The 121,896-nt window shown below is 39.3% G+C and overlaps 3 protein-coding genes across 4 annotated transcripts; 1 reads left to right on the top strand and 2 right to left on the bottom strand.

The window, feature by feature from the left end:
• Window positions 1-4,273: 4,273 nt before the first annotated feature.
• On the top strand, window positions 4,274-19,724 carry LOC148593165 (uncharacterized). Its single transcript, XM_088531974.1, has 4 exons — window positions 4,274-4,572; window positions 4,789-4,895; window positions 10,580-10,610; window positions 19,559-19,724. The coding sequence occupies exons 1-4, from the start codon at window positions 4,274-4,276 to the stop codon at window positions 19,722-19,724; spliced, it is 603 nt and encodes a 200-aa protein (XP_088388100.1).
• A 12,129-nt stretch (window positions 19,725-31,853) lies between these two features.
• On the bottom strand, window positions 31,854-72,900 carry NDUFS4 (NADH:ubiquinone oxidoreductase subunit S4). Its single transcript, XM_088531989.1, has 5 exons — window positions 72,747-72,900; window positions 55,310-55,388; window positions 38,788-38,960; window positions 34,884-34,957; window positions 31,854-32,066 (listed from the first exon to the last, which is right to left on the bottom strand). Exons 1-5 carry the CDS (start codon window positions 72,830-72,832, stop codon window positions 31,963-31,965), a joined length of 516 nt encoding a protein of 171 aa, XP_088388115.1. The 5' UTR covers window positions 72,833-72,900; the 3' UTR covers window positions 31,854-31,962.
• A 23,331-nt stretch (window positions 72,901-96,231) lies between these two features.
• FST (follistatin) lies at window positions 96,232-102,434 on the bottom strand. Of its 2 annotated transcripts, none has more exons than XM_010217341.2 (6): window positions 102,080-102,240; window positions 100,009-100,200; window positions 99,369-99,587; window positions 98,782-99,006; window positions 97,516-97,746; window positions 96,232-96,775 (listed from the first exon to the last, which is right to left on the bottom strand). In XM_010217341.2, the coding sequence occupies exons 1-6, from the start codon at window positions 102,159-102,161 to the stop codon at window positions 96,693-96,695; spliced, it is 1,032 nt and encodes a 343-aa protein (XP_010215643.1). In that variant the 5' UTR covers window positions 102,162-102,240; the 3' UTR covers window positions 96,232-96,692. The 2 variants fall into 2 exon arrangements, with proteins under 2 accessions (XP_010215643.1, XP_010215644.1); XM_010217342.2 differs by lacking the exon at window positions 96,232-96,775 and adding an exon at window positions 96,951-97,024 and having other exon boundaries at window positions 102,080-102,434.
• Window positions 102,435-121,896: the final 19,462 nt, after the last annotated feature.

Here is a 121,896-nt window from a genome sequence, read left to right as displayed (position 1 = left end):
ATGGGAGCATGGCAAGAAGAAGGGATCAATGGAAAATTCAGTCCTGCCAGATAGTTGCAGCAATGATGCTAGTAAGACGTTGTGTGCTTAGCCTCTGTGTGGACCCGCCAACTCAGAGAGCCGTGGCTTCTGTACAGCAGGTGCTCAGTATTTACCCAGCTAGTCTGTCATGTAGTTAAAGAGTAATTATGAATCCTACTGCGGAAGAGCCATTCTCCCAATGGAAGTCTGCTCCGTCCCTATGGGCTGGCATTAGGAAACATTCCTCAGGAGGGGGAGAGCAGTACAGTCAGAGTGGGTTTTAGCAGAGGCTGGGCCTATAGGGCCACACATGTTCACACGGACTGAAGTTGCTGTGCACTTTACCATCCTCCTCCACCTTTGCACCAGTGCTGCTATTTCCTTTTCCATAGTATTGCTCAGCCAGGTGACATCTCTGACCCGGCTCAGGATGCAGTTGCATGGCTGCTGGCATTGGCATCAGTCAGTTGTCACATTGCCTAACTGGGAGCTGGCAATGCGGACTGAGCCCCTTCCCAGCTGCCGTGAATCTGCACCCTGGGAACGCTCTCAGAGGCGGCCAGTTTGCTGCCAGGTGCTGGGGGAGCGCTCTGATACCAGCGTATCTGCCAGGGACGTCCCGCCGGTGCCAGGGAGCACACGGCGCCCGCCGTTCTCACCACTCCTCCCCGCTGCAGAGATACGGGAGCCGCTCCTGTGGGACGGAGCCTGGAGACGGCCCGGAGGGGCGATAACAGCCAGAAAAACATGAGACCGGCGTAAATAGCGAGGAGGAAGAGAATGGCTCGGGGGTATGGGTAATTAAGAATAATGGGTCGAAGAAAAAGAGTAGCTGTTTTTATACGTGTGACTAATTTTATATGACCTCTGTCTGGAGCTTGGCGAATAGGACCAGGGAGAAATAGAAATGCACAGCCCTCAAAGGATATTGCAAAGTGAGACCTTGCTCCTGGAAATAAATCAGTTTGTCAGAGCTCAGCTCATTGATTTTATTTGTCTGAATCTCTGACTAATTAAGAAAAGAGTGTGAATATCAGGCACTGCTTTCTGATCAGGCTGTGAAACAGTCCTGTAGGGGGAAATTGAGAGGTGTTTTGTACAGTTAAAAATCCTAGAAACTCTGCTGTGATTATCAGACAATTTGTCTATTTTCAGGAATAATCTTGATAATGGAGCTCATCTGGAAGATAGTGTATGTCTGACCAAAGGAGAGAAGAATATATTTAAAATGTTATTTTTCCTTCCTGACTAGTTCTACTAGTCAGAAAAATAAACACACACACACACACACACACACACACACACATGTAGAGGCAATTCTATCTGGGCGAAATAGCCTTTTATCCCAGAGTTTATCAAAGGAGCCCTGTGAGATCCCAAGGCGCAGGAAGCTCCAGCAGTCTCCCATGGCCTCCAGACAAGGTAAGAACTGGCCTTTTCCATGGTCAAGGCAAAGAGAAGAAGGAGAGGTGAGCTGACCTAGGGGGAACGAGGTGTCCCGTTAGTGCCATGTGCTGGCATGCAGAAGCCCGAAGGTTTAAGCAGTTTTCCTTTCACTCAGGTTTCTGAAGGCAGTAGGGCCCAGAGGACATGGTGGCACCAAGCGCTTGGGGTAAGGAATGGCATGTGAAATCCAGGCATCTGCTGTTCCCCTCACCTGAAAACTCTAGGAACGCTTAAAAAAGAGACAGTTTGAGACAATCATCTGAGTCTGAGCATGGCAGATTATGGGATAGAAAGGAAAAGGGAATGGAGAGAGAAAATGGAGAAAGGGCAGACAAAGGGAGAAACGCTTCTTCCAGCAACACATTTCAGGCTTATGATACCTGAGAATGAGATTTTTTTCTATTGTTTTCTTCTGTTTTACCACAGCGTTCATCTGCGCTTTCTGCATCATGCTACTGCTCCTGAGTGTCTTCAATGAGCTCACACCACATCTCCGTAGCAGGGAGCTGCCCTTCTAAACTGGATTGGAAACCTCAGGAAAGCGGGAAAGGAAATAAATTGCATTCTTTGAGTCCTGATATCATTCCAAGAGCTTGAGCCAGAAAATAGGTAAGTGTAATAGGGAGTTAATATCTTGTCAGCACTAATTAAAGTAATGCCTTTGCCAGCAAAGCCATTACAGACCACCTTTCCAGGGACTTAGAATTTGGCTGTAATAACTTGTTCTGGGAGTAAAAAAAAAAAAAAAATTCTCTATTTATAAAAGTCATTGTGGACCTGCTGAAACAAAGGAAAGTGGGAGGGATAAATGTGAGCATCAGTGGTGGAAGAAGGGAAGGTATGAGAGAAGGAACTGAGTCTTCTTGCTACATCTTTAAGATATCGTAATGATTTTAAAACAGATAAAAATATGGGTCAAATTTAGGCAATCACCTTAAATTAATAAACTCTAGGCGTTGCTGTAAGATTTAATTAAAGGCTAGAATATACAGCCATAACTTATACTGTCTTCTAAAAGTTCAGGCTTTGGCAGATTACCAGCAGAATCAGTCCCATCAGTGGGGAGTCCAGAACTGCCTCGCTTATGCTCCTGGAAGGTAAAACACCAGGAAATGTGAAGAAAAATGAATGTAGTCCACTGGGGAAACAATGTTACAAAATATAAGGAAAGAGGTCCTTCAGGTAAGTGACCTGGTGATTATTGAGGGAGTGGGAAAAGTCAGTAGTGTTTGCTTTACCCCCGAAGGAAGAGCTACTGTAACAAAGGGCAGAGCTACAGATGTTCCCTGGACTCAGGTTAAGAGGGAGGTAGTTGAGGTAGGTACCTGCAGGTAACTGAAGTTTGTAGGCGAGAGCAAGGAACGCAGTGATGTGTCAAAAAACAGACAGTGAGCATAAATCCATTGGTCTGTCCTAGCTCCAGATAGCGCTGCAGTGCATGTGCTTCACAGTATGGAGAGGCTCATTAAAAAATGTGCTCCTCACTTGTAGTTTGATGCTGAAGTGCAGCCTTTGACATGATGCTGCTCCCTACTTTGGGAAAGTCATTACTTAGCAGTATGACCTCTTTTTCTATGGGATAAGACAGGCAGGTGAATTCCTCTCATAGAGCATCTGAGATCCAGCTGATATGTAGCAGTAGCTGTGGTTTGTCTCAGGGCTCCTTGGAGTAAGAACAGGGTCATCCCTGGATCGTCCACATAATTTGATGTGGACCGGAGCCTTTTGGTCATATCAGACAGGTCATACATGTGAAATTGAAGCTGGCCTCACTGTGTCTGCAGGAAACATCTGGCACAAAGCCTCTGGTAGCAATGTTAGCAGCAAAGCTCATTAAACAAGCTTGACCTAGCAGGGGGAGGTTTCACTGCATCACATCTTTGCAGTGTGTGGTATTTCTGCTCCAGCGTGAGAAACTCTGTGGCTGGAGTCACTGTATTGCTAGAATATGGCCTGATGCATCATCATATTTTATCTAATGTTATACAAATGCACAGGCATAATTAATGCATACACACACACACACACACACACACACACACACACACGTATATATAAAGAGCGAAACAGGTTAATGAGCTAAGAATTTTAAGATTAGGCAAGATGTGATTCACTGGCAGATGGCCTTAGTGAAATGGCCAGCCTAATTAAGTGTGTTACGCTGTGTCATCAGTTACCCATTAGGAGTGGCATTAGTCTATATGCAGCAACAGTTACTAAAAAACCTCCACGTATCCTATAGCATTGGAATTCACAATTTCATTCAGAGGGGAAAACAAACAAACAACCCTCTTAGCCTTGAAGAAAACTTGCAAAATGGATAGTTTAAGACAGTGCATTGTCGTGTCTTTGATTCCAGTGGGAACCTGAAACAATGTCTCTAATTTGGGTGAAGCGGCCCAATTAATCTTAATCACAGTCCCCCAGACATGGAGCCCATGCACTCAGCAAGGCCGTGGCTGCGTGAGTTTTTTTGTTTGTTTGTTTTTTCATCAGGATGCCACCAAATTCAGCACTCCCTCCTGGAATTCCCTGTTCCATTGCGGGTGGTTGCTCAACCTTTTGTTTTCTGTCTCCTGACCTGCCTCTTGCCTCTTCTCCTTTCCCCACTGGGAGGAGGTAATTGGATTACACACAGCCTGCTCCGCGTGCCATGGGGAACCGTGTGCCATGGGGAACTGTGTGCCATGCGGAGCCGCGTGCCATGGGGAACCGTGTGCCATGGGGAGCCGCGTGCCATGGGGAGCCGTGTGCCATGGGGAGCTGTGTGCCATGGGGAACCGTGTGCCATGGGGAACCGTGTGCCATGGGGAGCCGCGTGCCATGGGGAACCGTGTGCCATGGGGAGCTGTGTGCCATGGGGAGCTGTGTGCCATGGGGAGCCGTGTGCCATGGGGAACCGTGTGCCATGGGGAGCCGCGTGCCATGGGGAACCGTGTGCCATGGGGAGCTGTGTGCCATGGGGAACCATGTGCCATGGGGAGCCGTGTGCCATGGGGAGCCGTGTGCCATGGGGAGCTGTGTGCCATGGGGAGCTGTGTGCCATGGGGAACTGCGTGCCATGGGGAGCCGCGTGCCATGGGGAGCCGCGTGCCATGGGGAACCGTGTGCCATGGGGAGCTGTGTGCCATGGGGAGCTGTGTGCCATGGGGAACCGTGTGCCATGGGGAACCGTGTGCCATGGGGAACCGTGTGCCATGGGGAGCCGTGTGCCATGGGGAACCGTGTGCCATGGGGAGCCGCGTGCCATGGGGAACCGTGTGCCATGGGGAGCTGTGTGCCATGGGGAGCTGTGTGCCATGGGGAGCCGTGTGCCATGGGGAACCGTGTGCCATGGGGAGCCGCGTGCCATGGGGAACCGTGTGCCATGGGGAGCTGTGTGCCATGGGGAACCATGTGCCATGGGGAGCCGTGTGCCATGGGGAGCTGTGTGCCATGGGGAGCCGCGTGCCATGGGGAGCTGTGTGCCATGGGGAGCCGTGTGCCATGGGGAGCCGTGTGCCATGGGGAGCTGTGTGCCATGGGGAACTGTGTGCCATGGGGAACCGTGTGCCATGGGGAGCTGTGTGCCATGGGGAACCGTGTGCCATGGGGAGCTGTGTGCCATGGGGAGCCGCGTGCCATGGGGAACTGCGTGCCATGGGGAGCCGTGTGCCATGGGGAGCCGTGTGCCATGGGGAGCTGTGTGCCATGGGGAGCCGTGTGCCATGGGGAGCCGTGTGCCATGGGGAGCTGTGTGCCATGGGGAACCGTGTGCCATGGGGAACCGTGTGCCATGGGGAGCCGCGTGCCATGGGGAGCCGCGTGCCATGGGGAACCATGTGCCATGGGGAGCTGTGTGCCATGGGGAGCCGCGTGCCATGGGGAGCTGTGTGCCATGGGGAGCCGTGTGCCATGGGGAGCCGCGTGCCATGGGGAGCCGCGTGCCATGGGGAGCTGTGTGCCATGGGGAGCCGTGTGCCATGGGGAGCTGCGTGCCATGGGGAACCGTGTGCCATGGGGAGCCGTGTGCCATGGGGAGCCGCGTGCCATGGGGAACCGTGTGCCATGGGGAGCTGTGTGCCATGGGGAGCCGCGTGCCATGGGGAACCGTGTGCCATGGGGAACCGTGTGCCATGGGGAGCCGCGTGCCATGGGGAACCATGTGCCATGGGGAGCTGTGTGCCATGGGGAGCCGCGTGCCATGGGGAGCTGTGTGCCATGGGGAGCCGTGTGCCATGGGGAACCGTGTGCCATGGGGAGCCGTGTGCCATGGGGAACCGTGTGCCATGGGGAGCTGTGTGCCATGGGGAGCCGTGTGCCATGGGGAGCCGTGTGCCATGGGGAACCGTGTGCCATGGGGAGCTGTGTGCCATGGGGAACCGTGTGCCATGGGGAGCCGTGTGCCATGGGGAGCCGTGTGCCATGGGGAACCGTGTGCCATGGGGAGCCGTGTGCCATGGGGAGCCGTGTGCCATGGGGAGCTGTGTGCCATGGGGAGCTGTGTGCCATGGGGAACTGCGTGCCATGGGGAACCGTGTGCCATGGGGAGCCGTGTGCCATGGGGAGCCGCGTGCCATGGGGAACCGTGTGCCATGGGGAACCGTGTGCCATGGGGAGCCGCGTGCCATGGGGAACCGTGTGCCATGGGGAACCGTGTGCCATGGGGAGCCGTGTGCCATGGGGAACCGTGTGCCATGGGGAGCCGTGTGCCATGGGGAGCTGTGTGCCATGGGGAGCCGTGTGCCATGGGGAACCGTGTGCCATGGGGAACCGTGTGCCATGGGGAGCCGTGTGCCATGGGGAGCTGTGTGCCATGGGGAGCCGTGTGCCATGGGGAGCTGTGTGCCATGGGGAGCCGTGTGCCATGGGGAACCGTGTGCCATGGGGAGCTGTGTGCCATGGGGAGCCGCGTGCCATGGGGAACCGTGTGCCATGGGGAGCCGTGTGCCATGGGGAACCGCGTGCCATGGGGAACCGTGTGCCATGGGGAGCTGTGTGCCATGGGGAGCCGTGTGCCATGGGGAGCTGTGTGCCATGGGGAGCCGTGTGCCATGGGGAACCGTGTGCCATGGGGAGCTGTGTGCCATGGGGAACCGTGTGCCATGGGGAGCTGTGTGCCATGGGGAGCCGTGTGCCATGGGGAGCCGTGTGCCATGGGGAGCCGTGTGCCATGGGGAGCCGTGCCTGGCTCCCTGGAGAAGGGAGGTCTGGGCTAGGCTTCCAGAACGACCCATGGGAGTGGAGACCCAGGGTTTAAGCTGGGTCTACTGAATGCACTGTGGAAAAAAAATCCCACCCTTGAGGCTAACTTGAGTGGGGTGGTGATAAATTGTGCAAAAAGACGAGTGTTGTCTAGACTAATCACTGGTCATCCTCTCCGTCAGCCCAAGTCTTTACACAAAAGATGAGATCTAACACAGTCGCTTCATGTTTTTTCTTAACACCCATGCACGTGTGTACGTGGCAATGTGCTTTGTGCCACAGAGCGCTTGTGAAGGTCTGGAACTGAGCTGCATTTCAGTTGGTGCTTCAAGGACCGTAAGGATTGCCTGGTAGCACAGAGCCTCCAGACCTGCCAAGTGCTACCCCTGCCCTCAGGGTTTCGCTCTCTCCTCCAAAATGCTCACACTTGTCCGTCCTCCATCTTAATAGCTCTGCAGTAACTACTGGCCGTAGCAGTTACCCTTCCTGCAGCCACGGCACCTCCAGGATGTCCACTCTGTTCCTGGAAGCCAGGTCTCCAGGGAGACTAGCAGGCCTCTGCCTGCAAGACGTGAGATGTTGCATTAGTGCCGCTTTCTCCCCCATCCAGCTGGGTCAGCCAAGCCAACAGCTTGGGAGGTGCATGTCCTGCCTGGGACCTGGGTGCCTTGGAGGCACATGGTGCTTCCTCAGCCTCAGCTCCTGTCCAACATCTCTGTTGTTGGCATGGGTCCATGTGATGCCACGTTGCCCCCAAAACACATCCACAGCCTTGGCAGCTTGCCAGGGGGCTCTGTCTTTCCTTCCAATCTTGTGAGTTTTTGCTTTTTTGGTTGAGGAATGTTAAGCACTCTGCTTTGGAAATTCTGAAAGCAATTAACACATTATAATAGTTTAGTTGATACAAGTAGGAGTGAGTCTGTGTGAAGATGCAGCACAAGTAACAAGGATACATCATGGTCGCAGGGTCAGTGTGTCTAGAGGTTGGTAACATGAAATTTGGACCCATTTTGCCAAAGGAAGGCATTTTTTCTTCTCTTGTGGAATTCTTGCAATGAAGCAATTCTGAGAAAGAAATTATTATTAACTATTACATTATCCTAGCTTTCCAGAGCACCATGCCATGAATAGGCTCTTTATGCCCAGGACTGTACATCATTCGTATTCCAAAAAAAAAAAAAAAAAAGGAGTTCTTGCTCTACAGTTACTTTCTCTCCTTCTCATTTCCTTATGACATAATGAGATAGGAATTGAAGCCTCAGGAAGGGATCCCGAGGGGTCAGCTCTATTCTGCTGCTTCAAGCTCAGAATAATAGCAGAAGGTAGAAGTTCTACCTGTAGATTTATCAACCTGTGAGCTTAGAATCACCTTTACCGGTGGCTTTCAAATAACATTTCTTAATAGAAGCATGGGAATGAAAAAAAAAAAAAAGTCATTTTTTTTCCGGGCAGTAACTAAGCCCCTAGTGTCGGGATGTTGTGTTTGCCCAGGACACTGAGCTGTGGAGAAGCTGTAAGGTGCATGTGAGGGTTTCCTCCCCTTTGACAGTGCAAGTTCCAGCTGCTTGCCTTTTGTCTTTGAGCCATTTTGAAGCCCACCTCAGTCTCAAACGTCTCTGTTTTCCTACAGCAATATAGAAGTCTAAACATCTTGGATTTAGTTTTGTCTGAGCTTATAACTTGCCACAAGTGTTGTTCCTCCAACCCATCTTGGTTTGTGATTATGTCGTCATTCAGCAGAGCAGCGTTTCCTGCTTGTGGAAGGAGAAGGTCACTCTCTGTTTTTTGTTTTGGGGCATGTGGTTGTATGTGTCTGCACAGGGGAACAGCTGCTAGTTGCGAACTGACTCTAGTCCATAGAGAACCCTGTGCATGGATCATGAGGACCTGAAGAAAACACTGCAGCATGTTGCATCAGTGAACCACGACCTCAAGTGCTTTGAACTATGCTGCAAATCAAAGAATTGTTGCATCGACAGCCACCAAATAAGAAGTTCTCTTTTGTGGCCTAATATGAGAGCCTATAGACCTATTTTATAAAAGATGTCTAAGATTTATCTGCATCTCCTACTTTTATTCTGATAAAAGATTGATATGATACCAGCATTTCTTCTTCCCTCCAGGGCAAAAAGTATAATTTTAATTAATCGAGATTGCCTATTCCAAATCCTTAAAGAGAGTGGAAACTCCAGCAATACTTCAAGTTTGCCTGCTTCTTTAAGAACATTTTCCATGTAAGATCTGGTCCCTGTAAGCACTTGTGCACATTCTCACTTTTATTTTTGCCAAGAGCCGCAGTGATTTCAGAGATGAAGTTAAATACACATGTGTAGAATCTGACCACTGCTCTTAAAAACCTCAAGCAAGTTTAGCAAACAAAGCAAAATCAAGAAAGATTAAGATTTATTCTGACAAGTCTGATATAAATTCAGCTGGACTGCATCAACAGAAAGAATTTTCAACAAAATTTAGCACAGGTCTTTAAAACCCTGTATAGTTTTAACAACATAAACATCCTTCCAGGGACAAAGGGGGGAAAAAAATACGTGAGGACCCACCCTTTAATTTCTAGGATGTCATGTTGCTTCTTCATACTTCATATTGTAAAAATGTTCTAGTAGTTTACTTTTCATTAGTGTCCCCTGTTTCGTTCCTGAATCCATATAAACTGAGCATATGCTTGATAAAGGAATACATTTACTATAAACTGTCTTACCCAGACTTGTTTTTTTCCTTTCTCTGTATTTTGTCAAAAGATTAATGCTGAGAAATACATAAAAGGATCTTAAAGATCACAATCTTAAAGATTAAGTGTGGAATTAATTATGTGAACTATGAGAAAGCTGTTACTAGTACCTATTGATGTCTATAATTGTAATTACGCTATTCATTTATTAAAGCATAGTCATAGGCACAACAGAAAAACCCAAGAAAAAGTTGGAGTTTAGGAAATTTTCCTGATTTATTAGTAAAGCAACTATTACAAATATGCAGATTTTTTAAACCCTGGCACAACTTGTGCACTGTGCATTTCCCCCCAGTTTTACTGAAACAGAAACAATCAGAAAATAACAGCTGCTCATTAAAAAAAAAAAAAGTGACTGAGAATTTCCTTGTTAAAAAAATTCAAAATGAGTAAAATAACATAGCTCTGTGACACTTTCACTCAAGTGATTCATCATTCAGTTTATATCTTCTGTCTTCCTCAGAAGGGCATAGAAATTAGTCGTTCAAAATAAAACCAGTGAAGTGGCTACTATTCCCCTAACTTGTTACAAGTCTTTGTGTAAAATGACACTTTCTCCCTGTAAAGTGCCACTTAGATCTAAGGAAAGCTGCTGTAAGAGACCTGCACAGAACAGAGCAAATTTTTCTCCCTCTCAGTTGAATAGGTCTACAGAATTGGTGAAGGAGCAGTCACCTTAAACAATCTGTTTTTTAGGTGGCTTTGAAACACAGTGGTGGTTTTGGTGTTTGATCTGGGATGCTTTTCCTCACTAGGAGCTGGTGCTACACAGATTAAACCTTTGAAGCTTGGTCGTGAATATATACTTTTTTAAAAAAGAAAAGATTTTAAGACTTCCTGATGCAACATGTCTTGTGTCAAATTGGCTCAGTGTTAAAACATTTGAGGCAATTTTCTAGCAGAAGGCAAAAGTTAATTTGAGTGGAAGCAAAGCATGCCTGTTTCTAATGCTTCAAAAGTTCAGCTGTTAACTTTGAGCTCCAACACTACGGGGCCTTTGCTTGTGTTATTGATTGTATACTGAGAAGTCATGTCAGCTTTCCGTTATTCCACTTGCATAACTCTGGACCAATCTTTATTCACAGAATGGGAGAAAGCCCTAGAATCCTTCTGGGATATTAAGCAAATATCATGTGCTATGGGGGAGTTTTTGTTTTGTTTTGTTTTTGATGCTCTTTCCAGGTGGCTGTAAACAGTACTACACAGGTGAAAGGTAAGTAATTATTGGACTTGAAATTCTGGAATTAAAAAAAATAATAAAATGTCATCTTCTTTCACTGCAGATGGAGAAAAACTTAAGTTTTAATGTCCTGTGTACCTCTTTATTTACTACATGAGAGAATGCAGTATGTTCACTGACTGTGAGATGTATTGCCTTTTTAAAGAGTACATAAATGTTTTTCTGCTCAGCAGAGAAAGTATATAAAATATAACTCTGCAGCAAATCTTAGTCTTGCAAGCAGACAGAAATCAATAGAGTCAGAAAAAAATTCAATGCAAGCATCTCAGAGAGCAAGGTGATACTGAATGACATTATCTAGGGATGTTTCCATTTGAGTAAAAACACGTCTCAGTTTCATGGTAGTTCTGGGAAGCAGCTGGAAGATGGTAAGGGATACTTACCTCACTTTTGGTGCTTAAAGAGTACCCCAGCCACGATCGGTTTCGTTGGATGGGGCTACTAATTATTTTGTAGTCAGAAAGTGCTCTATAAAAGGCATAAGAGAGTAATTCAATGCAGTTTCCTTTTATCTGCCTTCCCAATTGATGTCTATACAGAGCAAGCGGGGCTCCCCAAACACGTCAGTCTGTTTCAGATACACAAGATTAAGTAGCAAGTGACATTCAAGAGCAATCGGCCCACCCAGGAGGAGTGAAACCAGCGGAAAAGCTGTCAGATTCCGCCTTTTCTCCATTAATCTTGAAGCTTTTCAATGCTGCCAGGTCGCATCTCCATCAAACAAGCTGGGAAGAGTGTCGGGCTATTTTCTTTCTGCTAACCCTCTCCTCCTCAGCACACCCCCTCTCCATTAACCCCTGTGGCGCTGGATTCTGACTTGGAGCAACCCTTGTGTTATCCCCAGCGGGTGCAGGGGCAAGTAGGGCTGGATCTGCCCCAGGGCGGACGTTGCTCCTGGCAGGATGCTGATGTCGAGGCAGCTGGGGAAGAAGGGCAGAGATTCCTTCCTAGTGTTTTGAGCATTTGTACAAGGAAGAGGGAATTAGTCGTAGGTTTGCTTTCTATGAAGAAACCACAAAATGAGATAATTTCTCCTAGGCTGGCTTGGTTTGGGGGTGAGGTGTACTTCCCATAATCTTAGACCGGAAGAGGAAGATAGTTATTTTGTCCTTCATTTTAGGAATTATTTTTTGTTGGTTAAAGTTGAGGTGGTTGCATCAGACAAGATTCAGGATTTGACCATGACACAGATGAGTAATTGATTCTTCCATGGAGTATTTCCAATTACTTGTAGGACGTGTCATGTAGCTGTCACGGAGGAGGTGTTCAGGCTGAGAGCAATCTTCAGGGGTTGAATCACAGAAGCAGAGGGTGGCTGAGTGGCCAGAAAGTGGCACAGATTGCAACGTGCACATGGCTGGGCTAAGTGCTAATATATGTTGGAAGTGGAGCCAAGTGACTGTGCTCCTCTGACATGAGGGGACGGTCTGGCTGAAAGGAAAAGGCCTCTTTCCTGCAGTTCCAAGGGATTGCAGCCTGAGGATGATATTGAGAAAGGTGTGTCTGAGCAGGAGGGAATTACAGTGGGGACAAAATTCAGCTCTGAGAAACTAAACCGAAGAGCATAAGGATGGCTGCAGCAGGACAGCAAGCATCTCAGGAAAGTCATACAAGTAAGAATCACATATTGATAGTCCCTTGGATAGTCTTGTAGCTTTCAATAGCTGAACCTAAGGAATTTCCCTAGCCAGATGTGACAGCTTTCTCTCTCCTTACCACTTTTCCCCACAGTAATATGAATGGGGTGTTTAGTTTTCTCTGTTCTTTTCACTCAGAAGTCTAATATTTTGCTCTCTCTACAAACAACACTTGCTTTTCTGACAATAGCAGGCATATGGACAGTGGATTCATTTCTACCATAAACCAGAGAGAGAATCAAAGCAAAGAAAGTAAGTCTGATTTCTATGCGGGTACTCCCTTCCCCATTTTCAAGCCTAGTAGAAATGGTCAGAAGGTCCAAAGTAGAAGGATTTCAAGTGTCCCAAGACTTCACGTGCTCTCAGGTCACACTAAGGTGACTATCTAGCCCCAGAATGACTGAGTACCAGGAAAAGGTGGCAATGATCGATCTCCAGCAAGGTTTTCTGGCAGTCTAACCTAGTAGGTGTGTTGGGAGAGCGTCCATCACATCTAGCCTTGTGGTTTAGGGAGGGCAAACTAATAGTGAACTGAAATCACTATTAGTGATTAGGGATTCACTATTAGTGATTAGGGAATAGACATGTGATTATTCAGCATCACTATAATTTGCCCTTGGTTGGGCATATCCATAAACAGATGGAGACCTGCTCTTTTAAAAATTTATGCATCCATAGACTTCAGTGTCCTTCAATGTTAGCTCACCTAAGTCTGGAAAAACTACAGACTGGACGTAAAATAGCACCACAGTGCCCTGATCCTTTGATAGCTCTCTTCTCAGTGACTCACATGTAAGGTGTCCACCCCCCAAATCTTCTGTTATTCTCTCTCTGTGATGCTCCTGGACCAGTGTAAAGAAAGGTATATGCTTGATATGTTTATTGTTTGTTGGGTTTTATTATTTTAATGGGAATTTGTTTATTGATAGGATTTCAATCGCTTAGTTAGGTGAGGATGCCGCTAGTTAAATTGTGCCACCACACATATAGTTTCTTGGGCTATAAGAATAGGCAGGAGGCTGCCTTTGGTGGCTACCTCTGTGTAGCTAATCCTACTCCTGCCCTTCACCAGTCCGTGGCTGAGTAGGTTCAGTGAATTTACAGCTGCCCTTGTACTTGGTCACTCTCCTAATACCGCTTGAGCGGCAGTCTGTGCAAACCTGGTTCATTTTGTATGCAGACAGCACAATCTACAGCAAATTGGCTATTAACATGTTTAATGACTGTGACAGCTGGAGCAACTTGGTTGGAAAGCAGGTGTGTCCTATCAAACCTGTATGCAGGATAAATCCTCTGTGGGGTAGAGAATAGTGGAAGAAAAATAGCCAAAGCTGAGAAGAGAGGGAGAGGAAAAGGAAAATGGATACTTGGAAAGCAAGCTGTACAGCATGCGAGCAGTTGCAGCAACATCATCTCTGTGACTTTGCTCAGAACTGCACTGGGTGAAAGGAGAAGACCATGAAGTGCCCCTTAGCTGCTGTGCCAGCGGCGGGAGCCAGACGCACCGCTCCGTGCGGCAGCCACTTGAAAAGTGCACTATATGCATTAAAATAACGAATGTCAGGTAATGAAAGTCGTGTCTGCCAGAAGAGCTGAAGGCTTTAAGGTCTAGCTAACTTGGATCTCTTGACTAACCGGTTGGAATTCTGCTACCTGCTGTGCATGGTGAATTGGCATGGTCCAGGCTCATTAGCAGGTGTGATCTTGGGGGCCTCTATGAGCCATTACCATAATAAAGGTCATAGCAGCAAGCCTTTCCCCTTTACAGTTCCTTCCATAAAAACGGACATGCCAAGTCATCAACGCGCTTAGTGTTTGCTATTCTTTGGTTCGTACTCAGAGGTTGGAACAGGAAAAAATAATGACATTACAGTACTGGTGTGAGAGCTGAATAGACCGTTTGAACAGGACACCCTTTTCCAACGCTCCCTGCGCACCCACGTACCTGGCATTCAGCAGGCCCACACAACCAGTATGTCCCACTCCTGACTTTACACAACAGCTAGATATGAATTTTTTCCATTATGTTCATCTATAATTCAGCGACATTTATCTTTACTAACTACAGTAGCTGTCTGTTCTCCACAATGGATTACTGCCAATGCACAAAAATGAATGACCTTAAAATGTCTCCCTAAATATCTTTCTTTCTGTAGTTCCATTTCCCATGCACGCTCTACACTATACTCACCCCTTTCAGTATTTACCCTCCCCGTGTCATAATGAAAAATAAACTGTTAATAATTACCTCCTTCTAAATCAAAACTTGTTTTCCCACCTCCTCCTCCTCCATTTTCTGATTCCCTGTCCTAGGTACCTTTCTGATTCTCTTTTTTTCATCTGCTTCTGTATCTGTTGGCCCTTGATCTGCACGACTGCTCCCACGAGCCTGGCCAGGGCAGTCGTTAAGTTCCCAGCCTTTGTGGCATCAGTGCTCTCCTTTTGCCATGCACTTTTCTATAGTTACACCTATGCCCATGCACCTTTCTATAGTGATAACTACTTTTGTGTTGCTAAGTAAGTGCTCTATCCTGCTCTCGTTTACATTTCCATTTAGATCTTTCACCATAATCAAAGCACTCGAAGCACTAGTGCTTTTTCTTTCATTATTTTTCTTTGTTATTTTTAGTTATATTTCTCTATCAACATCTTTTTTATAGATAGAAGATAACACAGGATTTTGCACATTTTATTTGCTAGGCCACGCTAATTTAAGCTGTAAAACCTTTCTGACTTAAGAAGTCAATGGTTCTTCCAAGTAATCCTATACACATAACCATATATATAATTAATTTTGGAACCAAGTTTTTCTCCAACTTATTATTCAACCACTTAATAAAAAAAAAATAAAGAGGCAGTTTGAGGCTTTGACATCATCTTCCACAAGTGCTAGTGCTCAGAAGTGGCTGCTGTCTTTGAAAAAGCTCATTTTCCTCAAGTGTAATATGTTCCATTTCCATCAGTTTATCTTCTTGGATAGGGTTCAGTCTTGTATAATGACAAACAACTAGAAATTCCAAGGGTCATGAAAAAACTCATAACACTCCCCCTTCTGTTTTACTTTCCTTCTCTTTCACTTCTTTATTCTTTAATCTTTCTATTTACAGCACAGTTCAGAGAAGCAGAAGTAAGAAACCCTGTCTATTTATTCAGAAGTTACTATCTATGAAAAAGTTGTTGCTTTTACCCAAATGGTCTTTTGAAGCTTGCATTATTTTTTTTCTAGAGGCACAAACATAACATCATCTGGAAAGAGCTTTATTGCTCTACTCTCTATTATCGTGTAGTGTTTACTCCTAACTTCTGCTCATCACCCTTCACAAGATTAGCAGTTCTATAAGCAGTATTTTTCTGATAGCGTGAATTTAAAATGTTAAAATGAAGTAAAAATGACTGATGTACTCGATGATTATCAGCAATCATTCCCTAGGCCAGATTGGCTTGCATTTAAACGTAAGTAGTGAAAATGATGCTATGTTTAACATCTAATCCATCTATTTAATAAACTCAACAATGTTTCTGTTACCATTATCAAGAAAACATAAGTAAATTTTTGCAGGCAACTGTGACACTGTTAGTGTTTATTTACATGGAGGATTGTCTTGTTTGTGCAGTGATTCTTAGATCACTGTGTTCCAAGAACATTTCTTTTTGTGTGGAAAAGCTCAAAGGAAGTCTGCCTCCTGATGTTCATATACACATAATGTCATGTAAGCAAAACTGAAGACACTTGACAAAGCATGTTCAACCCCAATAGCAAATAGAAAAAGTAAAAATCACGAGTCTGCCCTAGCAAGAAACAAAATTATTCAGATTATTCCTCTGAAAGACTCCCCTATAACTCTGAAATACTGATGAAAGTTAGAATACATTTGTCTGGGTGGTATAAAGCATCATTATAAATAACTAGAGCAGAGCTCTTATCTCTGCTTGCGTAGTAGCCTTGACTGAATTCTGGGTAAAGGGGCAACGGAGTATAATTTGACTGGAAAAAATCTAAATTGACTTGCAAACAGATTTGGCATTCCTAAGTACTTCACATGAGACAGCTTTGATTCCCAGTGAGGCTTCAATTGGAGATGGGGGGTGTGTTTGTTTTATCTTCACAAACCTCATGGCCTATTCAAATAGTCTTAATTTTCTTTACAATCATGGATTGTTTCAAGCTACAGAAGACAAGCAGACAAAAGAAGCATCAAAGTGAGGTAGAGCTTCTTATGGACTTCTAATTCTGTCCAACCTTACACTCAGCTTAACATCCTTTTAATTCTTATGTTTTGAAAACACATGCGATTTTACATATATTGTTCTTTTTCTTGGGGCTGTTTAGAATTCTTAGCTCCAGTCCACTTATCTCTGGTAATTCCTTTAAAAAAAATGATATTTTGCAGGCTTTATATGAATCTTTTTTTCCCTGTCTTTCTTAGAAAGAAGGTTACATTTTCTATTATTCCACAGTAACAGTCATCTAAACAAGACCTGTGAATGATGAAGATATATGAAAACCAGCACAGTCTGGCAGCTGTCTGAAGTTGGGAGATGAAACTGAAGACTAGTTTTGAAAATTGATGTTCCTATGTAGGTATCATTGACCTCTCTGTTTTATGTTTACATTTTTAACCCCTCCTTCCCCCGCTTTTAAAAGAGAGCTCTTGCAAAGTAATAAAAGAAAGACAACTCAAAGCTAAAGCCTCTGGGGTTTCAGTGCAACTGCTATATATTGCATTATAAAGGCCAGGAGCTATGACAAAAGCTCAATTTTCACGTTAGACATTTTCCAACAGAAGAGGATATTGACACTACCCTCTCAGTAAAAATGGAATTATCCATGCCCACATCTCTAGAGTGGGGAGACGTCATGTATTCAAGAAACTCACACAGGATTCATATCATACACACATAGCAAAAGTTTCAGTGATTGATGCAGATTTTTTTTTTAAATCACAATGTACAATAGTAATGTAATAGTATATTATTAGCTCAAATGGTAGACCTGAGTCATATCTATAGAAGCCTTTATTTATTTATTTATTTATTTCTGGAGCATGACATACAACTCCCCCAACAAAGCTACAACAAAAAGATTTAAATATTTTGTCTCCTGAATATTGGCCACCTTCCTCACTGTGGATATACCGGCTTTAATTGTGACTCACAGAAAGTTAGCCCCAAAAATACAAGCAGTTGTGAAGTTTTTTATTAGTAAGTTGATTAATTTTTGAGATTTTTTTTCACCAGGAACCGTGACAAGATTTTCATTGCAACGATGCTGTGCTGTGGCAGGGGATTCAATAGAAAAGTTATCGTAGACTTGTGAATGTCGGGGTATGGAGATCTACACTGGCTTTCCCAAGTGGGCTGAAAGGACAGGCCCTTCCTCTCCTTGCTTCCTGCAGTGGAGAAGGCATTCCCAGAATGTGCTCATTTTACAGTATTAAACCGTTGCTTCTGACGTGTTTATCATGGACTCACGGAGCCAACAGTGCTATCTTTTTAACCTTTTATGAAATGCATAAAGGCATGAAATGTATTTAACTGCCTAGGACCCAAAAAGGAGAGGAAGAGTTTCCTCTTCCTTTGTTGCAACAAAAAAAACTCTGCATTTCAGACAGAAAAGGTAAGTTGAGTTTGCATATATATATGTTTCATTGTGCATTTATTTTTCATTGTTTTTTCAGTGTCCAGTGTCAACATAACAAAACAAAGTTTACTATCTTACAACTCAGTTAAACAAACACTTCATTTTGTGACATAATTTTTGACTAAGCATCCAAAAAAAAAAAAAAAAGTAGTGTTGGTAATATGCTCTGATTTATCTGTACTTTTTATGTCGAAACAGAATGGAACTTCTCGAGTCCGCCTGAGTAATCTGCACAGTTGCCTCTGCCCTTCCCAACTGCAAACTAGAATATGTGTTAATCATCTGGCATCTCCCATTGTACAAGTTACCTCGTCATTGCATTGCAATGAGAAGGACTTGACCCTGAAATATGTAAGGCAATTTTTCTAAATAAAATGGCTCCATGCTACACACCAACCTGTTCACCCATTTTCTCAGTTTTTAAGAACTAGCAAATTCACAGTTTTTTTTTTTTTTTTACAAAGCTTTGGAATTTCAACTTAAAACTAATACTAAGTGTGGCACCTGGACAAAAATGAGCTTTGCTTAAAATCTGATGAAAATTGATGAAATCAACTTTGCTTACATTTTTTGTTTCTTTTAGAAGAAATTACTGTTGTTGAGAAAGCTAGAATCTTGATGCATTACAAAAACGATTTTATGATTTGAGTTGTTAATACAAATTTCATCCAATTCTACAGACTTAGTTTTGGTATTCCTTTTAGTTCTAAGAATAGTAAATCTATCAAAAGAATATTCTAACACATTGCCTTCCCTCAGCAATTTGGGCTTAGCAAATCAGCATTTGTTTCAACAGTTGTGATCCTGATAGACACTAGCCAGTGCCACATTGCAGTCTGCAGTCTTGATGAATAACTTCCCTTTCTCCTTCATCTATCATCTTGTTTGTCACTATAACCAAATAATCATCAAATTAGCAAGCTGTGTTGCAAATGGAAGGTAAATACTAGTAGTACAATCACCATCATGGGCACTGTCATTCTGATAAGAAAACAGCTCCCATTTGTTATTTGTTGACTGTATTCAGCTGACTCTTTTCCTCATTACTTCAATGTTTATAAATAAGACAAAGTTTGCAGAGGTGATAACATTTTCAGACCAACTGATGACAGACTTCTTTTTTTTTTTTTAAGTACCAAAACAAGAGAAGCTTTCTGGGAACAGTAATCCTTCCTCAGGACTTCAAAGTTCAACCAAATTTTTCTCTGTTGAAAAGTTAGCTTCCTATCTTAGTGCTTAGTACAATCTAGGTCCAAAGAAAACTCTCATGTTTCAAAACAGATGTGCTAAAACCTGAAGAATTTTTGCATCATAAAGCAGTTAAAAACTAGTGTCCTAATCAATTTTATGACTGATTACAATTTGTTTGTTGATGATTTCGAATTTGCTTCTGTGAAAACAAATAAAACACAACAGAAAATATTATTTTTCCGATGCTTACCTGAAAATCATCAGTTCATCCATTCAATATCCCAGGCTCTTTTCCACCCCAAATGAGATTTGTAAGTCAGTGCTAACTTTTAAAAATTTCTGCTTCTGAGAAAATTATTTGGCTGTGATGCTTCATGCTTGCACTCTAAAATACAGGGGTTTTTTTCACACTTGCACTCTACAATACCGGTTTGTGTTAACTTCCCTTCCAGGCAGAAGCACAGTTCCTCCTTCTACAAAGCACCATCAGCTCTCATGACAAGAAACCCATGTTCTTGGATGTTGATTCCTATCCCTGTCCCGAGTAAATTTCTTGGCTTTGCATTGGACCAGATTTATGAATCAAAGGAAGCTGGCGGAATAGATACCTTCCAGTAAGCCTTCCGTTTTTGTCTTCATGCTGAAATCATAGGAAGTGGCTCATCCTTTATGTACAGCCCACAAACAAAATATGTTTTACAGATGCAATCGTCTACCATTGCCTGAAGACAAAGCCATAGGGAAGACTCTTGCCATAAGAAAGAAAATGCCAAGAGGCTAAAACCGGGTCTGCACAAGTTGGCAGTGCTAGTCCTGTGGCTGTCTAATAGACCAGCCAGTCTCAGTAATATTGAAGACAACCATAGTCTGCAGTGAGATTTTTACTGCGCTGAAGGTGTACAGTATGCAAAGCGTTGATTGGAATATATGCATTTCTTACTATGTTACCAAAACAACAATTTAACATTCACAGCAATGGCTACTAGAATGATGTGGGAAGTGACAAACCTGTTGTATGAGAGAAGAATTAAGAGTTTGGTTTAGTACTTAAAGGTTGAAAAGGAATCTGATTAGGCTTTTTATTTGGAATGCAGCTACCAGAAAGGGAGAGCTGGTTGAAAAAGTGTAAAGTGTAAGTGTAGAGCCTATCCAATCAGTCTGAAAACTGGATAGAAAAATAACCTGTATTTCAGGAATGAGCCATTCTGGAGTTGCTTTCAAAACACAAAGGCTGCAAGGAATTGAATTTTTCCTGCTGGCAACTCTCAAGTTTGTAAGTGGGATTTAATGGCAGGATGGAAGGGATCCTGTTGTTGAAAATTAAAACTTGGGGTTTGTATCTTTGTCTGTTAAATTCTTGTGTCTGTAGCAAAGGCTTGAGAGACTATTGGATTTCCATATGTGCTTTTTGCACTGTATTTTAAATACTTTAATCCTGCCAGCTGTTTACCTGCAGGAGACAGGGACATTTACATTTTCCCTCAGTGCATAATTTGGCTTTGGGGGAATTGGAGAAGGCTGGATTGCTTTCTTTTGAAGCATCAGACAATTGTCACAGAAAGTAGCAAGATACTGGGAAGAATCCACTGTTATTTTTTGATATTGAAAAACCTCTTCTGGCTCTGCTCATTTGTTTATGAAGAAACTCACTGAATATCAGGTTTGCATTCAGATAGATTCCTCTCCCCAGAGTCAGTGGTGTCAGGGTCCTTTTTTTTTTCTGCCTTTCTGTGTGACATCAGGCAATGACTATTTCCTAGGATCCTCTCGGCATTATCTCTTAATAAAGGCCCAACTATTGCTAAGGCCATGGCTAGGACATCGGTGACATCTTCAATTATATTTCCCAATTACTGTAGGATATTAGCTTTTGCTTCACTACTGAATGTCTGGGGTTAGTTATAGAGTGACAGGCACTTTTATACAGGATTTTTGAGGTTTGATGAGTAAGTGAGTGCTTGGCTTCATACTCAGGACTATCACAACAGATATTTTTGTAGCCAGTTTTGGAACACCTACTCGTGGTTACTTGATTGATTCCAGATCCATGCAAAGATCTACGTTCCTTAGTCTTTTAAGATACCAAATAATTGTTGAATCTAATATTTTTAATTGACTTTGGGAAAGTATGCAATGACTAACGTGTCTGAATTCCAAAGACATCACTGAATCTCAGAGCAAGCACTCAAGTCCAAGTAAGAAGTCATTTGACTGGAAGTATTAGTCATGAAGAGGTCTACTCTAATAGAGTGGAAACGCAACAAAATTTCCTGTGGGAAGCAGACTGAAGTCCCATGGGCTCTTAGAATATATCTGATGCCCAAAGGAACATTAAATAAAATGGATTATTTCATATTTCCACCACCTGAACATACCGAGAATAAGCAGTTTACAGAAGAGACTCAAGGAGTGCGTGTTTTTAAAGAAGGTGGCATTCCTGAATTTACATGAAACCTCCAGCTCTGTTTAGCTGTTTCATCAGCTAGAAGACTAAGTTTTATCTTCTGAAGATGCAGGAATATAGTAATCACTTCAGCTAGGTATCCATTTCAACTCTATCACATAGGCGGGTTTGCAGTGACAGAACTTTATCTTTGAGCAGTGACTGCTGAAGATGTGATGTTACAGTCAGAGCTTTCTAGACAGATGGTACAAAGGGCATTACATCACTACAGCTCACCCATTACTATTTTTGGTGTGGTTCAGGAAGCAGGTTCAGTAAAAAATTGGGACAGACTACAGTAGGGTCTTGGCTCAGCTTTGTAAGATGCCACTCGCCACCTCACATCTTCAGTCTTGATACTTGGACAGTAGAGGCCACTTATTTATTGCTTCCAGATGTAAGAAGTCAACTACCAGGTCTACAAGTATATTTATGATGAGGGAGCTGTATTTGGAGGAAGAGCCATAACTCCTACTAAGCAAGTTTGGTCTATGCGTTCATTTGCACCTTGATGGAGCTGCAGTATACACAGTAATAGGCACTTTCGCTCTTCCTAGAACAGAAGAATTTATGGAAAGGGATAAAAGTACTTTTCTCATTTATTATGAGCTCCCTGTCAACCATACTGACTGCCAGGCCAAAAAGAGATTTCTTATTCAACAAAGGATCAAGTCTTCCAAAACCATCACCAATCAACCTGGTGGAGGTAACATGCTAACCACTCCCTAAACAGAATTGTGGAGATGCCTTAAAATAAACAAACAAATGAAACAACCCACTTCCCCCCAAGCATATATATATATATATAATATTTATATATAAATATATATATATATTTATTATATATATTATATATAAAATATATATTTATTTATTATGAAGTAATGCCAAATAATGTTACTTACAAGTCAGCTGTGGATACAATAGGATGGGCTGTAGACAGAGCACCTAGCACTAGTTACTAGTATGCAGACATCAAACCAGTTGGGTACCCCCAGGCAAACATTTGAACATAAGCTTATTTGATTAAAAAGCATTTCAACCTTTATTTAGCTAGATGGTAAGCATCTCTTCCTATCCCTGGATTAACATTTGCAGGGCACCAACAGCGAATACATAAACACCCACTCAAAGGAGACAAGACTGTTGCTTCCTCTACAGTAGCTGTTTTATAAAATATATTTTGCAACAAATCTTTATCTGTTATGCATATGCACAGTCAGAATACTTAATTCAGAGCTGTTGGATGGTCTTCATTTGAGCACCAGGTACTCCCACCACTTTTCTTTACACATGTGCAAAAGGATAGATCAAAAACAAAGAGCTTTGATTTTCTTCATTTATTAATCTGTTAAAAGCTCTGTAATAGCAGGGCACACACATATATTTAAAAACAGTTAGTTTGTGGACATAAGTCAAAGGAGAGAGAAAACGTATCATGGGTTATTCTACTCTTGGATGTGACTTCAGTGGCAGGAGGTAATTGCTTAGTGTCTGCCTGAAGATTAAAGTAGCACTTTATCAAAATAAGCATACATCCTAGACTTGTCCCGCAGGGAGCAGTGTTTCATAAATGCATAAGCAGGTGGCATAATGCATACTCCAAAGATGGGAGTATTTCCAAAAAAAGCTGCAGAACCGTTTATGGAGTGTTTCTTTTATCTGATTGGCGAGAAGAATCTCATTTAGCTATCTGTTAATGTGGAGTATCTGCTAATGTGGAGTATTTGAGTTAGTGATCCATATGGATAAGTTTTGGGAGAAAACGTGCAGCACTGCTTGCAGAATGCCTCTTTTCTGAACAGAGCCAGTAAGCTCAATCAGGTAGAGAATGCTTTGACAAGATGAAGGTCAACAAAAAGTTTTTTAGTATCTATCACGTATGAAGCCTTTAAAAGAAGCATAAAGTTTTTTAGTATCTATCACGTATGAAGCCTTTAAAAGAAGCATTTAGGTACGCGATTGACATGGAAGGCTGTAGCTATTTTAAGGAGAAATTCTACATGTCGTTTAAGGTAAACTGAATTTCTATTGTTTCTCAAGAAGCAGAAATAGAATACTCATAAAAGATTCTCTTTCACACAAAGATAATCTAAGAAACAAAATTTATGAATGAAAGATCCCATTCACCTTCCTTATGATGTTAGAAAGGACGGGCTCAACAGTGCAGCAGATGCACAGCAATTTTTGAGACTCTAACACAGGCTTTGTGATAAAGTGCTCAAGGAAATGCTGATATTTGGTTAGACTCCCCAGGTCTCAGGGAAACAGGAGGAGAACTGATTTGGATGAACATAAAACTGCAAATCTTATCAGCATCACTGCAGGTGAATTTTGGCGAGAACAGCTTTACATCCTGCATCAGGATCCTTCCCTAGACATGACAGAATGCTTCCATCTCTGAACCAGGATGCCAGGCTGATTTTTTTTTGCATATAGCAAAGGTAAAATCTGGCTTTGAGAGAAATAGACATGCCTGATGGCACATGACAAGTGTTCCTAGATTCAGGCTTGTAACTGCCCCAGAATTTCTTCAAAATTGATCTAAATTTTACTGATCCCTGTTGCTGCTCTGAAATCCAGAGTTTGTAAATTCTGTCTTGCAGGATGGCATTAGAAAATACATTTCTTTTTCATTCTGAGCCAATATGTGGCAGAGATTTAAGAGGCAGCATATCCTGCCTGTGATCTGGCAAAAAAAGATTCTCTAAATTAACTAGAAGTGGGTGGGGAAATATTATCCCTGAAGATCTTGCCTAGAAATAAAACCTACAGCTTTTGAAGTTCCTTGCAAATAAAAATAAAGAGCAACAGAAAAATAAACTAAAGCAAATAACAGTCACACCAGTTACCTATGAGATATAAGATCCAGACCAAAGTTCTGACTCCAAATCAGACATTAGGGCCTGGGTACTCTCCATACTAGGAGAGTACCACGATCTGGTCTAGAGTTATTGCCACTTCCAGTGCTGTCTTTGAAGTAGCCCTATTCTTTGCACTATCTGGCAAGCAAAATGGTGAGAAATCCCATAGTCTAATGTGAGGGAATTCACCTGGGATGTAGGAGAAGCAGGTGCAAATCCTGAATTCCCAGAAATGTTTCTCTATTATGCCCTTTATCAATGTACTGTAATTTCCAGCTGTTGTCTAGTTTCATGCAATCTAAGTGGTTTTGATCTGAAGCTATGTCTGGCTGTATGACTGACATTTTCAAAACTAGTACTTGCTTAAGCACACAAAAAAAAAAAAATCCCACAAATCACAATGATTTCAACAAATCAACATTTCTCAATATTATTTAATTCATTATAGAATGTTTTCTAAGCTGCCAAGACCACAGAAAACTCTGTGCTGCTGACAACTCAAAAAATAGGACTCCATGGGGTTAAAAAACGATTTACAATAAGGTCTAAAAATAAAACATCTTTTAAAGTTACCTTAGTACTAGATTAATGACATGCCACAGATTAAAAGGGTTAGTACCTAGACACTACTAGCAATTCTAATCACGGCTGAGGCAGTTGGCTACACGCTGCCATTTTATGCCCTCAGGAGATGGTGAAGGTCATTCAAGTGCACAGATGTAGGATGCTGGGCCTATTGGCCAAAAAAGAAATTCCAAACTCCAGAAAACATAGCACAAAGATGGAATACACGAAACCACATCACTCAGAGAGTGACTCTGAAGCTTTAGGTCAAAGCCTATGGAAAAGAATGAAAGGCCCAACAGGCGCCAGTAAGAACTGATTTTTTGTTTCTATGACACCATTTGTTTTCTATTATGAATGTTTGCGTATTAGGTTAACATTCCTCTGAGATAAGACTACATACCTGATAACATTCATCCCCAGGCCAGGCCATGGATCTACGTCCCTGGCACCATACAATTATTTTTGTCTGGAATCCAAAATACTCCCAAGAACCACATCACTTTGTGTTCCTGTGTGTGCGTGTTTTTGTTTTGTTTTTGTAGAGAGATCTGGTCCGAAAAATAGTCCAGGAGAAAAACTGAATCGCAAGCCTGGAAAGAGACCCTGAACATGTGTGAAAGACCATATGGGAATGATCAAAGTTGAGGAAAAACAAAAAGCTGCCTTCCACCTGCACACCAGAATTGTCTGAAGATAGCGAAGGGGGAATGCTTTGAAGATAAACCACCACGCAGTGTGGGAAAAGGAGGCAAGAAGCGAAACCTGGGCTGAGACAATTTCCTAAGGTGCACTCCGCGATTGGTGAGCACGGAGCCAAGTGCAGTTCTGGGCCCTGTTCTAACATGCAAGAGGCAACAGCAGCAGCGCTACGTGTACTGGCTGCCAGCGCTTCCTCACAACCTGCCTTCCCCTGGCTACAGGCAGCCAGGGCAGGAACTCAGATCTTTCTTTACAAATATTTCAGGTAGTCAGTCATCTCTCTCTGTCCTGCAATGGGACTCCTATGTTGTCCTTCATGGTCTTCTCCTGGATGTCTGCAGGAAGACGAAGGCTTAAGTGCAAACACGGGCTCTGCAATTTCTGTCTCCTGCACTTCCTGATCAGTCTGAATGTTGAAGGTAGGCACTGATGGCAAGTTAGGAAACCATTTTTGAGGTCACATCAAGAGAAGTGAGTATCCCACAAGAAGGACTTGGATACTTATTGAACCATTCCATTGGTCTTAAAGCAAAGGACTAAAATAAAAACAATGAAGAAAAAACAACCACCTCTAAACTACCACTTTTCTCCTCACCCAAAGCAAACAGTGGTAAGAAAAGGTTTCTTAGATAATCCTGGTACTGGAAGGAGTTGCTTCAGCCACCTTTGAGATAATATGACAAAGTAAAAATATATCTGTAATTCAAACTTAAGCTGTGCAAAGCAAGAAGAGTCAGATCTAGAGATAGCAACTCAACAGTTTCAACATCCCTTGGTTAGAAAATATTTCAGTGTTCAGAAGGTAATTATCTCTCAGACAGAAGAGTGGTATTGATGATTAAACTTCACATGTTTACCAGGAAGATGGAAGCAGCTTTGCTAATTAACTCTGTTTACAGCCCTATGTAAAGCGTGTACAAGCGGTTACAGTGGGTCCATGCACGGGGCCCGCTTCTGACAGGCAGCAAGTGTGGGCAGCTGCCTGGCTCTGCGGGGCTGCCGGCTCGGAGGATTCCTGTGCGTTCTCACAGCCTCCAGCCATTAGTGGGTTAGGGACTTCAAGGTGGAGATGGCTTCTATGTATTTAATAACCCTTAATGAATTTTTTCCCAATTATTTGTTTAGTCTCTCTTTTGAGACATATAAATATTTAGCATTCACATCACACCTATGTCAGTAGACAAAAAGGTACTTCTAAAGCGCAGCGCAACTTGTTTCAGATTTCAACACTAGCTAAATTAATCACAGTCCATCAGCTAGGAAAGGAATCCAAGTCTACGTGTGAGATATGCACATGGTAGAAAAGCAGGATTCACATCGCCTCATTTTAAAGCAGATGCTGTAAGATTCAGACATGCGCCAGGACAAAGTTGTTTTTTAAATTTAGATTACACACAGGGAGGCAGGTCTTGCTCCTTCATAGTCCAGCCACTAAAAGTAATTTTGTTTATATCATAGGACTGGCATAGTAGTCTGGTATAAAACCAGTGCAAAATGTGGGACCAAGTTATTGCGCATTTTCGCTAATGTGGTTCCATATCCCCTCTGGGACCAAATGTACCTTTTTTTCCCTCAGTATTCTGTTTAATACAGATCTACTAAAGATCTAAGGAATATGAAAGCTTAAGGTAAAGCAAATGTTTTTATCTATGGTTGCAATGTATTTAGTAGTTCATTTTTCAGTATTTCAGTGAAATTTGATAAACATAAGATTTTATTATCTTCTCTAATTATTAGATGTGTTATATATTTAAAAGCTGTACTTCAGGTTGCTGACTGGTGAAATAACTTCGTATCAGAACACCAATAAAATGGAAATCTGTCACATCAAATAGAGTGATGAAAAAAGCAACATCAAAAGGCTAAGAGTCATACAACATATTAATGAATCAGTCTGCAGTTTAAAAGATACAAAATAAATTACATTTTTGAGCAGTTCCCTACAATTTTGATAAAATGTCTACATGGCAACAATGTATCACATTATCTGTTAACCAAAATGGTGAAACACTCAAGAACTGACTAGAAAAAGTGCTGTAATAAGCAGAGAATTTCCTAAGGACTACTTGTAATGAACATTAAGTTCAGGGTTCAAATTTCCAATATTGCTCAGTTTAAGTTCCCATATTCGATAAAAGCTAAAAGGCAACATTCACCAGCTTGAACTCAGTCATAAAAACTATCTCAACAGAATGAACACAGCTTTGCACGTATATTGCTGTTAGAGAAAATCGAATAGGACTAAAGAACAACTGTTTTTCTTGCTGGACATGCTAAGAGTTTTCTTCTGTTATCTGCATAACACAGAGAAATAGAACCACCTTCTAGTATTTATAGGTTTAATTCCTGAATAAACAATACCTTCGCAAGTTTTCTTCACTTCTCTTGACTTACTGAATACCTTGTTAAGACTAATTGTAGTTACTGTATCGGGTCTTGCAAAGACATTGTTTCACTATGATGTTTTAGGTGGGTAAATTCTGTATTACAGGAAATATCTACTTCATTTAAACATTAATGTAATCTTAGACACTAAGACTTCATATCCCTCCAAAGAAAATATGTAATCATAAAGTGTTGTCAAACAGAATTGCGTGGCCTGTATAACCACAATACAGCAGAACAGTCACCCTGTGCTGGGCACTCCAAGATGAGCACCTGAATCACCTTGCCCCCATATTCACCAATTCTCCGAAGAACATGAACAGGTATTGAAAGCAAAGTCCTTCTAAAAAAAGTCACTATGATTCATTATTTATGTGTTATATACGTTCACAGCAATGTCTATAGGCTTTTTTTTTTTTGAAAGAAAACTGGCATCACATTTGCCACCCTCTATGACCCAGCTACAGAAGCAGTTTCAAGTAAAATATTTGAGCTACAGATTATAAGTTCATATTTAAATTCCTTTAGGACTTTTGCAAGACTACTGTCTTGCTTTTGTATTTATCCTCAGTAATTTGTTCAAAAAGGACTTTGTTAACATGTCTTGTGCAGGACTTATTTTAGGACATGGACCTCTCTAGGATCTTCATGGTGAATGTGAAGAACCCACACTTTAATAAAAATTCAAGTTTTAACACAATACCAAATTAATTAACATCAAATTAATTTACCTGCTGTGCTATGTGGGTTCATTTACTGCAAAAACCCTCTAATGTTGGTGATGTCGTTATACTCCAGCATTAATCGAGCTCTTTAAAAAAAAAAAAAATGGGTAGTGGTGGAAGGACAACTACTCCATAAATCTTTCTTCTCAGACAAGGATTTTTCAAGGAGAACTCTATTACCAGACATACCATAATTTATAGTACAACTGCCTAAATACATTCTTATTATTAGCTTATTTCAGGCTTATTTGCACTACTTTTCTTTCTGGAATAAAAAAATATGCTGGTATGCCCAGTAACCAAACACAATGTCAGGTAACTGTATCTCTGGCAAAACCGAACTACCTAAATTCCTAGCATGAAATTACAAGCAAAAGCTAAAATTAGCCTGCATTCACTTTTCCCCTTCTACCTACCACATGACAAAGCTTCACAGATAAGGGTAATTAAATTTTCCATTTCATAATATCACTTTAACTAGTCTGATTTGTTTTAAATTATCCATCAAACTGTACAGTTAAGGACTACAGTGCTAAAAATCTGAACTGGTACTCTTAGGTTCCTGACAGTCTTTAAGTTCCATTACAACATCATGATTTTAAGAATCTCAGGGCCTCTGTTTTAATACAAAATCGTTCACTGAAATTAGGAATGCTACCCACCTTCAGAATAACTTTTTATCCAGCAAAAAAAATTTAAACTTCATTTTTTCATACTCAAACTATTCAAAATATATTGATGTATATGCAGCTATGCACCTACATTTTGTAGCGAGTCCAATACTGCAAAGGGTTTCTTAGATATTTTTACATGCATTCAACAGTAGGAGAAGAAACACTTACTTCCAGCATCTTAATTTGGCTTCAGTAAGAGAAAGTTAATAAATTGTCCAGATCAAGACAGATCAGAGCAATCAGCTACTTTTTTTTTTCCCTGAGATGGATCATCAGTGAATTGACATAAATGAATGCATATTTAAAACAGAATGCAATCATGCAAGAACATATGCAGGAAACTTGGGGAAAAGATGGAAGAAAGGTAGAAGTATGCAAATAGGTAGGGTAAAAGAAAAGAAATTGAGATTATTAGTGAAGTTAAAATTTAACCAAAGCTTTTTTTTTTTTTTTTTTTTTAGTCAGAATGCACAATACCGCAGTGGCCAACAACCTAAAACGCGTGCACCTGGATTTTCATATGGAGAAAAAATCTGTTAAAAAATTATGTAAGTATCACATACCTTGGAGAGCAGATACAAAAAAAAGTAGTTATATAGACACACGGCCCATGATGTCTCAGTTTCTTCAGAGATCATTGCTGACTTGTATCTATAAAAATTTTGAAGGCTGAAGTATCTCAGACAGCATCAGTAAGACTTCAGTTGCAAACACATGGAAGGCACCAGGAATTATGTGGGAAGCTTTGGGCAGTTTGGAATCCCATGTTTATGTTCATAAAATAAGACACACGGTAATGCTCATAAGGCCACACGTTACTCCAACGAGCTACAGTGGCTCCAAAGCCCATTCTATACCAGGCCATGGACACAAACTGATGACCTGCGAATGTAAAAGACTTCTACCCAGATTTGAAGTGAATAACCTTGATCTCACTGTTACTCATAGCTTGCTAAGATACCAAGGAAACAGAACAAGCCCTTTCTAGAAGCAGTATTAGTAAGAACAGAGTATTACATTTTATTATTAAGAACACATTATTAAGACTAGCTGAAAAAGAGATGAAGTAAATTCTGGACTATTGGGATTGCAGTCTGCTGTGCTTTGTTGGAGGAATTTAGGCTTCACTGCACAATGCAGAATTCCAAATTCAACAGAAAGATGAACTGAAATAACAATTCTTGACTGTGGCAGGAAAGCAATGACATTGGCCAAATGGTTGACTACACTGAAACTAGGTCAAAAACCATGATTTAAACAAATGTTAGCCAGCACACAGGAAACAGCTGGTTAAAACTGAAACAAGAACATAATGAAACTTGGACAACATTAGTTTTATGCCTTCTTTTTCCTAGAATATCATGGATAGTATACATAGCTTTATTAGTTACATGTGTTTGACCTGTTTCCTCTGTGAAAGTTGTGATAAAATGCTCAGTTGCAGATGAGGAAAGATGTGCTTGGGGAAGTACATACACACAAAAACACACCCTTTGTAATTCAGTTCAGTGATTATGAGTTGATGTGCCAAAACGTTAAGTAAAAGTTGAAGGAAAAAGCATTAAATCAGAAGCAATATCTATGCAAGACCAAGAATTCCAAACATAATACTGTATATCATAATAACTAATTACTTAAGTAACACAAAATTAAGTTTTGGTTACACATTCACTTTTAAGGTTGAAATACCACCACCACCTCTCTTGTTATGTAATAGGAAACCTCAATGCAGATAAATATATAACGAGCAAGGAGAAACCAGAAATATAATTATATAACTAATAGGGTATAATATTTATTGATAGGCCTGATGCTATGGCAGGCAAATGATGTTCTTCTGATGTAATTTGTAAATATTTAACTAGTTTAGCTTCATTTTTGAAAAGCATCAAAAAAGAAACAATTATCTCAGTCTTTTGGACCAAACTTCCTGTATGTTAATGAAAAAAACAACGATTTCTATTCAAGCCATGAATGCCTCTGGAATAATTTCAATTAATTAATTTGCACAGAAATGAGCTTAAAGACCGTACATTTCTGGGGAGCAGTCTACATAATACTCTTAACTTTAACTTCTGTATATGATACTTCACTATTTCACTGATGACTTTTTTCTTCTATATAGCAAGATATTATCTCCTACTGATATAGTTTGTACACACATGGATAATGACAAGTTTAAACAAGATATTGAAAATAATGCTATGATGAAAGACAAATGACAATCTTTAAAGTTGCAGCTGATTTCAAACATTCCTTTTGATAGATTCCTAGTATAGTAATTTTCTAGAAGTATGAACACCCCAAATCTCCTCTATATATAGGGAAGTTTGTAACAGGTTCAATTGGAGACATCAAAAACATTTTAAATAGACATCACAAGATGCATCTGTAGTTTAAAGGTCAAATTTATTAGGAGATTAAGAGATGTATTATACATGGCCTATAAATACAGCACAGCTGACTTTATTAACAGTCAGACAGATAGCCAATGCCAACCTATTTTGTAGACACCCTTGTTCTTTTGTTCCAAGAAAAGTTTGCACCATAAGACTTGGATTTAGGTTTTGGAATTCTCCTCTCTTCAACATCATAGCTCCAGCCTGCGGGCGAGGGGAAGGAAGGGAGAACAGGACAAGAAACAAAGAGAATTCTAAACATGCACAGCATATAATACAGGGCAAATGCAACTTAAACCTTTTAACTTTAATCTTTTTTTCCTCCAGATAGGCATCCACTAGTTTATTCCTTTGTAGCTGGCAGCAGAGACTACAGAAATGCCATAAATGTGACATACGCCTGTTCTCATAACTGTCAGACTTCATCATGCTTCATACTGCATACTTCAATTTTCATTGCTCCTGACAGATATATTATTCAAAAAAAAACTTGATAGTCATCAGTGAATCTCAACAGGGAACACTGGCTGTTTCTGTGTGCAACCCTGCAAGTTCATGGCTACATAACTCTGTAACATCACCGAGACTAGATATACAGGAGACCAATCTGAAAAGTATGGGAAAGAAAGGAGTCTTTAGAAAGCAAGAAAAAAAAAAAAGAAGTGGTGAGAAGACCAAAGAAAGGAAGAGCAAATTAGAAAAGTCATCAGCATTGAAAAGGAGTAAGATACTTAAATTTTTTTTAAGAACAGAGAAAATTAGGAGTGAGAGAGAAGGCAATGAAGTGGTAGAAGACAAGTAAATTATATGACAGTTAAGCAAGAGAAATGCTAAAAAAATGTCAAAAAAAGAGGGGGTGGAGACACTAGTGTTTATGGAAATCAATATGGAGATGGGTTGCAGCCTCCAGGTGCCTGGAAATTTGCCAGGGCAGCACTCAGTATTCCAAAGTTTGGTCTCTGTAACTGCAATATTTCACTCAAAGTTAAGGTACTGGAATTGAAGCTAGAAGTATATAAGAATGCGTTTTTAACTGATACGAATAAGGAGAACACATTTCCTCCTTAATTTTAAAACAAAAACTTGATAAAACCTGTAATGTTTGAAACACACCTGAATCTTTACATTTTTAAAACATATACATATGTTTGTACACACAATGGCTGAATTCAGTAAGTTTTCTGTCATTCACATATCAAAACAGGAGTGGTAAAATACATGCTGCTGCACCTCAATTCTATGTGTTCGCAAACCCTGCAGAAACATTTTCTTCTTTTTTGTAAGTAATTCGAACCAATGTAAATTTCCAGGTTTACTATTCTGCATAAGAAATATGCGATGGCAATTTAAAGAAAAATATATTCTTTCCATCTGTGACAGCATCGATTTTCTCCTACTGTTCTGATTAAAATACAAGTTTGAATAAACAGTCAGAACGAGACCCAGAGACAGACATTGCTATCAGCAACATTCAACATTACAACACCTAACTTTGAGGCCCTTGACTCCCAGAAAGGAATCTACCGCCCTGAGTTGTTGCTCCATCTTTTTATACATTAGGTAGAGAGAAGGGAAGGGCCTCCAAAGAGATTCGCAACTGCCAGCATGGGCTGCCAGAGCTATCCCAAAGCCACCACGTTACTTACACCTGACTTTGGACTGCACGAAGCAGCCGTGTGTGAAAAGGTGTCACACTCTGAACAGTTCGGTTGTTCATGACGGAGAGCAAGGGTCACTTTTACAGAAATACCACAACGTGGGGAGAGGTTAGTGCTGCCTGGAACTCGGGCGTACAAACTATGGGGGTACAAGGCAGATTTCACCACTTCTGGAAGAATACCATAATCACCTCACTAAAAGCTACTGTGGAGCCAAAAAAAAAAAAAAAAACCACTCCATCCTTGTTCCTAAAGCTGTGGTGGTTTTAAACAACAGCATCAGTGATTTCAGAAAGTAGGAAAAACAAAACAAAACGAACAGATTTCAGACTAAACTTCTCATTTCTTGCAGTTACAACTGTTACCTTCTTGCTTTGGTTTCACACCATTCTCCTGTTACCGTATTCAGTGCTACCATAGGAGATACCTCAATGGACACAGAGAATGTGCCTGAGGTTCCTGAAAGGCCTAGGTGAGAGAGATTTGGGGAGCCTGAAATCATTCCAAAATAAGTGCAGTACCCCAGATTTGCAGAAGCTAAACTTGAGGTTCTTCTTAAGGAACTTTGTTAAGGAAAACTTGGGTGGTTCATATGCAAAGGACAGAGAGGCGAATATTGGGTTCCTAGACTTAGGTCTGTTACACTAGCACCTCAGTTTAGAAGCCAAGTTCCACAGTAAATGTACATGGAAAATTCTCATTTCTTTCTAAAAGCAGAACGAAATATTGTAAAATGTATGTATCCAGTTATATCTGATACTGAAGCTACTAATGCAAGAACACTACACAGAAAATACTATGCACATTTCATACATAGTTAGGTATAACCCACACCACAACCTAATGAACACTAAAGCCGACACTGAGCTGGTAGATGCTTAATTTTAGCTTTTCTGATTGTCATCCACAGGTGTTGTAATAGTCTTTCCTTAACTAGTATTGAGGTGCTCATGTCAAGGCTTAGTGGGGCAAGAAACAAAAATAAAAATAAAAAAATCAGGACGATTGATGTGGACGATCAGAGCACAGGGGGGCCCTCCATCTGGAATACTCTCAAAGATAAAGTGTTCATATTACCTTTTTTTCCAGACCTGAGCAGATCTCTGTTCTCACTAAAAACACAGGTAGTATTGCAGAAGTATTACAGAAGTAACGCTAGGAGGTTGCAGCACTTTTCCAGGAAGTAGAAGATCTAGATGCGATGCCTTCCTCCCCCTCAGAAATGCAACCTCCTCCCTCCCTTCCCCAAAATTTTACACTTCCTCAAGCAGAGCACTAATGGCCTAATAGTTTGTGAAGCAGAGCAGGAAATCTTTATAAAGATTGTCTATAAAAAAATGAACCCATCACACCTAATACATACCATTTTTTTCAGCAAAGGCAATGGCATCTTCTTTAGTAGAGAAAGTAAGAACCATGTTGGATAAAGGATCAGCTCTGCAAGAAATCAGATGGCAAATTTTAAGCAAATTTGAAACCCAAAATTCTTAACCATATCCATATCTCAAGTACTACCCAAATGTTGTATTAAAAATTATTTTAGTATTATTATTCAAAAGCATCATTCTCAAATTCTGCCATTCAAAATCCCTTTTTAGAAATTACTGTAAGGACTAACACTTACTTTGTGCAGGCAATCTTTTGCTCTTTCAGTCTGCTGAATCAACTCCCTCCCTCCCAAATCCCTCCAGAAACCAATGCCATAAATTTTTTATTCAACAAATAAGTCTAATTGTTACCTGCCAAAGCAACGTAAGTGCCCTGCAGTAATCTTTTTAAATATGAAAGCTATGTACAGTGCGAGGAACCTTTTTTGAGACTGAAATGTTAAAGGCAATTAAAGAAAGCCAGAAGTCTGTAAAACAACTAGGGAAAGAGTAATCTCAACCAGAAGAGAGTATTATATCAGGTAAGCAATTGAAAAGTACATGAACAAATTCAGAACTCCAAACTAGCTGAAGTCATATGATCTCCATAATTTATTCAAGCACAGGAATGGAATATCAGACCTCAGCTTAAAACAAAGTTCAGGAACTTAAACTGCTACTTAACTGATTACATAGAGGTTATTTTTAGATCATCAGCTATTTCTCAAAAACACAAGCAAAAAGATATTTGAAATTAAAATACCTAATTCGATCTTATAAAAACTCAATTTGTTGCTATAAAAACAAAAAACTTATGAAAACAAGAATGGTTCTATAAATTCACCTACAAAATTATTATGGAAATTAAATAAGAAATTTGCTGTGGCTGCAAAAATGTTTCCATAACGCTTCCCTGAGACAACACTGGGAGCCTGGGAGACGACTGACAAGACAAGTCCAAACTGCAGCAAGCTATTGAAGGGGCTGCCGCTCAACTGTTCTCTTGCTTTGAGGCCATAAGGGTAGATGAAGAGAAAAAAGCAATCAAGGATACATTGAACTCTTTACAATGAAGGACAAAGCCTGTGACGGGAAGTGGGGAGGAGGGGACAAGGGGGAATCTAGCTTCCAGCAAACACAACAGTGTAATTTTATCTGATGTACAAACGGAACAAATGGAGTTCTCTATATATCCAATATATTCCCCTAAAATAAGAACAGGATAAAGGTAGAATTTACACTTGCACAAGCCATTAAGATAAGCTTTCTTAAAGAAATCTAAAAATCTAGCTTACAAGGGTGGTATGAATCAGTAACTATGAATTAGCTCATAATCAGTGCAGAATCAAGCAACTAGAATCCTGCAGTACTGTGACAGCTTTTGCTCACTGTTCCCTTCTTCCACGTTAGGCTGGGAAAATGATGCTGCTAAATAGGAATGCTACCAGGAAGCAGAGAGGTGTCCATCCGAGATGTAGCAAAGGATTCGTGCCTGCTCAGTACGGCAGGAGTTTGGCGAAAAGCCTTCCAGGACAGAAGCGGTTTGGAAATGAGGACTCATTTGTTTTATTTTCATGTAGGATCATCTTTCATCCAATTTAATACAGCTTCTTGATTTCTTTCCATAAATGAGCTATTCATATGTTTCCATTTGTGATAATCCGTGAGCAAACTGTGGAGCTCAGAATGAGAGAGCATGATGTCCTTCAGCATGATGAGCTTTAGCAATTATAGTGCTGCAGAAATTCCTATCTTCTCAGATCTCTATCAATTATTACAAACAGAGATTCTACATTTTGTTCTTGTATGAGATTCTACAGAACACAAGCCATATGTTTCCCATGTTTCTTTGTTTATAACTTTGTATTAAAAGAAATATTCAATAACTATCTATGGGCAATCCTGCAATGAAGCTTTTAAATGAAGTTTTCTTCAGAAAATGTCATGGGTTCATTTCATTTGGCTCTACAAACAGGTAATCCTCAAAGGAAAAAAATATATATCCAAGAAGAGGTGACAAAAATATAGCGGAAAAAGCACATAAGACTGTAACATAATAGATAGCAAAGACATATGGCTAAGGATTTTAAGTTGGAGCACAAAGGAAAACAGCTAATTAATTAATCCCATTACACTATCCAAAAGTAAATGGGAATAATTCTACCAGCAGAAGAATCTTTGCAGAAATTAGATGTGAAGGGAAGATATTTTTCTTAAGTATTTCTGGATGTTCAACAGTAACTTTAAACTATCCAAATGTCCACTAATAGTCCTTGAGAGAGTTCCTTAAAAAACGAACAAACATAAACTAGTTTACAAAACCTTTGACTCAGTGGTGTCAGCTCACAACCCAGCACTCACTTTTGGCCTATTTGGAGCTTGTTTACATGGGAAATATCCCTTCCCCTATACCCAAATAAGACTGTATTCAGAGAATCATTCAAAAGAGCTTTTCCATTTAAAATTCACACAATAAGCTTACTCCACAATAATTTAACAGATGAACTAGCACAGCTCATTTTTCTAGGTGGTTTATTTGGCATAAATGGATACAATTGTTAGAGAGGTTGAAAGCCATTATTTTGGCTGAGATCATACAAAACCCCATCCAGAAAATTGTTTGGAGAACGTAAAGTCAGTTGAAAAGCTAAGGGGGATTAAAAGATAAGTTAAATTCAACCTGGACTAAAGCAGGTGTTATTGGCACCTGCTACAAAATCATAATCTGGTCAGAGGTATAAACAGACCATACTCGAATGGCTAGACACTTTGGGATGGAGGGAAAGGGATCTAGTAGGCCAACAGTCTAACACTCAACCACACAGTGACTGTAAAACAACCATGCTAAATGTAGTGGTTGCTTTCAGTAGTGGAATCACCAAATCTTACATATATTAACTCACTGAAATTTTGTCTTCTGAAACAGTTGTTTAAATATGCTTAAGATGAAAAGGTTAGAAACCTGTGGACCTGATTAAGAGGTAGCTATTAATATACTGACGCTTCAAGTTATAAAACAGGCATTGCAATGCAATTAATATTTTAATACAATTCTTAACTGTCAATCTTTTCTGCAATGTACAGATAACTGCAATAACTGTAAAATAATTGTAATACAAATACAACAGAGATGTTATAGGTCATGAGTATCCTCAGTTCATTTCAGTGGAAATCACCCTAACAGGAAGACTTGATTTCAGAGTTGAATAGTATTTCAATAATTCAATAATATTTACTTATTTTAAAAATTATTAATACCATGTCTGAATTTAGAATATTAAAAATAAAAGCACTTTATCAGAGCATATTATACTTACATCTCTGAACTATAACCTAACTAGCTAGGCTAGTATTTTTCTAGATTTTCTGGATTTGGGCATGTTTAAGATTTTTTTATATTATTAATTATAAACCGAATTAATTATTGAAGCACCAAGGCAAACAGTGTATTGATTTCAAAGATTTTGAAAAACAGTCATGGTTCTTCATTTTAGCTTCATAAAGCTTCACTCAGAATTTTCAGAAGCTAGATAATCACTATTTTGTTTAGCCTAATGAAAAACATGCAACTGGCCATTAAAAAGGATTTACTGCTTCAAATAACTAATGACCTCGTTTCCCTGCTGCTGACATACAATATCACCACAAATGTAATAGTTGCATTTTTTTTTCATTCTGCTAACACTTTTTTTTCAGATTATCCAGATGATTTTTTTGAGCTAAAATCTGTTTTTAAACATAATAGGTCATTAATCATGTGAGCAACTTATAGCTACCAACTGCAGGTACATTAAAAGACAAGCAGATTGACAGGTAGAAAGGAGATTTTAAAGATAAGCTCACACAACTGTAAGAGACAAATATAGGAGCAAAATATATCCAAATTCAGTAACTACTCACGTAGATGCCCAACCCATTAAAGGATTCTCCCAGCGCTCCCTGTTATCAAATTCCATCTTCCACTTCTTTGTGTTGTTGACTCCTGCCTGCATTGCATTACGTGCTGGGACAAAAATGTGAACTTTTCTGGTTTTGATGTGCTCATCTGGAACACCAGTTAAAGTAGTGATATCCTAGGAAAGATACAATGAATTTTGTTAAAAATGATTCACATAAAAGGCTTGTCAAATAACAATGTTTATTGTTTTTATGCTGTTTTGTCATTTTTTTCTTTAATTACAATTAAAAAATTCACAAGATAACCATTATGAGAGCAGTTCTATAAAACTGAAGCTGACGCGGGTTGGGGTTTTCATCACCCTGCTTCCTTGGACTGAATTAGATTTTGTATGGATCAGTTATCTGAACGTGCACCCCATCCTGTACAACTCCCAGTGCCAGGGAAGGGACAGGGCATCTCTCCAACCCTCAGACCACAGCCACGAAGTCACCACTGCTCCACCTCACACCAGCAAAGCAGGCGTGGAAATCTAACGTATGCTCTTCTTCAGCCCACCTGCTTTGAGAAAAAATGGAGCACAGACTGACAAAACCGGTTGTTTTTATTGAGAGCCTAAGCCTCATGTAAATGGTGCTGCTCCCCCAAACCACAGCTAGCTCACTGTGTGCTTCAGTGGAGGGACTTTTACCTGTGGTTGGCATGAAGGAGGAGGCAGGCGGCTAGTTACCTTTTCCACAATGAAACTGGTCGAGACAGCAGAACTAGAATTTACTGGAATTCAGCTCTCTTACTTCTCTAACCAATAGGTTATTACATAAAACTGATGTCTCTTCTTTAAATGGCAAGGTTTAAAGATCTATATTTCCACTATAGATCTATTTTTCAGAGTCACTTCTCAGCACTACTCACTAATGCTCAGGATCAAGAAAAGAAAAAAAAATCAGATATTTCAGATCTCTTCAGATAACTTAGAAGTTCCTCATTTCAGAAATCTCAGAGTGCAGTACTACATATATATGTATATACATGTAGTACTACACATAGTAGTGCGTAGTGTACATATAGTATTAGTAGTGTACATATAGTAGTGTGCACATATAGTAGTGTACACAGTGTGTACACAGTAGTGTACACATAGTAGTAGTGTACATATAGTAGTGTGTATATGTACACACTTTTTTTTTTCTTTTTTTTTGAAGCACTCAGATTCAACACATGCACATTAGGAGCTATTTGATACAGCACTGCTAATCCTGCCAAGACCAGGGGCTCTAACATTAAGCACAGAAACATCCAGGCCTACAATTTCTCAAGCCCCTTTGTCAGTTTGAGCCTACGTTTCTTAAAAAGGCACAGTAGTGATACGACATTTTTGATAGGGAAGGAGTTTTTTTCAAGCTTTCACACCATTTGATACCAATAACATTCTTGGGCAATTTTGTGAAGCAGAAGAAGATACGGGAGATTCTAACTTGCAAGGAAAACGGTTTATAAAATCTTATAAAGTCGGTAGTAGGATGGCCTCCTACTAAGGCTTCAGTTGTGTGTTCTCAACAAAAAAAGTGAACAGAAGATAAAACCAAAGTACCATAAAAACAATCAAAAAATATTAGCTGATTTTAACAAGCGAGTAAGATGCAGAAAAACCTCACTAGAATTGATATGAAAAATTATTCTCACAAGCATTGATATAATTAAAGTGAACTTTCTCTTTAAAAACTAAACAGTAATTACATAAAATTAACCTGTCAGTTCACCCTAGCACAGTAAAGAGTGAACTCAAGCATCAAATACCTCCTCTACGGATGCTAAACTGCTCCTGACACACACTTAAAAAGGGCAGTGGTAGCTCCTGGGTCCTTCCCCTTCCCAGGAACAAACCATAACCTGGTAGAAGTCCAAAACGTGTAGCAGAACGTCAGGCACATGGAGCTCATCTCGCTAGCGGGGGCAGGACTTGAATGAAAAGGCAAATAAGTTTAAATAAAACATTGTGGGTTTACACATCTGTAGCTACTAACGTCACAGCATTTTGTTTTGTGGCCAACTAAAAAGCTCTTGATGTTGTCACCAGATCACCCCCCGACATGAGAAGTGTCTCATCTTTCATTTCAGTTCAGAAAATAAACTTTGAGAGATCAATCACTCAAAAATGCACCAGGGAGCAAGTTTAAAGTACTTGTCTTGCATTTACAACTAGAACACACACACACACACACACACACACACACACACACATATATACACAAGCACATACACAGAAAATTTTGAAATTCTGAAAGTTGTACTCAAACAATCTACAAGAAACTGTCAAAATCTCTTTAGAATTTAATTATAAATGTTTCATTAGGACCATATATGTATTTTTTCTCATTAAGTCTAGGCAGGACATGAAAAAGAAACATTACCAATTACATGTAGCGACATATACACAAAAAACATCTTGATAGACTAGCATTTATAACTGCTTCAGTTTAAAGCACAGTTTTAGAAAGAAATAGCTTAAAGTTTTCTGATTTGAACTGGCTGCTATGTTTAAATTTTTTTTTTCTACCCACAGTAAAAGTTCAGTGGGGCTTCAACGTTAGTTTGCCTGTTTATAGGAACAGGCCAGTAAATTATCCTTTACCTATACATTTCCTAAAATATCTCTATGGAGAAAATATATGAACCATTCACAAAGAGATTGATATTTATTTTAAATAACCTGGATCCTGATACCCATACAGATTCTGTGGTTTTGTCATCATCAAATACTTCCAAACTTGCAAGCATCAAATAGACAAAAACAATAAAAATCTTTTCGCCATTATTCTGAGCAATCTGAGCAATACATCTCTTATGAATTTAACACTTAAGATTTAGAAGTTTAAATACTTCAGAGTTATCTGGGATTAAAATAAAATGCCACATTAAACAACATCACGGACTTTCTCTATTTCCTCTTGCGAAGCACATGGATGCTTCATACCCATAAAAATTAGATACGTTAGTGCATACAGAATGCAATATAAAAAATATATATACACTACGGAAAATTGGTGAATTCTCTGTTTATGACATATCTGTAGTAAAGAAATGCCTAGACTCGCTTATCTGGATACGATCAAAACCAAAAACCCAAACGAACCCCAAGCAGCTCCAGGACATGTTTTTGGGCACTTAGCTGGCTCCGAATCAAAGTTATTTTACTAATAATATGAGATTCATCCCATAAAAATCTTTCAAGGTGAAAACCCAAACCTGCCTAATTCAGGACTTAAAATAACTATTTAGTGCTGCTAACTCTTCATCCTTTGACTCATTACAGATAAAGTTTCCATGCCTTCTGGGAATCTAGCAATTGTTTATTGATATCTTCCCCAGTTTAAAGCTGGCAATTGAACAGACAGTTGTAAGGACAATGAGCTTCTGGATTCCGGAGCCCAAGTTGTCCTGACACAAAGTCACTGCTTTTGCTTGCAGTAGACATGTAAGGTACTGTAGCATAGCTGAGCTGTTGCCAAAGATATGGAATAAAAAGGCTTGGCATCTATCACATACTTGACACCTAAAGAGCACAGAAGCTCTAAAATTCCTATTCCCTGTAGGCGCACTCTTAGTCTAGACAAACTGATTTCTCACACTTTTAAAATGCATTACAACACTCTATTGTGATCATTTCATCCACACAGCTCCAGCTAGTGACAGAAGAACCTGTCCTTTAAGCGACATTTCAATGGGCTAAAGCTCCCGCTCCAAGATTCCATTAAAACAATATAATACTTGAAAAGAGCTGTGCTGCTCTGGGTTGAACTCTCTACTGTGTCTTCAGTGCTTTGTTCTGAGTTCATTGAAGCTACCTGTGAACCGGCTTTCCAAAACAAAGATGTTTTTGACAGCAACTTTCACATTGCTATCTTTAATGCTCCTTACTGAGTTTTGCTCTATTAGCATATTAAAATATCAGTGAGGTGCTCAGCATCAAAAATTCTAATTAGCCATATCAGACTGTATTAAAAGACCTGTTTTGAACTGCACAGATTTACTTTTGCTAAATATTAAAAACACCTCACTTTTAACGCAGGTTGTTGTCTAAAACTGCATTCTGACATCGTTTTTCTTAATACACTTATAGTTCTTTTAAAATAGTAATTTCTGAGCTCTTAAAATATCAATTTAAGAGGCATTCTGGTTCCTGGAATAAGTTGAGAGGCAAAAATGACACTCTCACTTTTTTTTAAATAGCAGAAACCACATCACATTGCTTAAAAATCAAGAGGAGTTTGTCTTTATTATAACTTACGCTATTTAAGAACACTTGTCATGGTAGAAAGCCTGGTAAAGATATTCTTGAAAGAGCAATACAAGCTGCTAAAAGTGCTGTATAGCAGAAAGAAACACTGGCTCATAGATGCAGTGTCAATGAAAGCAACATTCAGTGTAACGGTGACTTCAGAAGGAAACCAGAATTTCATTAGGTGCCCCACTAGCAGCACAAATTCCAAAGGAAAGTCCAAGATGAACTCTGTAATACCAGGGAAAGCAACCAAGGCATTTAAAATATCTCTCTAAACAAGCAGTTTTGAACAGATGAGTCAGGTGTGCCTAAAGGTGTCACGCTTCCACTATGACATTTCTTTCCATGCATAGACAAGCACGGTCCATAATTGCTACCAACTATCTACTGTTCAGACTCCCCTCTTTTTTTTTTTTTTTAAATAAAGGAAACGGGGAACAAGCAATGGGAAGTTGATGTCAAAACACAGAAAAACCTCCCAGCAAGCTTCCAGCAACCACCCAGGATTTAGAGCCTTGCTAGGCGCTCTCTTTTCAATACCAGAATTTCACACATTTCAATGACCATTATGACTTCAAAGAATCAAATTTTCATCATTGTCCGTCATCTGCCGGTTGATTTGTATAAAGGAGTTCTTCTGCATGCACTCCAGACAAAGGACTCCTTACTTTCGTGGCTATATATCAAGTTTAAAAGTTCTGTTTGTGACAGTTGTGTCTGTGGTAAATTAGGGTAACACTGAAGGAGTGCAGCTGCTCTGCAGGAACCTCCTTTTTGGCATCATTTCACTTAAATAAAAACTGAATAATTAGCTTCTGCCTTTATTAAACCGCAAAAATGCCACTGGCCTTAGTAATTACTTCCGGTTGCCCCACCTACTTAACCTCAGTAGCTTACACTTGTTAGAAAGGAGGAAAAGTAGAAGTTTTTAGTACTTTGTAGGAGTTTACAGCAGTTTGCTTCCCTCCCTGCCCCCAGCATGTTTTAGCTGACAAAGTGTATAAAGTTTTGCTATAAATTCATGTTGCAATATATTTTCTCTAAGAGCTGCTATATCAAAGCACAGAACAGGACACTGAACATCTTGCATAAAACCCACAAAATAGCTGCTGCGAAAGCAGCTTTTTATTTAATGTGCTCAACTGCTCAGATTGTGAGGATGAGAACATTTACATTTCTACACTTCACTATGGTATTTTTGAAACAAATACAAGAGAACAAAATCTACTATGCAAAGTGTAAGTGGAAAAATGGAGCAGAATGAGCTAAACATGGTCAGACAACATTTATCTAACAGCTACAGACATAACAAGGCAGGGGGAAAGAAAGCATATTTGCCCTTAGGAAATTTCATATCACATAGGATACAGTTTTCATTTAGGCTTCACAATGTCTTTGCATTATCACAGTAATCTGTGAACAACATGTGTTACCCATAATGTGTTCTCCCATCTAACCAGGCTGCACAGAGATTTTATTAAAAGTCGCGAAAAGCAATGGAAGAACATATTAAAAAAAACAGAAAACCAAACACTGAATACGAAACAGGATACAATAATGATTTCCACTCAAGTTTCCACTCGAAGAAAACCTCTTTACATGGGTGGCAGTGCTGAAAGCCCCAGAGAAATTGCAAAGAAGATGTGGAAGAATGAGTCTATGATAAAAGCAGAAATTGTCACAGGGGTTGCAATTAACCAAAGTACTTGATAAAACTTCCCAGCTTCCTGATGGCCACCATGCCAAAGTAGGTGTCAGCATCCTAAAAGCCTCCTCACAAAGACAATGTTTGCTAGTGCTGTCAGCTTCAGCAAACTCCTCACCAGTTTGGATTTCACACCTTAGGGGATTCTACCTTAACAGCCACCATGGCAAAAAGGTTTCTGTAGGCACAAAACCTCCTGGAGAATCTCCCTGTCATTCCATTGCACAAAGGCCCACTCAGCTTTCCCAATATTTTGCCCACCCAGTATTATTTTGTGCTGGTTGAAAGAACTGCTGCTAACATTATAGCATAAAAGAAACATCCCCAACACCCCTTAGCCAGCAGCGCTTGGGTCTGTACCCAGGAACCCCGTGAAGGGGTGATGGGGTGCGGATTCACCCGGGTTTCTGATTCCAGCAGCTGCACACAAATTTGATTGTGGTTTCCCATTCATAACTGCAAAACTTTCCCTCTGCCTCCAAAAAAAAAAAAAAAAAAAAGTATTCTTGATGGGCAAGTCCTCATTTATCAGCACCTAGCCAAAGAAACAGGAAAACAACCAAAATAGTTTGACTCCTCTCAGAATAATACAGTTACGGCAACACTTTACTACTATACTGCCTTAAGCAGCAGTCACTGCAGACACTATTTCTTTGCTTTATGCCCATTTGAAATCCCCACAAGATCTCCTTTAAAGTCCAAACACTGTGCAGGTAGTTCCTCAACACCAAAACTGTTGGCTTTGTCATCTAGGGCCTTGGGATGGGAGAGAATCTAATTATTTTAAACATGTGGCAGCTTCTCATCGTTTTGTGGGAGAACTCACTCACCACTTCATGCTGAAGAGACCCAAGGAAGCCAGCATGACTTGGAGAGCCTCACAGGGAACTGGGACACTGTTCTTACACGTAAGAAACGCTACAGCTACTGTGAAGTAGGAGCACCTGGACATTTACAGAGCTTTACTGACCTTACACTGATCTGGATAGCAAATATGTTACAATTTGAACTGTCAAATTCAAATATGGATTAAAAGCGAAGTCTTTAATAAGATTTCCTATGATAAAGTCCTAAGAAAGACTGTGACTTCAGTATATGAAACATCTACTGCATATTCAGTTTAATTAGCTGACAGCCTTCTGAGTGGGTAGCTAGAGCATAGAACACTGTATCATTTCTTCATAATGTCATTAGAGTGCACACAGGTGTTCCTTTCTTTTCATCTCCCATTACATATTTATTCCTATTTATTGACAGTTGTGGAACACTATTTAACTCTGAGGGTTAGCATTTAACAAACTAGGCTTCATTTATAAGATATTCGTCAAGAATATCTTATACAAAAGTATATCTTTACAAAAGTAAAAAGCAGTATTTTGAAGTTTAACCTGACCATATTGTCACAGTAGTGCTTATTCCACTATTAAGCACAATGCCGAGAATTCCTTAGTTCACATAAAGCAACGCCCGCTGTCACGGTGGTGTCTGTTCTCTACTCTTCACATCTCTTTCATAAAGAAAGTGACTCCTGTGACTGTAACAGACCTTTGTTAAAAGGTAGCAAACAGTTAGGAACATAGGGGGGAAAAACAGAAAGTTTCAATCAAGAAATGCAAATTTAAGTGAGACTCCTGTTGGTGAATGCTTTTAAGAAGCAAAGTCGCATTTAAGAAGCTGCAAGGAAAACAAACCTGTTAAAAGCTGTCTTTAATGCAAGATGTAATGCTTCTGGGTAATATGCATGGGCTTTAAAAGTTGAAAGGAAGTGCTAAATAGTGTACACAATTTCCATACACAGCAGGTAGTGAAGCACGAAAAGAACTGACACAGTTACCCCCTTTAAAGGGATGCACAATAGGGTACTGTTATGCAGTGTTAGCATACTGAAGCTCTAGGCATCAGGGATGCTGCAGCTATCAACAGCTTAAATGTTCACTGTTTTTTGTTAATTAGTGCATAGGGCTTTCAATAAGTTTTAGAAAGTTCTCTAGCAGTAACACTTTCGTTGTTCTCTCATGGGGATGGGAAGGTTGATGTGGCTTCAACTGTTCAATCATAACTGATAAAACATGTAGCTGAATACTACTAAAAAAAATTTGTTTCTTTAGATCTATCTATAAAATCAGTTAAAATGGAAGCTTTCTACAATGTTCTACAATGTTTCTACATTATTTCTACAATGTCTTTCCCTAAAATCCGAATCATCCATAGAATACATTACTGCTATTTTACTCATTGTTTTTACCTTGTTCTAGCTACGACCGTCTTTGCAATTTGTGCTTTACATATGTTTAGCCTTTAAAGTTATTTCCAGGCCGGAAATCAAGTCCTCATACTTTCTGATACAACAGATAAAAATCTGCAACCAAAAAAAAAGTATGTAAATCCAGTAATTTAACCTGCTACATCCTTCAGTTTTCTTTTACTGGAGGGGGAAGGAGAGCAGAGAGAGTCAGAAGAAAACATAATGTAGCAATTATGTTGACTAAACATCAATAAAATACTAACACTCTGTTTTGGAAACAGACATGGTAGAAGAAGAATATACAACTACCGACTTATCAAAAAGCCAGAATTAGTTGGCTCACATATACTTTATAATGGGGCAAATAATGTGGCCTTCTAAGGAAAAATAATAGTAATAATAATACAAACAAATATAACAATAAAAAGTATACAGAATGAAATATGAGTTCACACAATATTTATTTCTTTAAAAAGGTTCTTCTTGGCTAATTTGCTACTCAGTGAAATCTCTAAAATACGTAATTTATGATGAATACAGGAGCACGTATGTAAAACAAAATGTCTGTAAAAAAAAGCTATCAATTTCTTCAGATGTTTATAATCTGATTAGTAATAAAAGTTTTAAAAAGCCTTTGCAGCATTAAGTATAATATTTCCAAACCAAGCAATGATTTTTGCTTTAACAAAAAGTAAACCAGCAGGCTTTATGGACTGAAAGTAACTGAGTAGGCTGGAGATGTGCAAGAGAGAGAACAATTGTGCAGCGCAGTTTCACAATGCAAGAACTAAGCCACATATTAACACTCTATGGATTTGAACATGAGATGTTCTCGCAATGGTCCATGTCCTCACTTAACACAGGTTATACTTCACAACTTGAAAGCGGCCCTGAAAGTAGTTCAAAAGTACCTAAAAGGTTTTCACGAGTTGGCATCTATTTTCATTTCATCATTAACCTACTGAGTAGAGATGGGTAGCAGTGAAGCAGCACCAAACTTTAGCAGTGATCGAGACACTCAGGGTTCCCCAGAGCCTTACCGGGCTGCAGCTTTCCTTCCAGAGAAGGAAATAAGCTTCCTTTCTGATTTAACAAAATGATTCAGCTAGAGGTTCATGAATGGAGACAATGTCTGAGTTTGTACAGAACTTTCCCACCAAATAAACAGTTGGACTAGGTCTTGTTTCTTACCTATACAGCTTGGATTTACTCCACAAAGGCAGAAGAACAAAGATTGTGCGGAAGAGAGAAAAACTGCTTTTTCACTATTACTGCTTTTTCACTATTTCTGACAAGACAATTATTATTTACAGTATCTAAAAAAGCTTTTCTTATCAGGGCAAGCCAATAGGTATTCCAAAAAAGAATCACGTAATTCATCAGGACATGAGAATGGAACTTAGTCCTTAGAAGGCAAAACTATTAAAAAAAACCTTGAAAAATGAAGTTACTCCTGCTGATTACGAGACTATATCGATGCCCTGTTTTTATTCTTCTTGGTGGATTAGAAACTCTGCTTGCATATTTACACTTACAAAACGAAACAAGTATTTGCATATTGAATAACCCTTCGGAAACCAGACAAACTAAACACAGTACAATGTCATTCTTTTAATTTGCTCTGAATAGCCATCATAGTAAGATCTTCAAAGACCGTATTCTTTGCTAGAAAATGAAATACTGTGTAATGAAACAAAAACTCTCCTGCATACCCTTCAAGGAGATATTCTTTGACCCAGTGCTCCAGACTAAAACCTTGAAATTTTTGCCCAAGAATGCTACACGAAGGAAGTCCAGACAAAACAGACACTCGAGATGTGAGAAAGTTGTGTAACCCCAATCTCAGACACTCCTCCTTCCCATACCCACAAGAGATAGCACTACCATGCACCAGGAGGAAAGGCTCTCACAGGAAGAAATCCAATTCCTTCACCCCATCCTGAAAACAAATAAATCTACGTGGGGATGAGACTGTAAGCACAGCGCACGGATACAACTACGTATCAGTTCACACCACATTCTGAGCCTCTTGTTAAGACAAACAGAATTTTCTGAAATGAATAACAAAAACATCTAATGAGATAATTTAGTAATAAAAACAATATTTACTTAGAAGATCGCTAAAGACATAACAAAAGGGTAATGGCAACTTCTTTACTTAGACTGTCAGAGTTATTGAAAGCTTCTTTATCTGCGGGAGGAACTTGTTGCCTGCAGACATTCTTACAAAAAGTTATCAGTCTCCAGCTGACCAAATTTTCTAAACTACCACAAACTTCATCAAACCATAACTGCTTACGAAAGCAAGTTGTAGCAAGGAGTATAGGGTGAATTGAACTAGGATATTCCAATTAAAGAAGAATTTAATTGCCAAGCAGCAAAATACAGTGAAGTAGCAATACTGAAAAAGAATAATCTGCAGGTTCACACACATGCACACACAGCTGAATGTATACTTTAGTTAATACCAAATGCAATTACCGGTGAAAACTATAATGAAGAAACTGTCTAGTTTAATTACAAAACAAACAAACAAAAACCTACCACCAATAAAAACACACTTTTTAGGAACAAATACAACAAACATACACTCTAGCAGATCAGCCTGGTGCATATGAAGGGAGAAAAATTATTTGCTCCCCTACTCCTTCCGATTAGAATCTTAAAACATTACATTTAGTGTTAATTTCTTGACAAGCCTATCCAAGGCATTTTTCTTCTCCGCAAGCAGCCTTTCTTGGTCTTCACCAGGAACAAAGAAGGAATTTTTTAGTAGATTATGCTTAGCAGAAAAAAAGTAGGCACGTAAATAACAAACTATCACTGACCACAGAAACAGTTAAGGTCTTTCTGTATCTAACTTTATGCAAGCCCATACTATTTAACACTTGCAATTGAAATAGTTGTATATGCATTTTTGCTTGTAAACAAATGTTTGTACATTTTAGATTTATTGAAACAATACATTTAGTTTTAAACTACAATAATTTTAGCCTGGTAATTCGTGTGACTTTTTTTTCATGGAAAGCTAATGCCATTAGTTAAGCTGTTAAATTAGTTAAATTAGTGGAAACTAATGCCATTCTAACATCAACCACTGCAACTGCAGATGAAGGAATGCAAAATGAAGACTGAATGTTTCATAAGAAGTGAAACAACAGAGAAGAATACATACTGGCTTACATATTTTGCAAGCCACCAACAGATTTTTCATTTATGCTGCACTCAAGAGTACAACGTGCAGCTGATCACCTGCTTACTTGACACACTTAGGATGGAAGAAAGAACTTCCAAGCCACAGGCCTCATGTACAAGGCCACTGTGAGCAAAGACTGAAGGTTTTTCTTCAGCCATATCTGCAAGGAAAATGATGGGGAAAAAATACATTTATTAATTGCATTTCAGTAGGTTTGAATGTATATTTTCATTTATTCTTTAATTTTCCAAAGTAGGTTCTAAGCTCATGATCTATTTAGTAAAAAAAAAAAAAAAAAAAAAGGTGGAAGGGATATAGCCATCATGACAGAAGTTTGGCAGAAGGAGGTTTGGCAGGGAGAAGAAGGGTAGTGCTAGGAGTGGTACACTTCTATGAGCCTCCCACGTGATTTCCACACTGGTATCTAGTACCCTTTTGCATATGACAGCTCCACATCAGAGTCATACTCATAAGGCACACAAATACTTGTAAGCTACGTTCCTCAACTGAAGAAAAACGTTGCCCTCAAACAAATCCTTTACGGTAACCAGTTGAACAAATACTGCAGCTAGATTGGATCAAATGAGGAAAAGATTATCGTAAATACTAAGTTGTGTATGGAACGGCTTGAACTCACCCTAAAAAAATAACCCACAAGGGGTTAATAGCATTTTGAAAAACCAAAACACAGCCTATCCACTATATCCTTATTATCTAACACGGTGGTAATGCTTGGAGAATTTTGAGTAGTAGCTTCACAGAAAGGAAATCCAGTAAGCCTGTCTCCAACAGAGGCATACTTCGCCAAGCGTTTCTCTGAAACGCTGAACAACAGCTCCTATGCAGAGTCTTCAAATGCAACGTCACACTGCCTTGCATGTAACTGCATGATGCATTAATGTTTTGTTTTTCAGCATAAAGTGTATATTATAGTTTTGGTTCTTGGGAAAGGCTGCAAGGAATGATCACACTTTGAAAGGCATGTGAAAGCCTGATTTGCTACATCCTTTGTTTCAGTGCACTCCAACCAGCTTGATATCTGAAGAAGTTTCATCATTCCAAGCTGTTTTTCACTTGTTTGCATATTTCTGCTTTGAGCTACAGTATTATCACTGTTTATTACAGTCAAGTCTATGCTTCTTTAATCAAATTGGAATTATACAATTTCACTACTTTCCAAGCCTAGACAAAACTGAGATTTGGATGAAGGTGAACTAGCTGTGACTGAAAACATAGTGTGATGTTTGCTAATAATGCAGTTTTCTAGAATAAGGAAACTGAGTGTTTCATCTGGTTATTGAAAGTATAGACATGCTTTTTTTGCTGAAGAGGTTCATGTTCTGAGACTCCTATTAATAAACTGGTATTCCTGTTTTTTTCCGGTAATAAGCACTTACAACAGATATTTACTACTTATAGAGAGGCAAGATGAAGCTGCTAAAACTCTTGATACAGCTTTGGCCTAGGCTGCACTTGAGGTTACTCTTGAACTCTGCCTTCAAAAATCAAAACTTCTTTCAAAAAAGAGGTTCAGATACTTCAGCATACTAGAGTTATGTTTAATGATGGATACATAGGAGCTAGTCTATAGCAAGAAGGCAACTAGCCCACTATTAAGTTTAGCACTGTGACTTGGGCACTAGGACTCAAAAAACAGTTTAACCGACAGCATGCACAAGAGAACAATTTCAGAAAAGCAGCTGAAATGTATTACTGCAGTTAGCCTGCCGTTCTTGTAATACCTTCTCCTATTCAAATACTCTTGCAATATTGGTATCATTTAACCACTATAAAAAGTCCTCTAATGGCAAAAATCTGGGGGTAATCTGGCACAAAACCTTCCCAACAGCGGACTGCAATTTTCAAGAAACTATCTAGCCTGGAGAAACTCGGGGCAGGACACTGCAAATCAACGCTACTCGCACAGACTGGAAAGCCTGCTTAAGGCACACATGCTGAACACTACTTTTTGCTAAAATGGGCAGTACAGATATGCTGTATTTATAACAGTTGAAACAAGTCACAGTAAAATAGCTCCAATTCCCATTTTAGGCAAAACATCCAAAACCTTTTATAATGTTGATGGAAACAATGTTATTCCATCCTTGCAAACAGTTAAATCATTTGGAACATTACCTGAGGGAGACTGGCTGCCAACAGCCTTCGTCCTCTATAGCCCAAATTTCCTAATGCAAACAGTCTTGAGAGACTACTTTTCACCCAGCTATTTGTCCAGACTCTTGGAATATGACCTAATTGGTGGCCAGAGATTCAAGATATGATGCAAGAACTATATTTTTGTTTAGCTTTGGTCATTTTGTACGCTATTTTCTTTGGATTTAACTGTTCATTAGGTTATTTTTATTAAAATTCACAGAAAATGACCAATAGTTGGGACAAAACATCATTTCTTGGGTGTGTTCTATTCAAGCTGAGCATTCTAACTCCTTCTACACGTAAGAGTTCCACTTTTTTTTTCTAATATAGAAAACAGTAATTTAGATTACAATTAATGTGATCTAAATTTTATCCCATTCTATTTTGTTTATGTTTCCTAACATAAGAAATATTCTATTACAGGATCAAAAAGAAAGTTGTATCATATATGTAAACATATAGGAATACAAGGCCTATAACAGTAGCCAAATGGACTCAATGATGAAATGTAATTAAAAGTCTTTAAAAATCACTGTGTCAATCTATTAAACTTGTACATATCAACTCATAAAAGAGTTCAGTTTCAAAATAAGCATACAAGAAGAAAAGAACAAACAATCCCATTTTTGGGCTACCAGTAAAGTCATGTCAGGCTTAAAAAAAATAAAAATAAATAAATATAAAACAGACAAACAACGAATCTACCAAAATATTATTATTTTTAAATTAAAACATGGCATTCTGGAATATATTTTAATTATAACTTGTATAGAAATAGTTATATTGTGTTTAGCAACATTATTTTTAAAAAAAGGTAATTCAAGTAATATATTAGTTTTAATATATTCCATTAATCCTCATTAGAAAGAAATACATTCCAGCAATTTAGAATAGGATAATACAGTAATTTACTTTTCCATAAGGCTTAACAGGTGTCTACAGAACTTGTGACAAACGTCAAAACGTCTGAAAAAACGTCAAAAATCACTTCAAAACGTTTCTTGAAGACTTTCCTTTCCTCCTTGAAGGTGATAGGATATGTGTTTTGCCCAATACATAGAACATCAATTAATTGATTTTTATGATACACATATTTTTCCAAATATGTATGTGAAATTTTTAGAAGATTAGAATAATCTTTTAGCATCTTGTTTCAAACCCTACAAGAATCTAAGAGAAAAACAGGACAGAGCACAACACTGCAGGAAAAGACTATTCAATTGACATTTATCCCAATGCTCAAAAGAAATGAGCAGGAAATGATCACTTAGTTATTTTTGATGTCATTGTGCATTCTGTTGAGTTCATAGACTCTTTTAGTGAGATCTGATACTAGCAGACATTGAATCATTTTGTTTAATTCTACTGTTCACTTCTTAACTTTTGATAAATACAAACTATTTCATTCAGTACTCATTTATACCAATACCGAGAGAACAGAAAAGTTGTAGTTCAAATTAGTATAATTTTAACTCAACTATAAATGTAAATTCTCATTGTTAGAGTAATGTAAAACCATAATTTAGAATAATGTGCATTTAAATACAGAAGACAGAGGATTTATTTTGTGAGCCTGTTTTCACACTGTAGCCTCTACATATCCACACATGAATCGCCTGAGGTCACCACAGGGAAGTGTGATGCTGTAAAGTAAGGCAATATAAAATGCCAATTAGATTTTTTTTTAATGTTAAAGAACAAGAATATAACAAACAAATGCTATTCATAATATGTTTAGGGAAATGTAGGTCAATTGACTTGGTGAATTTTATTTACATAGCTAATCATGACCTTTTGTTCATTAAATGAAATTTCCTGAAACCCAAGTTTTGCAATTAGATTTGCAAGATACAGTATTTTAACAAATATGGTTATTAAAATTTTCCCCCGTTTTTCAAACCTAGAATTGTGTCATGACATTTTAAATTCAGAAAAAAAATTACTAAGGCATCATACAAAGTTTACAGCGGAAATGACTCTAACATAGAAGAGATTACTTATTGTCATTTGTGTGTTATAAAACATGAAATATAGAAACCTTAAGGAGTTTTCAAACTAAGTACAATTTTTTCAGTAGCCTGTTAAACGTCAGGTGTCTCAATCTGCAGTTACCATTACAAATGTTCAACTTTTAGATATAAATTACCAGCATTTCCTTTGGATCCCACGTTGTTATCAGAGCTTCAGAGACACACACAAAAAAAGTGTATACAATAAGGAGGAGCTGCTACGTATGATGGGAAATTGTTTTTTCCTGGAGATTCAAAAGCGACCTGAACACCAATGAAAAGCCCCCTTCTGCTGTGACGCATTCCCTCTAGAAGTCTTACAAAAATTATGCTATTGAATAATGTAAACATAAGTGTCAGGTTGCATCTAGAGTAACAGACCACACATTATGGAAGTACTTACAAGAAAAGATTGCCAAATTTCTGATCTGCTACTGATTAGCAGAAGAATGTTATGCATTTGTTCCTAGTTGTAATCTAACCTTCATGCATATTCAAAAGCTGGAGTGTATGTACGTAGTAACAATAAGCTTGCAAGCTTCTTTACAAACTTTCTTTAGTAATATGGGTCTTAATGAAGAGAATTTCAGGAAGTAGGCAACTTTTGTATCATTCCACTACACAGAAAATACCTAGATCTCAAAAGAGCAAATTTGTTATAAATCAGAGTTCATATTGGTACTTGACCACAATATAATAATAAACAAGGTACTCATTATTTTGCATTGCGTAATACTTGGAATGTTGTATTTCCTCCACATACTTATGTTTTACTAATGTTCCCCTTTTAAAATGCATGAAGCATTTTTGCTTTGTAGTTCACATTTATATGGCTTTCCTAGAAGAGCACGGAATACCATACTGAATGCCTATTGTGCAGAAACAACCCTGCAGGCTGTATCATGGCAGTACGCAGGAGAAAACCCTTACCAATTTTTCATCAACTGTGATGAGTTGCGTGTCTCGAGTTTGGTTCTGTGCCAGCCGCCATGTGGAAGTGCTCAGTGACCTGCAGAGCAAGACTTGAAGTTAAAAAATGATTCATGCAATGAGAAAATAGAGGCAGACAAATCTTACATAAACAAGTTACTTTAACAATATCCGTCTTGTAAAAAAAATTGAAGAGGGAGAGATGAGGGCACAAAAATCCTTTTTCTCCCCAATTAGTTCTGTCTGCTGAGTTTTTGGCAGACTCCCACTTAGCAGTTCACAACAGGCTGCACTTTATGTCAGCCTACAGGCTCTCTGTCACAGAGAGACTGCCAGTGGCAAGGACTGTACTGCTCTATATGAATGTACAGTAGCTGGTTTGTCACGAACAGACAGAAAAATACGAGGCTGCTGCAAGCACTTCAAAACTCTGATCCTCAAAATGATGCCATCAGAGGAAAAAAATCCTAAATGTGTTTGTAATGACAGACGATTACCAAATTACAAAGGAAAAAAAATCTAAATTCATAATTCACAGTTTTTTGTCACTGAATGGGTAAATCTCAATTACTTTGCTTCATTTCTCTATTGGCTTCCAAGAAACACAATTCATCTTTTTTACAATTACTAAACCTGTAAGTTACAGATGGAAATAAGGGACCTGATCCCACATCATTGGATTGAGGAAAAAAAAACCTGCCATTAATTTTCAATATGCCACTGATGTCAGGACTGGACCTTTTGAGCGCAAATCATCTTTGACAAAATAACTCAACAACAAGCGAAACAAGCCAAACAACTCTGTAGCGTGCTTCATGTTTAATTAAGGTCATTTTAAACAAATGAGGCACAAAAGCACAAGAATATACAAATCAAACAGTAAGAAAGACCAAATCACTTCAGTTTCAGTTGTTCTTCAGACTTGGGAAGTCAGACTTCCATGTGCAGATGCAAATTAACTTTAAGATTTTTATACAGGGTCCTTAAAACTGTCCTGCTAGTAATCCAACACTATTAGAAATAGCTATCTAATATCTGAAGAAACCAGTCATGTTATAAAAGCACCTTCAGAACTCCACAGTTCCTAATGGCCTATAAATGTTAAATCATCAGTAGTTTTAAAGGTGTATCAGGACCAGATAACTTGCACACAGTCATTAAAAACCTGTAAAATTAAAAGTGTGCATTTTCAGTAGCATTCATTTAGGCCATGAAAAGATGGAAAATGCAATGAGGGGACAACCCATGTAGCACATTCATCTACTTATGTCTTCTAATGCTCAGGTCCTGCTCCAATCTTTGTTGATTCTGCTGAGAATGCATTTGAAAATATGAGCTTTGAAATAAAATTACTCATAATACTTACAATAACAAAGTAGCTGTACTGCATTTAATATGTTAAATCAGTGAACATTAACTTTTCAGAAAAAAACTTAAATGGTAATGTTTTAAAAAGTAAACCCTACGCTGTGAAGCAATTTGAAATTAGTGATTATAAAGCAAATGAAACGAATCTTTTCAAACTAAGTGGGATACAGTTCAGTAATATGTCAAATGCAGATTTCCACAAATTTATACTCCTAATATCAGTCACATTCAGCCACTTTACATTTGACTTGCCACTAACAACAACAAAAACACTCTGCATTGTGAAAAATGAACTTAAAAAGCACAAAGTTTATAAAATCACCCAATTTTGTGATACAGACACATCTAATTCCTATTTGAACTGACAGGATTTGTCTGTAAGGGTACTTAGGAGAAAAAGATCAGATTTTCAGAGAAGTCAGGGAGCAAAAGAATTTCACAAACATGTGCATAATGAGCATTCTATGAGCCCCAAATCTCCTGACTATCATGGCAATAACACGTCAGTCTCAGACTACTTCTAGAGCAAGGCTGTCATTTTTAATTTGTACATAAAAGCAAAAAGTAAAAATACAATGGACTGATACCACAATATGCTCTAAAGGAATGGCTTCTAGATGGTCCTTCTTCAAAAGCACATCCAAGGAGAAGTTATCCTAAAAGTGTCTTACAGAGCACCACAACACTTGAGTCCCAAAGGCAAGTAGCTTAAGCCATACAATTTTCAACCTTAATCAAGGAAAAATGCTTTATAGGGAAATGAGTTTCAACCCTATCCCCATGTCCTTCCCAGTATTTTAGCATCTGAGCAGTATTCTGCAGCTATTCTAGACCTTCACAACATGGTCTGCTCACTTCACTACTTTATCTGTGGTCAAAGCATCATATCGGGTTATGCAATCAAATTGTTCCTGTCTAGGTAGAAAGCAATCTAAGATTTGAACCAAGAAACTTTCTGAACTTTCCTCTATAGCAAGGGCTGTTGAATATGTAAAGGGGTAAATCTGAGTAATTATGCTGATCAAATTGTACTTTTTTCTTGTAATATAAAGAGAGCAAAATTTAGTATATTTGAGTTGCGGCCAGGGTCATTTGAAGAGGTATTAATTGGTTTTCAAAAGTAAATTGCTACAGCCTTCTAAAATGTCATTTGATTTTTGGTTTTTCTCACATGACTGTTCAGCAGAAAATTCTGTCTTTGCAGAAAACAGAGTCAACATCACCTCATACTACGATAGTTAATAGTTTATATACAGTTAGAACAGACAATGGAGAAACCAAATCAGAGTAAAGGTTGGCAGAATCACTCTCTGACCAATTTTCTGTGCCGGACAACTCTGTCAATGGGGATAAACTGCACAGTAGAAATTACGGAGTTCTGTTTATTAACTTAGATCAGTGTCTGCTCCTCTTCACTTTTCAAATTTGTTTTTCTTGTACTACACAGTTTTGAAAAGGTCTCTCACTGGAATTTGCAATCTTGTATGGATTCCTCAATGACTTCTCCCCATTCTTAACATTACTATGAGCTAGAAAGACGGTTCTTAAGGAAAGTAGATTCTATTTGAAAATTGTTGGAAAACAGACATTTAGACTAGCAATCTGAAATGTACGTCCCATACTTCCTGACCCTTGGTGGCTCTTCATTGCATCAGATGTCCTTGCAGAAGTATTGAATATTCTTTTACAGTTCCATCCTCACAGCTCCCCTCCTTTCCTCTACTACAAGCCGCTAGAAAAGCAATCTCCTTTCGTCCTTTCTCCGGAAGCATTACGCCCCTTTATGAAGCATTACAGCTTCACTTTGTCCCATTTTACCTTTTCCTGAATGCTTGTGCATTTTCTTCTCCTGACAAAACACCCTGGACTGATGTCTTAAGAGCAGAAAGTTACATTTCTTACCCTGTTCTTACCTCCAATTTGAAATCACTACACTACAAAAATACTTTAAATAATGATAAATAAATGAGCAATAAAATTCTAAAGTGCCGAAACTATACAGAAATTTTTTGAAAGTAATAAGCCCTTAAATCTTCTACTACTCAAAATACAGAACAAATCACCTTCCCAATTACCACCTAATGTACAAAAGATGATAGGACTCCAAGCTGACCAAAGCTTTTCCATGGCTTTGCCATGTTTTTTTTATACAAAAAAGTTTTTAAATCCAAACCACAGGTTTTATTAGAATTATTAGTCTTTTAAAACAGGCAAAAAAAGAATTTTACTAAAGTAAAATAAGTTTTATTAAAAAAAAAAATCACCCCTGTGCATTACGATCTTGCAGGCAGGTCATTTCCCAAAAGCTTAGTTTGAGGCTAATCAACTCTCCAGCTTCCTGGGCTGTAGCAAAACCTTACACAAACCGCTATGTAAATTATTTCTCTTTCTGCAATCAAGGAGGCCAGGCTACATGGCTGACTAAGACGCCAGGCTTAAAACAGCAGAAACTCAGGTAGTTAAGTTTTTCTCCTGCTGAAGCCTGTTTTTCTGTGCCTCTTCCTTTAGATATACCTGGCATTACTCTTCTTAAATGATCACAGCCTTCTTTTGTTTGCTCTTTGTACATTAGAAATAATGAGGTATCTTCGTGTTCCTGTAAACATGGCTACAATCACCTAGCAGCTCCTCTTGCTGCAAATAGAGACCACCACTCAAAGCGATCAATACGTTGTCTGGTTTGTAATCATAAAAGAGGTACTTTTCCCCACCGCTGCTCCCTTCCAACATTGCACTGAACACTGTAAATGCTTTAAATTTGATCTATACATTCCAGTATAATCATTTTATATTGTCAACATCTAACGATCCCACTTATTATCACTTAATTATAATAATTTGAACAGTTCCCTTAAAATGTAGTTTTGTATAATACAATTTTGTCTTTAACATCAACCTAATTATGGTCCAGCTTTGGCATGAACTTTGTTTTTATATCTACTCTGCATCTAGATATTTTTATTACATCTTTAGACTTCAGTTTTATAAATTTAAAAAGGGTTAAGACAACTCTTCCATAGTATACATTGCTCAAGAAAGACATGGTAAGAACTGAACTTTACATCCAGACCGGGCTATGGCAACAATTTCTTGTTTTAGAGTTTCACAGTAAACTTAAATTTCTTTTCTAATGAATAGCAAGACAAGAATGGAAGCTCAGCAAAGTGTATACTCTGTGTTCTCCTTGATAATGTATAATTTTAATTATAAATATTTTACAATACATTAGTTCAGTAAGGATGAATGAATGGTGACTGCTGCACTACCCAGTGGGAATTTGTGAAGCTCAAAGACTTCCATGCATTTTGTATATTTTGGAAAAATATATCCTTAGGTCAGACACACGTGTCTCTAGAAAAAAGTACTCCTTTTCCACAGTTGTCATTCTTAGCATAGTCACAAAGGGGTTCTGCCTCTCTGCTAAAGAAAGGGAGAGGTCCATTAAGAAGCCATTTGAAATTCTCCATTCCCAGCTACTCCACCTAGACTATTTTCAGTTCTCCCAACAATCTTATCCCCATGCTAAGGGAACAGCAGAGTTTCCCATCTCCAGGGACCTTGTGTGTCTCCTCTTCTCTTTTTAGAGTAACTGTAGATGCCTCAGCTCCGGAGACCCCATTAGGCAGTTCTACTGAGCAGGAGCAATCAGTCAAAACCAGACAGCAAGTCTTTTGCGACATCGGGATGCAGACTTCAGAATACAATTCAATCATTAAGTTTGAAAAGTATTAGCAACAATTTTTACAAATTTATTAGAAAAATTAAGGCATCTAGCCTAAATATTTACCTTGACAGTTTTGGATGTCTGTATTCACTTTTGAAAACTCAAACAGTTCTTAAATTTATGCTAAATAAGCTATGATTACTCCTATTTGCTTCTGTTTATCTATCCATATGAGCAGAAAAAGTAACTGAAGTCATTCCAAAGGAAACGACTGATACAGAACCTGTGGGAATCCTCCTGAAACCAAATGGAAGGGGAAAAGCAGCCATGTTTGGAAGGCATGAATTTGCTTCCATGAAGAACAACATTGCTACTGGCACACTGCACAGTGCTCAGACGCAAAAGCTTATATTTACGTGATCTAATCTAGTAATTAAGATGGAATTCATTGTAAAAAAAAAAAAAAAAAAAAAAAAAAAAACACTACTTAACCTCTATATGCAACACATGCAACTGTTTGATCTATTAGCACCCCCTTTTGGTCAACTGTTGGAGATATGTTAAAGAATATCAGTTATCACCGCACCAGTAATCAGAACGCAACAGAGAGGTGCAAAAGAGTCTTAAAGAAAACCTTGCAGAACACAAAGGAAACCTCATGGAACATAAGTCTACATGGAGCTTTAAGTATATTCATCCTAAACGACCACAGCACCAATACGTGTACACATACATATATGCAGAATTCAGTACTGAACCCTCTCGTATATAGCACATACCCTCTGGTATAATCATTCCCAGAAACCCAACTTTTTTTTTTTTTTTTTTTTTTTTTAATTTTACAGCTTTTAACAGGAATGCTTCATGGTGTATGGTCACCATAAACACACTGCAATTCCAGAAAAAGAAAGAACATGGAAAAAAACGTCAGCTCAGAACTTCTTTAATGTCCAACCTAGTCAAATGTTGCCATTAGGCTGACTAAAAACAAACTAGTATAATGTTCTTTCTGCTAAAATAAAAACATTAATGATTGCCTGCTCTGTCATACTAGATATGGCACATATCTAGTGCCACTAGATCACATATTCAGCTCCAACATAATACATTTTTTTATACAGAAAGCTTCCAAAGTTGAGATTTTGGGAAAGGATCTTAAAGTGGCATAATATTTCCTTGGTAGCAGATTTACTATTGTAAAACTGTAATTAAAGTGACCATGATTTATCAGAATCATGGACATATTGCTTTTACCAGGTTATAATTCTAATTCCTACATCATCCCAACACAAACAAAACATGCAAGTTTATAATGCCAAAAAGTGTTTGTGGAGACCATGCAGCACCATGTATTTCTATCTGGTGGTATGAACTGCCTGAATAACTTTGGGGTTTGGAGGAGAGGTAAGTTATCCGTTTATAAATAGCTACATTCTCAGACAACACTGGCACATCATCATTTTTCCTTTGCCTGAAAAATGATGCTAAATGATAAACACATTAAATTATGATTCTGCATGGATGAAAGGAATACTGACCCATTTAATCTCTACCATTGAGATTTCCATATTCAGTTGCAGAAAAATAGAGATTAAAATTGAAATAGAAACATTAGATAAACACTGCTTCTGCCTGCTGAAACACTCATACATAAATATATATATATGTATATATTTCAGGAGTGGATTTGGAGAGAGGCACAGGGACTTCCCGTGCTTTTCTCTTAGCATGGCTGCATCATGAAATTGAGCACTAGTCATTTAAATGTACTAAACAAACAAGAAAACTTTTAGCATTTGACTTGTGGTATGTATCTTACCATCAGTTTTCAAAGCCAAATGTTAAGTTCATCTGCCTTTGGAATTCAATGCATGTAATATTTTTAAGTACTACATATATATATTTTTTTTATGTAGCAAACAGTCAAATTTTACTTCTTTTGGGTTGTACTTTAATTACCTAGAGAAATACTGGTGGCCTGTCTGCAGCAGGCCAGCTGAACGGCAGTACCATGCCGCCTCAAGTGCTCACCCTGCACAACCATACTGGGACTGGAGCAGGAGAGCCCCTGCCATGCTAAGAAGGGCCCTAGTTAAGCCCTGAAGACAAAAGTCAGTTCTATGCTGAGACACAGCTTGGCTTGTACCACCCACCACCCGTCATCCTCATGTAAGTCGCTTGCCAGGGCCAGACGCAGCCTATCTCCTAGTGCCAGGTCTTCACTTCTGACTCAAGGAGGGCCCGTTTAAACTGCACTCTAGCAGCGAATTCAGCTGACACCACCTGAAACACTGCTTTATAGGAGAACTAATTTAATAGGCGCCTGCCCGCCACGAGCCAATCGAAACAGCCCGAGTTGAGGAACTTCCTGGGCAATACCCACACAGAGCTAGTGCAGGTTCATTTGGGCAAAGGAGCATTCCACCTCCGGAACCAGCTCTGTGCAAAGGTTTTGTTGTAGGGGCAATGGAACTCATTACGTAAGAACATTGGTGTGTTAAAGTCTTCAGCAGCAGTGGAATCTGTAGTCTATGATCTCAGATCACAGCCCTAGGATGGCAGATTCCCTGTGGACCAAAGGAGGCAAGACAGCTGGAAGGCAAATACAAAAGAGAAGCTGACAAGGCTGCATCAACTATCAACTGAGTTTCACATTTTCTAGCTATAAACCCTAATAAAACAAAAAGGAAGAAGGAAAAGTTGTGTAGGGAATGAAGATAAAAATACACAGGTGACACATTTGCTCTGTCTGTGCTTTCTAAATGTCAAACTTCTCCCCACACATCCACATTCAGCCATTCATATAACTAGACAATAACTAAAAACTGTGCTCTCTTTATAAAAAGAAGAACAAAAGTCAAAAGGGTTTAATTCCAGAACTGTGAGGAATGAAACTAATGTTCCACAACCCACCTCTGTCTTAGGGAAATCTATGCATTTTGAATAGGGCATTTGAATTATGTAAAGTTAAACAAAAATTGCAAACACACAGAAATCTTTACTCAAATTGTTTCAGGACATAATACAGTCCTGCATTCCAGCCCTAGGTCTTCCTAGTTGACTGAGTTTAGAGGTTTAAGTAATACATATTCTAATAATCTCAAGAAGGCAAGGTCTACAAACATGGCACACAAATCAAGGCCATTTAATTCTAGCTTAATGAGCTCAAACAATTTCAACTGTAAATATTTTGCTGAAATAGAAAAATCCCTTAAATCATCAGCAAAAAAACACACCTTGGTTTATTACAGTTCACAAAAGGGACCACGCATCTATTTGGCCAGCAATCATCAAGTGTTGGGCAGTTACAAAAAAAAAAAAAAAAACTATCTACTCCTTTATGTTTGTAGTACTCTATAAAAAAAAAAAAGGAGTTGGAGACAGCCAAATGTTCCACACATGGAACAAAACACGTAGAAGAAAGTCACTTGCCAGATGTGTATGTTCTCAGCACTTGTTCCAGAAGGGAATGGGAATATTATTGGGAATTAGTTCATTTCATCACCTTTGTCTTGAACCAGTTTCCTCTTTTCAGTTTCCTTCATGATGTTCAGTTTCAGTCTCTAACTCAGCTTTGAACCACTACCATTCTAGCATTACTATCTGCCTTAACTGCTCTCCATTGTATCACATACTTTAGTTACACCACAGCCCATTTTTAGTTCTTCTGTCTATCCAAATGATTCCTTTATTGACTTCTTCCCAAATACCACATTTTATACAACCTCTGACTGGAACAACCACTGTGTTACTTCAACATTATTTATCTAGTGAATTGTATCAAAGGCAAATGCACCAATGTTGCAATCTTACACACACGAGTAACTAGTATTTCAGTTTTCCATTCGGCTTACCAGTCTGAAAACTGAGCTCTGTCAGACCATGTGTCAGGACTCTGAACGCATTAATAGACCTCAACACCCCAACCTTTACACACGGCTTCCTCCCACCAGCCTGTGGTCCAAAAGCTCCATTTAAGGAGCTAAGGGCCTGGGCCTTCAATCCTCACTCCTGCTACGTGGTTAAGCACAGCAGAATCCCACACCAGCCCTATTTCCTCCCCAGCCCCTCAGGCAGACACTGTAGCTTAGCTCCAGGCTGGTTTGACCCCACCACCTGGAAGGACTTTGGACCCACTCTCTAGCTTGTCTCCAATCCTGTCTCTGACTCCATTGTGTTTTGCGTTTCGCTAGACCTGCTTTTCACTAGATGGTTCATTATTTTGCCTTGCCTGGACTGTGCTGATGGACTTTGGTACCAGCATCCAGCTCTGTCCACGTTAAGATGCTGTGGAAGTGGAGAGAAGTGCCAGTGCTGAGGTTCCCCTCAGCTCCCAGCAGAGCTTCAGGAGCAGCCAGTCTCACTGCCCCAACATCGTGCCCGTCACTAATTCCTGTTAGATTCAGTTTCATCAATCGCATTTGGGTCTTCTTGCATTTTGTTTTTGTTTCCTTTTTTAAAAACCTTATTACTTTGCAATCAAAACATAAAATTTAATGTTTTTAAGTAGTCTCTATGTAATGACCAATTTTAAATCATGTATCTCTTAAAGAAATACCCATCTTGAAAAGAAGGCCAAAGGGATAATTAGTTCATACAACGCAGATTAACTTTTGGCTTCAAACAAGTGGCTGACAGCAATTTAAGTGACCTATCAATGTTTACAACTGCAGTCTTAAAAAAAAATCACAATACCAAACCTTTAAAAGCTACTCTGCATGCAAGTGCAAGCAACAACTACACGTAAACAGCTCATGAAAAAAAAGTTCTTCTTTGAAGTATTTTTTTATATATATATAAAACAATATATATATATCTGCAGTCTTGAGATAGCAACTCCTTAAACTAGTGAGGAATAAATTATTGCATGGTACAAGATCATTTTCAAAAATTTGCCAAATTACTTAAGTAACTTCAGTTTTGAAAGCGTGACTGCCCAGTTGTTTCATAATTATCTTCTTTCCATTTTGTTTCCATTTTCAGCTATTTTATTCCTGTAAAACCACCTAACACTACTACAGAAGTCATCTTTGGAAATAAAAATGACTTTACCAGCTACCATGTTCCCTTGCACTCTTATTTATGCATTGCCCCTCTCCTCCTCCCTAGCACTCTTCTTTTCCCTTTATAGTCTTCCTCCACACTCCTACTGTCTGAGCAGCTCTAAGTTCTCTGAAAGGAGACTACCAGGTTTACAGTTGCTCACTCCTTTCTGAAGTGGAACAAACCCTAAAGGCAAAACTACAGCCTAAGACACAAAACATTTTCCTGAACTCCATTTCAGACAACATTCATATTTCATTTTTCTTTCTCGTTAAGCACAATCAATACTAACATACAACAGAACGGAACTGCTGCAAAGTTTCCCTTCAGATAACTTATGCAGAACATACAAATACTCCCTGAATACATGACAGACTAGTCAAAACTATGGCATGAAGATAAACTCTATTTTATTTTTTAATTTGAAAAGATGATGGTTCTACTGAAAATAGCAAGCCACTTGCCTAGAGTTGGAACTTTGAATAGCTAAAACATCTCTGATTTTGTAATCAAGGGTATTTCTGAACATTAGTAAGTTTTCTCAACTGTCTTTGATACAGAGAAAACAAATTAGCAACTCCACTAAAACCCCAAATAATTCAAGCTACTGAAATAAGTGGAAATGAGGAAAAAAAATATTCTGTGCAATAAAATTCTGGTTTTAGATATTAATACAAACGGTGTGACAAACATGTGATAGGACATTATTTAGACTGATAGTAAATGACAATAAAGAAAAGTATATGTATGTTGTGTATAATCTTCTAAAACCAACATCTTAAATTAATTAGTTATTTTCAAAATCAGATTTGATGTATTATATGTAAAATAAAGCTGTTCATAAGATCCTCCATGTTAACATTACAAGAATAAGCAGCTGCAAGAAGTGTTTGCCCACACACATTCTGGAGCTGCCCACAGTCTGGATAGCTTAGCTCAAAGTTAATTTACTTCCTCAACATCACATACAGGGCAAGGGGCGACTAAGACAGACACAAATTACTGCAGCTAGAAAGTGGCTTGTTAACAAAACAAATATACCTAAATATACCTAAATATACCGCAACACTGTCAAGAAGGAACAACTGCACGTTGAAACTTAAAGTACGCAGTTCATTTCTTAGAAAAGAATGCCCACCAGTTTTGTAACAAAACATAATTTCCTATTTTTAACTTTAATTGTCTTTAATTTAAGAAGATGTTAACTATTCGCTTGCCTTCTGTCACTCTAACAGCATCTCTTGATAGAAACAACAAAGTGATTTACAGTCCATTCAGCCACATATTTTATAACACACTAACACACTATCCTAGTCCTTTCAAGAAAGAAAAATTTTTAAAAAGCATATTGAAATTCACTGAATTGTTCTCATGATAATGAAACATATACATGGAAAAAAAAAACATGAAGGCTAAGGGATTACACAAATCTAATGAAACCATTAGTATAAAAGAAGGTAATAATAATAAAAAAAGTTTAAAAACTATGAATCAGTTTTAGCTGAAAAAGAAAAAAAAAAAGTGCTAACAGACCTGGTTCTATTTTAAAGAACCATGAACACTCGGTTTGTGATGCAGAAAAACATCTGTACTTAAAGAGCTTCATGCTAGATCAGCACAAAGCATACTATAAAAGACTATATGCTACTCCCAAACAGACGTAAGCATCAACCTTGGTTTTCTATCTCCCAAAATCTACCTTATGCATAACATTTTCAAACATTCTTAAAGTTCATAGATTCATTAAAAAAAAAAAGCCACAAGTTTGCGGAAGATTAGAAATTACTGCACTAAATAGATGATTTGTTCATACAGTAAACTATACAAAGATATCAGCCAAAAAAAAAAAGTTTAAAGTTGTGGTCCAAATTTTAAGAGACTGACTAAAATAAACTGACTGCAAAAAATGCTTTTATCCTTACCATTCGTTGCTTAACATACGAATGGGTGATGTTACCACTGTGTGATGGGAGAATATTAATACATTAGTATAATAACTAGTGATTATTAGATCTGCATCTATTGCCCACTCCCCAAAACACTAGATATAGTTTTCAGTGGTGATTAGTTGCAGGTGAAAGGCCACAGATCACTATCGAGATACACGGTATTAATTACACCTCGAGATTGTTTGTATGAGCCATATAAATACATCCATTTCTAGCTTAAATGTACAACATATTTGGTATTAGGAAATACTGAAACAAACGAAGTGTAATTTCCAAATGCAACTAAAGAAAGGGACTATGTCTCTCTGGTTTAGAACATAACTGCCAGGGAATTTCAGTCTTCATTTTTTTTTTTTTTTAACACCACTGTTCTTTATGTTTTCAGATCAGCAGATTTAGAAGATAGTACTATTGCATGCTGGAATAACCTTTTTTTAAAGATATACTACACTTTAGATAAGTGGCCAACAGTTGTCAAAACAAACCTACTAGCTGCCACAGGCTGGTGAGGAAACTTTTCAGTTGTTCTAATGCAGAAGTGAGCACATAACTTATTTACTAAAGTTGTCTCTGAATACAACCATACCTTAAACATCCTTGTACTTTGCCTCATTAAACCTTCTCTAGCTAAAAATGCTGTCTGTCATCCTCCCCATTTCAGTATTTTATGTTTCTAATTCCAAAAGGGAAGGAAACAGATGCAATTAAAATAAGTTGCTCCAAGTTACATGCCCAACAATGAATAGAAATTTAAGAAGTTTCATCAGGAACATTTTGCTGTCATCACCTCCTTCTTTGTCTATTTACTTGTCTGTAATTACATTAGACAGACAGACATTCCCAGAGCAACATATCTCTCCCTCCCCCCCCGCTTCTCGAACTTTGGCTGTTCCAACCGTTTTTTTCCTTCTGGCCCTCTTATTTTCACTCCTTCTCCCTGTCCTCTTCCTCATCCAGAAAATACCTGAGCTTTAAGAAACATTATGAAAATCCCAAAGTGAAAGAATGATCTTCATCTTAGCTCACTAGAAAATAGAAGCTGTGCATTAAAAAAATACTAAAATATATGTTACAGGGTATTTTTCACTGCTCAAATTATTTGATTCCTGATGAAATGTGAAGAATCTAGAATCTCAGCTGAGGCAAAAATCCTTGTTTTGACCAGCCTCAATGTTTCTTTACACCTAACATGTTCCTTCCAAAGTTTTTTTCCACTCTAAAACAAATAAGGAACAGTCTTATATCTTACTGCCCAAAAAGCCAAATAGGGAAACCAAAAACAAGGAAACAAAAACACTGTCCTGGTTCACCAGGACACTATGATCTGGTAAAAAAGCTGCACATGCATGAAACACACACCAGCAAGCTGCTGGCCTTGCTCGGATCTTACAGGTCTGAAACCAGTAGGGATGAAACAACAATTTGAGATCTTGCATAAAGTGAGACTCAAGTTGTTCCACCTCTCCTCCCTGCTCCCAAAGTGCATGCAGAACTGACAGAGTAAGAGGTTCTTTCATGAGAAAGACAGACCAGATCATCATTCAAGAGATAAGTGACAATAAAAACATAACTACAGATCACGTTTTCAGTCACAGTGAACCTACAAGATCTGCTGGACCCTTTCTTATCCAGAGAGTCATTATCTGCACAGTATGGATGGAGTCAAATAGAATGTTTTAAATGACTTAGACATTGAAATACATGGAATATCTACTTCCTCCAAACTATTGCTTCAGCCTATCTGCAAGTTCAGACAAACGCTGCTGCCTGGAGCTTGTTTTTACACTTACTCTCATTAACTGTAGGAACTGCAGTGTATTTCATCTCTTCTTCCCCTTGCTGTGTCAGTGTATCTTGCCACATCTTTCACCTTGAATTTGTTCCATAGGTCCATGTCATTCCAGCAGTTTTACAACTGGGAAATTCCCTGGAGCTTTACTCTGCATTTCAGCTCACAGTTGTTCTATTGCATAGCAGTATAATCTGATTCAACACAGTACTTTGATATGTATTTTAAAATAATTTAAATTTAAAATTCAAGATAAATGTATATTTTAATTTTTGCCCTACAAACAATCAAAATGAAACTATGTATGCATCATCTTAAACAATTTTTGCCCGTTTTGTCTTCAAATTTTAATCCAGATTTTGACTTCAGATGCAGTTCTCCACTGGAATTCATTACAATAAAGCTCTATGTTGCAGATTTTTCAGAAACACAGAACAGTTGGACAAGAGCTCTGGAGATCATCTGGTCCAGTTTCCCTGCTCCAGCAGTCTGCTAGAGCAGGACTATGGCCAGTCAGGTTTTAACGATGACTCCACAACCTCTCTGGACTCAACCACACTCACAGTAAAAAAGAGTTGTCAACTCTTTGATAACTCTTTGACAATCAAGTTGTCAACTCTTGAAGCCTGTCAACAGATGAATAAAATTTAAATGGTATCCTAGGTTTCCACACTCTCCTAAAACCACAGGATGAGTTCAATAACAGGGTTTCTGTTATTGTCCAGAATTCTTTCATTTCATAACCTCAGCTGTCCATTCATAATGAACTAGCAAAATATCTGTGATCGCGCTCAAGACTCTATGAGTTACAAGAAGCAAGCAATGCATTTCAAAGAAACTCCTTCCATCACTGAAAAGAGACAAGAATAACCCATTATTATGAAGTGTAGAGACTACACACCCAGATATTAGAACTGCATAAACAAAATATAAAATATATTTTGCAGATGCAGTGTATCCCGATTGTGATATCTCATAAAAAAAAGTAATTCTGAGAAATACTAAGCAGTTTTGGAATGAATGGCTGATTCACAGACTCAGCAAAAATTTGCTTGTTCTTCAAACAGATCATTTAAGTTCTCTTTTCCCAACTCCACCTACCCAGATTCCATACCACACAGTGACAATGCACCTTTCCCAAGATGAAGGCATTTATATCTATCTATCTCCTATTCACGTGAATCCTGTAGGAATTTAACTGCTTTATTTAAGTTACACCCGTTAATCAAATTTTAGCTCACAAAATTGGAACTAATTAGGTAGGATGGACAAACAAGGTATAGCTTTCTTCCTGAAAAGCATGAACATAAAGAGCATCTTTAACGTATTTTCCACCTTCTAAGACATTGTCAGATCTTACAACAGAAAAGTGTTATTCTTCAAAATTGTTATCTAAACAACATACAGAAAGTCAACCTACTGGATCAGTTCAGCTTGCTAGCAGTCTGCTTGGCTAATGAATGATTAATGGTAACTCTGAACCTCCTTCCTAACGATGTCAGAAATACCTGTTCTATGCATTCTGTTAACTCAGGGTTGAATACTCATTTTCCTCATTGTGTTTAGAGTTGGCTGTTCAGAACCACCAAGCAACTTGGACAAGTATATTTTAGAGTACTTAAACATGCATGGGTAAACATAGCCTCTTCCTTGAAGAAAGCTGTAAAACGTATAGATTTAGATATAACTCATAGAAATCACAGCAGACCCTCTCTTTTGACTACTGAAGGATAATCTCAAAAAGTCCTTAAAAAACAGACATTATTCTGCAATTCAAGTCCCCAAAAATCAGAGAAGTATTGGAAGTTTGACACAGAAGTTTGCAAAAAATTGCCAAGTCCACTACAAATGAAACCACTGCTTGAAAGCTTTAATTTTAATTCCACAACGCACAAACACAGTACACTACTTTGGTATGGTAATTTAGGCAAACAACATGAATCTGTACCCTACCAAAGCCGTATCAGACTAGATCCAAAGCTTATTCTGAAGTTGAGAAAAAGTGTTAACATGACAGCCATTCAAATGCCTTCACTGTTTACAACTACATCATCTTATTCAGTGTTACCTTTTATTCTTAGTAATTCTAATTAGACATGAATTCTACAGTAAGTCAGATGTTCTTACATAGCATATATGTATAGTACATTCCTTGCACAGATTGAAAATTATAAGGATTACTCCCATATTTAGATAGATTGTTAGACTTGTTAATATACTGTAAATTTGCAGAAACAAAGGAGCTGCCAAAGTGCTTCCTGAACGGAAAGCAAGAGCTGCAAAGCCAGGTGCAAGACATGCAGCAAGCTGCTGACACGTCCAGTAGCCTTTGGGTACTGCTTCAAGGGTCTTACTCTTGGAAGCAAAGCCAACTTATGAGTCTCTATCTCACGCCTTCATGCTGTTCATTCCTGCCCCTGCTGCATTCCACTATTTGTTCTGGAAAAACTATTTAGAAATAACGTGGCAAAACATTAAAATGAACAAACAAAATTATTTTTTAACCTGAATCAGCTGTCTAAACTAATTTACTACACAGCACAGGGAAGAGTTGTGTCAACACCACAAAGGACAAAAGGAAAGCAGAAACAGGAAAACAGCAGAAAGTTTCTGTATTAACATAAAAAAAAATTCCTAAACTCAAAGGATAACATGCTCCAGATGACCCTTCTTGAGCAGGGGATTAGACTAGATATCTCCAGAAGTCCCTTCCAACCTCTGCCAGTCTTGATACCCACAGATTACCAGGTTTGTTTGTTTAATCAAATGAGAATTATTTTCAAGCACTGAAAAACGGGTGCTATTTCAAGAAGGTGCAGCAGTAATCAGTGGGAGAATCAGCACATAAAATGAGTACAAAAAAAAAAAAACAGTAGTATAGCCAAGAACATGTTTTTCTTTCCCCTTATATATGCGCTCATATAGTTTTCTGCATATATATGAACACACAGAGATATAAAGAATTATCCTTCTCTGGAGATCTTCCAAACCCGCTTGGACGCAGTCCTGTGCCACGTGCTCTAGGTGACCCTGCGTGTGCAGGGGGGCTGGACTAGGTGACCTCTAGAGGTCCCTTCCAACTTTAGGCATTCTATGATTCTATGAATTATTAGTCATTTTTCACTCGGGTTTTCACTTAAAAATTTTAGAAGTAAGGAAAAACAAGTCTTCCAAATTACAGTAAATTGCACCGAACTGTATTTTTTTTTCTGACAAGAAGCAAATGAGACCTAACAAATGCTTCTGCCCCGCAACATGCGCAGAGGAGCACACACACGCGCATCTCCAGAGCCTCAACCTGCCGATCCTAGGGAAAAAAAGGGCCAGGACACGGGAGCAGGGAGCGGATCCCCGAAAGGAACGTGGTGCAGCTGGCAGGGCCATCGCTCTGTCCGGCGCGCTGCCCGCGGCCGCCGGGCACCGCGGGGCTTCCTCGCTCCTGCGGGCGCCTCAAGGACGCCGGGCGCGGTGGGACGACGTGCAGGAGGCCTCAGGCCCGCGGCCTGCGGCAGGGCCTGCGCGGCGCCCCGGGCGTCCTAGGCCCGGGTCAAGCTCCCTGCACGGGCGGCCGCCCCTGTCCGCGGGCCGCGGCCCCGGGCCGCGCCTGGAGGCCGCCCCCGTTACCTGTCCGCGGGGCCGCGGCCCACGGCCACCCCGCTCGCCGCGACCAGGCGCCGCAGAGCCGCTGACATTGAGAGCGCCGCCGCCATGACGCTGCCGCTGCAGCTGCGGAACGGCGGCGTCGCAGGGACAAACCTCCTCCGGGTGGACAGGAAACGCGAAGTGAGCGCAGGAGGCGGGCGGCAGCGCAGGGCTAGGGCGAAACGCGGAGTCTTGATAGAGGCGCGTGGAAGCGGCGGCCGGAGCGCGATTTAGCCTGATTCTTGGGCTTACCGTGGCACATACACTCATGGTCTCCGTTCTGTGCCGAGCTGCGGGACTTTGAGGGAGCTCCATGTTGTTTTTAACCAGTCCTGAGGTTATTTGCCACCTTCAAACGGGAAATGCCGCACAGAGCGCCGGGCTGTGGGAGCCCACTCGTGTTTTTAGCACGTTGGGGTTGAACAGCAGTGCTAATATGTTCGAAACCGCGCAGCTGCAAATGAGAAGTCAAGCGCTATTGTGCTCAGTGCCAAAAACCCAAAGACCTTCGGTTTCTGGGAAAAAGTGCACAGTCCTCAGTGTTCCTTGGAGCAGAATCTTCCATGCCATCAGGGATGGAAAAGTCACTGCCTTATTAAGGGGGAAATAAATAAAGTCTGTATTCCTAAAAATGCTCTTTGTTTCTGATATTAAAATCCTTTCACAGTTTGAAAAATGCCAAAGTTTCATCTTAATGATGTCCAAAAGTTTGTTTAAAAAGTCATGATAGTCCTACTAAAGGAGTTACTAGTATGAGAGTTTCAGACCTCACCACTATCCTGTTAGCCAAGCTCGGGCACAAAAACCCTATAGAGGCAACAAAATTCTGCATTTCCCTGCCCTGAACAAAGGATGTTAGAAGAATGACAGTTCCAGGGAAAAGTCAGCCTCTCAACAAGTGTTTTCTGCAATTATCAAATCAGCAGAACATTAATTTCTGACGTGAGCAAACAAGCAGCAAACTTATATTATATAATCCTGATAAAATGTCAGACCCAGAGCCAGTATTTCAGAGTGTTTGTATCGGGCAAAGGTTGAAAAACCCTTTCTCTTGTAAACCCTCCTGTTAGGACTTTCCACTGTGAAAGATATAATATTCTATGCTTTGTTCACTTCAAATATTTCTGAATTTCAGGAAAACTGAAGAAATAGGTTGTTTTCCCTTTCAAAAGATAGTACTGCTGCAGAACAAAACTGAAAAAGAACATTCTGAGCAGCATAATAAAAATACCCACTAAGAACAGTGGTTTGCAAATTTGGTGCCTTAACAGGTTAGGGGTTTTTAAAATTCATTTTCAACTATCAGCAGCTATGATCAGAGCCAGAATGCAGAAAGCAAGCTTTCCTGTTACAGGAGTAATCTTGTATCTTGATGAATCGCCTGATGTGGGGAGGTGATGTCTTTTATTAAATATAGGTGGAAAGCCCCTCTGAACTTTTGAGCTCAACAGTTTTTCTTCAAGTGTTTTGAAAGACTTGCAAATCCTCTGAAAAGTTTTTCAGATTTTTTTCTACTGTGTAACTTCTCAGACTAATAATGTATACTTTCTTTCACTAAAAAGCATCAGTTATGTGAAGATGGACATACTGCCTATATTTCTGCAAGCTTTTTTAACCACCTTTTCCAAAGAGTTTTTTCCTGGCAGCTTGGATGATGTAAGATTGTAGGAAGCATTCACACCAGTGCAGATTTGCTTCGGCTACCTAAGCTTGTACCTCCCGTGATGCTTCAGCTAGGGGAAATCCTCTGTTTTGTCTCTTAATATTTGGGCAGGGGCTGGAAGCAGAGGAAGATTTTGGAGATGCTAGAAGGCAAGTGAAGGGTGACTTAGGGGCTGGCTGTAAAGTGGGATGGGTTGATGAGGTTTCCATCCGTTGCCAGATAACCATAACTCAACTGAAGGCCCTCAGGCTAGATCCAGCTTTCAGGCTTTTTCATATTTGGCACCTTGTTTCCCTGTTGGAGATGGGAAAGGGCTGTTTGGGCAGTGTGCAGATGCCTCTTGCGCTTCACATGGCTGAATTCCTGGAGCTGCTGCCATTGCCGCTACCTCAGCACAGGGACAGGACGGAGGCAGTGACCGTCTGCTGGAGTTCAGCATCGCCACCTCATTAGCCGAATCCTCAGAAGAAGGTGCCAAAATCCGGAGCTTTGGCTTGGGCAGCTACAGGACAGCCTGTCTGGTGAGGGATAGCAGCGCAGACCCGAGGCTGCAGCCCGTGCACATGAGCAGGCCTGGTGCTAATTGCTAGCACAGTCTGGAAGGGTTTTGGCCCTCCCCAATTAGCACTGTCCCGAAAAATGTCTGGGAACCAGCACGGGCCTGGGACTGTTCCTAATAAGCAGTGTGGATGAGGCCACGATGGGTTTTGGACTGCTATTTTGGAGCAGCGGGGGAGAGGGGAAGACGTTCAGCTCTGCGGATGTGAACTGCGCCACGTAAGCAGAGCTGCATCAGGGGTACGGAAGGGTCCCTGCACTGTTTATTTACTCCTGTAAATGTAACCATAGTGTTTGTTGCTGAAGAAGTATTGTATAATGGTCACAAATGCATGGGAGACTGTTTCAAGACAAATAGCTGTAGCTCTCCAGAGACAGCATGTGTGGCAACTCCAAGTACACAGTTTACCCTGAAATTAATATGCACCAACAGTCCCTTGCAGTCTGGTGCCTAAGAAAGGGAGAAAGAGAGATTTTTTTTCTAGGTTTAGAAATTTTTAATAGATTTAGAAACACACCTGTAAAATACTCCTACATAACTTTAAATTGGATACATAATGTTTTATCTCGCTGGCTTAAAATCACGTACGTGTATTCACTCACATAATGCTCCACCTTTTAAATCATTGTGTCTTAGGTTAAGCTAATCGATTTGTGTGTGTATATACACAGGCTTAGAAAATAAAGTGTTAAAAGCTATATATCAAAAATAATTCAATAAAAGTAGATTTTTGAGGTGACTGCAAAAGATTCATTCTAAGTCCATAGTTTCATGAAGGCTTAAACTTTTCATTCATAATTCTGGCTGCAAACTGGTCTTCTGTCACTGATATACTGTGAAACACTGTCCCTCAAGATTGAAACAGTTCATGTGCCAGCACTTATTGTGCTGTACAGTATGCTCACAGCTCCTATTGTCTCACTCTATGAGAAAGCTTATTAGCTTAACTATGCAGAGTTAGAGTCATGTTTTCTCTCCACATATGTGAGTTGCACGCATTGTGAGAATTCAAGAGGAAAATTTAACCTTTTGCTTTTTTTCCCTGTAAGAGTAAGGATGTGCAAGCTGAGCAATTCAGCTCTGATACAAATCATTTTTCAGTCTCAAACTTAACTGCAGTTAGCAGTGCTAGCAGAATTCCATAGATATTCCTTAATGTACCATTATTGTGAATTGTTGCATTGTAGTGTGGATGATCTGTCTCAAAGATCTTCACAATTTAATGAGGCAAAGAACTGATGATGGCTGGTAAAAAGTGGTACCACATACTAGCAAACTGATTATACTGCTTATACCTGCATATTCTCAGTTCCATTTTGCTGTTGGTTGCATTGCTTTTACATATGGAAACTCATTTCAGTGCTTGGTAGCTCTCAGATCCTGACCCCTTTGACATTTGAAAGCATGGAAGTAGCATAATGTGCAGCATTATTCACATTAACCGATGTTTTTAGGACTGGACCTTAGTTTAGAAACTACTTTTTTGTTGTTGGAAAATATATTTTATCTTTTTAAGGGCTTTCTTTATAAGGAGTGCCTATTTGGCTCCATTTCGGCCAAAATGATTTCTCTTGCTGGTAGCTGCAGTCCTACTTACACTTACTTTTTTCCCAAGTATTTGAAGTGAAACAAAGATTATTTCTCCTAGAAAGTCATTTGTAAGGCTTATTAGGCTGTAAGTATCAGGATAAATTTAATTGGAGATTTTGTCCCAAATGTCAATTTCCACATTAAAAGTTGAGTGAGCATAAAAACATTATATTTGGGGATTTTAGTGTTTACGTATGTTCTCTACAAGGCAGCCAGGTTGGTAAGGAAGATGACAATACTCTAAGAGTCTGTTTGATTGTATATGAAATTTAAAATGCGGTTTGAGTTGTCTGGATTTAATTTCCCGCCCCCCTCTTTCATACGGGGGAATGAAACATTTCAGCTCATACAGGAGAAAAAAATTAAAACCAGGCAACACCAGCTCCATTGTAACTTTCACATGCAATCGAACAGCCTCTCAGGGAGGCTGACTGCACTGCTGCCACTTGCAAACTCCAATTAAAAAAAAAAATCACTTCTTATACTCACTGCTTGCTGGCTAGACATTGACATGTGAACCAAAATCTTCTTTTTAGCTATTGCCCGGGAGGCCACCAAAGAATCTCAGCTGACCCCCTGCCATCAGAGTGAGTGATGGTGGCTGCTGGTGTTGCAGCTCGCTTCCCGCAGGCTGCCACCCTGAGAGATCCCACCATCCACATCGGTGTGAGTGACATTAGCCCACTGGGCTTTGCAAACACTTTTCAGGTCAGTCACCGCACAGAGATAGAGTCCTTCACACACACCATCGGGGTGAGTGACGTCAGGCCACTGGGGCTTAAAATACAGACCCTCGGGCTTGCTAAGCTGACACTGCTGAGAAAACTGCTTTTATTGTTTTACATCAGCAGGGACCTCTTTGTCTTCTCTTGTATTGTTTACTTAGAAGCCAGCCTCCCCCTCCCTGACTCCCACCCCACACAATTATTAACATCTGTAGGATAATTTCTACTTTTTATTTTTTTTGAAACTGGAGGTGAAGCAGACTGTAGTCTTTGAATTTTTATAGCCATCTGCTTTCTCATAATATCTCTGAAAGATTCTGGGTGTGCCTGAGTATTTGTAAGTGGAAATGTCAGAATAATAAAAAGAAAGCAATTCTTAGAAATTCTGGTCCTTTTAGCAGCCCAGGTCAGATACGCCTTGATAGAAAATGCTAATGATAATCATTCTTCCTTCATAGTTTTTCCAGAGGCCCATGGAGAATTAAGACTTAACGAAATGGTTCTCTCTAGTCTTGACAGAGTATGTCTGGCTCGTGCTTGGTATTCCAATTATGCTGCCAAAATTAAAAGGATTTTCTCAAGCCAACCATCATAAGGATATATAACTGATGTTTTTGATAGGAGATAGGTGATAGTAAAATTCACGTGATGAGATTTAGGTTCTTTGTGAAATAATACATTGACTTTAAGGAAAAAAAAAAAGCCTAAACTGACTAATATGAAAGGAAATGTGAATATATATTATTACTGAAACACTATGTCAGAGAATTACATGCGGTAAACTAAAAGTAGTGTTTTTGTGAACTCCATTTCTCCATTTTCCTTTCCTTCAGAATTAAGAAATGTTTCTAAGTGTATAGCTGAAAAGAAGCAATTGCTTTTCAAATATTTATATTTTAAGGTTTCTATTTCTTTATGAATAAAGCAAACATAGGCAAGCCAAATTAAATGCATTTGAGATTTAAAAAAATAAATTATGCAAAAGATTGCTTAACTGATTGCTAATTTATTTAAAGGATTGGTATAATACTGTATTGCAATTAACATTTTGTTTGTCTCATTTGTGATTTTATTTCCCTTTTCATTTGCTATGCACCATTCGAAGCTCAGTCTCTCACTCATCTGATCTCCACTTGGATTCATAAACTAATTCTTCAATTTCACAAGAGGTGCTGTTTAGAGTGGTATCACTCTGTTAGGGAAGGCTGAATGTTTTTTAGAAATAGATTAAAATATTATCTTCTTTTTCAGTCTACCTTTCCTGAATAGCATCAACTATAGATTCCAGATGGTGCCAGTTTCATTGAAAGAACAAGCTTTTTAAAGGTTTTGAGAGATTAGAAAAGAATTATTAAAGTTATATAATAAAAAAAAATGATGAATCAACTAGACTGTCGAATAAAATACATAGGAAAAGAAAATGCTGTAGTGTTATGAAAACTGAAATATAGAACAAAATATAGAAATACAGTGCAATACTAGAACAGACTGAGGTCTTTCATATTAACAGTCTGTCTCTAGTACGCATCACTTCCAGGTACTACGAGCAAAATGCAGAGAAGGATGACATTTATTCTTCCAGGCTGAAGTTCTGATCCTAAGTAATGCTCCTAGTGATTAAGGTTTTTCCTGCTTGGAAATGTTCTTCTTTTAAAGATGCAGTTTTTTGTGAGTTTGACAATATTCTCTGATAGCAAACACTGTAAGCTTGTTCTATGTTGTTTGTTTGTTTGTTTTTAATTATTTTTCAAAATTTTGAATTGGCCTTGTATCACTTTCATGCAAACAGAACTTAAAGGCTGAGTGAATTAGATCTCAAATTTTTGTGGTTCAGAACCACAGATTATGAATCAGACCCACTGTGCTGCAAAACTTGCAATAGGTTTTAGGGAGAGATTTTGCTTTTAATCCTGGCTGTCACAATCCATATGCTATTGCCATTTTGCTCCCCCCCTTTTTTTTTTTTTTTTCTTGACCAGGGTGAAGAAAGCCCTGGTTCCAGCTCTCTATCTTTGTGGTGTTTGTGGGAGTTACCGTGTTGCTCAGGGCTCACTGGAATGCAGACTCCCGTACTACCAACATACTCCAACAGACTCCCCTATCTTGTGTGCGCTGGGAAAGGGCAATGTTTATTCAGCTCTGTGCAGTTTTGGGATTCCCCTCCCATGGAAATTCCCAGGTCCCCATCTGGTCAAAAGGGAGACCAGCGTATATACCTTCTGTGAGGATTGATTCATCTGTCACAAAACTAGCACTGCCAACTCCATCTGCTCAGAAGTTCGGCCCGAAATGTCAGGTATTTCATTAAAAGATCTTTTAAAATAATAAAGAGGTAGTTTTCCTCCAGACTTTAGGGCCTTTAGGTTCACTCAGTTTGCATATGCATTTTCTTTCAGAAGCGTGAAAACTACATTGGATCCTTGCTATGAAATGAAAATTAAGTTTTCTCTTAATCATGCAGTTTGGAAGGCTAAGATTAATGAGAGTTACCAGCAAGTCTTGCTAACTTTGTGCATATAGAAAAAGATAAATTTCCCTATTGCAGCTGGAATTTGAAATCAAGGGACTACAAAAAAGGAAAGCAGCATCCCTTGGGAAGCGGTTGGGTTTTGCTTGCTTGGTCTCTGAGTGCTTTGGCTAAGGAACTGCAAGATCTGGTTTCTGTTTGCCTTGTGCGCTGGCATGATGGATCTGCAAGTGGTCACATATGCATTTATGCCCCTTCTGTATTCTGGATTTGGTCAGAGATGACCAAAATCTTTTGCTAAAATTCAGCCTGCTAAATAGTGTTTTGCATTTTGAGTACAACCATCACTGCTTTTTACTACACCAGGACGTCCAGAAATGTTAGTTCTGGTGACACAATTTCTACAAAGATTCTACAAAGTTTCTACAAAGAGGGTTATGGTGCCAGGAAAATAATATGATTTCTGTAGAGCAGCTGTTTGAATTCTTAAGAACTAATGATTTTGTTTCCATGGAAGCAAATTACCAAAATATTATATATTGGCAGAATATTGTTTAAATAGAATATTTTTCAAATTCCCAGTAAAAAGTTTCTGACTCATTTATAGGAAAAGATGTTAAAGAACAGTTTGGTTCTACTCATTACACTGGTGAAAGTATGCTAGACCCTCCTCAACATGATATATGATCAGCCTATGTGCTTTATGAATATAATTTTTAATTCATACGCATGGCAGTGGGAACTTTAGTTTGCTCACTTTTCCCCAAATGTGGTGTTATTTTTATGAGCTTGTGCTTCTGAGTGCTTATTAAGAATTAATTTGCTCCTTTCTTTTTACTTCTACATAACTTTCTGTGTACTCTTTTTTTACTGTTTAAATCAGACTGGCATCTGAGATGCACTGTATTTTCCTCATCCTAAGATATTACAGCTTGTATAAAATTCATCACAAAAATGCAGTACAGAAAAAGGTCATCTGCTTATCTATGCTTTTCAGCATAATTTTGTCTTTAGTAGCATACACAATCAATTATGGGATTATTATTCTAGTTGCTGTGCAATTTCTGTTAAATCTTTTCTTGATGATTTTAGAAAGTGAGTTATTTCACTCAGTTTATTCTATTTAAGGTAATATTACATAATCTAATAATAACTTTGAGACATACAAAACCCACTGGACTTCTACTTGGAAGAAATACTTATATTCTTAATTTTGGAGACTATAGCTCGATTGCCAAATCAGACTCCCTAGTCTTTAAATCAATTGCTAAGTTGCAGGCCTATTGCAACATATGGGAAGAAAAGGATTGTTCTACCTTATGCCACTGAAGGTTAAGCATATTAATAGCTCTTTTTCACTATCAGGCATTAAGCTACAGGACACTGTCATACTGAAGAATTGATTGCTTACCTCCATCAGGAAGCAGTTTCAAAGAAAAACTGACAATAATTCTCTGACAAAATAATAAGAACTATTATTTTGAGATAAATTGAATAAATAAAAGCAATTCTCTAAAACATAACAATACAAAAGTCATTCATGCAATTTCATTTTCCTTCATTCATGCAGTCACTTTCTACTTCATTTTCCCTGACATTTGCTTGATTAAACTGTTGGTGCTTTGGTTTTGTATCAGATTTAGTTTTACCAAAGGCAGTTGCATTGCAACACAGAAAAACCCACAGAAATAAATTTATTTTTCATCTGCAACAGAAACTGCTAGACTCAAGTAGGTCTTTTTCACCCAGTTCAGTATTCCTGCTGAGTTTAATTTTAGCAAGTATAAACAAAGAGTGAAGTTATTTACACTTGTGCCTTTTGGTTGAGACATTCACATGTCAAGATTAAATCAAGGAGGATCTAATTGATCCATGTGTTGTCAAAGCAAGGCGATTTCACACAAAAAGCTGTATGGATATTACTTCTTTTCTGCCTACTCCTCAGTGAAACAGTTAAGCATTTGCTAGATTGTTTTTAGGAATTACCTCAGCTTGGTCCTCTTCTAAATGGATCTACATATTTATTATTCTTTGCCTTACGTTTGTTCCAACATTTGTCCTGACCTTAGAGCAACATTAGCAATTATCTTTCTTTGAATCATTAAAAAAAAATCAACTTGGAGAGATTATCTTGTTCCATGAAGAGGAGAGGAACATGTTGAAATGCAAGGCACTTCATCAAAAAGACTTGTAATCTCTATTATGTCTGTGTTCTTGTCAATTCAGAGACTATTGTAATAAAAGTCCTTCTTTGAAACTACTGTTCTCATATATTTTCCAAATATATATTATATCCAAATTATAACCTTGAAGTGTAGTAGAAAAATAGACAAAAACTAGTATTGTAATTTAAGTTACAAAAGTTGCCCTTTTCATAAACAACAGGCTAAATATTGTTATGTCTCTCATATTTCCTCCTTTTCTTGTGTGGTTTTCAAGACCTTTACTTTTTCTCATTCTCTGTTTTACTCACAAGAAGGTGAAGGATAGTAATATTACAACAGGGTAATAAATGCTTTATACATATGTACATGTCAGTGACACAGAAATTGTGACTAAATGGCAGATGCAATATGTATTCTTGGAGGTCTTTTGTTAGTTCAGCATTTAGGTCACAAAGTGCATTTCCAGGCTGTCATTCTATGATGAGCAAGTCTGCAACATAAATGTTGTTTTAGTTTTTTCGATGGCTGTGTAACAGCATTGAACTAATTTTGCAGAACTTTTTTCAAAGTTCTTAATCTACAGTAAGCCATAAAAATTATTTTTAAACTACTTTTCCTGTAAAAGTCCTCTGCCCATGTTTCTGTATGGTTTCATTTTAGTGCCCATGAATCCATACTTCTATTATTGCTTGCTCCTTTACTGGAATTCTCTGGAGGCAAGTGCTATCAGGGTTTTCCTTTTTGCAGAAGGGAGTGGTTGTTCTGAAAATAGAGAGCATAAGATGAAATAAAGGGGTGCATTTATTCACAACATGGACATGATGGTCAAGGTTTTCTATTGAATCTTTGTGATTCAGAAGGATCACTGACATTCTGAAAGAGAACAAAGACTCTCAGAGAAACTTAAGAAATTAGCAACTTATTCTGAAAGCCTAAATTTCATCTCAAGCCTCATTATTCTTTCGAATCTTGATGAATCTTAGAAATAGAAAATAATACAGCTATTCTCAAAGACTGTCATAATAATAGCATAGGAAGCACACAGGAGCTTCGAATACTTTAAAGAGAGCTTTATAGTCTTATGCATAGGTAGGTATTAGATGTACCACTAATGTATATCATCTTGGCAGAAATGTGCATTCCCAAAGAAATGCATTTTTATATTTTGAGCATATTTTATTGTAATGATTTTAATAAGTTGACTAAGTTTCTCCTTAAGATGAACCGGGCTATTATTTCTGCCATTGCTCCTGCTAGAAAGCTGTTCAGAAACTTTATTGTTCTTTCTATCATGCCTTCTTACTGATTGTGATTTGTAGGATCTGTTGATCACAAACCCCACAACTTCATGGATTTGGTTTGCAAAATAGTGCAGAAAAGATCCTTGTTAATTTGTAGAATTAATAAAGCCATTTTTGAGGCCTCCTCCTTTGTAAACTTACTTTTTACAGAGAGCAGAAATTAGCATTTTTTGAAATATGGGTGGCATTTTATTTTACCTTAAGGATGTAATCTCTGAAGAGGGATGTGACTTCCTTGATAATGGACTTCCTGACTGTGTCTTTTCAGGGTATGCAAGCACTCTACAGGCCTTGATCAAAGGAGGTATGTTGTCAAAAAAAGTCAACCAGCACCCAAATCCTCTTCTCAATAAAAGAAAAAAAAATTTTTTTTGATCTTCCATACATGTACTTAGTATGTGAGATCAAGGCTTTATTTTCAGATGATATCAAGAGAATTTCTTTAAACAAATATCTTTAGCTGCAATTACGTCTATTGGAATAATTAATAAATCTTAGACAGACATACTACTAAAAATAGCTTCAGAAATGCAAAAGTCAGCATTTTGTCAGGCTTTTCTCTAGCCTTTCTCACTGTCTTATCTTTATACCATTAGCGTCTGGATTTCACTTTTATCAAGACTGGTTGCACGTTTCCAGTGCAGTGAAAATCCAAGCTAAAATCATCAAAGTGCTGATTGCCATTTAATGCTTTCCAACAGCTCTACCCAATTCAGAAAGTTCTTCTAATGAAGGAGTTAGAGAACAGCTCATCTTCCTGCAGAAAAAAATCCAACAAACAAAAACCAATGGGGAATCTTACCCAGAACACCAAACTACACACCTAAAGGCAGTACAGATCTAGCTGGGGGAGGAGTAATATTGCATTGTGGCTCACTGGGCAAAGGCTAACACAAGTGCTCAAAATCAGCTGCATATTAATCAAGTTAGCGTTGCAGAGAAAATTTAAAAGTCCTGTTTTCCCTGCTTCCATTTTGCTTGTTTCTTTTTCCACTGGTTCCACTAGTACCTGCTCTTTATGAAATCCTAACAGAGACAAGGAAATACTGTTCCTGCTGTGAAGCATGAAGGCGATAGTATTGACTCTACCTAATTCCTTTTGGAAAATCGGGATGCTTTCTTTCCACTAGGATGTTACTAGAAGGTAGCTGCTAATTACCTGCTGTAAGATCATGTTTCTGAAATTAAAATAAAGCCATATAAGCATGAGTGATTTAACTTGATTACTCACTTGCTAGGACTACTAGTCCATCTGGCTATTTTAATATGATTTGTTGTCCTGCATTCTTCCTTCTTTTTCTATATTTATTTCTGTATCTTAGTATTGCTTTAATTGTGTCAAATTTGTTGTGATTCTTTTTAAAGCATAATTGCATGATGTCTTTCTGTTTAGTGGATCAGATAAATTCTTCTTACACGGCTAGATCAGTGATACACAGAAAAGGAAATGTGAATGAACTATCCACATTCCCTAGATAACATTCCAGATTGAGTGATAAACCTGAGGTGTTCCTAGTGGTATCAGTAACCCATAAGGTCTGTCCAAAATCTGTTCTTCATTCCTTGCTTCAGTCCTCCTAGCTGTATTAGGCATACACCAGTTTTCAAGCATGTAAGAAATTATTCTAAATAATTATTTACTAACAGTATTTCCACTCTTAAGTAACATGTTAATTCCACATGCTATTAGGACTATGCAGTTCACTACTCAGAATATCAAGGCAGAATTGCCTAATAAGCTAAGTGTAAGACAGGGTGATTTGCATAGCTCCGCTGAACTTCACAGTTTGCATTTCTGAATAGGAGAAAATGCCAAGATTCCATAAGGCAACTACTTATTTCAAATCTGGCATTTCTCCTATGCAGACTGTGAAGTTCACTTGAGCTATTCAAGATGATCAAATTTTTCCCAGGTACATTAATAACAAGCACCTTCTCTGTTATTAGTATATTAATTCTACACTATTTTCTTATTAAAGTATTCATTGAGTTAATTGAGATTTTAATCATTAATTGGGAATTATCTGCTGCCTTTCTGTCCTGATTCTTCAAGAAAAATCTCTGTAGTTCTGTGTTAAAGGAGTAGGAAACACAGCAGGTTTATATATGTGTGCATTTCCCTGAGACGGAGAGCAGGTGGTTGTATGTGCAAATAAGGGTACAGTTATTTGGTCTGAATACACAGATAATATATGCAGAGTTTTTTCATATATCTTTGAATAAATTAAATATTTTGCTTTTAATTAGAAAAGATGAGGGTTTCAAAATGACATCCATAGTCAATTGTTCTTCTTCTCTGGATAAGATATGTCAAAATATTATGTGTTTCTTCTGTAACATCACCAGAACAAAGAGTGGAGCATAGGCTCTGAGCTTCATACATACTGTTGACTATTTTACAAGACTATAATAAAAGCTTATTTGATATGTTCTTATATGATTTGCTACTATAGTGAAAAACACTAAAACTTCATAAGCAGCTGTGGCTACTAGTTCCTGTGAAAAAGTAAATCCCAAATGTTGAACTTAGTTTCTGTGATTCCTGCAGAAAATAATAGTATATTCAAGTCTGATCTATACGTAATAATCATGCTACGAAAACTTATGTTTGCTAGCAGTGTAATTTTTTTCATCATCATAACTGTTCCTAACACAGCCCTAATGCAGAGGTAGCTATGCTGGCACTCTTGGTGAAGATGTTGACTTGCTTCATTGACCACAAGCAAGATACACCTTTAAAACACATTTAAGCTAGAAATGTTATTTCTAGATAAGGGAAAGGATTACCCTTTGTGGGACTAATAAAAAGAGAAGTTCTTAAGTCTAGACGAGGCTTCTATTTCATAGAGCCAGAACAGTTCTGAATAAATAAACTGCTCGCTCTCTGGCAGTCAGCCCTGCTGACTCTTATGACTTTATCATGTTTTTCAATATTTGTTTTTGTTTTGTTTCTTAAATCCTCAAGTTCTTGCATAACATAAATGCATGAAAGTCAGTGCTTCATATTAAAACATTGTTCTAGCTTTGAAATGACCTTTCCAGCTATCTTTCTTCTTGTGGTGAAAAGCTTGAAAATGCTTTCAGCAATACCCACTTTTAATGTAGAAAATGGGATTATTTGAAATTTGCAATATTTTATAATATTGTAAGCTTTAAATCATTTTCCTTCTTTCTGGAACCCCCTTTCTAATGCTGTAGTTCTGACAATAGTGACTTATATAAATTTTAAATTTGCCTGAATTAATTGAAATGTGTTGGATGTCATGTATTGAAATGTTCATGAAACAAAAATGTAATAAGATTTACTTTTTAGTAGGATTGCAAAGAAAGGTATGTTTTTGAGGCTGAGGTGCTTCTGTTCAGAAATCGTGGCTGTTTTGTTTCTGGAAAAACATTATAGTTGGTAAACTTTTTTTGTGGGGATGTGCTTTATAAACAAAAACTTTGAAATTCAGCTCTGAGCAGAGTACTGCTGTTTATTACCATTCTGAAATGAGTAAGTTTGGAGCAAATTTCACAAGCTCAATATATCTCACAATTTTATTAAAATAAACAGAGCCCATGAGTCTCCTCAGATGTAGTATCAAGAAGGAGGTATCTGCCTGTATGATTGTACACATCTGCTAATTCAGAGATCTAAATGTGAAATGCAGTATTCAGGGAGACCAGGTGGATATGCGATACTCTCTGAGGAATTTGGGCTTCATAAACCATTGTATGGATTATTCACAGCCATACATTTTTCCCTGCTTGTGACAGAAAAAAAATATGAATTGATCATTATTAGTCTTAAAATTACATAGTATTCTGAATATGCTCATTAAAAGTAAACATAAAGATGTTATAATCTCCTGTAATTCCCCATGTCATAAAGCACATGTTATTGCAATCTTAGATTATATTGTGCAAGTGAAAGTAGCATTCATGGTAGAACTGGAAATAGAAAGTCCAGAATATTTCCAGTTCTACCATGAATGCTATATTCATTGCACAATATAATCTAAGATTGCAATAAATGTGCTTATGACATGGGGAAATAAGGAGATATAACTCTTTATGTTTACTTTTAATGAGCATATTCAGAAATACTAATGTAATTTAAGACAATAATGACTCAATTCACTTGTCCATACATATGAACATTGTGCAATAGGGTATCCTAGACCTTCTCATGGGGCTGTCAAATATGACACAGAATCTATGGAAGAACCTTGTCCTTTGGGAACAGCAGTTGGACACCAAGCAGGATATCCTAGGGTGCTTGAAGTGGTACTAGGTTGATGAGTGCTGGCAGCTGAACCCAAAAACCTCTGGAGTGCAGGTTGAACTCAAGCTATTCGTGAAGTAGATGGCTGTCTCGCTTCTTCAGAACTGCCTAAGACTTGCTCTTTTGTTCAGAGTGGATGTCACTTGGTATTCAGTAACTTCGCCCAAGGCATTAAGCTCTCTGTTGCCTTACCCAAAGACTACAGATCATAAAGGTGGCAATGGGCAACCCCTACTTCCCCTGATAACACCACAGAGGTGTGATAAAACACACTTAAGCTTGGCCTCATCTCACCATGAGAGCTCGATGCCAAGATTGTCCTCTTGGAAAATGGTAGGGGCGAGTGTGATTTCTTGAGGCCGAGGGTGGTAAGGGAAGTGCTCTAACCAGAAAGATACCACTACTAAATAGCATTTTTTTAAAAATGGTGGATCTGTCCTCACTGCATGATGGTCCTAACCTTTTCAAGCTGTAGTATGCACAGTTCTTTAATGTTGTGCTATAACCCGAAGCCTTTTCTTGAATCTGGTAGTAGATCAGTCAAAAATGAGACCTAAGTCTCTGAAAATATAAGCACCTTAGACATTTGTATCCTTCAGCAATGACTAAACTCCCAATCTATGTAGAGGACTTACCTGGTAGCACAACTGAAGGGCTTCCCAAAGTTTTCCTGTTGCAATCCCACTTCCAGGGTCACAACCCCACTTTCATTTTCACTTGCAGGCTTGTGGGCCCCAAGTGGGGTCACGACCCTAACTTGGGAACTGCTCTATAACACATTGAAAAAATTAACATACCAGCCAGTAAATACATCAGCAAAACAAATCTGTCCACTCTGCCCAGGACCCTGTGCAGCCTGCCATCCCTAGGGATCCTACCTATTAAATATGGGTCAGGCTTTCGAAACCGTGAATGTATTTGGGAGCTCACACGCGGCTCCGGGTGTGTTTTACCATTGTCTTGTCGCCTTCTTTTGTGCTATTTAGCTAAGTAGGGTGTTGACAAATATGTGCTAACACGTCTGAAAATATGACCCTCTCTTTCTTGCTCATTCATATGTTGGAGGTGCTGCTTAGATTTATTATTTTCACATAATAGAATTCACAGTTATTGTGTGTCAGAAACTAGATCTAGAGTGTCTGCTGTTCCCTCAGCTGGAGCAACACACACACGTCTGCTAAAACGGCAGTGTAAATTGTATTGTCCTTAGCAATTAATCACTTACAGTGTATTCTATCGACTCTCCTCCTCCTTAACTCCTACTGGTCTTTACCCTATTCTCCTTTTCTCTTCCTCTGCTTTTTTCTTTTCTCCATTTCTTTGTGTTTCCTATTTCATTTTCAACCTTTCTTATAGGCGTACGCAGCTTGTACGCAGACAAGGCTACAAAAAATCCTACTTGTCTTACTAAACTTTTTAGCATTAGCTCTCACAGAGCTTCATATAGCTGTGAAGTCTTAGTATGTTTTTTTTTGCACAAGGGGCGGATTAAGACACTGATCTGGCAAAGTCTCTTGGTCACAGTTAGCAGAAAGTCAATGGCAGAAAAAAGAATGAAACTCAAGTTTCTTGTATACCATGATGGAGTCCATGAAATATGGTTAGTTAATACAAGATATACCAGTAGATGGCACTTCAGAGTTCATTGCATTGCATATGTGTTTGAGGAGCTGATAAAAAAAAAGTGTTCTTTTTGCTGCATATTCTTGACATACTGCTTTCAGTATAATTTTATTTCTCTTTGGTCTTGTGCACATTTCCTGGGATGTGTAAAACAGCTTTTTCCTTTTTCTTTTTTCTTTCATTTTCCTTGCTACAATACTTTTCTATTGCTTCTTCATTTCTCTTTTTACAAAAAGGAGAAAAAGAAATCTCATAATGGAATCCTTGACTTTTTTTTTACTTTTTTTTCTTCTTCTTTTTCAGAAGAGAGATCCAGAATGATTCATTACTGAAGAGAACCCAGAGAAGCCCAGGGAGCTGGAGATTTGGTCTCAAAGGTTTCCAAGGTTCTAGGAATGTGTCTGGTGGTGTGACACCAGAAGCACACTGCACTGGACCTCCTGCGATATACAAGCAAACTGGTAATACAGCAGGAACAGTCCATGCCACTATACCTCAACACGGGTTTTTTTTGCAGTATGAGGTAACATATATAAACAGTGATTTTCTCTTTGGCAATGTATAGGTGTATATATCCAAAGTCATTGTATATCCTCCACTCTAGATGTTGTGCTACCTCCAGCTAGACACTTCAGATTCTGGCCTGCAGTTTTGTCCAAATAGGAAAACAAGGGTTTTGATCAGGCTTCTACTTTTTGTCCTGCTCGGGTTGCGCCTCGTCAGCACATGTGGTGCTGCTTGCTAGGTTGCTGACAGTGGAAAGTGCCTTTCAATTAAGACTGAAGTTCCATCTGAGCCCATAAGTGGAGAATGCCTGAGAGATTAATAAACGAATTGTCACAGCTTCCAGGCATGCTGAGTTGGGAAGTGAAACTCTCAAGTTTGTGTGCTGCGTAAATTTGGAGCTCCACATCTGTATCTTTGTAGAGATACACTCAGTCCCTTTTGCCTTTCTCATAAAATGAATAAAAATTAGTTTCTCCAAAGTCTGTGTCCAAATGTGGAAGTATTCAGTATTTTTAAATCTTTATGCCAAACATTTTAGGCTTTTTGCAGTTTTGGTGGAGCCACTATTTAAAACAAGAATTGGAATGGTCCTGACTAAACCATCTGTATGTGGGAAAAGATTATGAGAAACATCCCTGCAGGGCTCTTTTTAGTTGCTCCAGTAGGCATTATCCTTTATTTTTCCAACTGTCTTGCCTTGGGGCTTTTGCTTTCCTTGCTGTCTTGACCAATCTAGCTTGGACTTGTTATTGTCTCACTGACAGTTATTGTCAGTCCTAAAAAAAATTGTGGAACTGAACAATACAGTAACTTTAAACTGCATTTTAACTGCTTCACTCTTTCATCTTATCTACTTGTTTCAATTTAAAAATTCAGTCAAGAACTTTTGCTTGCATGTTATTCACTTCTGCTGCTTGCAGTGCAAAAAGTTTTACTAAAATCAATGGAAAAATAGATTTTATGAGAAATTTAAGGATCATGCAAGGGAAATACATACTAAGAAAGGAACACTATTCCTTCTGGCAATTGCATCCAGCAGATGTGGTGACATGGTTGTTGCATGATCATTATTTTTTTCTGGGAATTGTTTCTTAAAAACTAGTCTGTCCTTTGTGATTTTGGAGTCCGTAAGACTTAAAAGTGTGTGGACATACCACTTCATAGGATCATAGCATAGCATAGCATAGCATAGTTCAGCTTGGAAGGGACATTAGGAGGTGGACTGTCCCATGGAGAAAAAGACTCATTCACTCCGAACCTCCCTTGTTTCAACCTATGCCTGTTGCCTCTCATCTTGCTGCCCTGCACTGCTGCACAGAGCCTGGCTCTGTCTTCTCGATGACCTCCTCCTGGGTGCGGGAAGGCTGCTCTGAGGAACCCCCAGACATTTTCTTCTCCAGGCTAAAGGAGCCCTGGTCTCTAAGCCTCTCTTTGCAAGGCAGTGCTCCAGCCCTGAGCATCCTGGCAGCCCTGCCGTGGCCTACCTTGTCATCAGCACTACCTTTGTCCATGCAGTCCAAGAACTTGCTTAAAAACGTAACTTATCAATATATCCTGTTTTATGAACTCTTAATAATGCTTTTAATTCAAAAAATTGAATGGTAGCACATTTTAGCATTTTCTAAACAGTTTAACAAAAAGTTTCTACATCAGCCACTCACTCATCAACATCATCCTTGTAGTTCCAGGTGCCTCTTAAAATATGAAGTGACTGAAACTTAAAATAAGGTACATCATAGCATGAAATTTAACAGAAGGTTCATAGGAGAGCTATTATCTAAATAACAGCATTCCACATTGCTAATGGATCTCAATGAGAAATATATTTAAACTGTACTTATGTGTAAAACAACTGCATTTTATAAGGGAATTATTCAAGCTAGAGATTTTATCTTGACATATATCTTTATATACAATCCTTCTGCACAGAGTAATGATTTCTTTAAATGCTGCCTTGCTGAACATCTAATGTGTCAGGAAAAATAGTTCAAAAATTCATTAAAGAAATGGTTAAAAATCCTTAAACCAAGTGACAAAAATTTGGTTCTCTGATGTAACTGTAGACAGCTCCATAGCAGTGCTTTCATTGGAGGAGTTGTGAATATCTCTAAATCTTCCTGAAAGCTCTGGGAGTCTCAGGTACTGAGTTGCACAGGTAGGAATTCAGGGGCCTTTACACACTCAAATTTACACTGGACCACCTTGTTAAACTAATTATCCTGTAACAGCATCTAGCTGTTATCAAACTCCAAAGTTCCTTCTCAGTTTTCCAGCACATTAGTGCTTTTCAATCCCATGGCAAAGTTGAACAAATCCATTTAAAGATTAAGAGATCAAAACAATGTACCTATAAATTAGAAGAAAAAAAAAAGACATACATTGCAGTTTTATCTTGAAATCTGTCTCTAAGCTGAACATTATGACTCTTGCCTCGTTTTCAGGTCAGATTTCTATGTGATAGTTTTATTGAACACATTGCTTAGGAATAATGAAGCTATGAATTACACAGATTTGTCTAAGTGAGTGTTAGAAGAATCTGGCCACTGTCCATTATGTATTTTTATCTATTAAAAAAAAAAAAAAGAGAGAGAGAGATTTCAAATGATTAATTTATGGGAACTATTTTCCTCTATCTTTAGCTGCAAAATGCACACTACTGTATGCATTGGAAATACAGAAATATCAAACAAAATATATAATTGCTTTATCTTCAGGGAGTTATGAATTTAAAATCTGATACCTTGTGAACCTCTTGGTCTGTGTACAAATGTTATGCTTTACCAGAAAGCAAGGAATCCCGGTTCTTCAAAGAGATAAGATGCAGATGTTTCTAGTGCTGGTGATTCATTGTATAGTAAAATGTCACTGCCTAGAATACAGCACTGCATACTGAAATTTAATTTCACCTGATTCCCATTTGGAGGGAAAGAAAGAAACATTTTTATGTCATAAAAAAAGAAATGGCAGCTGTTTGAAATTTGCTGAGAGGCTTGGAATGTAGTTTTAGTTGAGGTCTATTAGCAGGCAGAAAGCAAGCAAAGACATAAAAGGTGCAAAAGAGATGCATTATATTGTTCTTGAGTCTATCTTATGAACACTGCTATCAGGAATGCATTCTAGCGTGATCAGAATTGTGTGTATTTGCTTGTAGGTATTGCACAGACTAATACATTGGGGAATCAGGGCTTTAGAGGCAATATTCCTATTGTTCAAATGTCTAAAACTAGGACTTTTGGATTTAAACTGATTTTACTTAAGTTCCAGAATATGACTTTCTGTTTTCAGACATACACATTTCAGTCCGTGTTGCTGTGCCTGACTCTTCATTGTCTGCATTTGTAATTGTAATTCTCAAGCCTGGAACTCAGTACCAGGTACACGCCACTAAGAGTGAACTAAGAGTGCCAGAAATGTGATTTACAGCAGTGGGCTTGTTGAGCAAGGGAAATACACATGCCAGCCAATAGAAATCACTGAAAGGAGAGAAATTTCTGAATTTCTGATTTCTCTTCTGGATTTCAGTGCTAGTGGAAGATGTTTTCAGAGCTGCAAACCACACACCTGCCCTTAGGCATCCAGACATCTCTGTTTCTTCATTTCCAGTGGATTGGTGTTGTCAGATAGCCTATTACTTGGACAGGAAGCAGAAAAAAAAAAAAAGAAAATGCTCTTCTCCGAGAGAGGGAACTGGTTTTCACATTTGCACATCCCAGGAAGATATAAACCTAGAAGAAAGGGAAGAAAAAAGTGCATCCTCTCCTGTTGTAACTGTGGCTCGGTTCAGAGAGAGATGTGAGATTTATAATCTTGATTTAAGCAGAGGGTTAAGCATGATTTCATAGCTCAAGGATGGAGGCACTTGCATGCTGGGAGAAGGAGAAGGAGAGGCAACCTGGATGCTGGCCCCTGCTTCAAGCACTCTTTATGTATGTTACTCAATTACAAATGCAAAATGTGTAGGCAGCCCCTGGGGCAAGAACCCAAGACTTCCTCTTCAAAAGAAGCACCTATTAGGGTTGCAAATTATCCTCTTTCAATTAATCTTGCTTCCTCTCCAATAGAGAAGCATGGCTACAGCAAGCACACTAGACCGTTCTCCAGCCAGAGCTTCACCTTGGGCTGGTTGAAGCTGCTCACCTGGGAGATGTGGGAATGATCTCCCCAGAAAGAGGCTGGCGACAAACCTGAACTTCATGAACAAGTGTCTTATCTACAAGTATGCAAAACGTTGGCAGTCGAGCTACCACCACCCCTGGACATGTTTCTGGGAGAAAGTCTCTGGGCTGTTGCGCTTCATGATGAGGTTAGTGTACGTTAGGTGTGCTCAGAGGATGCCTCGCATGTCTGGCTCTCTGGAGATGCCCCACCTGTGTATCACAGTGAGGCTTTGGCGCAAGACAGTTTCAAGACTTTCAGCTGCACAGAAATATAAGAAATAATGGGATAATACAATTGCAGAACTTCATTTTTTTTAACAGCAGAAACCTGATGTAGTTTTTGTGGCTTTTGGCAAAAAGATATATGCCTAAATACTACTTACTGGCATTTTTCTTGCGTTTTTGAATTTGGCCCTTTCTCAAAGTTACTTTGTGAAGCAATGATGGGGCATAAAATTAGAACCCAGAAATCCTGCTCTGCTACAGTCGCTCTTTAAGACATGTAAATATATTTACAATTAAAAACAGACTTGAATATTGTCATTTTGTTGGAAATGAAGTAGCTGGCACCTATCTGAATTTGAGAAAAATCTCCTCTGATACTCTGCACATCTATAAACATTTCATCTCTGTTTAATTGTCATGCATTTATTAATTCCTTAGGAGATTGCTTGATAGGCTCCTTTTCCATCCCTCTGTTCTCCCAACCCCCTTGCCTTTTCTTTTCAGTTCTATTGCCCGCAGGAAACTAAAATTCTGCTCACCTTGCTCCTCTCATCACGCACTTCCTTCCAAAGAGATTACTTGTCTAAACTAAGCAATGGGAGGGTGTAGGTTAGAGACTTTTTGGTAGTATTTTGAATACAATATTATAAATGCATTCCTATAGTTTTTATGTAGTTATTCATAAATAAGTTATATTTGCTTTGGATAATGCTAAACAATCCATAACAAATTAGAGATTATAGTAAAAAAATACACAGAGTACTATAACACGAAGAGCCTTTAAATGTGTTTTGTATTTAAAAGAAATGGGTAAGTCAACTTTGGCTCTCAGGCTTCAATTCAGAGAAGTACTTAAACACTACTGAATAAAGTGCTTAAGTATGTTTTTAAGCTGTATGCAGCACAGTAAGAAATTTGCAAACTGGGGCCTTGTTTGTCAAAATAGAGTAGACCAAATAGCTTAAAAATGATTTTTTGTCTTTGCTGTGCTCTTGGCTATTACCATTCTTCTTGGTTCTCTGTTCTTATGACTATTTCTCCCAATTCACTCTATCAGAATCTGCTTGGAAAAGCAAATATTGGTTCAATAAGCAGAATCTTGGAGTTCAACTTCCTTTAGGGAGAGGTCTTCTCCAAGAGGCCACATGCGCTTTGATTACCTGCGTGTCTGCTGTGGTGACTGCTCCTGTTCTAGCACTTGGGCAATGAGGCCAGCTTTGGCTTTTTTCTGTTGGCCATCTAAAATGATGATACAATTTCAACAGAATACCGCAGTAACACAAATGTGGAGCCTAAATGCAAAAACACAAGTGCATACTCTAAACCTCGTTGAGGCATGCAAACTTAAATGTCCGATAAATTGCAAACTTTTTACATAGAGGAGGGAGAGAGAGAGAGAAATGCTCTCTCATTGATCCTCTTCTCATTGATTGTTTACCTGGGCTTAAAATTATGTAACACTGAAAAAGTGAAGACATTGACCATTCCTGAAAAGAAGACTTTCCTGGGATCAATCTCTGCTGAAAGCTTTGATCACCTGTTCCACTCTTATGTCATACACAAGCCTTCTTTCCTCTAATTGTCAATATCTCTTCTCTGTACCAGAGGGTTGGAACCCTTAAAAACCAGAGCCAGAGGACCACATATAGGGAAAATTCCATTTTTTATTTTTTCACTCATCATTTATTTACAAATACACATTATAACTTTTATATACATTGCACATTTACATGGTAGAAAAGTACAAAACTATATATTTAAATGAATTTATATTTAACTCGCCATGTTTGAAAATATAAAATTGCATCAGAAAAAAAGTATTATGAAAAGCAAGAAACTTGAACTGATAAAGCTTTGATATAACTTTTAGTGACACACTAATTGAAAAAGCAAAACTTTGAGAGTGGTACTGCAAGACCATCTTAAAGGAAACACACGATAACACATTTATGCATGTTACAAAAAAAACCAATAAAATAAAAACTTTATTCTTATTACAATCAGCCATGTAGCTATTAACAACCTTCATAATCCGATTTCTTTGGGTCCAGAATGCTTATAGTACAGTATATGCTCAGCACACTGATCGTACACATACTTCAATACGTGATGTGAGCAGAAGTAGAGAAAAGTGAAGTGGAAGAAGTTTCCTTAAAGACCGCCTCACTGCACCGTGGAAGTATATTTAAGTCAGTTGCAACGCCTTTTGGTCAGTCAAGATTCCTTGTAAACAAAAACCCGAGGGATCTTTTATGTACAGAACCGGCAAGAAGAAAATCCAATAAATAAACAATAACAGAAACCGACATGCAAGTTTGTTAAAGTGGAAAAGAGTTAACATCAGTGAAACAAAGAGATGAGATCATGTGGGTAAGCTCTAAGGAATGGACTTTTATAGTTTACAGGAAAAAAAAAGAAAAGCTTTACTTTACAAGCAAGAGACCTCACAATAAATAACACTGCTCTTCCCGTAACGAATAAATTTCTTCAAAAAACAAGGTGTACAGTCAACCAGACATTTTATGTATAAATTATAAAACATGACACAGTATAAATAAATGTCTACGAGACTCAACTATATGTATACTTTTTTTCTCCCCAAAATAAATAAGCATACACTTATTTACAGTATGGACATTGATTTCGTGCCCAATGGCTGTTCCAATAGTGATGGAGGTTTTACCACTCTAGAATGGAAGATATAGGAAAGCTGTAGTCCTGGTCTTCATCTTCCTCTTCTTCCTCTGGGTCTTCATTAATGGCTAGATGGGGGAATACAGGGGAGCTGTTGTTTAAATAAGGACAACAACAGCGCAGAAGCAGCTCAGTGCATGTTTTCAAAGCCCTCTGAACAGCCATAATACAGCGTTGCATTTTATGCGACTTGTAGTAAGATGCTCTTTGGCATCTGCTGTTATGCAATAAGGTTTTTTTTTTTTATACATAATCTATGAAGTCATAACTGCAGAAAGTTCTGAAGAATCAATGGCTCAGGTTTTATTGGCAGATTCCTGAAATCAAATAAAAAGCGCTCTTGTGTTCTAGGTTTAACTGCTTTGTGCCCTTCATTCAAAGTTAGTAGAGGCAACTGTACTAAACCAGATGCCCATGCGCTACCATTAAGCTCATTCTGTTGGACAGAGTTAGAGTTTATCTGAGTGTTAATAAAGCAATCAGCAAAGCACACGAGAGCAAACAAATAAGCAAAAAATCACTAGAATTATGCTCCTGGGGCAACCCCTTTCTGATAAAGTGGCTTTTCCTTAAAATAGCCCCAAAACCCCAAGCTGAAAGCCAACCAATTGCTGGAGATCTATTTCATTTTATCAGTAACCAAAGGGTGTGCATGATATATTTGTACTTATATTGCATACGTTCCATATCTTGAATCTCTAAATTAAGCCTTTTTTATTATTATTATTTTTTAAAGGCGTACATCTTTATTACCTAGGGATTGCCTTCAGAAGCCTTAAAAGCCTGCAGAGTTAAAAACATCACTTACAGTTGCAGGATCCGGAGTGCTTCACTTCTAGCAGCACGCCCATGGAGCAGGCTGCCTCTTTCATGGCACACTCGCTAGGGTACGTAGTGTTGTCGCTGGCGCAGACTGCCTCGTCCGACTTGCTTTCAGGACATAGCTCATCACAGAGGGCGCACCGGCCTCTGCCAACCTTAAAATCCCATAAGCATTTCTTCCCAGCACTGCACTGAATATCTTCACAGGATTTGGCTTCTAAAAATACACACAGGATACTAGAGGTAAGTGAAAAGACAAGGGAAAAAAACAAAGCAGCCACAATCCTAGGGTCCTTTTCCTCCATGAACTCCGGAGACACAGCTCCAAGGCAGTAGATACCATGCAACCTGCTGGTTTTACTCTAGCCAGGAGCTCCTTGGGAAGCACTGCCTGCCTATGTGTGGGAGAGGGAATCGAGCCATGCCAAGAGAGCCTGGCCCTGGGAATGCAGCGTTGCGTTTGCATACGGTGCACATCCTTCCCTGCTTGGGCTGATAATCCCAGGAAACTCAGCTCCCCACAACATTGGTGCTGAATGCAGAATTTACCAACATATTCAGCTATTCTAAATCATTTACTTTTAAACCAAACCCCATAGAATTGTTATCTGCAAGATTAGAAAGTAAATTTACCTCAACTTCAGCCAACTAAAAGTACCCCAAGATTTCCCAGAGCCTCTCCCAGCAGTTTTGGGGAGCAGAAGTTTCCCCCGAGGTGCTTCCCTGTGACACTCAGACTTCACTCCCATTCCTTTCTGGGAAGCACAGTCATAATAGAAAATGTCAGGATGCACAAAGATGCACCAACTGTCTCCAAACTCTGCAGTATTTTTAAAGAGGGAAAAGTGATCAGATGTTTCCAATTAAGTTAAAGCAAGCTCTGCCAAGACCACTTGAAGACAATTGTTTCCAGGAAACCAGATCCACTGAATATCGAGACCTTGTTACACTGTGACCATGTCATCATCTATTTAATGGTGTGGGTACTTCTCCCCTGGAAACTAATATCAGCACCCACCCACACTGATAGCAAGAGAGGCAGGAATGGGCCCTCTGCTCCCTCTGCAAGCCGCGCTGGAGTGGAGATGCCCCTGACTCTCCTGTCTCCTGGAGGGGATACAAGCCCAGGTCATGGGAAATCTCCATCCTATGCCCAGCCACAACCTACATCCATCCAGTTTCACATGCAGTATCCCAAAAAGACTGAGCCAAGCAGCTCTCCCCACTCTTACCCTCCAATTGAGATACCTACTGATGCATTTTCCTTCATAGGCTAATCCAATGGAGCGGCCCAGGAGGCAGGTGGCTTTCCTCAGGTGGCAGGCGCTGGCGTAGGTTATGCCGTCATTCCCGCAGAGATACTGCTCAGGGGAGGTAGGCTCTGGGCAAATGCGGTTACATGTCACGCAGTAGGCGTTATTAGTCTGATCAACCACACAGGTGGAGCTGCCTGGACATAGAACATCCCTACAGGTCTCTGAAATAAAGGTGGAAAAATGCGCTGGTTAATAGGAGATCCCAGAGCCCAAACGAGGAGTGAATGAGTGACATAATGAGACAAGTGATTGGATAAGAGCCTGCAGCAGCTTTTGTCATCTAAAGGCTGCTGGAGGAAACCTTCCCATCTCGCGTTAGCTGGTAGGACACAAGTGCTGCTAGACTGTGGGGAGGTCTCACTCCAGCTACGTTCTTGTCTGTTGAGTGTGGTTTAGTTATTGTCTCCCAGCACTTGGAACATCGCTCTGGTTACTGCGGGGAAGTACGTCAGCTCCTCCTCCCTACACTCAGACACACACCCTTTGGCATTTGAGGGAGATCGGATTAGATTTGCAAACCTACTTTTGCATTTGCCCTGATACTGGACTTCAAGTTCGGGCTGTTCTTTACATCTGGCTTTGAGAAGGGCACACTCGTTCCTGTAGGTTTTCCCATCTAAGCCACACACGGGGCCCTTCCAAGTGATATTAGAGCAATCCGGAGCACAAACACACCGAGGTTTGTTCTTCTTGTTCATTTTACATTTCTTCCCAGGTCCACAGTCCACGTTCTCACATGTTTCTGATGGAAGGAAAGAGGCACCGCTTTAGTATGGAGTGTGCGGATCAGACTTCCTGTCAAAACTGCTTGCAAAAAAAAAAAAAAAAAAAAAAAAAAGAAAAGCCACTGCAACTCCAGGGTATAAAGAAAGACACTTTTTCCCCCAAGCAGAAGACAGAACTTGAGGAGGACTCTCCTCCCCAGGGAGGGCAGGGGAGAGGAGCTCACTGCCCTCCTCAGCCCTGGTGTGCACGGTGTGCAAGGAGCCATGCAGGAACGAAGTCCCCCCTTGCTGGTCCCAGGGCTGCTACAAGATGCATTTCCAGCCATCCACCCCCTGGTCCAGCCCCAGCTCCTCTGCACTCCTCCTCCTCACCACACCAGTCCCTGGGTGGCCTGATCCTCAGCGCAAGGCAGCCCACAAGCTCTCCCCCCGCCTCACCTTTGCATGGGATGCAGTTTGGGGCTCCCCCATTAAAAATCATCCACTTAAAAAGTGTGTTGTCGTTGACGTCTTCCTCTGTCCACGAAGTGGTCAGGCGCCCCGTCTTGCAGCACTCCTCCTTGCTGAGATCAGTTTTGTAGAGGACCTGGCAGCGGCCGTTCTTTGCCTGCCGGAGCCAGCAATTCCCAGCTGCAGGGGGGGCAGAGGGCGAGCGAGAGGGAGACACGCAGCCGTATCAGTGTCACTTACCAGTGACCCAGACAAAACACGTGCGCCTTGCATTGACTTTTACTAGACTGTTTACTTTTATTTGTCCCATTTCATAACCTGCAGCTACACTGGCCCACTTGGGAGTGCAGTTGGGGGGAAAAAAAAGCCTCCGCCCCGCCCCCCTGAAAAAAGAAAAAAATGATCAAAACAGAAGGAGGCAGTTTTCTTAGGTGTTTATTCCATATGTAGAGCAGAAGGAACACCGCCTGCATGTGACAGAGGCTTGAAAAGGATGTGCATTTAAAAGGGAATAAAAAGAAAATCGCGCTTGCAAATTCCTTCTCCTCCCCCTGCGCTCCCCTCCGCACGGCGGCTGCACAGCAGCATTGTTTTAGTGCTGCACGCAGTCCCAGTCCCAGCTCATTTTGCAATCTGCACGAATTGGGAACATTTGCTGTGAGCGAAGTCTTTCGAAATCCCCACATTTTGCTGCTTCTATTAACAAATGTCCTTCCTTTACTAAAATAAGTTAGCAAAGGTCTAACAAGAGTGAGCAGAGGACACAAAATGCAATGGCACAGAGACTAGCAGGGTCCCTACGGAGTTTTTAAAAATGATCAAACTGGAAAAGTTCTAGGTGTTGTCCCTCCTGCAAGCAATTCCAAGGAAAGTACACTGTCCTTAAACCGGATAGAAGGCTTTCTTCCTCTCCCTCTCTCTTTTTTTTTTTTTTTTAAACTATTATCCCTATTATTTGTGGAGTTAAGCCAAGAACATCAGTCCAAGCAACTCCCTCTTTTTTAGCTGGATAGTTTTGGTTGGGATGAGTCTCCTGTGAATAACCAATGTGACTTCTCCAGCAACTCAATACCAATTGATTCTGGTGCTAATCCAGTGAGGGCTCGATCCTGCCTCCTTACTCCAGTGGGGATTTACAGCAATGAGGGACCAGGATCAGCCATTCAAGAGGTCGCTGGGCACAGAGAAACATCATCTCCCCCTCCCCCAAATCACTGAACAAACAACGCCCTCTTAAAAAAAGTTTTGTATTTTACAGTTGCCTATGTTACAGTAACTTAAGCTCTGCTCAGTGTAAAAAAAAAAAAAAAAAAAAAAAAAAAAGAAGAAGAAAAAAAGATAAGCAATGGTAAGATATCCCTGTTACGGCTGGAACACGGTCGAGATAAAGGGGAAAAAAATCCCCAAAGTAAAAATCAATATTCTCTTGTGTCGAAAGAGGGCTCTTAAGAGTTGTCAGTATCAGGTTTGGGTTTGTTTTGTTTGCATGAAAAAAAAAAAAACTTATTTAATCATACTCTTCTTATTTAACCATATTCTTCAGTGCGGAAGAATTTACTACATAGTAACATTATTCATCAAAAAGAGGAGGGCGGGGGAATAAAATCCCAGCATTAGAGGAATGTCCGGAAAAATGACCACTATTGCTTTCTGAAAATGTCAGCTGTAATAGTGGGGCTCCCCATCACCACTTCTCCTTCCGTCAGGCAGGCGAGATAAAAATCGCAGCTAAATTACCAGCAAACTTTGAGCACTCATTCGAAATCCGACACTAGGAAAGTTCCCTGGCGATGCTGCCGCTCATTCATGCTGCATAATAACAGCAAGTACCGAGAAACATCCTCGTCTGTCCCCTGTGCGAAGACCCGAGCAGAAGGAAGTCTAAGTGACACCTCGGCTCAGAGCAGCCCTGTGCCCCCAGCTAACTTCAATCCTGTTGCACCTTGGAGAGGGACGCCTGAGCACCGCAGCCCCAAAGCCAGAAAAAAAAAAAAGAAAAAAAAAGAAAAAGAAAAAAGAAATATATAAAGGTATATGGGAATAAGCAGCGTGCTCTTACCCTGCACCGTGTGGTCGTCCATGCAGTGGCAGAGGAGCAGGAGGAGCAGGAGCACGGCGGGCTGGCCTCTCCGCTGTGCCATGCTGAGCGTGGCGGGGAGCGGGCGCGGGGGGAGCAGGCAGAGGAGCCGCCGCCGCGCTAGTCAATGAACGTCAGGCGCCGAATGCAGCCTCGCCTTAAATCTATACGGGGGTCTTAGCTGTCTGCGGTGGGCGGTCTCCGAGTGTGTGTGTGTGTCTGCTCGGGGGTGGGGAGATTTAAAAAGTTCAGCGTGAATCAGGTGACATTTTCCACCTTCTGGGAGCCCGCTCCAATTAGGCGCTCTAGGTGCGCGCACGCAGAGAGGCGCGCACAGGGGGGCGCACCGGGCGCGCGCCCCCCCGCCCCCGCGCCAGCCCCGAGCCCGCCCCGCGCAGCCGCCGGAGCCGCCTGCGCGGAGCGGCCGCGGCCGCGGAGCCGCCCGCGCGCGGAGGAGGCACCCGCGGCGGTCCCGGCGCGGAGGGAGCCCCTTTCCACCCCCCCCCCGCCTCGCCCCGCTCCGCGCTGCGCAGGGGTGCGGAGGGGAGCCCGCCCGCCAGCCTGCTCCGCCGCTAGTAATAAATCCCGCACCTCCGGCGGCGGGAGGCGGCCGCACATCCCGCTCGGCGGGACTTGTCTGAGAGAGGGGAAAAAAAAAAGAAAAAAGAAAACAGAAAAAAAAAATCCAACCAAGAACACCAACCCCGAACCAAGTAAAAGAAAAAAAAAACCACCCAAAACAAATAAAAGTTGAATACCTAGGGTATGCCCGAGTGACAGCCTTTTCACTGGGAGCCCAGGAGGACGAGACGGGAATGGGGGCGACGTAGGCGGTCTCCTTTCAGAATCAGAGAAGATTGCAACATCGATAATGAACTTCTAGGGCACTAGTTTATTAAGTACAGTCTGGCATTATTCTCCCCTTAGAAAAGTTGGCGGTCTCTCATTTATAACATTTTTTGGCACCGCTGAATGAAACTGAGTAGGCGATATTTCCTTTTATACAAAACGATTACTTAACGGAAAATGGTATTGTTTATTCAAAAGCTGCCTTTTTAATTTCGATTCTTTCGCTTTTCTGAGCCACCAAAGCACAACAGACTGCGAAGTATGCAGACAGGAATTCCCGGACACCGCCGGGTCAGGGCACGGTGCGCGCAGCGCTCCGCGCCCGCGGCCCGGCCCGCCCCCACCCCCCCCCGTGCGCACCGCCCCCTCCCCCCCCGACCCGCCCGCCCCCTCCCCACAACTGCAAATAACTCAGTGATAACAGATTTTTTTCCACCAACTGCAGGAGATAGTGCTAATCTTTTAATAAAAGATCCCATTACAATGGGATCTGTCTGGACAGACTATAATAGATCCAGAAATACAGCCGTGCTAATATTAGAAGACAGTTGTTTGGGTGCCTCAGCCCGGGCCCTGGTCCTGCTTTGAAAATGGGCATGAATCACAATGTCCCTCCGTGCCACCTGCAGTCACACACATTAAGAAGCAGACTGGTAAATGACTGACCTCCTCGCTGCGTTCTCTCTCTCTCTCTCTTTTTTTTTTTGTTATTATTATTATGATCACCGTCCCGAGCGCCCGGGCATTCCGCGCGCTGCAGAAGCTCCACATCCTTCTTAAGCCGTCCCCAAACCGGTGCCACTCTCTCCCTGCCCGCCTCTCCCGCGGGCCGCGCTCATGCGGGGGCGCGTGGTGCCCTCTAATGGCAGATGCCTTTAACGCCCGCGAGCGGAGCGGCCGCGGCCGCGCAGGGGGCTGCGGGCGGGCGGGCGCTGCCCCCCGGCACCCCGGCTCCCGGGGGGCAGGGGCCTCCCGAGCCCCCCGACCCTGCGCGGCGGGAGCCCGCGGGGCCGCCCCGTCCAGCCGCCCCCGCCGCCGCCGGGGCCGCTGTATAACATTGGCCCCTTATTATTTCGGTAATAATTGGCCAACGCCGTGTTTATCTTGACGATGTTTTCAATTATAGAGGGGCATTTTGGGGCCGTTTTCCTGGAAATGAGATGCCGGATGGGTCGATACCGTTTGCACATGTGCTTCATGCGTGCATCATCAGGAGATCAATATGATTGCGCTGGTATGGAGATTTGTATCACACCTGTTCTCTGACATCACATGGAAACAGCTGCTGCTTCTTTTATTGTTTTTTTTTCTTTTTTCTTTTTTAAATGCTAAATATTGGGTTTGTGTGTAACAATATGTTGGGGATATATTGTATAATCAGAAATGCTTTCTTCTTTTTATCTGTGTGCCTCCATAACTCCCCCACCCCTTTCTGCTTTGCCAACAATCACATTTAAATTACCAAAAAACAATAGAGTCAATCTGTAACTGAATTGTCAGGCAGCACACAAAAAGAGTGTTGTTCTCAGCCTGACAGGTTTTAGAACTTCTTTCTACCAAGAAGTGTATGCATTTTAATATATGTTTTTGGATGTGAATCCAGTCTTTGCAGCTGGCCCTGATCTTGGAATAATAAAGCCTTTTAAAAAAAACCCTGTGCACTAGCATCTCAAATTTTCAGAAAGTTCAGATTTAACTCTCAATTTACATAAAATGTGTGCCTTTGTCCTATCGCTAATGTAGCTGTAGCTACAACAGACTCAATAACCAAAAATATTGAGTGACTGGTCTCTGAGGAAAATTGCAGCAAAACTGGGGGTAGAAAGAAAAAAATAAACCCCAAGTGTAACTTTTTGTTACATTTGGTATTGTCATACCTATATACACACCTTCACATATATGTATAGGTATGTGTATATAAATAAATATTTCTATATTGGGGATACTTGTTTTGTGGTGTGATAATTCAATATTCATTGTATTAGCATGATTATTTTCTTTTACTCTTTCCCCCTCAGTGCATGATCTCTCAACAGAGGAGCTGGCACTCTGTACCAAGAATGGGCCACATCTGGACTCCTTCTTCTATATGGAGCGTGTCTGCATGAACATTTTTGAGAATGTGTATAGGACAAACAAAGCTGATTGCTTGGAAATGATCTGGATTTGTGGCTAGAGAAAATTTGGAGGCCTGCTCTGACATTTCCATTCCTAAAATTCAAGAGAGAGGAAAAGGTTTCAGATAGGATCCAATTGCGATGGGATGTGTGCATCATATGCTGCGGTCTTGAATTCAGCTGGCTTCCCCTACAGAGTTAAGCTCAAATAAAGGTAGGACGTCCCCTTCTGGCAGGAGAAAAAACTCGTTAGACTCCTTTACCCCCACCTGATCGCTCTGGCTAGCACAAAAACAGAGGCCCACTTCTGAACATGTGCAGTTTTACAAAAGTTCCCGTCTTTCACATCTCAAACTTAAGGACTTTTCTAAGCATCCTTACATGCTTCCATTTTATGAGCTTTCGTTCATTGCAGGGGAGTTTCCTCAAACATTATTTTCTGCTGTAGAATTTCATGTACTGTTTCTCAGAGAAAAGTGACAAAACTTGCTGGATTACAAAGATTCATTTCTTGATTTGGCCAAGACTTTCTCATGAAAAACAAGGAGAGCTCTTGATGATACTAAGCCTCAAAATGTATTAACTAAGTTAGAGCATATACTTCATCCAAGTAGTGGATACATGTACTATTACACTGAGTAATACTACATATTATGCTGAGTTCAGACACACAAGTGAGGCTATTATATGTAGAACTTATATTACATGCTATTGGTAGGAGCTGTATTTAAGAGATGAAAGCAAGTTTATTGAAGTTATTTTTTCTTTAAGTTGTCTCCCAAATTCACGACTGTTTTGAGATAGTGAGCTGAATTAGAAAAATAACAAGAATTTTACCTGATAAATACAACGGGCAAAAATTGCCAGGGGAATATAAATTTGTTCACCAGTAAGTATTTGGCAAGTCAAATGTGAAAAGTTATCATCACCTTTGACCAAGACAGCTGGAAGCTTCTTTGTGATTTGAATCTTCTCCCTGTGGTTTTGTGGAAGGAAGGAACTGAGCATGGCCAGCAAGTCCTCTTGTAGGTAACTAATGTGCAGTCTTAATAATCCACCCTATGGCATCAGACTGCCTGGAGGGCACCCCAAAAGTTTATATATGTGGTATAAGTCGAATTCATCCCTTTCTGACATTTTATTTGTAACTCTGTGAACCATAACAAAAGCTCTGCAGTTTGGTGTTTACTTTCACCTTGTTGTAGGCCGTAGTAGGACAGAAATTTTTTCTGTGTTGTCAATACCACAAACCGGCACTGAGGAAAGTGCTGCAGGCCTTGTTTTCAGTATCCATTGCAAACAGCATGCAATGTGATAACGCTAGACTTAACGCATGAGTGAAGTGAAAACTGTGACAGGTTGCTAAACAAGTTACAAAAGCTTTTCATTATAATAAGCCAAGATGAATGTACAAAATAAGAGGAAAAAAATGTAAGGAAAAAGACCATTAACTATCTGATGAAAGTAAGTGAAAAATGATTAAAAATTATACTGTTCTATTTTCTGTACTGTTCTGTTCATTCGATCATTCTGTTCATACTGTTCTCATTCCTGTGTAAAGGCACAAGAAGTGGCATAGTGACAGGGAGCTGGGCAAGAGCAAAGCTGTGAAATGGAATGGCTCCTAGACAACCATTTAAGCTTTTGCAATATTAAGCTACTCTTAGGATGTCCTCAGTCATGTACTAAGTGCAAAATGGCTTTTACCCAGTTTCTTACCGGCAAATTGCCTTTTCTACTTCCGCAGCTCTGCCAAACAGAGCCAGGCCACAACTGGTGATATAATTTCAAACCTGTGATTTTAAAACTACAGGTGAGGAGCACAGTGCTTTGGTGGGGTTATGTGTGGTTATTGTACTTGTAAGGTCTGGAACATTTTGTGTGGCAGATTTCAAAAGACAAGTCAGTCGGCAATCAGTTGCAGGTGGAAAAGACTAGGAGACTAAATGCAAGATTTGGGTAAGGATGGATAGTTTGTAAATAACTACTGTGAAAATTCAATTGATTTTTTGCTATTACTTTATTTTTCTTTTTGTTAGCTTGATTCTATTAAAGTTAATGCAGGAGGCATTTTTGACTCACCAGGTAAGTGGAAACACATTTTCTAGTCCAAAAATGTCTTTGTTTGACTGTGGATCTTGGCCTGCAGCTTAAATGGAAGAAAAATCATTGTTGAGAGCAATATCCACAGCCAACTGTGAAAAGCTCAATATAGCGTGGCAAAAGGGGTAATAAATGGACAAGTTCTGGCTCATTGCATATACGTGGCGGTGTGCTGAATCTTGTTTTTAGACTGAGAGAGTACGTACTTGTGTACGTCAAAGCTACAGCCTTGTTAGGGACAGGTCATTAACTTCTTATTGTGAGGTTTGTATTTACTTTATTGCCCATCAAGAAAGAGGATGAGTTTTAATGGTTTGCTTTCAGAGATTAATGGAACCAAATGGATTTTAGAATGCTGTTTAGTCAATGGCAACTTATTAGAACATTATCATCATTGCCCTACATAGTACATGTGATAAACTGCAAATGTCACCTTCTAGTACTGTGTTACAGATACGGGTGCGTATAGAGCATGTGAGAGAAGAAAGGAAATAGAACCCACAACAGAAATACGACATGAACCAGCCTAACTGTAGCAAAGAGTTTAGGAAAAGCCAGAGTTAAGGCCATGGAAGCAAAGATATTTTTCCCACAGTTGTGATGATCTTCTTTATTTTTATGAATAGAAAGGAAGTAGCTCATGATTATTCCGATACCTTTATTTTTTTTTCTTTTGTACTGGAATAACAACATCAGGATGCCCTTACTGTTAAAATGTATTTTTATTTCAAGACTTTCTAGAACATCAGATGTATTAGAACACTTTTTAGGTCACCAGAGTCTTCTTCTCAGTCCACTAAAAAGTACATTTCTGTTATCGTATAAGAAATAGTGAATTTGCAAAATGATTTTTTAATTCAAATTAAAGGCATTAAGTTATATTAAGTAAATGGCATCGCAAGTAACTCTGTAGGCTTAAGTCTATATTCTGCAGCGAACAGCAGTGATATTTGTGGGCCTTCAACAACAAACTTATTTTATATTATTTTGCAGTTAGATTTTTATGGATTAAATAGGACTGAAATTATTAGATAATGGTATGGGAAGGAAAAAAGCCTGTGGCAATTTATGCCCTCTCTTGTGACCTATTGCATACATTTTTTTTCTTTTTTTTTGCGTGGAGGCCATGCATGAACTGCAGAGAGGCTGCTGGTACCACATCACATAGTTGTCTACTTCTAGCAGTACGAAACTGATTTGCTTATGTCATTTCACTCCTACTCCAAGCAGGGGTCTAGGGAAAGCCTGCTGGCTCCAAGTCTGTACACTAAATTTACCAGTTCACATGGGCTTTCTTCCACAGTTTGCTAAGATGTGACTTGAAGAGCCTGAAAAACACTGTCAATCCTTAGAAAGTTCCCTTTCTTCTTGACTGTCTGGGAAAAGATCTATCTTGAGAGCAGAACAGATCATGCATTTTCTGTGCCCTGGAGAGACAGTTCAGCTGGGCAGTTTGCAGGACAGTGCTGTGTATGTGATCCCAAGGCAGGGACTTCTGCTTCCCCAGGATGGGCTAGCGCCTGCACCTCCTCCAGCTCCGAGACCCTGCACTGCTGTGGGAGCAGGAAGAGGGTGCAGAGAGAGAAGTTATGGAAGCAGAATGAGGTTTTAGTCATTTTCTCACACACACTGCCTATCCTAGCGGGCCTTCATCTCCTGCTCCAGAGGTGCAAGTGATGTGGCACCAAATTTGCCAAATCTGGGTACACTAGGACCTTACAAATGACATTAGATGCTATGTTTAGGCAATGGAATAAAGCACTAAGTGATCTAGCCAAAGGCATATGATTGTGGAATAACAAAGTAAAAAAACAAATCCAAGCTGGATGAGTTCAGTCTCCACTGGGCCATTCTTTCTAGTTGCTGTGGTACTTTATCTCATTTACACCTGCAAAAGTTCATGGACCAGTCTCATGCCCCTGCCCCAACATGAAATGATAAAGAAGAGTTATTAAAAAACAAATTGCTTCATGAATGCATTATAAAATCATGACTCTGTCTGTATTATGTGATTCTGTTTCACCTGTATTTATTACATTTAGTATTGAATGGTGCATTAAGAAAAAAAAAAAAAAGACTTACATATAGGTGATCAAATATTTCCGCAGACTTGAAACTATCTTAGACTCACTCATGGGGATCCTTCTGCTTTCTTCCATTTTCAGACAGTGATTTGGCCAAGATTCCATGTATTCCTTATCTCTAGCTCCACAGTTTTACTTTAATTGCAGAATCATCAATACATAAAGTTGTAAAATCCCCATTTCCTCTCTAAATTCTACCTACTTCCAGTCCCTCAACACACTCATTGGCCATATCCGGCTGAGCATCCTTCCTAGGATCCAAAAGGAAATTCTGCCGAGAAGGTGGCTTAGTCTCCTTCCAGCTGCAGTAAGACAGCTTTGTATACAAAGGAGACCATCTTGGGCAATTTAAAAAGTTGTAGTTGTTCAAAATTAATCATTCAGATCATTTAAACTCATTCTAAGCTGAGTGTGTGAGTCAGAATATGGATGAACAGAGAAAATATATCCGGGTGAGACCGAGCAGACCTTTGTTTCTCTATCATGACAGCAGTAACGGGGAACTAAAGGATGTTTCTGTTCTTCTCACTCTTCTCACCTGTGATTCTTGTGAGCTTTTACGTGCAATGATTGCTTGTCTTAGTAAACTACAGTACTGCCAAATATATGAGTATTGCGAAGTTTGATTAAGACTAAGTGAGACTAAGTAAAGAGAACTGTGTTATTTTTCTTTCCTCTTTTCTTTTTTTCTGAGATTATGGTCACATTTTCAAGCTTTTCTGCAAAACAATGACATGTATCCAACAATTAAAAATAAAAAAAACATAAAAAAAGAAAACTGAGAATCTAATATAATGCCTTGATTGCAATAGACAGTTTTAAGAAGAACATCAAATTTCTCGTTGATATAAACAAAAGAATTTCCATCTATTGCTGCTAAACTAGACCTTCAAGCTATGAGGCTCTGTTGGCCGTAAAAGATCTCAAAGCAGAATAGCAAAAGTGGCCTACTTTATGGAAATATGAGTGTCAGAGAGAGAGAGATTTTCTCATATTCATTTTACAGAAATGTAAGATGTTTTGGTGGGGAAGCAGAGGAGAGGGAGGGGGAGGAGAAATATGCAGAGGTAAATAATTGAGTTTAAAAACCGAAGTATTTTAATTCAAAATAACGTTAACAACAAACTGATGTCTACAGAGAATTCATAAAATAAGAGAGACCTCTTGAGGACTAAGCATGAATTCCATTAGCTCTTTTTTTCTTAGACATCTTTGATTTCTGTGTTGCTTACTCACCATTGGTAAACAACAAAAAAACAAAACAAAACAAAAAACAAAACAAAACAAAAACAGCGGAATGGAAAGCATTCAAGGTAAGACCAAATTGACATCCACAGGTTGGAAAAAAAATGAATGAGCAAGTGAATGCTTTACCCACAAAATTTTGAGGCATGCTTTAGTAACCTGCTGTTAGGAAAACACAAGTCCTTAAAATAATTAATTCTGAGGTCTGTTAGAGATGGGTGTCTTTTAAGGCTGAAGGCATCACAAATCTGGACAATACGAGAGACAAGGAGACAGGTATCAGACTTTGTGTGCTATGTGGCTCAAAACTCAGCAACCCAAAATTCAATACTGCAAGTGAGCAACTGTCTCTTTTGAGAAAAGTGGCTTTCTTGAAACATAATTTGCAATGTCGACTTACAAATAAAATAAAAGTGGTATTTCTATCCCGTCTTGTTTAAGGATGTACGTGATTTTTACAATTGTTTTAAAGCTTCTTAAATATTTTGTTAAGATATATTCATCATTGTTATCTTACAACAGGACATTACATGCATGTAATTTTTATAATTTTCTTATAGGATTGCACTTTGACTCATCATACTTGAAAAAGAAATCCAAAGGATACTTGGAGCATCTCAGAAACTGATTCATAGTTGTTTTACTGAATACATTGGTTAAATCCGGGACAAAATCAACACAAGTTAAATAAAAAGAAAACTTGTCACAAAGATGAATGGCCAGATACATGTCTGGGTAAGGGGGGAGAAGGTAGAGAGCAGAGGAATATTTGCAATTAGTGTTTTTTTCTTTAATATTTTGATATTTTGCCTAAATTGAGAGGATGTTTGTGATTCAATTACAGCAATGTCCTTTTAGGGCCAGAACTAAGATCATATTCCAGTCTGATCTTTCTTTTTTGAGTATTCCTATTGGTAGTGGTGATGTCTATTATTAGACCAGAATCCATTTCTTTCTTATTTATGCAGCTATTATGCACAGCCTGTTATTTCAGACAAGTTCTTCTGCAAAAATTCATTTTTGTTGCTCATATTGTGAATGTGCACTACCTTTAAAAATAGTAGTTATTTGGCATGGCAGAGGGGAACACGAAACATTATTTAGCATCTTTGTTGTATTAATGCCTTGCAGCCAGGTAAGTTTTCTTGTTCCCCATGTAGCAAGATCTAAGAAAGACTTGGAGTGGTAACTTTGAAGACTTTAAACAAAGACTAGGAAAATATGCGAAAGATAGAGGTTTATGCTTCATAAGTTGTTTCTTTATCAAGAACTAGTGGTAAAAAGTAGGACTGTAGCCCTTTATTTGGGAAATTAAAATTACCCTTACGCTGTGGGAGAATACATTGGCCACAGCCTGTTGCTGCTGCTGCTTAGGCTTGTCCTTGGATCATAACCCTCTAGTGGAACTGAATGGCATTTCACCTGCTTGTCACAAATGTCTCAGGGGTCTGTCACGGGGATGCTCCCCATGCATCGCTCCCGACATGCCTGAGGTCTGTCTCTCTGAAAACTTGCACAGAAGAACAGATGTTCACCAAGCAAAGCTAGGTGAACACTGCCAGTATGTTCCTTGAGGGAGTAATCCTGCCAAGGTCCCTGGGAACGTGAGGTCTAAGACACATGCTGCCCTCTCAGACGTTCTGCCTTTGCCCAGGTAATTCATTTCACATCAAGGACTACCCTGGTTGCTCTCACTCTTTGCTCCCTCATCCAGCCTTTCTGGTTTTGCTTTTGGCTACTAGGTTTTGCTGGCAATTCCCTGGTAGTGGAGAAAATAGAAAATAGAAAACTGTTATTAATCTAGATTCACTGTAAAGTAAGCAAATAAAAATCATATGCAGAGATTCCACAGATGAAAAGTCACTTTCTTTTCTCTTTTCTCTTCTCTCTTCTCTTCTCTTCTCTTCTTCTCTTCTCTTCTCTTCTCTTCTCTTCTCTTCTCTTCTCTTCTTCTCTTCTCTTCTCTCTCTTCTCCTTCCTCTTCTCTTCTCTCTCTCTCCTCTCTCTCCTTCCCTCTCCTTCCCTCTCTCCTTCCCCTTCCCTTCCTCCCCTTCCCTCCCTTCCCCTTTCCTTTCCTTTCCTTTCCTTTCCTTTCCTTTTCCTCTTCCTTTCCTTTCCTTTCCTTTCCTTTCCTATTCCTTTCCTTTCCTTTCCTTTCCTTTTCCCTTTCCTTTCTTCCTTTCCTTTTCCTTTCCTTTCTTTCCTTTCCTTCCTTTCCTTTCCTTTCCTTTCCTTTCCTTTCCTTTCCTTTCCTTTCCTTTCCTTTCCTCTCCTCTCCTCTCCTCTCCTCTCCTCTCCTCTCCTCTCCTCTCCTCTCCTCTCCTCTCCTCTCCTCTCCTCTCCTCTCCTCTCCTCTCCTCTCCTCTCCTCTCCTCTCCTCTCCTCTCCTCTCCTCTCCTCTCCTCTCCTCTCCTCTCCTCTCCTCTCCTCTCCTCTCTCTCTCCTCTCCTCTCCTCTCCTCTCCTCTCCTCTCCTCTCCTCTCCTCTCCTCTCCTCTCCTCTCCTCTCCTCTCCTCTCCTCTCCTCTCCTCTTTTTCTTTTTCTTTTTCTGGGGAGATGAGTAAAGTTTCATACTCAAGATCATGAAATAAGTAAGTCCCTTTTAAACTGGATTTAGCTGCTCTTGGAATCCTTTCTCCCAAGTATTGCATCAGATGACTGTTTCAAACTGTGATCACATGTTATTTTGTTCCTGACATGGCTTCCTTTCTCCAGGTAACTGCACTAAGGAAAGCTGAAATTAGGGAGTAATTGTTACCAGTGACTGTATATGTTAACTGCCACTGAATTTAAAGGGATTATTTATGCCGTCAGAAACAGATGAAAAAAAAAAACAGTTTTTATTTCTTACTGACCTTCAATATCTTAATTTTTAAAGCACTTTTCAAGAATACCTTCAGGATTCCTTTCTTAATGGATAAGATATTGCATATAAGTGGACCAAGATTTATTGTTAAGATTAGTTTGCAAAGAGGAAAGATGGACTTGAGGTAAAAATAGAACATAGCAGTTGGAAAATCTCTAGTATTCTTTCTTGTGTCATCCTAAGAAACTCGTCTCATTTATCTTGTTCGAGGTCACTGTAAATTTACAGCAATGATAATAATATACTTGGTTGTTGTAATCTGAGTGTAATTCTGAATGAGATATTTGGCCTGGGCTATTTTTAAGCTCTTTGTGAAATATAGAATGTGCACAAGGCAGTTGATAATTTAAATCTTGGGTTGATAACCTGTGTACAGGAAGACCTATAGATGTGTTCTGTTGGTGTTGGAATGAAAAACCCTCTCTGGAGAGAGGAGGAACATACTGTCCCTCAACAGCGTACAGTCTCTTCCATCACATCCTAACGGTTCTGATGACCCATGCTGAGAGAGAGAATGAAATGTTTCTGTTTCATCACTTTTTTCCCTCAATACCTGCCAACTCTGGGACAGGAGAAGTGGAGAAAGACAGATATCTGTGCAGCTGGGAGCGCAAGCCAACTGTGTGGAGATGTGCAGTAGCTTCTCTTGTGAACCCTGAAATCAAGAATGAGTGTCCCTGCAAGCAGGTGCATCTCTCTTACTGATGTTTTTACCCATACTAGATCTGTTGTTACCAGTTGTAGCCAGTTGCTACCTCTCCCATTTGATGATGTCTTCAGCTCTTTCTCCTTTCCAGCTGAGAGACCTGTGCCAGCTTTCTGCAGGACTTTGTCATTGTATCTAGCTTAGGTCGGTGCTTTCACATTTCAAGGAAGCCTTGCAAAGAAGCTGTGTGATTTGTTTTTATCACTGGTTCAAGCTCTGGGTTGGTCAACAGATAAAAATATACAAGACACTTAGTCAATGAGCAGACTTTACAGGTGCAATACACAGCCACGCATGACAATTAAAATTAACATTTCACCAAGTCTTAGCCACCTATATTTTTCATTAAGCAGAACTTGTAAAGGGCCTTGCGGAAACACCATCTGCTAATTTCCAATAAAACTGCAAATGCCATGGAAACTTTCTGCTGTTTGTTCTCTGTTGAAATGGCTTCAGTGCTAAATGCTAAACCCAAGGCAATTCTAGCTTTGATCCAGATTTGAATGGAATGAGTTGTTTATGTTGCTCTGAAGTTTATGGACTGCTTTTCTTTCCTATGCAAGTTAATGGAGAAAAACTACTACAACCTGAACTTCTCCTTTGTGCTTTCCAGACCATGTGACGTATCTTCTACAGGATTGTTCCTCGTACTTTTAATAATGACTCTTTGTGATATTTATAAACATCCTAGGAGGTTCCACTTCCTGATTACTTACATGATAATTATACAAAAACAAACCACCTAGGTCTAGCACAGGGCCAAGATACAGTATGCCAGCTGAGTATACTGGAGTAAAAGCAATGACTCATTTACAGACCTGTTCTCCATAGTCATTTATAAACAAAAGAAAAAAAAAAACATTGTCAAGGAAATAGTGGTTAAATGGATTTTCATAATCCTTTCTAGGTAGAACCACATGGGATACATTAATCCCAGAAAATCCCAGAAAGGACATGCAATATTTTAGTATGGTGAATCATACATGAGAAGAACCAGGGCACCCTGTTGCATTATCCTTCTTTTCTTATTTTTTCCTTTTTTTTTTTTTTCTTTTTTTTCTGGATATGTGTACAATTTTCCTTTATCTTATGGAGTTTAGTCTGAGTGGCTCAAGAATGGGACATTAATTGTGCTTCAGAGTTAACGAGAATGCTTTAAGTTGTGAAGAGAACTGCTTCAGATATTGCAGAGTAATTTTTACAGAGAAATTAAAGCATGATTGTCTTCCTTGGAGTAGTTGTATAAATTAAGTTCATGAGACTACTCACATGAGTAAGGTGAGAAATATTTGACCCATGATCTTACATATCAAATATCTTTATATATTATTAACCATCTATAAAATTGGACATAAAAATGTGACTTGTTAATGCCAAACTTATGTCATGTGGAACAGGAAGAGAAAGAACAGAGTCTTTTCTATATGGTTTGTCAAGACCTTTTTCAATAAACTTGTAAGTGGCCCATGGCCATAGGTGCAGATTATAAATTAGCTTGGAGGCAGGTGTTTCCGTGCCTGCAAGGGAACTAGTGCCAACATGTAGTCACAGACTATATCCACAACATTCACACTAAAAGTATGTGCCAGTGCTTGCAATAGACAACAAATGGAAGTAAGCTTATGATGCTGGAACAAATTTCCTATCTACTGAAATTTAGACTGGAACTGTAAATACTACAGCTGGAAGATTGTTTTTGATCTCTGCCACCATTAAGATTCCCATCTCAGATGTTTTACTTGCAATAGTTGTAATAGTTGTTTCAAAATGTAAAAGCATAAAAGACACAGTGATTACTTCTCTCTTCCCTTTGTTCCTCTCTCTCTCTTATCCACAGATGCACACACACAAAGATAAAAGATAAAAGAAAAGAAAGAAATTTCAGGTCTTTATCTGGGGCATGGAAAGGACCATACTGAGTTGGTGGGTGTCTCAGTGCAGCAGCCTATCTTTGACAGAGATTACCTATGCCAGAAGCATTAAGAAGGTCCAAGAAACCGCAGATAGATAAATATGGAATAATGTGACCACAGGGAAGATTCTTTGTTGTAGTAGTCAGTTAGTGATCAACTCTGTGACTGGAACATGTGCATCTATACTCTCTCTCTCTTAAAGAAAAAATGTAGTCTGTCTGTCTTATGTAACTGCAGAAGTTTTGACCTGCCATAGAGTTTAAGCCGTTTGAATCCTGTTAAATTCTTTGCCTAGGTTTTTATCTTGAAGTAGTGACTTTAACACTTGAGTAAAGCAGTTCTTTTCATCACTAGTAAAAGTACCTCCTATTTTGATGGAAATATGAATTGGAAACATATAATTTTGGACCACAGCACTTTAGATTCTTATCTCTGATCATTTCCAATATCAGATTCTCCAGAAAGGAGTATGGAAATATATTTAATGTACTGCACAAAATGTTGGAGTACTAACTGGAAACATTCAGAGTGCTTGGCAGAGCTGCACAGGGTGAGTTGCTCTTCATCAGCCCCTCTTCCTGTACCTCAAGTCCCTCGCAGCGCCCCATGCTCTCCCGGGGCACAGAGCAAGGTCCTTTGGAGAGCAGCTGTCCTCCTTGGCAGCCCGAGATCATCCAGGGCTGTGTGAAGCCGCAAGAAGCTGGGTGGGAGATACAGCCTGGGGACACAACTTGCTCCTCCATCCTCTCCCCTCCTAGGTGAGCAGAAGGTACTTGCCAGGGGGCCATAAACTATCAAAATGCCTCACTTGGGGCTGTGTTATAGCAGTGTTTCCTTTTTGACATTTAAAATGTGTTGCCTTTTAAATTTAATTGTCTCCTTGTTGTTTTATAAGGACAAAAAGTAAATAAGATTATTCTTGTTTGTTATGGGATTGCCTAGTGACCATCTGTGAGCCTCACTGTGGTAGCCATGGTTCAAATTTAGAGTAATAGACAGTTCCTAATTCTAATATCTTAACAACTAATTAAGACCAGGCAGATGAAGGGTAAGAAAACTAGCAGAAAACACAAGCAAAACATTCATTTTACATCCTTCATACCATTTTATTTTACGCTATATGCTTGCACCGTGGTTACTGGTTTTATTTATTTCTCAACTAAATAGTACAAACATTTTGAGACTACAGAGTCCTTCTTATGGCTGTAACATATTTATCAGCTGTCTCCAGTCACTTTCTATTTCTGTTAAATCAGTGCTGAGGTGAAGTAACATTTAACATAACATTTAACATGAGGATGTATCACTGATTTGCATAATAGCATTCAAAATTTATCGGTATTATTCCTTATTACTTGTGACCAATGCAGCTGGAACAGATGTTTCCCCTGAGCTGTATACAGTGACATCTAACTATTTTTCTTGAGCATACAAGCAGTGCAGAAGTAGTTCATATCATACTTGCCATTGTATATTACTTCCCGAATTAATGTAGTGATATTATTTATTATCTGTTCATGTTCTGCAGAAAGAGAAAAGGTATGTTTTCCCATGCTTGGCTCTATACATGGGGGTGGTGAAAGGTTTCCCCATTGTAAGACTATGAAAATCTGGCCTTTCTGACTCGTGTATTATTGAAACTTTTCTTTGTTGAGTTTTTGGGTATGATGCAGTTTTGAAAAGCTAGGAATGGCTGGAGAGAGCCAGGACTTGGAAAGTTGTGTAATTGTTACATACTCCTCATCTTTCACCGGTAGCCTTATCCACAAAGTGCAATTATGCATGAGCTAAGCACTTGGTAGCTGAATTCTACCACTTCCCTTTCCCTTTTCTGGAGCTCTGCCTGAAGCATACTCAGTCACATTTTATAACTTGATAGACTTTAGCCAGTAGTTCCTGAGGCTAATGAAGCCATTCCTAAGGATAATGAACCAGACCAAATGTATTTAGTCTTGAGGATTTTGCTGTGACACATTCACATGACTCTGTCCTGCCCCCTCCCATCCCAAAGCAGATAATAAAATAACAGACAAGAAACACTTGGGGAATAGTTGCATCTGCAGAAATTTAGGATATGTAGTTACCCAAGTACTATAGTTTGTAGAATATTTGTTGTCACCATATTTGTGCTTTTAATTTTTTTTGTGAGTGCTTTTGTGCATCAAAATGGTTTACTAAGAAAATTAATATTGCTGCATGCTGTCTTATGCCTTGTAGCCAACCAGCAGAATCATATGTCTGCTAGTGCACCTGCATATACTCTTTATTTTATGTTTTGAGGCATGAAAAGGAACCATTCTGTGGTATCCCATATTGAGACGTATGGAGCTGGCTTCAAGGCAATACAGACCTGTATGAAATGAGAAAGTTTGAGGGCTTTGTGAACTTTTATGGAGGATCAGAAGAAAGCTGTTTGGCACAGGTGTTTCTGTAATTGTGATACACTGGAAAAATTCAGAGTGTTCAAGGGCACTTATCCTGTGGCTACAGCTGTTCTAACTCATACTTCTGCATGGATGATGTGGTGTTTTAGTGTTAGCACACTTGGTTGTGTAATATAAAACAAGTAGGAAAGGGAATATTAGACCAAGGTGGTGCTTGCTCTTTTTTGTTTGTTTTTATGAGTTTTTCTCTCCTCTCGTAGAAATGTCACTGGTAAAAGCTGTGTCATGACAAAGTGACTGGAGTGGAGAATGGCCAGATACCTCCTCACACCTCCAATTTCCCCTGCTGTTCATCTTCTTGTGCCACTTGAGCTGGAAGCACAAATGCAGAGGGAGAGACATGAAGAGACCAGGGTGAGGATTTTATTAATTCTCTCCCGCAACACTGTAAATTGTTGGGATAAGTTATTCTTTTGCTCTCACACTTGTGGTTTGTTCCTGTGCTTTGAAAGAAGAGTAGGTTTAAACTCCTAGACCATTGGATCACACAGAATTGTTTCAAGTTTGGCAGGATTGTACTGGTGCATCTGAATTCATTCCAAAACAGGCACTGGCATTCTCACTGGTGTTATTAATTAACATTTCTATATAGGGCATTAAATTCATTTCATGCAGAGAATAAGGATATGGTCCCAGCCCACAGGGAAGTCCAGTCTGTTCTGGAAAAGGCACTTATGCAGTCTATGCTCTGAACATGTGATATGCTGCGGCTGGGATGGCTGCCTTCAGCAAGACCTTTCTGAGTGGATAGTCCAAACCTCTGCTTAGGTCTTCTGGATGACAGTGATATTAGTCTGCAATGTATTCAGTCAAAAATGCCATTGTGAATCCACTTAGGCATTTCCACTGTAGCTTAAGGCAAATTTAATGGTGAGTGGTAGACTTCAATCCTAGCAGGTCTATGAGCAGTGGAACTGCTGAAGGGCACTTCACTGTAGAGCAGTATTTTGTGGTTAGATTCTCTCATGTCCAACAATATCTTTGTCATATTGGTCAACGAAACTGGATAATGGCTTCAAAAGTTTTGAGGTAAAACAAAAGTCAGTGAGAAAGAGAAAAATACACAGATATATAAGCACGTACATGCATAAACACACACAAAATCACTGTTATTAGGCTTATAAACTTGATCTTCCTAGAAAAAGAGGTTAAGAATATGAAGAGAGAATGACATATAATGCTGGTGAAATTAAGATGAGGGAAAATCTACAGCTTAAAGAAAAAGAATTGTTAGATTGAGCTATGTCTGATTCCTCTGATTTTTCTTTTCTTTTCTTTTCTTTTCTTTTCTTTTCTTTTCTTTTCTTTTCTTTTCTTTTCTTTTCTTTTCTTTTCTTTTCTTTTCTTTTCTTTTCTTTTCTTTTCTTTTCTTTTCTTTTCCTTTCTTTTCCTTTCTTTTCTTTTCCTCTCTAATCCTAATGTGTCTATATTTCAATGTCATTCATTGTCTTATTTGCACTGGTGTAAGTGGAGAGTGATTCAGACCCAAGGGAATGAACAGAATGTCTCCTGCTAATGGATTCTGTTGTAACAATCAATGGTGAGACATACAGGAAGGGTACATTTCTGGACAGTTTTAATATAAAATCCATCAACATTTTGGAGGCCAAGCCTTTTCAGGGGAATTCAGGGGAATTATGCCAACTTATGCCAGACACCAAACAAATGAAGCATTTTAACTTGCTGATGTTTTTAGTGTGTCTCTGGTGCTCACTCTACTTGTCTATAGTTTTCATTATTCCTAGAGTAACACTTGACAGACCTTTTAAAATGTGTGGAATTAATATCACCTTACTTTTACTAAAAAGAGTTAGTTGCTTAGTATGCGTTAGCTAGCTAGCTCCCTTTTCAACCCAAGGGAGAGAAAGAGGAAGAGGGTAGTAATTTTAGTAATGATTTTGGGATGGAATGAATTGCCCTTTGGAGGTACCTTTATAAGGAGCCTAGACTAGTAAATCAAACTAGATATTTGGATTGCTAATGTGAGATGAAATGAACATTACCTAGAGCTTCTGCAGACACCCATGGACTATGTTGAAAAGGTTTTATCCAGAGACTACCATGATTATTAGGAAGCTTCTTCCTACTCGGAAAGCATCTACCTAGTAGCATATGCTTGGAGGTGTTTTTCCTTTCCAAGGATCTATGAGACATTGAAGATAGAAGAATTCCTATTGTTGGAGTCAGTTGCACCAGGAAAAGGTCCATGGTGCTCACATGTTCTCCTTCTCATATATCTATGCTGTAAATTGGATGATCACTGGTCACAAAATATTTGTGGTATCCAAATGTTTTCAGGGCACTATGACAAATTATACATGTGAAAGCCTAAGTTTTATTTTCCCCAAAGAGTAGTTCTGAAGCAGAGAAACTTTGAGAAACTGTTTTTTGTCATGGTATTGTCTCTCCTTCAAACAATGTTTCTCATTAGATGACTCCATCAATCTTCTTATAGAAGGGTGATTATATCTTATCACAACATGCAGAAGGTAACATCCATCTTCCATTTCTATCTCATGATTCATACCTTTTGTATTTGCAGTTCCAGTGTCGTTAGAAGTTGAAAGATAGACACTTGGCCTTTTTCTAAAAAGGTAGAGAGTTTCTTTGTTTATTTAAATAGGACAGAATGATATTGTATTTATTTAATAGACTTTTTTCAAATCTTATACTTTATTTTAAAGGATCATATGGTTAATCAGGTAAAAATTGCTAATAATAGAATAACAATTACTAAACCTATAAAAAACACAGCAGACTGGTAATTTTACTGCTGGTGATTAATTGAACTTTTCCATTTCTACTACTAGTAATAAAGAGGGAGAGGTAAAGACCAGCCATTCTGCATGGATTGAATATTCTACCCTTTCCTGGATTGGAAATATGCTATTTTCTGGTGCTATTCCTTTAGCAGACATGCATATAAAAAGGCTACCTCTTATTTTATGAACGTATGGTGGGTGCACACATCTGTTCATTTAACTGTATTGTACTGTTGCTTTACAGCTGTTTTTGGAGTGTTCTGTTAAAGACAAATCAGTCCTGCAAAACTAACTTAGCTTCATTTACTTCTTTCCTCTCTCTGTTTTCTCATCTCCTGTATCTATCTGCTAGACTTACTGGATTATTTAAGTTGATTTAAATTTGAATTTAATTGTCAGATATACAAGATATATAGCAAAAATATTTTGGACTTTAAACACAAATTAAGCTCATAAATTAACACTTTGTTTAGTCCAGTAAGCTTATAGGACACTTTTCCTAAAGATTTTTTTTTTCTTTCAGAAAGTGAACTTCATGTCTTATCAAACGGTAAGATCAAAGCTAACTGCTCTGTAAGCGGGTTCATGATGATTCAGAGATCAATGTTTTAAGATCTCAATCTAGTGAATAGTTAACAATAATATGAAGATATTTGCCCATAGGCCTTTAAAAGAGATGCAAATGTGGCTGACCTTCCTGTCTCTTTTCG

This window comes from Tinamus guttatus, unplaced genomic scaffold (assembly GCF_059628265.1).
Source record: "Tinamus guttatus ecotype Peru unplaced genomic scaffold, ASM5962826v1 Tinamus_guttatus_pri_ptg000444l, whole genome shotgun sequence".
NCBI classification, from domain to species: domain Eukaryota; kingdom Metazoa; phylum Chordata; class Aves; order Tinamiformes; family Tinamidae; genus Tinamus; species Tinamus guttatus.
This window is presented reverse-complemented; position numbering and strand designations above follow the sequence as displayed.

What these genes read in the sequence shown, in the direction of transcription:
- FST (XM_010217341.2), bottom strand. Translation starts at nt 102,161, where the DNA reads ATGGCACAGCGGAGAGGCCAGCCCGCCGTGCTCCTGCTCCTCCTGCTC. An exon ending in CTATGAAGGAAAATGCATCA is followed by an intron (nt 97,747 to 98,781) that starts GTAGGTATCTCA and finishes GTGTATTTTTAG; the next exon opens with AAGCCAAATCCTGTGAAGAT. An exon ending in GCACTCCGGATCCTGCAACT is followed by an intron (nt 96,776 to 97,515) that starts GTAAGTGATGTT and finishes TCCCCCATCTAG; the next exon opens with CCATTAATGAAGACCCAGAG.
- LOC148593165 (XM_088531974.1), top strand. Translation starts at nt 4,274, where the DNA reads ATGGGGAGCCGCGTGCCATGGGGAACCGTGTGCCATGGGGAGCTGTGT. An exon ending in GCCGCGTGCCATGGGGAACC is followed by an intron (nt 4,573 to 4,788) that starts GTGTGCCATGGG and finishes GTGTGCCATGGG; the next exon opens with GAACCGTGTGCCATGGGGAG. An exon ending in CAGTACTACACAGGTGAAAG is followed by an intron (nt 10,611 to 19,558) that starts GTAAGTAATTAT and finishes CTTCCCTTCCAG; the next exon opens with GCAGAAGCACAGTTCCTCCT.
- NDUFS4 (XM_088531989.1), bottom strand. Translation starts at nt 72,832, where the DNA reads ATGGCGGCGGCGCTCTCAATGTCAGCGGCTCTGCGGCGCCTGGTCGCG. An exon ending in GGCCGCGGCCCCGCGGACAG is followed by an intron (nt 55,389 to 72,746) that starts GTAACGGGGGCG and finishes CTTGCTCTGCAG; the next exon opens with GTCACTGAGCACTTCCACAT. An exon ending in TGCCTTTGCTGAAAAAAATG is followed by an intron (nt 32,067 to 34,883) that starts GTATGTATTAGG and finishes CCTCGCCCGCAG; the next exon opens with GCTGGAGCTATGATGTTGAA.